The sequence below is a fragment of the Pongo pygmaeus genome, chromosome 20 (assembly GCF_028885625.2).
Source record: "Pongo pygmaeus isolate AG05252 chromosome 20, NHGRI_mPonPyg2-v2.0_pri, whole genome shotgun sequence".
Lineage (NCBI taxonomy): Eukaryota > Metazoa > Chordata > Mammalia > Primates > Hominidae > Pongo > Pongo pygmaeus.
Window position 1 is genome coordinate 6,861,299 of NC_072393.2, and position 144,179 is coordinate 7,005,477.

Genomic DNA, 144,179 nt, shown 5'->3' on the forward strand with positions numbered 1-144,179 from the left:
TCTGCCTCCTGGGTTCAAGCAATTCTCTGCCTCAGCCTCTGGAGTAGCTGGGATTACAGGTGCCTAACACCACACCACACTGGCTAATTTTTTGTATTTTTAGTAGAGACGGGGTTTCACCATCTTGGCCAGGCTGGTCTTGAACTCCTGACCTCGTAATCCACCCTCCTCAGTCTCCCAAAGTGCTGAGATTACAGGTGTGAGCCACGGTGCCCGACCATGTCTGTATTTTTTATTTCCTTGGCGTGAGGCAACGAACCTCGGGTATTACCCCAGATGGATGACACTGCTTCAATATCTTCCAGTCACTACACTTTGTTATCAGTGGGATTACATCAACTGGAGCCCATTCTATCTGCTTGGAGACCAGGCCTGAAGTTTCAAGGGGTTGACACCCTCTAGGAGCAAGCCTCAAGTCAACCCATGACTGACAGTAGGTGGGATATAAATACCTCAGCTCCCTCACCCCTCGGTTGGAATAACTGAAGAGTATGTTCCATGCCGCTCCCCAGACATCCCTGGGGAGGTTAAGTTCCACTTTCTCACCGTGTAACTTGTTTGAAGACACACCCAGTATTGGCTCTTTGACTTTCCTGATTCACTTTCTCCTCCCCCAGCTAGTGTTTTCTGGGGCCACCTTCTTGATAAACTACTTTTGCTAGAATCCTTGTCTGAGGGTCTGCCCTTGGTCTGCCCTTGGTCTGCCCTTGGTCTGCCCTTGTGAGACCCTAAGATGTTACCAGAGAGAGTTAGGAAGCTGGGAATGGGGTGGAAGTGCTGCTGTATAGTCGTCAGACAGAGTTGAGATCTGAAGGAAAATAAGATGGTTAAAGCTCTTGACTCTGGAGTCAGAGAGTCCTGGGTTCAAATCTCAAGTCTGAGAGATCTTGGACAAGTTATAACTCCTCTGCAAGTCTCAGTTTCCATTTTGTTGGTGAATAGAGATGGGGAGGGGAATTCCCACTTTACGAGGTTAACATGATGATGAAATTACACTTTGTTGTCAATGTGCCTAGCACAGTACCTAGTACATGATGGTTGTGATGGCTGTTTTTATACAGGAGACTGGGAAGAGACCCTAAAGGCTGAGATTTGCTCCACTGGAGGCAGGAAGTGGAAGCTCCTTTATTGGGTGCAATGAAAGAAGATGTTGAGAGATGGGAGATAGATGTTGATGGGAAAGAAAAAGGGAGAGACGGTAGGAAGGAGAGAGAGAGAGAATGATACACATTAGGCAGATTAACTTCTCTTTATTGCGGAGAAAGGGGGAAATTAGGATTTTGTAGGCTGTTTTTTAGTGGCAGGAACTCAGCAAAAAGGGCTATGATGACCGGGCAGCATTGAGCAACTCTGGCTCCGCCTTCCCCTCTTCCCACACCTTCTGGTTACTGAAAACCCAGGGTTAGTAGAAAAGTTTCTTCTCTTTGAATGACAGAACCACAGCATAATGCGTGGCTTCAACCTGCTCCTCTTCTGGGGTGAGTGTGTGGCTGAATGGGGGGCTAGGGGAGGCCTGGGTTGGAAATAGGCTTCAGGAGAAATGGGAGGGCCATGGATGGTCCAGCCAAGAGATCATAAGTCCAGAATGGATGCTGCAAACACCTTCATTCAGGGAACCTTTGACAAAATTCCATAGCTCAGGGAAGTCCATCTGTCAGGATAGATTTTTCTCTATATTCATTCATTTGACCTGAGCACGCCCTGTGTATCAGGTGCTGTTCTAGGCACTAGAGGATATAGTAGTGAGAAAAAAAGACTAAGTTCCTGCACTCTTGAGGCTGATATTCTAGTGGGTGGGAGCAGACAGGAAAGAAGGCACAGACAATCGTAGCCCACTTAGCACTGCTGTAACTTCTTTAAACATAGAATGTATCCAATTGTCACAACATTTCTATGACATTGGGTCATTATTAGTCCTATTTTGCAAATGAGAAAACTTAGGCAAAAGAGATAAAATAATTTTCCCAAGGCCACTTAGTCAATAAGGGGTAGAGGCAGGATTTCAAGCCAGGCAGTCTGACTTCAGGGTCTGTAAGCTTTTCCACTATACTATGTTGCCCCAAATAATAAGTAAACATAGGAATTTCAGGTAGTGATAAGTGCTATGAAAGAAGTTGTTATAGAATGTGGTCGGGAGTTATGTTGAAGGGAGAAGTCTGGGGTTGATGAGGGGCAATTCGAGCTGAGTCCTGAACGATGAGATAGACCCCTCCTGTGCTCTTATTTTTCTTTCTTCAGGTGTCAGTTTGTCTCAGCCTTGTTTATCTTCTATGTTTCTGGTTTTTCTTCTATGTTTTGTGTGTTTTGGTCATTGGATCAAATTTAGGAATGGAGGATATCAGGGACATATTCTAAGTAGCATGTATGGGTTTCCTCTGCTGTTGTATGGTGGATCTGAATCCCCTATTTTACCAAGGAGGAAACTGAGGCACAAAGAGATTAAATAACTTCCTCAAAGCCATGCAGTCATTAATTGGTGAAGCCAGATTTTTAAACCTAAGCATTTTGGCTCCAGACTTTGTATGCCTAAACAGTGTGCTGAATTGCCTCTAAAATAATTAATGAATGAGCAAAAGAATTTTTGTTAGTAATAATAGATAGAATTTGGGAGTTTAGATCTGTGGGACTTGTTGACTGGCAGGCTACATTAGAAGAAATAGGTGGCCTGTGGACATCAAATGTAGGAATGCAGAGTTGTTATTTTGGGGTGTTGGCAGTGGTATTAACCATTAGCCCTCCCTATTCTGCCCTGAACATAATCAGCAAAGAGTTGTGATAATGATAGTGATGATAATGATGGTGATGATTGTGGGGAAAAGCAAGAGAGATCAGATTATTATTATGTCTGTATAGAAAGAAGTAGACATAAGAGACTCCATTTTGTTCTGTATTAAGAAAAATTCTTCTGCCTTGAGATGCTGTTAATCTGTGAACTTACCCCCAACCCCGTGCTCTCTGAAACATGTGCTGTGTCAAACTCAGGGTTAAATGGATTAAGGTTTTGTGCAAGATGTGCTTTGTTAAACAAATGCTTGAAGGCAGCATGCTCCTTAAGAGTCATCACCACTCCCTAATCTCAAGTACCCAGGGATACAAAAACTGCGGAAGGCCGCAGGGACCTCTGCCTAGGAAAGCCAGGTATTGTCCAAGGTTTCTCCCCATGTGATAGTCTGAAATATGGCCTCGTGGGAAGGGAAAGACCTGACCGTCCCCCAGCCCGACACCCGTAAAGGGTCTGTGCTGAGGAGGATTAGTATAAGAGGAAGGCATGCCTCTTGCAGTTGAGACAAGATGAAGGCATCTGTCTCCTGCCCGTCCCTGGGCAATGGAATGTCTCGGTATAAAACCCGATTGTATGTTCCATCTACTGAGATAGGGAAAAACCGCCTTAGGGCTGGAGGTGAGACATGCGGGCGGCAATACTGCTTAACAAAGCATTGAGATGTTTATATCTATGCATATCTAAAGCACAGCACTTGATTCTTTACCTTGTCTATGATGCAAAGACCTTTGTTCACGTGTTTGTCTGCTGACCCTCTCCCCACTATTGTCTTGTGACCATGACACATCCCCCTCTCTGAAAAACACCGATAAGTAATCAATAAATACTAAGGGAACTCAGAAGCCAGTGGGATCCTCCATATGCTGAACGCTGGTCCCCTGGGTCCCCTTATTTCTTTCTCTATACTTTGTCTCTGTGTCTTTTTCTTTTCCAAGTCTCTTGTTCCACCCAACGAGAAACACCCACAGGTGTGAAGGGGCGACCCACCCCCTTCAGATAATCATGATGGTGGTGGTGATAATAGTGATGATGAAGATGGTGATGATGATGGTGATGGTGATGATGATGATGATAATGGTGATGATAGTGATAATGAAGATGATGGTGGTGATGATGGTGTGATAATGACCATGAAGATGGTGATGATGGTGATTATGGTGGTGATGATCATAGTGGTGATGATGATGATAATGGGGATGGTGATGATGGTGATAATAATGATGTTGATGATGGTGATGATGAAGGTGATGATGGTGATGATGACAGTGATAATGATGGCAATAATGATGATGGTACAGGAGACCTAAATGCTGCAGGGCTGCATTGCCTTTAAACATTAAAAAATGGGCAGGGTGCAGTGGCTCACACTTGTAATCCCAGCACTTTAGGAGACTGAGGCAGGCGGATCACGAGGTCAGGAGATCAAGTCCATCCTAGCCAACATGGTGAAACCCCGTCTCTACTAAAAATACAAAAATTAGCTGGGCGTGGTGGCGCATGCCTGTAATCCCAGCTACTCGGGAGGCTGAGGCAGGAGAATAGCTTGAACCAGGGAGTTGAAGTTTGCAGTGAGCCGAGATTGCGCTACTGCACTCCAGCCTGGTGAAAGAGGGGGACTTCATCTCAAAAAAAAAAAAAGAAAAGAAAAGAAAAACGAATTGCCCTACCCTCTCATGAAATGTTAATACTACAGATATACTGTATATCTATATATGTATTTTCTGTATATACATATGTATCTTATACATAAAAGAGTAAGTTTAAAAAGATCTCTTCCTGAGAACCAAGTTTGGGTCCTTTGAGGAGATATAACCCCTTTTGAGAATGCATGCTTTAATGTATGTTTTTGAAAATCAACTAGAACTTTTTTTTTTAGACAGGGTCACCTTGGCTGGTGTGCAGTGGCATGATCTTGGCTCACTGCAGTCTCGATCTCCTGGGCTCAAGCAATCCTTCCACCTCAGCCTCCTTAGTAGCTAGGGCTACAAGGTGTCACCGCCACCCAGCTAATTAAAAAAAATTTTTTTTTGTAGAGACGAAGTCTCACTGTGTTGTCCAGGCTGGTGTCAAACTGCTGGTCTCAAGTGATCCTCCCAACTTGGCCGTCTGAGTAGCTGAGGCTATAGGCATGTGCCACTATGCCCAGATAGTTTTTCTATTTTTTGTAGAGATGGGGTTTTGCCATATTGCCCAAGCTGGTCTTGAACTCCTGGGCTCAAGCAATCTACCCACCTTGGCCTCCCGAAGGGCTGGGATTACAGGTGTGCACCACAGTGCTTAGCCTGGAACTATTTAATCAAAAAGAAAAAGAAGATAAAGACAGACAAAATGAGAAGCAAAAGCAAAGTGCAGAAAACCAGGAATGGTCATTGTTAAGCTTATGCAAAATAGCATATGTTTGTTCCCTAACTAGGTTTGTCATCTAGCCTCTTCAAACCTGTTTCTGTGGGGCCAAGCCAGGAGTAATTTTGCAGGTTGAGCCCAAAAGGTTTTTTTTTTTTTTTGGTGGTTCATGGTGTTTTTCTTTTCTGTCTTCACAGGATGTTGTGTTATGCACAGCTGGGAAAGGCACACAAGACCCACACTGAAACCAAACACAAAGGGTAAGTTGGCCAGAGAGAATGCAGATGTCTGAAGGGGTAGAGAAAGTTTTCTCCCCGGGAAACATCCCAGGAAGCTGAGCCTCATCCAGATGCTTGCTGGGAGCTAGTTAGCGGCAGAGCAAGGGTTAACATGCAAGTCTCCTGATTCTCACTTCAGGCTCTTTCCTTTGTGCTTACAATTGCTGTGTGATCTCAGATAAGTCACATAACCTCTCTGAACTTCAGTTTCCCAAGCTGTGAAATACAGATAACAATAGGGATGTTGTGAAACTTTAATTCAAAGAGGTAGCTTTGGAAACCACCTGGTATGTAGTATGAGCTTTATAAATGGTAGTGTAGCGAGCGTAGGGATGGAATTTACTCAAACTACAACTCAATGTGCAAAAAAAAAGTGACTTCTTTATGTTTTGTTAAATACTCTCATCTTCTACATAAACTCTTGCTGGATAAAGGAAGAAAGACATTGTCAGTTCTTAGTTGTTGATATGGTTTGGCTATGTCCTCACCCAAATCTCACCTTAAATTGTAAGAATCCCCACGTGTCAAGGGTGGGGCCAGTTGGAGATAATTGAATCATGGGAGATGGTTTCCCCATACTGTTCTGGTGGTAGTGAGTAAGTCTCACGAGATCTGATGGTTTTATAAATGGGAGATCCCCTGCACAAGCTCTCTTGCCTCCTGCCATGTAAGTAAGACATAATTTTGCTCCTCATGATTGTGAAGCCTCCCCAGCCATGAGGAACAGTGAGTCAAATTAAACCTCCTTCCCTTATAAATTACCTAGTCTTGGATATGTCTTTATTAGCAGCATGAAAACATACTAATACAACTGTTCCCAGTGTCTCTGTTTTCTGGTTCTTCTTTGGGCAACTTAGCAACTTAGTCTATATTGTGTTAAGAGCTCATCTTTCACTGTTTTTTTTTTTTTTTTTTTTTGAGATAGAGTCTCACTCTGTTGCTCAGGCTGGAGTGCAGTGGTGCGATCTCGGTTCACTGCAAGCTCCGCCTCCCGGGTTCACGCCATTCTCCTGCCTCAGCCTCCCGAGTAGCTGGGACTACAGGCGCCCGCCACCACGCCCGGCTAATTTTTTTGTATTTTTAGTAGAGACGGGGTTTCACCGTGTTCGCCAGGATGGTCTCGATCTCCTGACCTCGTGATCCACCCGCCTCGGCCTCCCAAAGTGCTGGGATTACAGGCGTGAGCCTCTGCGCTCTGCCATCTTTCACATTTTCTTACCCTTCCCTTGCTCTCTTCAAGACAGCATCTGGGTGTGTGATGCCAAGATAGCAGCTAATGGGATCTTCTAGCCATGAGATGCGGGAGCAGCTGAGCTCTGGGTGGGGTGGTGCATGGTCCCACCTTGGTTGTCTAGCAACCCTCCTGGAAGCTCTGCATCTCCCAGGGATCCATGCAGGAGCTCCTAGTTTCCATGTCCAGGTGATGGGAGATGCAGAAGACTGTCTTTGGGACACCTCCTAGCCATCTCCCTCTGTTGATTCCAATGGTCTGCTCCCACACGCGTTGGGTGTGGTAGCTGCAGAAGGCAGGAGGCTTCTCCTGTAGAATTGGAAGCTGCATCTGGCCTCTGTTGAGAGAATTCAACCTCTAGCCTTGAAGCCCTGAATTCACCCATTCCTATCTGAAGGTTTCTGAGGTCACCCCATCTCCACCCAGATTTAGCCCTGATGTGAGTGCACCAGGGAGCCAGAACCTTCGTGAGTCCTTCTCTCCCCGCTCGCTAGCTCTCTCTGTTAGCTTTCCCCAGTGTTTTCTCTTCCCATATGATAGGTACTTTCCTTACATCATATCCCAAGTCCTCTCTACACCACAGCTTAACGAAAATTCTATCTTCCAGTCCTGCAAGCTTGTCTCTTGATATATATATATATAAAGTGTGTGTGTGTGTATGTGTGTGTGTATATAATATAGTATATATATTTTTAACATTAAACATATATATTTAAATATATATTAAATATAGCCACTATATATTATTAATATATATAATATATGATATATTATTAATATATAATATATTAATAATACATAAAATATATTATATATCATATAATATATGATATATTATATCATATGATATATAATATATCATATATTATATATCATATGATATAATATATCATATATTATATATCATATGATATAATATATCATATGATATAATATATCATATATTATATCATATCATATAATATATCATATCATATAATATATCATATATTATATACCATATCATATAATATATCATATATTATATACCATATCATATAATATATCATATCATATATCATATATTATATATCATATCATATCATATATCATATATTATATATCATATCATATCATATATTATATATCATATCATATATATTATATATCATATCATATAATATATAATGTATAATATAATATACATTATATAATAAATATATTATATTATATATTATATTATTATAATAAATATTATATTTATATGTTATATTATATATAAATATAATATATAATATATCATATAAAATATATAATATATAATATATAAAATGTATAATATATAATATATTATATAAAATATATAATATATAACATAATATATAATATATAATATAAAATATATAATATATACTATATTATATATAATATATTATAAATTATATATAATAATATTTATTATGTATGTATTATATATAATATATTATATATTATATATTATATAATATATTATATATTATATAATATATAATATATAATATATTATTATATATTTATATATTATATAATATATAATATATTATTATATATTATATAATATATAATATATTATATATTTATATATTATACAATATATAATATATTATATATTTTTATATTATATTATACATAAGATATTATTATATATTTTTATATTATATTATATATACTATATTATTACATATTTTTATATTATATTATATATAATATATTATTATATATTTTTATATTATATATAACATATACCAGCGGGAGGAAATTGAATCATGGGGGCAGGTTTTCGCATGCTGTTTTGGGGATGGTGCCTTGTGAATAAGTCTCATGAGATCTGATGGTTTTATAAAGAGTAGTTCCGCTGCGCACACTCTTGCCTGCTGCCATGTAAGACATGCCTTTGCTCTTCCTTCACCTTCCACCATGATTGTGAGGCCTCCCCAGCCAAGCTGAACTGTCAATCAATTAAACCCCTTTCCTTTATAAATTACTCATTCTTGGGTAGGTCTTTATTAGCAGCATAAGAACAGACAAATATAATCCCAACTTATTTTCTTCTGAAAATTATTTATGTTGTATTTTTTTTAAGACATGAACTGTCCTTTGTAGAATTTTTTTTTTCTTTTTTTGAGTTGGAGTCTTGCTCTTGTTGCCCAGGCTGGAGTGCAGTGGGGCAATCTTGGCTCACTGCAACCTCTACTTCCTGGGTTCAAGTGATTCTCTTGCCTCAGCCTCCTGAGTAGCTGGGATTACAGGCACCCACCACCATGCCTGGCTAATTTTTGTATTTTTAGTAACGATGGGGTTTCACCATGTTGGCCAGGCTGGTCTTGAACTCCTTAGGTGATCTGCCCACCCCAGCCTTCCAAAGTGCTGGGATTACAGGCATGAGCCACTGCGCCTGGCCCCTTTGGAGGACTTTTTAAAAAGGACTTTATTGAGATGGTTGGGAAAATTTTCTCAAGGAAGTGATGTTCCAGTGGACTTAAAGGATGGATAAATTGATGTTACCCAGGCAAAGGGGCGTGCTTGGTGGCCAGAACAGTGGGTGCAAAGGTCCTGAGGTTGGAAAGAATTTGGAGAACCGAGCGAAGGTGAGTGTGACTGATGACACAGGGCAGGAGATGAGATGGGGAGGTGGACAGGTACCTAGTCCCACAAGACTGGGTTGTTACTCTGGCCTTGGTGGGTTTCAGTTGTGAGGGAGAGGGCTAGTGGAAGAGGGTGATCGGAAACTTACAGCATTAAGAGACCACAAGTGATAAAATGCCGGAAGTCTGCATAGAGAAATGTTGCCTCTGCAGATGAAAGAGGAAGCTGGAAATGAGAAGAGAGATACCATCTGAGGCCTCATGCAGGGAAGGGAAATAAACAAGGCACATTACAGGAGCAAAGAACTTAGATCTCAAAACCAAGTGTGTAACAAAAACAGGGTGAATAATGTCACAATCACGATAATCCATTCCTTCTGTTTTTATGATACTTTTTAGTTTTTCCATACTCCCAATTGATGTTGGCATTATCGTTGGTTCCTCTCTTTTCACTCCTCACATCCAATCCATCGGCAAATTTTGTTAGTGTTGCTTTAAAAAAATCCTGACTTGCATTCCCTCCATTGCTCCCCTCTGGGTTGTATCCACTGACATCTTTCACCTGGACAAGTGCAGTCACCCTCCTCCTTGGTCAGTTTATTTCTGATCTTCTATAGTTCGTCTTCCAACCAGTGGCCAGAAGGCTCATGTTAAAACCTTATGTTGTGTCCCTACTCTGCTCGAAATGGTCCCATGACTCCCATCTTTCTTTGATACAAAACCCAACTCCACTATTCACAATAGTCAAGATATGGAATCCACCTCAGTGTCCATCAACAGATGAATGGATGAACACAATGTGGTCTGCATACACAACAGATTGCTATTCGGCCATAAAAAGAATGACATTCCACAATTTGCAGCAACATGGATGAAACTGGAGGTCATTAAGTGAAACAAACCAGGCACAGAAAGACAAATGTCACATGTCCTGACTCATAGGTAGTTGCCCTATTGTGCTACTGAGCACTAGATCTTACTCCTTCTATCTAACTGTGGTTTTTGTACCAGTTAGTCAATCCCTCTTTATCCCTCTTCCCCACTATCCTTTCCAGCCTCTGGTAATTATCATTCTACTCTCTACCTCCATTAGATAATGATGATGATGATTTTTAGCTCCCACATAGGAACGAGAACATGCAATATTTGTCTTTCTGTGCCTGGTTTATTTCACTTAACATAGTGTCCTCCAGTCCTCCAGTTCCATCCATGTTTCTGCAAATGATGGGATTTCATTCTTTCTTTCTTTTCTTTCTCTCTTTTTTAAATTTTTTTTTTTTTTGAGACAGAGTTTTGCTCTTGTTGCCCAGGCTGGAGTGCAATGGCACAATCTTGGGTCACCTCAACCTCCGCCTCCCCAGTTCAAGTGATTCTCCTGCCTCAGCCTCCCAAGTAGTTGGGATTACAGGCATGAACCACCATGCCCAGCTAGTTTTTTGTATTTTTAGTAGAGACGGGGGCTTCTTCATGTTGGTCAGGCTGGTCTCAAACTCCCGATCTCAGGTGATCTGCCCGCCTCGGCCTCCCAATGTGCTGAGATTACAGGCGTGAGCCATCATGCCCGCCCGATTTCATTATTTCTTATGGTTGAATGATATTCCATTGAGTACGTATACGACATCTTCCTCACCCATTCATCCACTGACAGACACTTAGGTTGATTCCATCTCTTGCATGTACTTTGGATTTTGAAAGGTCTGGCTCTGCTGCTCTCCAGCTGTGTGTCTTTGGGTAAGTTACTCAACCTCTCTGAGTCATGTTTTATTTTCACATATGGGTATTGGGAATGGTGTTCATTTCCTGTGGCTGCTGTAACAAATTGCCACAAAGTTGGTGGCTTAAAACAAAAAAAAACTTACCTATCATTCTGGAGGTCAGAAGTCTGAAATGGGTCCCACTGGGCTAAAATAGGGGCAATGGCAGGGCTGCGTTCCTTCTGGATGCTGTACGGGAGAACTATTTTCTTACCTTTTCCTGTATCTAGAGTCAACCATGTTTCTTGGCTCATGTCCCCTTCCCCCATCTTCAAAGCCAGCGATGGCTGGTCAGCTCTTTCTTACATCACATCACTCTGTCAATGCCTTTCTTGGCTTCAGCTTTCACTTATAAAGACTCTTGTGGTTACATTTGTTGCCCCTGGATGATCCAAGATAATCTCCCCATCTTGAGATCAGCTTGATTAGCAACCTTAATTCCATCTGCAACCTTAATTCCTCCTTTGCCATGGAGCCTAACATATTCACAGGTTTCAGGGATTAGGACGTGGTCCTCTTGGAAGGGTCTGTTACTCTGCCTGCCACAAGAATGACAGCATCAAGTGGGCCTCTTTCCTAGCACCTGGGAGCCTGCTCCCACCTGTGGTCTTGTCCTTTTGAAGCTCACAGTGTGGTGGTGAAGGTGGCCATGAAGGAGCAAATCACTGAAACAATCAAGCAGTCACGGTTTTGATGAATTCCATAAAAGAAGAGCTCAGGGAGCTACGGAAGAGTCAGGGAAGGCTTCCTGGAGGAAGTGATGTTAAAGCAAGATCTGAAAAATGAGTGGAAGCTGGCCAGACAAAGCAGAGGCAGAGGGAACAGCATGTGCAAAGGCCCTGCGGTAGGAAGGCTAGAAATGGAGTGCAAAGAGAAACTGACATGATGAGGCTGAACAATGTGGTTGGGTCTGGTCACTGGGGGCTTTGCAATTCATGTTGAGTAATTTGAGTTTTATTTCTAAGGAGAACAAAGAGCATTATAGGCAAGGGGTGGAGGTGGGAGATGAAATGTGCATTCAGAGATGACCATGGTGTGGAGTAGAAGATTGTGGAGGACAATGGGGTATATAGAAATGTTAAATTCAGAGGAAGATCTGGATCAGGCATAGCCAAGGTGGTGGGGTTAAATGAGTAATTGTCAAATTATATTTGGGAGGGGGGATCAACAGGGCTTGGAGGCTTATTAAATGTGATAGCTAAACAGGCGGTACAGTGACGTGAAATCACTTGTCCCAAGACTGGATTGGCTAGGATAGAGTGTTGATTGTTTCCATAGAAACAAAATAACGATGAATGAAACAATACAGATGTTTATTTTTATCTGTCTCATAAATCTCCAACTTGAAGATGGAACGGGGTCATGGAACAACCTTGCCTAGGAGGTCATTCCATCTCCCAGGTGCCTTTTGCCTTGTTGCCTCTCCAACCTTAGGCGTGAGCCTCATCCCCATGGTTGGGAATGGATCACCCCAGTCTGTCCATCTTCCAGCCTGGGTGAAAAGGGAGAAAAAGTGTAGAGTATGCTCTTTCTTTTCAAGGGCATGACCAGACAGTACACACATCACTTCTATTCATTCTCCTTGGCCAGATTTTCACCAGGTGGCCACAGCTAGCTGCAAGAGAAGCTGGGAATGCAGTCCTAAACTGGACGGTTCTATTATTATAAGGAAGAGGGTGGAATGGGTTTGGGGGAACAGCTACCATTCTTGACTCTGAGGTTTGCTGCTGGAACTTGAACTCAGGTCTGCCTTGTCCCAAAATTTGCACTTTTCACTCTCACACTTTTCTGTCTAGTGCTTGGATGTTCATGGTGTGATCCATGGAGCAACAGAATTGGCATCCTCCGGGCACTTCTTAGAATTGCAAAATCCCCGGCCCCCTTCCCCAGACCTGCTGAATCAGTACCTGATTTTCCAAGATGTTCTTGGAATCCAAGGGGAGGCAGGTGATACTGGTCTGTGGACACTTTGGGTAGCAAGGATCCAGATGAGTGCTCTCAAACTTCCCTGTGCACACATATCACCTGGAATCTTGTTCAAATGCAGATTCTGATTCAGTGGATTTTGCATTTCCATCTAACTCCCAGGTGATGCTTATGTGGCTGACCCACAGACCCTACTCTGAGTAGCAAAGGTCTAGGATCTTCAAGGTACATGATTAAATATGATTGGTTGCTGTATCAGTTTCCTAGGGCTGCTTAAAATGACAGAAATTTATTCTCTTGAAGTTCTGGAATCCAGAAGTGTGAATTCAAGGTATTTGCAGGGCCAGTCTTTCTCCAAAGGCTATAGGGCAGAATCTGTTCCATGCCTTTTTTTAAGGCTTTTGTTATTGCTAGCAATCCTTGGTGTTCCTTGGCTTCTAGACATATCACTCTGATCCCGGTTTCCACTGTTGCATGGCACTGTCCCTGTGCATGTCTGTGTGTCTCTTCTCTTCTTATAAGGACACCTGTGGCCCACCCTACTCCAGCACTGCTTCATCTTAACTTATATCTTAATTACATCTACAAAGACCCAGTTTCCAAATAAGATGAAATTCACAGGTACCAGGGTTTAGGACTTTAACGTATCTTTTGTAAGGAACACAATCCAACCCATAACAGTCACCTCCACCCTTGTATGCTGGGTTCCCTTGCAGCCTCACTCTAATGCTCTAATCTTGTCAAAACTTTTCTTTATACACTGCCTAGGTAATAACTGTAGAGACAGTACCTTGTGCCCAGCTTATGCCACCTGCACCAACACAGTGGACAGTTACTATTGTGCTTGCAAACAAGGTTTCCTGTCCAGCAATGGACAAAATCACTTCAAGGGTCCAGGAGTGCAATGCAAAGGTGAGTTCATATCCCCTCAAACCCTCCAGCATTTGGTAGGAAAATCAAATCAAAGCTGGCTGGGTATTGAATGTAGGTACTCCCCCACCCCCCACTTTTTTTTTTTAATCTGGTTTAACAATCTATATATTTTAAGTGGAGCACTAGGCCATTTCTGTTCAAGGTTAATATTGATATGTGGGGGTTTTGTTCCTGTCACAGTATTGCTAGGTAGTGTTGCTAGCAAACATGATTTTCTTCCTTCCTTCCTTCCTTTCTTCTTCCCCACCCTTCCTCTCTCTGATCATGTAAATAATTCCTGGTCACCATAAAATTTCATGGATGGTTGAGCTTCCTCACAATATGGTGGCTGGATTCCAAGGATAAGCATCCCAAGAGAACAAGGTGGAAGTACATGATATTTTTATGACCTAGTGTCACTTCCACTGTAGTCACAAGCATGCTCAGATTCAAGATGGGGACATACCTTCCATTGCTTGACAGAAGAAGTACCAAAGTGAGGCGCATATGGGATGGGAGATACTGTTTTAACTTTTTTTTTTTTTTTTGCAAAATACAGTCTTCTATCTAGTATAAGTAAATTTGTAATTCCAATTCTCTGTCTAGATATTGACGAATGTTCTCAAAGCCCCCAGCCCTGTGGTCCTAACTCATCCTGCAAAAACCTGTCGGGGAGGTACAAGTGCAGCTGTTTAGATGGTTTCTCTTCTCCCACTGGAAATAACTGGGTCCCAGGAAAGCCGGGCAATTTCTCCTGTACTGGTAATGCTCTCAGGTTCCCAGGGATGGGTCTTGGGTGGATATCTATCAGTGGGGTGAGTTCATGTATTTCTGAACTTAGGCACCCAATTTCTTATCTGCTCACCCTCTTCCACTGCTTCTCAGATATCAATGAGTGCCTCACCAGCACGGTCTGCCCTGAGCATTCTGACTGTGTCAACTCCATGGGAAGCTACAATTGCAGCTGTCAAGTTGGATTCATCTCTAGAAACTCCACCTGTGAAGGTATACATGACCATCTCTTTATTATTTACCTACTTTATTAATTAAGGGTCATCTCACTGGAAGACCATATGAGAAAGGGATTTTCTGTAGGGATGAGAAAATTGGGGCTCAGAGAGGTAAAAATACATAGTTGCTTATATCACATCTTTTTCTATCCCTTTACTTTGGGCCTGTGGGTGTCTTTACATGTTAGGTAGGTCTCTTGTAGGCAGCACATGGTTGGGTCTTTTTAAGAAATTTTTTATCTGGTTTAAAAATCTATATCTTTCAAGTGGAGCATTAGGCCATTTCTGTTCAAGGTTAATATTGATATTTGAGGGTTTTGTTCCTGTCACAGCATTGCTAGCTAGTATTGCTAGCAAACGTGATTTCCTTCCTTCCTTCCTTCCTACTTCCCCACCCTTCCTCTCTCTGATCATGTAAATAATTCCTGGTCACTGTAAAATTTCATGGATGGTTGAGCTTCCTCACAATATGGTGGCTGGATTCCAAGGATAAGCATCCCAAGAGAACAAGGTGGAAGTACATGATATTTTTATGACCTAGTGTCACTTCCACCATAGTCACAAGCATGCTCAGATTCAAGATGGGGACATACCTTCCATTGCTTGATGGAAGAAGTACCAAAGTCACATTGAATGAAGTGCATATGGGATGGGAGATATTGTTTTACCTTTTTTTTTTTTTTTTTTTTTGCAAAATACAATCTTCTATCTAGTATAAGTAAATTTGTAACTCCAACTCTCTGTGTAGATATTGATGAATGTTCTCAAAGCCCCCAGCCCTGTGGTCCTAACTCATCCTGTGAAAACCTGTCGGGGAGGTACAAGTGCAGCTGTTTAGATGGTTTCTCTTCTCCTACTGGAAATGACTGGATCCCAGGAAAGCCGGGCAATTTCTCCTGTACTGGTAATGCTCTCAGGTTCCCAGGGATGGGTCTTGGGTGGATATCTATCAGTGGGGTGAGTTCATGTATTTCTGAACTTAGGCACCCAATTTCTTATCTGCTCACCCTCTTCCACTGCTTCTCAGATATCAATGAGTGCCTCACCAGCACGGTCTGCCCTGAGCATTCTGACTGTGTCAACTCCATGGGAAGCTACAATTGCAGCTGTCAAGTTGGATTCATCTCTAGAAACTCCACCTGTGAAGGTATACATGACCATCTCTTTATTATTTACCTACTTTATTAATTAAGGGTCATCTCACTGGAAGACCATATGAGAAAGGGATTTTCTCCTGTAGGGATGAGAAAATTGGGGCTCAGAGAGGTAAAAATACACAGTTGCTTATATCATATCTTTTTCTATCCCTTTACTTTGGGCCTGTGGGTGTCTTTACATGTTAGGTAGGTCTCTTGTAGGTAGCACATGGTTGGGTCTTTTTAAAAAATTTTTTATCTGGTTTAACAATCTATATCTTTCAAGTGGAGCATTAGGCCATTTCTGTTCAAGGTTAATATTGATATTTGAGGGTTTTGTTCCTGTCACAGCATTGCTAGCTAGTATTGCTAGCAAACGTGATTTCCTTCCTTCCTTCCTTCCTACTTCCCCACCCTTCCTCTCTCTGATCATGTAAATAATTCCTGGTCACTGTAAAATTTCATGGATGGTTGAGTTTCCTCACAAGATGGTGGCTGGATTCCAAGGATAAGCATCCCAAGAGAACAAGGTGGAAGTACATGATATTTTTATGACCTAGTGTCACTTCCACCATAGTCACAAGCATGCTCAGATTCAAGATGGGGACATACCTTCCATTGCTTGACAGAAGAAGTACCAAAGTCACATTGAATGAAGTGCATATGGGATTGGAGATATTGTTTTAACTTTTTTTTTTTTTTTTTTTTTTTTTTGCAAAATACAATCTTCTATCTAGTATAAGTAAATTTGTAACTCCAACTCTCTGTGTAGATATTGATGAATGTTCTCAAAGCCCCCAGCCCTGTGGTCCTAACTCATCCTGTGAAAACCTGTCGGGGAGGTACAAGTGCAGCTGTTTAGATGGTTTCTCTTCTCCCACTGGAAATGACTGGATCCCAGGAAAGCCGGGCAATTTCTCCTGTACTGGTAATGCTCTCAGGTTCCCAGGGATGGGTCTTGGGTGGATATCTATCAGTGGGGTGAGTTCATGTATTTCTGAACTTAGGCACCCAATTTCTTATCTGCTCACCCTCTTCCACTGCTTCTCAGATATCAATGAGTGCCTCACCAGCACGGTCTGCCCTGAGCATTCTGACTGTGTCAACTCCATGGGAAGCTACAATTGCAGCTGTCAAGTTGGATTCATCTCTAGAAACTCCACCTGTGAAGGTATACATGACCATCTCTTTATTATTTACCTACTTTATTAATTAAGGGTCATCTCACTGGAAGACCATATGAGAAAGGGATTTTCTCCTGTAGGGATGAGAAAATTGGGGCTCAGAGAGGTAAAAATACACAGTTGCTTATATCATATCTTTTTCTATCCCTTTACTTTGGGCCTGTGGGTGTCTTTACATGTTAGGTAGGTCTCTTGTAGGTAGCACATGGTTGGGTCTTTTTAAAAAATTTTTTATCTGGTTTAACAATCTATATCTTTCAAGTGGAGCATTAGGCCATTTCTGTTCAAGGTTAATATTGATATTTGAGGGTTTTGTTCCTGTCACAGCATTGCTAGCTAGTATTGCTAGCAAACGTGATTTCCTTCCTTCCTTCCTTCCTACTTCCCCACCCTTCCTCTCTCTGATCATGTAAATAATTCCTGGTCACTGTAAAATTTCATGGATGGTTGAGTTTCCTCACAAGATGGTGGCTGGATTCCAAGGATAAGCATCCCAAGAGAACAAGGTGGAAGTACATGATATTTTTATGACCTAGTGTCACTTCCACCATAGTCACAAGCATGCTCAGATTCAAGATGGGGACATACCTTCCATTGCTTGACAGAAGAAGTACCAAAGTCACATTGAATGAAGTGCATATGGGATTGGAGATATTGTTTTAACTTTTTTTTTTTTTTTTTTTTTTTTTTGCAAAATACAATCTTCTATCTAGTATAAGTAAATTTGTAACTCCAACTCTCTGTGTAGATATTGATGAATGTTCTCAAAGCCCCCAGCCCTGTGGTCCTAACTCATCCTGTGAAAACCTGTCGGGGAGGTACAAGTGCAGCTGTTTAGATGGTTTCTCTTCTCCCACTGGAAATGACTGGATCCCAGGAAAGCCGGGCAATTTCTCCTGTACTGGTAATGCTCTCAGGTTCCCAGGGATGGGTCTTGGGTGGATATCTATCAGTGGGGTGAGTTCATGTATTTCTGAACTTAGGCACCCAATTTCTTATCTGCTCACCCTCTTCCACTGCTTCTCAGATATCAATGAGTGCCTCACCAGCACGGTCTGCCCTGAGCATTCTGACTGTGTCAACTCCATGGGAAGCTACAATTGCAGCTGTCAAGTTGGATTCATCTCTAGAAACTCCACCTGTGAAGGTATACATGACCATCTCTTTATTATTTACCTACTTTATTAATTAAGGGTCATCTCACTGGAAGACCATATGAGAAAGGGATTTTCTGTAGGGATGAGGAAATTGGGGCTCAGAGAGGTAAAAATACATAGTTGCTTATATCACATCTTTTTCTATCCCTTTACTTTGGGCCTGTGGGTGTCTTTACATGTTAGGTAGGTCTCTTGTAGGCAGCACATGGTTGGGTCTTTTTAAGAAATTTTTTATCTGGTTTAACAATCTATATATTTCAAGTGGAGCATTAGGCCATTTCTGTTCAAGGTTAATATTGATATTTGAGGGTTTTGTTCCTGTCACAGCATTGCTAGCTAGTATTGCTAGCAAACGTGATTTCCTTCCTTCCTTCCTTCCTACTTCCCCACCCTTCCTCTCTCTGATCATGTAAATAATTCCTGGTCACTGTAAAATTTCATGGATGGTTGAGCTTCCTCACAATATGGTGGCTGGATTCCAAGGATAAGCATCCCAAGAGAACAAGGTGGAAGTACATGATATTTTTATGACCTAGTGTCACTTCCACCATAGTCACAAGCATGCTCAGATTCAAGATGGGGACATACCTTCCATTGCTTGACAGAAGAAGTATCAAAGTCACATTGAATGAAGTGCATATGGGATAGGAGATATTGTTTTAACTTTTTTTTTTTTTTTTTTTTTTGCAAAATACAGTCTTCTATCTAGTATAAGTAAATTTGTAACTCCAACTCTCTGTGTAGATATTGATGAATGTTCTCAAAGCCCCCAGCCCTGTGGTCCTAACTCATCCTGTGAAAACCTGTCGGGGAGGTACAAGTGCAGCTGTTTAGATGGTTTCTCTTCTCCCACTGGAAATGACTGGATCCCAGGAAAGCCGGGCAATTTCTCCTGTACTGGTAATGCTCTCAGGTTCCCAGGGATGGGTCTTGGGTGGATATCTATCAGTGGGGTGAGTTCATGTATTTCTGAACTTAGGCACCCAATTTCTTATCTGCTCACCCTCTTCCACTGCTTCTCAGATATCAATGAGTGCCTCACCAGCACGGTCTGTCCTGAGCATTCTGACTGTGTCAACTCCATGGGAAGCTACAATTGCAGCTGTCAAGTTGGATTCATCTCTAGAAACTCCACCTGTGAAGGTATACATGACCATCTCTTTATTATTTACCTACTTTATTAATTAAGGGTCATCTCACTGGAAGACCATATGAGAAAGGGATTTTCTCCTGTAGGGATGAGAAAATTGGGGCTCAGAGAGGTAAAAATACATAGTTGCTTATATCACATCTTTTTCTATTCCTTTACTTTGGGCCTATGGGTGTCTTTACATGTTAGGTAGGTCTCTTGTAGGCAGCACATGGTTGGGTCTTTTTAAGAAATTTTTTATCTGGTTTAACAATCTGTATCTTTCAAATGGAGTATTAGGCCATTTCTGTTCAAGGTTAATATTGATATTTGAAGGTTTTGTTCCTGTCACAGTATTGCTAATTACTTGCTTTGTGATCTCAATTGTGTAATTGCTTTATAGGATCTGTGAACTATATGCAAATATTAAGTGGAAGAGCTGGGATTTGAACTCCTGTTGAGGACCTACTATAAGTCAAACAATGGTATCAGAATATAATGGGGTGCACTTGTCTCCAGACCGATGTTTTCCCCAGGGGTCATTGGCAACATCTGGAGATATTTTTGATTGTCCCAGCTGGTGATGGTGGGGAGAGGTGCTGTGTATGGCATCTAACGGGAAGAGATCAGAGATGCTGCTAAACATTCTATAATGTACAGAAAGGCCCCCACAACCAAGAATAATCTGACCCTAAATGCCAATAGTGCTGAGGTGGAAAAACCTTATTCTGGGCTGGGCGCGGTTGCTCACGCCTGTAATACCAGCACTTTGGGAGGCCAAGGCAGATGGATCACTTGAGGTCAGGAGTTCAAGACTAGCCTGGCAAACATGGTGAAACCTTGTCTCTACTAAAAATACAAAAAATTAGCCAGGCATGGTGGCAGGCACCTGTAATCCCAGCGACTCAGGAGGCTGAGGCAGGAGAATTGCTTGAACCTGGGAGGCGGAGGTTGCAGTGAGCTGAGATTGAGATTGTGCCATTGCACTCCAGCCTGGGCAACAGAGCAAGACTCTGTTTCAAAAAAAAAACCAACAACAACAACAAGAACAAAACACACAAAACCTATTCTGGGGAGTTTCTAAAGTCTAAACTTCAGAACGTTCCCCTAAAAGGTATTTGAATTAACACTTCAAAGTCATCTTTAATCAGCCGGGTGCAGTGGCTCCCACCTGTAATCTCAGCACTTTGGGAGGCTGAGGCGGGCAGATCACGAGGTCAGGAGATGGAGACCATCCTGGCTAACACGGTGAAATCCCATCTCTACTAAAAATACAAAAAAAATTAGCTGGGCATGGTGGCGCATGCCTGTAATCCCAGCTACTCGGGAGGCTGAGGCAGGAGAATGGTGTGAACCCAGGAGGCAGAACTTGCAGTGAGCCGAGATCACACCACTGCACTCCAGCCTGAGCGACAGAGCGAGACTCTGTCTGAAAAAAGAAAAAGAAAGTTATCTTTAATCTTTTCTCTCCCTCCACATTAAAGCAGTCATCACACCTTGGGGATTCTACCTGCTAAATATGTTTTAAGACTGGGTGTGGTGGCTCACACCTGTAACACCAGCACTTAGGGAGGCTGAGATGGGAGAATCACTTAAGACCAAGAGTTTGAGACCAGCCTGGGCAACATAGTGAGACACTGTCTCTACAAAAAAAAAAAAAATTAGAAAATTAGCCAAGTGTGGTGGCATGTGCCTGTGGTCCCAGCTACTCAGGAGGCTGAGGTGGGAGGATCATTTGAAACCAGGAGGTTGAGGCTGCAGTGCACTATGCTTGCATCACTGCATTCCAGCCTGGATAACAGAGCAAGACCTTGTCTCAAAAATAAATATATAAATAAATATGTGTTGAATTCCTCCACTCTTTTCCATCCTTGGTTCAGGCTTGATCATCACTGCAGCAGCCTCCTCTCTAGTCTCGCCTTTTTCAGTCTTATTCTTTCCAATCCATCCTCTACGCTGCAGCCAGAATGTCCTCACCAAGAAACAAGGGCTCCATCTTCCTGTGTCTAGTGCATTGTTATTCTCCACATTCATTTACGGGATGGTGACTTCATTGAGAAAGGCAAGGAGTGATCAAGCCCTCATTATATCCCCCTGGCTTAGTTTAAGAGTTGTTTGAAATCATCTCTGCTTGCTACTCCATTTGTAGTGGTGAGCTATCACTGAGTAACAAATTGTCTTAAAAATTAGTGTCTAAAAACAACCACCATATATTTAGCGCTTAATTCCATGAGTTGACATTTTAAGTGGTCTATTCTAGCCAGATCTTTTGGTCTCAACTGGTCTTGTTCTTGTGTCTGCGGTCAGCTGATCTTGGCTGGGCCTTTGTCTTGTTGCCTCTCCAACCTTAGGTGTGAGCCTCATCCCCATAGTTGGGAATGGATCATCCCACTCTGTCCATCTTCCAGCCCAGGTGAAAAGGGAGAAGAAGTGTAGAGTATGCTCTTTCTTTCCAAGGGCATGACCAGATGGTGCACACATCACTTCTATTTATTCTCCTTAGCCAGATTTTCACCATGTAGCCACATGTAGCTGCAAGAGAAGCTGGGAATGCAGTCCTCAACTGGATTGTTACATTATTACAAGGAGGAGGGAATGGGTCTCTCATGTCTGGGGCTCATCGAGGATGATTCATTTCTCTCCCATTTGGTCTTTTGTTCTTCATTAGGCCAGTTAGGGTCTTGTTCATATGGCAGAGGTCAGAGGCCCAAGAAAATGAACAGAAGCCAACAGGTCTCTTGAGGCCCAGGTTTGGAATTAGTACCTCATTACTTCACTGTCTTCTATTGGTCAGTGCAAGTCATAGGGCCAGCTGTATTTAAGGGGTAGAGAAACAGATTCCACCTCTTAGTGCAAGGTATGATAAAGTCACATCTCTTGCAATCTACATCTTGGGGTGTAAATACAGAGAGAAGTAAAGGACTATGGCTACTTTTGCAATCTCTGATAATTATGTTTTGAAACTATTTGCCACCCTTCCGCTTACATGCTATTGGCTAGAATTTGCTCTCATGGCCATGCCTACTGAAAGAAGGGGCTGGGAAATATATCCCACTGTGTGCCTGGGAAGAAGGGGGGAAAATGGATATTGGGGAGCATCGGCCCTGTCTGCTGAAAATCAACACTCAAGAGTGCATCTCCTATTTGTAGTCTCTACTCCTTGCTTTCTCATTTACCTTGACCTGGGTTTTCTCTTCCACTCTTCAGATGTGGATGAATGTGCAGATCCAAGAGCTTGCCCAGAGCATGCAACTTGTAATAACACTGTTGGAAATTACTCTTGTTTCTGCAACCCAGGATTTGAATCCAGCAGTGGCCACTTGAGTTTCCAGGGTCTCAAAGCATCATGTGAAGGTAGGTGGGGGTGTCTTCTGAGAAGTCAGGTCCAAGTCTGTTTGAAAAGACAGCAGTGAGGGGATTAAGGTGGGTCTTGGTTGAGTTTGAGACTTTCATCTGCAAATCTGAAGCCAATAATCATTCATTCACTCATTCATTCACTCATTAAAGAAATACCTCTTGAGCACTTACAGTATACGTGGCACTATTCTAGGCACCGGGGATAGAGCAGTAAATAACATCTCCAAATAACATCCCATTGGGGCTTAGGGCTTCCATATAGGAATTTGGAGGAGGGGCACCATTCAGTCCACAGCACCCATGAACAAACAGCCTGTAAGTGACAGAGCCAGGCTATGAACCCAGAATGTCCATGTTCTCAAACCCTCTACTGTGTGCCTCTTTCTTCTTCGTTTGTTTGTTTTTTGTTTTTTTTTTTTTGCAATGGAGTCTTGCTCTGTTGCCCAGGCTGGAGTGCAGTGGTACAATCTCAGCTCACTGCAACCTCCCCCTCCTGGGTTCAAGCAATTCTCCTGCCTCAGCTTCCCAGGTAGATGGGATTAGAGGCATGTGGCACCACATCCAGCTAATTTTTGTATTTTTAGTAGAGACAAGGTTTCACCATGTTGGCCAGGCTGGTCTCAAACTCCCGACGCCAGGTAATCTGACTGCCTTGGCCTCTCAAAGTGTTTGGATTACAGGCGTGAGCTACTGCGCCCAGCCTGTTTTTCGTTTTTGAGACGGAGTCTCGCTTTGTCGCCCAGGCTGGAGTGCAGTGGTGTGATCTCAGCTTACTGCCACCTCTGCCTCCCAGGTTCAAGCAATTCTTCTGCCTCAGCCTCTTGAGTAGCTGGGATTACAGGCGTGTGCCACCATGCTCGGCTAATTTTTGATTCGGCACAGGCGAGCCTCAAAGTGAGGTTTAGCTCACAAGGGTTCTTGGCTTTGCCCAGGAGAGAATTCAAGGGCAAGCCAGAGGTAGAAGAAAACAGCTTTATTGAAGAGGCAGTGTTACAGTTCTGTAAGTGTTACAGTTCCTGCAGAGCAGGGCTACCTCATAGGCAGAGAGCAGCGGCTCAGGGCAGTTTTGCAGTCATGCTTATACCTACTTTTAATAATATGCAGATTAACAGGTGGTTTATGCAAAAATTTCTAGGGAAGGGGTAGTAACTTTTGGGTCATTGAGTCATTGCCATAGATAGGGGCAGTAACTCCCCAATGTTGCATGGCAATGGTAAACTGACCTGGCACACTGGTGGGCATATCTTACGGAAAGCTGCTTCCACTCTGTCCTTGTTTTAGCTAGTCCTCAATTTTGTCCAGTGTCCGAGTCCCTCCTCTGGAGTTGAGTCCTGTTTCCTGCCTCATTATTAGCTTAACGTAATATAAATGTATCACTCTCATAATAATTCAATATGGATATACCTGGCTGATGGGCAGCTTTTCTCCACATGGTGATAAAGGAATTCAATCTCTCTCCATCTTTTGGTTCTTGCATTCCTTAGAGCCTTGGTGTTCCTGGTTTAGCCAGTTGAGGTGAAAGAGGGAGGAGAGAAGTTACACCCACTTCTTGACCACCTTGGCCCTGAAGTGACATACATCATGGCTCTCATATTCCATGAGTGAAAAGTAGTCACATGACCTCACCTACATGCAGAGGGTTCTGGGAAATGTAGTCCCTGGCTGGGACGCCATTTTCTAGTGAAACATGAGTCCATATTTTGCAAAGGGAAGCGTGATTTTGTTGGCTCATTGGCCAACTTGGCTCCACACCCATTCTGTACCCCACAGATATTGATGAATGCACTGAAATGTGCCCCATCAATTCAACATGCACCAACACTCCTGGGAGCTACTTTTGCACCTGCCACCCTGGCTTTGCACCAAGCAATGGACAGTTGAATTTCACAGACCAAGAAGTGGAATGTAGAGGTGAGCAGAGAGTTTGATGGACAATCCAGAAAAGACATTTCTCTTTGCTCTTCTGGGTTTCTTGATATTCTCCAGTTCTTCGCAGATATTGATGAGTGCCGCCAAGATCCATCAACATGTGGTCCTAATTCTATCTGCACCAATGCCGTGGGCTCCTACAGCTGTGGCTGCATTGCAGGCTTTCGTCCTAATCCAGAAGGCTCCCAGAAAGATGGCAACTTCAGCTGCCAAAGTAATAATCTCTTTGTATGTCTTGGCAATGGAATCTGTTTCTGGCTTTGGTTGGAAAATTCTCATTCTACCCAACCTCAGGATCTTCCTCTTAGTGTTGCCTCATCCGCATATTCTGTTTCTTTTTCTTCTTCATCCATTTACTCTTTCAACAAATGATTTTTGGAGTACCTATTAATTAATTAATTAGTTAGTTAAACAGGCCCCTGCAGTAGGCACTGAAGATTTGGTCCTGAATATGATAGGCATGATTCTTGTCCTCTTGTAGCTTATAGTCTAGGGAAGGAGCCAGAACACACACACACACAATTATTTAATTATAACTATGAATGAAACAACAAAAAAAATAGTGTGCTTTTTTTTTTTTTTTTCACCCAGGCTGGAGTACAGTAGCACGATCTCGGCTCACTGCAAGCTCCACCTCCTGGGTTCATGCCATTCTCCTGCCTCAGCCTCCTGAGTAGCTGGGACTACAGGTGCCTGACACCATGCCTGGCTAATTTTTTTGTATTTTTAGTAGAGACGGGGTTTCACCATGTTAGCCAGGATAGTCTCGATCTACTGACCTCGTGATCAGCCTGCCTCGGCCTCCCAAAGTGCTGGGATTACAGGCGTGAGCCACCGCGCCCATCCAAAACACATTGTGCTTTGAAGTGGCTAATAGGATATTGATTATGCTCCAAGCAAACAACATTTAAGCAGAAACCTGAAGGAGGAGAAGGACTTCTCTAGAGGAAGAATGGAGATCATGCTGTTCTGGGTTATAGCAGATGCAAAGGTCCTGAGGCTCACACTAAATGAGGACAAGGGGAAGTGGCAGTAGACATATCTGATGAAGTGGACAGAGGTCAGATTCTGCAGGGTCTTGGTGGCTTGTGAAGAATTTTGAAAGGGCTGGATGCAGTGACATACCTATAAACAGCACTTTGGGAGGCCAAGGTGAGAGGATCACTTGAGGCCAGGAATTCAAGACCAGCTTGGGCAACATTGCAAGACTCTGTCTCTACAAAAAATAATGACAAAAAATTAGCCAGGTGTAGTAGCATGGGCTTGTAGTCCTAGCTACTCAGGAGGCTGAGGTGGGAGAATCGCTTGAGCCTAGGAGGTCGAGGCTGCAGTGAGCTATGCTCACACCACTGCATTCAAGCCTGGGTGACAGAGTGAGACCCTGTCTTTTCTTTTTTTTCTTTTTTTTTTATGGAGTCTCACTGTGTTGCCCAGGCTGGAGTGCAGTGGTGCGATCTCAGCTCACCGCAACCTCCATCTCCCAGGTTCAAACGATTCTTCTGCCTCAGCCTGCTGAGTAGCTAGGATTACAGGTGCCCACCACCAAGCCCAGGTAATTTTTGTATTTTTAGTAGAGACGGGGTTTCACCATGTTGGCCAAGCTGTTCTTGAACTCCTGATCTTGTGATCACCTCAGCCTCTCAAAATGCTGGGATTACAGGTGTGAGCCACTGTGCCTGGCCAACCCTTTCTTTTAAAAAAGAATTTCAGAGTCCTTTCCCCCACTAAGAATAATGGGGAACCATGAAAGGTTTAAAACTGTTAAATTATGTATTATTTATTACATTAAAAATACGTGTAACTTATTGGAGGCAATGAAGTATAACAAGCAAATGAATATATCTGATGTATTTCCAAATATAATAAAGATAATATCATCAATGCTGCTGGTTTTCCTGTATGTTTCTTCTCCACTCTATCTTCTTGTATCCTCCTTAGAGAGCCACTTGGAATTTTGTGTTTATTATTTCCCTACTTAAAAAAATATTTTCCTGTGGTATGTACCCCTAAACAATGTCTGCCTAGTATTGCTTGTGTTTGGAGCTTTGTAAAAATGATATCATACTACATATGACTATAGATGTATGTCTTTTATATGTATGACTTCTCTAATTTGCTCTGTTTCACTCAATATTGTGCCTCTTAGAGTGTAAGCTGTGCAGGGACATAATATTGAGTGAGAAGTCACACATATAAAAGGCATACATCCACAGTCATATGCATGATTGCCTCTAAGAGGCAGGATATTGAGTGAAACAGAGCAAATTAGAAAATTGTGTGTTGTAGTAAACACTCCTTCATGTTGTAGTGTGTAGTTGTGGTTTGTTCATTTTCCCCCTTGTGTATTAGGGTAATAGATGGATTTTAAGTTGGGGAGGGGAGGACATGAAATCAGACTTGAATTTTCATCATATTTTGCTGAGGTTGAAGTTTGGTTTGGTTGCTGTTGTTTTCTTCCTAGGGGTGCTCTTCAAATGTAAGGAAGATGTGATACCTGATAATAAGCAGATCCAGCAATGCCAAGAGGGAGCCACAGTGAAACCTGTATATGCAAGTATTTTTTAAGGTTCCTAGTTTTTGAGGTTTTCTTAGAAGCCATTTAGGTAGAATGTTGTTTTTGCAGTTCTAACAAAGGCAAAAGTAATAGTGGCCAAAACCAGACAGCAGTTTATTTTTCTTCTCTGTAACCTGCTGAGTGTAAGCTGTGCAGAGCTCATACCATGGCTCCATCATGCTCTGCCAGCATCAACACTAGACTCCCACTTTGTGGTCCAAGATGGCTGCTCTAGCTCCTGCCCTCACATCTGCATTCCAGCTTGTGGGAAGGGGAGAAGAGGAAGTGAAAAGTAGGGTCCTTTTCTTTAAGCGTATGACCCAGCACCACTTCTGCTTGCACCTGATTGGGTAGAAATTAGTTACATGGTCACACCTAGCTGCAAGGGAAGCTGGGGAGAGAGAATGTTTGCCTATCTAAAACTTGAGGATTCTCTTAATTAAAGAACGGGAGAATACATTGGAGTCTTCCTGCCAGTGAAGGTGTTGATGCTGCAACTGAGTAATGTTGGTGTGGGGGTGTTACACAGCCAGCCAGGCCAAAAGGAATTTGGACATCCTGACTGTCTAATGAAGTCATTACAATGAGTAAAGACTCCATGACCTCTTTAGAAATCGATGTCACTATTCTAAATATGAGCTTGTGAATTAGCTTTGGGATTCCCACGTGCCTTGGACCACTGTTTTTCTTTTTTAATTGTGGTGAGGTACACATAACATAAAATTCACCACTTTAACTATTTTAAAGTGTGCAATTCAGTGGCACTTAGACCATTCACAATGTTATGCAATCATCACCTCAATCTAGCTCTAGAAATTTTTTTTTTGAGATGGAGTCTTGCTCTGTTGCCCAGGCTGGAGTGCAGTGGGGTGATCTTGGCTCACTGCAACCTCTGCCTCCTGGGTTCAAGCAATTCTTCCTGCCTCAGCCTCCCAAATAGCTGGGACTACAGGCACCCACCACCATGCCTGGCTCATTTTTGTGTTTTTAGTAGAGACAAGGTTTTGCCATGTTGGCCAGACTAGTCTCAAACTCCTGACCTTGGGTGATCCACCTGCCTCAGCCTCCCAACGTTCTGGGATTACAGGTGTGAGTACCGTGCTCAGCCAAGTTCTGGAATATTTTTATCATTAAGCAGTCACTCCCCATTCTCCCCTCGCACTAGCCCATGGCAAACACTAATCAGCTTTCTGTCTCCGTGGATTTGTCTATTCTTGACATTTCACAGAAATGGAATCATGCAATATTTGCTCCTTTGTGTCTGGCTTCTTTCACTTATGATATTTTCAAGGTTCTTTCATGCTGTAGTACATATCAGAGAACTCCATTCCTTTTTATGGCTAAATAATATTCCACATGGACCACTGTTAGTTCATACATTTCCTCTTCTTTTAATATCACTGGTTGGGAACAGGCCCCCCAAAATCTGGCCATAAACTGGCCCCAGAACTGGCCATAAACAAAATCTCTGCAGCACTGTGACAGTTCATGATGGCCATGACACCCACGCTGGAAGGTTATGGGTTTACTGGAATGAGGGCAAGGAGCACCTGGCCAGCCCAGGGCGGAAAACCGCTTAAAGGCGTTCTTAAACCACAAACAATAGCATGAGCCACCTGTGCCTTAAGAACATGCTCCTGCTGCAGATAACTAGCCAGACCCATCCCTTTATTTCGGGCCATCCCTTCGTTTCCCGTAAGGGATACTTTTAGTTAATCTAATATCTATAGAAACAATGCTAATGACTGGCTTGCTGTTAATAAATATGTGGGTAAATCTCTGTTCAAGGCTCTCAGCTCTGAAGGCTGTGAGACCCCTGATTTCCCACTCCACACCTCTATACTTCTGTGTGTGTGTCTATAATTTCTCTGGCACCGCTGGCTCAGGGTCTCCCTGACCAAGCTGGTTTTGGCAATCACTAAGTAGTTTTGCTATTTTTTTATGTTTGCTTTTTTATTTACGGAAGGAAAAGGTGATATGATTCTAATTCTGATCGAATAATGAGTTTTTATTTCCCTGAGAATTCTAGAGACTCAGGAATTCAGAGCCACCTCATATGATGGGCTTTATGGGCTAATTTGTAGATTACATGCTTTGGGGAATACATCGATTCATGCTCACAAATGCTCTTTTTTTTTTTTTCTGGGACACAGGTCTCCTTTTGTGCACAAACAAATAACATCTTCAGCATTCTGGACAAAGTGTGTGAAAATAAAACGACTGTAGTTTCTCTGAAGGTAACGATTGGGTCTTTTAAATTGTGTTTTGAGTTTCAAACATCCTGGGCACACTTTGGGTGCAAAAAGATGTCTTTATGGCCAGGCGTGGTGGCTCACACCCATAATCCCAGCACTTTGGGAGGCTGAGGCGAGTGAATCACTTGAGGTCAGGAGTTCGAGACCAGCCTAGCCAACATGATGAAACCCTGTCTCTACTACAAATACAAAAATTAGCTGGGTGTGGTGGCGGGTGCCCATAGTACCAGCTACTCAGGAGGCTGAAGCAGGAGGATTGCTCAAACCCGGGAGGCGGAGGTTGTGGTGAGCCAAGATAGCACCACTGCACTCCAGCCTTGGCAACAGACTGAGACTCTGTCTAAAAAAGAAAGAAAGAAAGAAAGAAAGATCTCTTTATAATGAATGGATTGTGAATTAATATTTAATTTTTTATAGCTGTAAGATTTGAAAAATTAGAATACAGTAAAATTACCTTTTTACTTGTATAGTTTGATGAGTTTTCTCACCTGAAGAGATTTGTGGAACTACCACTATAATTAGGATGCAGAACAGTTTAATTATCTCCAAACATTCCCTTGGGCTTCTCCTTTATGGTCAGATACTCCCTCCACCACTAACCTCTACAAATCCCTGATCTAGTCTCTGTCACTGGAGTTTTGTCTTTTGAAGAGTGTTATATTAATGAAACCACATAGTATGTGGTCTTTTGAGACTGGCTTCTTTGACTCAGCATAATGCATTTGAGATGCCTGGATAGTGTGTATATAAACAGTGCCATTTCCTCCTCCTCCTCCTTCTTCCTTCTTTCTTTTCCTTCCTTTTTACTGTTAATGAGATTCAGCACATTCTCATTGCTGTGTATAACCATCACCATTATCCATCTCGAGAACTTTCTCATCTTTCTCATCTTTTCAGGGGGACAGAGTTGGTTGGTGGTTTTGTTTGTTTTGTTTTGTTTGTTTGTTTGTTTGTTTTGAGATGAAGTCTTGCTCTGTTGCCCAGGCTAGGGTGCAATGGTGCGATCTCAGCTCACTGCAACCTCCATCTCCTGGGTTCAAGCGATTCTCCTGCCTCAGCCTCCCGAGTAGTTGGGATTACAGGCATGCGCCACCATGCCCGGCTAATTTTGTATTTTTAGTAGAGATGGGGTTTCTCCATGTTGGTCAGGCTGGTCTCGAACTCCCGACCTTAGGCGATGCACCTGCCTCGGCCTCCCAAAGTGCTGAGATTAGAGGTGTGAGTCACCAAGTCCAGCCAAAAGCTAGTTTTTCTTAAGCTTTAAGTTGAACTGATTGATACTGTCATTTTCTTTATAAATCTGATTATTTTTGTATGAAAATACACTTTTACTTGTAATTTTATTAATTTTAAATTAATACATTTATTTTTATTCATAAAGTATACATTCATCCCTAGGGTTTTCAGATTAAATTTTGATAAATGGTTAATCCTATTTACAAACTTAGTTCAATTTCCTCAAATGTTTTATACTGTGTTTATAAATATTCCAATTCCCCCCTCCCGCTCCACCCAAATTTCAAGTACCTCGTGAAGAGGATTTACAAATCTAATAGGCAAAGTCACTTGGGTCCTGAGCGACTCATAAATCCAATCGATTGAATCTATAAATATAATAATTCAGATTCTTTTAGACATTAAATATGGTTTATAAATAGCCACGTTCTCTTAAATTGTTCATATTAAAATAACAAGTCTAATTGCTTTTTGCAATAAAATTATGTGGTTTATTGGTTAGCTTCTCTAATGTGTCAAACTGTTCCAACTCTTTTTTTTTTTTTTGAGATGGAGTCTTGCTCTGTTGCCCAGGCTGCAGTGCAATGGCGTGATATTAACTCACTGCAAGCTCCGCCTCCCGGGTTCATGCCATTCTCCTGCCTCAGGCTCCCAAGTAGCTGGGACTACAGGCACCCACCACCAAGCCTGGCTAATATTTTGTATTTTTAGTAGAGACCGGGTTTCACCATGTTGGCCAGGCTGGTCTCGAACTCCTGACCTCAGGTGATCCACCCACCTCAGCCTTCCAAAGTGCTGGGATTACAGGCATAAGCCACCACACCCAGCCCCAACTCTTTAAATAGCAGATGTTTCTAGATTATGCTAAAGATGTGAAAAACTTCTACATTTAACACAAATCCTACTAAGGATGTTTAGTTTGCCTAAAATTTTCTAACTTTCCTGAGGATATAAAATAACTTTCCTAGCTAAGAAGAATAAATTTAACATATCAGAGGGGCGGGATTTGAAGAGATTTCGTCAGCTGTAGAACTGAGTCCTATGTTTCCTGGAGATGGTTCTAGTTGAGATGTTTCTGCTATGTCAGTGGGGAGGGGAGTCCCACAGTCATGCTTTTTGGGGATTACAGAGCTCAGGGCATCCTGTTTCTCTTGGACAAATATCTCTCAAATGTCCTGCTTACCCCGTGTTTATTGAAATCCTTTTTTTCCTTTTATCATCTAATTTGGATAGATAGAAATTTGTATTGCTGCTCAAATTTCAGTTTAATTTCCTCTACCATCTGACTGGGTTTAATTCATTTAATGCATTTTCCTGCATTTATTAGGTTCTGGATTCCTTTTAGTTTTTTTTTTTTTTTCTCGCTTGGGTCAGAGTCGCATGTGATAGTCCATTTATCGATAATAATCAATAATAAGGGGAATCATATGAATATTACTATTACTATTGTTGTTATTGTTTTCTTACCTTAATCCTATTCCTCAAACACATGCAGTGTTAAGAGGTAGATAAGTATCTTCCCCTATCTTTTTACCTTGTGAGCATGTACACACATACACACATATACATATATACACATACAAATAAACACACACATATACACACATGCACACACATATACATACATACAAATACACACACACACATATACACACATGTACACACACATACACCTCCCCCACATGCACACACATGCACACACATACGCACATATGCATATGCACATACACATATAACACATACATACATGCACACATACACATACAAACGCATACACACACCCCACACACATTTACACACATACACACATGTATACACACATATATGCATATACCCATACACACATACAGACATACACAGACATCTACACACAGATACACACATACACATCCACACACATATACACACTCCTCACACACACACACACATATATACATACAGGCATATACAAACACACATACACAAACACACATATATACACACACATACACATACATATACACAAACACACATACATACATAGGCATACATAGACATACACAAAGATACACACAAATGCACACACATGTACACAACCCAACACATACACACATATACACACACCCACATATATAAGCACACACACACATGCACACACAGTGGAGTCATTTTATTGAGCACTTACTATGAGAGGTTTAGGACAGTGATTAATGATTCAGCCTCTGCTGCCAGACTGCCAAGGTTCAAATCATGGTTCTTCCACCTGCTAGATACGAGTCCTTGTTTCTCCTTTCAAAAGTCAAAATAATAATAAGCAGCCTCTACTTCATAGATATCTTCTACAAATTAAACAAGTTAATATATAAAAGACATTTAGAGCAATACCTGGCTCATAATAAGTGTGTGCTATTTTTATTTCTATATGCCAGAACATAAATACCATAATATAAAATTTTAAATTAAACCAATTGTTCCTAAACCAAATGCAATACTATATACATGATACTCTGTAATTTGCTTTAGTTAACAATGGCTCAGAGACCCTTTTGCTTATTAATGCCTATAGCTATACAACAATATTCATTTTAACAGCTGTATGGCTGTCTCATTATTTGATTTCATCTTCATTTATTGACCCAGTCTGTTGGGCGTTTAGGCTTTCCACAAACTATCCTGAGATGAACATCACTGGACAAGATCCTTGCACAACTTTTAAGTATTTCTGGAAAGATTAATTCCGGGAAGGGGAATTGCTGAGTCAAAGGGTATATGCAATTTACATGGCTATAGGTACAAACTTATTGCATTGCATAAAGGTTACATCAATTTGTCTTTCTTGCTTGCTTTCTTGCTTTCTTTCTACAAGATCTCACTCTGTCACCCAAGCTGGAGTGCAGTGGAGTGATCATAGCTCACTGCAGCCTTGAACTCCAGGGCTCAAGAGATCCTCCCACCTCAGCCTCCTGAGTCGCTGGGACTAGTGTCATGCACCACCATGCCTGCTCTTTTTTAATTTGTTTGTACAGATGGGGTCTCGTTATGTTGTCCAGGCTTGTCTTGAATTCCTTAACTTCAATTTGTATTTCTTTTTTTTTCTTTTTTGAGACAGTCTCTCGCACTGTTGCCCAGGCTGGAGTGCAGTGGTGCGATCTCAGCTCACTGCAACCTCTGCCTCCTGGGTTCAAGTGATTCTCCTGCCTCAGCCTCCCAAGTAGCTGGGGTTACAGGCATGTGCCACCATGCCCAGCTAAATTTTTTTGTATTTTTAGTAGAGACAGAGTTTCACTGTGTTCGCCAGGCTGGTCTCAAACTGCTGACCTCATGATCCACCCGCCTCAGCCTCCCAAAGTGCTGGGCTTACAGGTGTGAGCCACTGCACCCGGCCTGAATTTGTATTTCTAATGGGGCTTCTTGAATCAGAAAAAGGAGCTCGAGTGGATGCTCCTTTTAATTCTCCTTTGGATGGACTCCCAGCCTATTCTTAATCAGAAAAAGGACAGCTGTTATTTCATTAATGAGAGAGAGAGAGAGAGAGAGAGAGAGAGAATGAACAAACACATCTTTCCTTGCAGAATACAACTGAGAGCTTTGTCCCTGTGCTTAAACAAATATCCACGTGGACTAAATTCACCAAGGAAGAGACGTCCTCCCTGGCCACAGTCTTCCTGGAGAGTGTGGAAAGCATGACACTGGCATCTTTTTGGAAACCCTCAGCAAATGTCACTCCAGCTGTTCAGACGAAATACTTAGGTAGGAGACACCCTTCGTGGCAAGGTTACACCTAGGTGACGATTTTGAAAGTTGACTTTGGCAATGGGATATTCCCTGGGTTTCCCACCCATTCTTTCCCCAACTGTTTAAAAACTTTCAATTCACAGCAAAGCAAGTCTAATCATATTAACAACATTTTCCATTCACTGAGCGCTTGGCAAAGGCCAGGCACTGTGCTAAGACCATATCATTAATTTATTCTACAAATATTTGCTGATTAGCTGTTATGTGCTGGGCTAAGGTATGACAGTCATAGGCTGTGCTCAAGTACTTCCTGTTTGCCCTGCTGGGCCCATGGTGGAATTGTACTTCCTGGCTACTGTGTGGTTAGGTGGGATTTGGGGACTAGCTCAGGCCAATAAATATGGGAATAGAGTCGTTGCCAGTATGAGACTTTCCAGAACTTTCTTTCCCTCTGCCCATATGAATAGCAGTGCTTCAGGTCACAGCTGCTCCATCTGCCTGGGTCCCAGAATAAAGATAATATAGAACATGGCCTCAAGTCAATTTACAATAGACCCAAAGCATTAATGAGATATAAACACTTGTTATTTTTTAATCCACTAAGACTTAGGGTTGTTTGTTACTGCTGCAAGACTGATCCTTTCCTGACTGATACATACTTGATAGATAACTACTTGGGAATAGTGGGTGCTGTAGATCTTTTACATTAGCACCCCACTCCTGGTAGTAGTTCCAGTATCATTCACATAGACCTACGAAGTTCCAACCTAATGGATGCCCAGACGGCCAAGAGGTGGAAATAAAGTATTTGGTGGACTCCAACCAGTAGTGAAGAAAATTGGCCTCATGAATCTCATATTTTAGTGAGTTGAGTCAGAAAATAAACAAACAGACATCTGGTATACCAAATAGAGGTAGCGCTATTGAGAAAAAGTACAGCAGCCTAGGGAGGTTAGAGAGGGTTGGGATTAGAGGGAGAGTTGCTATTTTATATAGCAAGATCAGGGTAAGTCTCATTGGGGCAGGGATGTCAGGGAAGACAGCCACTTAAATATCTGAAGAAAGAGCAAGTGCAGGAATACCTGGAGAATTCAAGGAACAATGAGGTGTGCAGTGTGGCTGAAGTGGCATTGAAGATGGCGAGAGCAGTAGGAGAAAGGAAGAGAGATGGAAATTTAGATGAATGTAGGGACTTAAGGTTTTTTTTTGTTTGTTTGTTTGTTTGTTTGTTTTTTGTTGTTTTTTTTTTGAGACAGGGTCTCACTCTGTCACCTAGGCTGGAGTGCAGTGGTATGATCACAGCTCACTACAGCTTTGCACTCCCAGGCTCAAGTGATCTTCCTGCCTCAGCCTCCTGAGTAGCTGGGAACTATAGGTGTGCACCACCATGCTTGTCCAGTTTTAAAAATTTTTGGTAGAAATGAGGTCTTGCTATGTTACCCACGCTGGTCTTGAACTCCTGAGCTCAAGCAATGCTCCTGCTCGGCCTCCCAAAGTACTAGGATTACAGACCTGAACCACTGTACCCAGCCAAGATTTGAAGATGAAAGGACATTGGAAAATTTGGGAACAAGTATGGTATTATCTGGCTTATATTTTACAAGGATACTTCTGGTTCCATTATCTAGTTTATTTTCATGGAGGGCCAATGGGTTAGGTCCTGCAATGCTTGTCATGGTAGAGATGAGAAATTGGAGGCACAGAGAGGTTAAGTCAATGCCCAAATTTAGGCAGCTAGTGCGTGGCAGAGCTGGACCTCCCAGTTACCACCATCTGACTGCAGAACCTGAGCTCTTGTGTACCATGCTAGGCTTGCCCCAATCCCTTACTATTTCTTTTGGTTTTAGAAAACTTATATAAGGCCGGGGGCGGTGGCTCCCACCTGTAATCCTAGCACTTTGGGAGGTCGAGGCGGGTGGATCACGAGGTCAGGAAACCGAGACCATCCTGGCTAACACAGCGAAACCGCATCTCTACTAAAAATACAAAAAATTAGCTGGGTGTGGTGGTGGGCAACTGCAATCCCAGCTACTTGGGAGGCTGAGGCAGGAGAATGGTGTGAACCCGGGAGGCAGAGCTTGCAGTGAGCCAAGATCGTGCCACTGCACTCCAGCCTGAGTGACAGAGCAAGACTCTGTCTCAAAAAAAAACAAAAAAAAACTTAGAGAGAAGATCATGACCGTTGCCTTCCATCACTGTTGACTTTGACCCCATCTTTCCCTGATGCACCCCCTAGGATATGAGAGTTCGCTTCTAAGGCTCCAGCTGGGTTACTCATTTATTTGGTGGTATGATCCCCATATCATTCTTCATGAGACTCAAGATCTTTCCTATGATGAATTGAACTTTCTATTCTTTTCCTTTGCTCGCCACGATGGAGGTGTACCTTTTCTTGGACAGAAACCAAATTCAGGACTGACTTTCTGGGTGACCTCATACGAACTCTCCCTTTCTCTTTTTAGACATTGAGAGCAAAGTTATCAACAAAGAATGCAGTGAAGAGAATGTGACCTTGAACTTGGTAGCCAAGGGGGATAAGATGAAGATCGGGTGCTCCACTATTGAGGAATCTGAATCCACAGGTACAGTTCCTCTCCTGAGAATGCAGGTGATGGTGTATTCCACCCATAAGTATTTATCGATCCCTTTCTAGGTGCCAAGACCAGTGCCAGATAGTTGAGAACCAATGAGGGCAGAAATGGTCCATGCTCTCAGAGAGTTTTCCATGTGCTAGGGAAGTCAAACATTAAATAACCTTATAATGCTGGAGTATTGAGACCTTCACTGGCCTATGTGATATGTACTGGTGACATTCTGCTGTTGAGCAGTTGAAATTTGTATAAGCCAGGTTGAGAGGTACTGTAAACCTAAAATAAACACTGTATTTCGAAGGTTTGTTGCACAAAAAGAAGGATTAAAACATCTCACTCATCTTTTTTTATATTTAAAATAATTTAAAAATAAAAAATACTTAAATTTTAAAAATATGTAGTATTTAAATTTTTTAATGATGTGGAAACATTATAGACATTAGATTTTATCATTGCAATACATTTAAAGTCATAGGGTTTCTTCTTAAAAGGTTTAAGGATTTGATCTATATTGACACATTTCCTCCAGGAAGTTGATAGACATGGAAGTATATATATTCTTCTTCTAGTAGTATATTAGAGTGCTTATATTTTTTACATATTTTAATCTTTGCAATCTGATAGGATAAAAATATGGTTGTTTCCCTTTTCATTTTTAGTGTCAGTGATATGAAATATTTAAATGCTTTCTTTTCCACTGTATTTTCATGTGTGCTTATTAGATGCTTATGTTGCTTAGCAATTTTTCTGTCAGTGTCTTTGATTTTCTCTTAAAGATTTGTACATTCTTCACAAATTAAAGCTATGTACTCTGCCTCTCAGATATGTTATAGACTTTTTTTTTTTTGCCATCTAGATTTATTTGCTGTGTTTCGCTGTGCTCTATAAATATAGTAAAAAATAATAATAGTTACTACTTTGAGCAAAAAATAAATAAATAAATAAATAAATAAATGTGCAATATTTAAAATATATCTTTAAATTTTAAAATATCACATTCATATGTTGAAATGATAATATTTGGCTTATACTGAGTTAATATATTATTAAAATTAATTTAATCTTTTTTTACTTTTAAAAAATGTGTACTAGAAAATTTAAAATTACATATGTGGTTCATACCATATTTCTGTTGGACAGTGCTAATCTGTGTCAGGGATGGCAAACTTTTTCTGTAGAGGGCTCATTAGTAACTATTTTAAGCATTGCAATTAATACAGCCTCTATCACAACGACTTAACTATCATTATAGTGCAAAAGCATCCACAGACAGTATGTATATGAATGTGCCTGGGCCTGTTTCAATAAAACTTTATTTTAAAAAGCAGGTGACAGCCAGATTGGCCCATAGGCCATGATTTTCCAGCCCCTGATCTGATCTATGCATATGATTAATGCTGATTAATACTTTAATGTAAAAGCACACTGTGCAATATGGAAGAGCTATTTAAGCGAAGTCCTGAGGAATAGGTAGAGAAAGCAGGAGAGAGTGTGTTACAGGAAGTATAAGCTATGGCTCCGTGTTGAAAAAAAGCTCGGTATGGTCATGGACCTAAAAGTAGAGTGGGCTGAAGCATCAGGAATGTGGGGGAGAGAGGGAAAAGAATTGAGGGTCGCTGGGCATGGTGGCTCACACCTGTAATCCCAACACTTTGGGAGGTCGAGGTGGGTGGATCACCTGAGGTTGAGAGTTCGAGACCAGCCTGACCAATATGGTGAAATCCCATCTCTACTAAAAATATAAAAAATGAGCCGGGCATGGTGGCGGGTGCCTGTCATCCCAGCTACTCAGGAGGCCGAGGCAGGAGAATTGCTTGAACCCGGGAGGCGGAGGCTTCAGTGAGCTGAGATTGCGCCACTGCACTCCAGCCTGGGTGACAGAAGAAGACTCCATCTCAAAAAAAAAAAAAAAAAAGAATTGAAGGTGTTGCATCCCAGTTTATTACATTTGGACTTTCTCTGTTGGGCACAGAAAGCCTTGGAAAGTTCTGTATACAGCAGGATGATCTGATTATGTCTTCCAGATAGATGTCTTTTTAGAAATAAATCCTCTGGCTGTAATATGGGCAATCCATTGGAGAGGTGAGGCTAGGGGAAGGCAAGGACATTTGTGAGGAAGCCAGTGGTCTGGGAAAGACACGTGAGGCTTGGTCTAAGGCTATTTAGAAGGGAGAAGTGGGGAGAAGACAGGTTCAAGGCACATTAAGGAGGAGGAATCTGTTTTGGGGGGAGAAGAATTCAAGGATGACTCTCCAGGTTCCAGGTCAGGTAATATCAGTTATTGAAGTAGGAGATGCAGATAAAAGAAGATGAGAGAGCCAGGCATGGTGGCTCACGCCTGTAATCCCAGCACTTTGGGAGGCCGAGGCGGGCAGATCACCTGAGGTCCAGAGTTCAAGACCAGCCTGGCCAACATGGTGAAACCCCGTCTCTACTAAAAATACAAAAAATTAGCTGGGTGTGGTCTCGGGCACCTGTAATCCCAGCTACTCGGGAGGCTGAGGCAGGAGAATCGCTTGAACCCGGAAGGCAGACGTTGCAGTGAGCCGAGAACCTGCCATTGCACTCCAGCCTGGGCAACAGAGCAAGACTCTGTCTCAAAAAAAAAAAGAAGAAGAAGAAGATGGGAGAGGAATTGCTCAATTTATGATGTCTGGGGGGACATCCAAGGGGCAGATGAAGCCTGGGGGATGGTACTGTCTGGTTGGGACAGGAAGTGGCATAGGACATATCCCTGGAGACCGTCCATATTTAAAGGGGACACGCCCCAAAGAGACTGAACCAGAATAACCATAGATGTGGGAGAACTTATTTCCCACTGAGTTGCATTGTCCCTTAAAAATACAAGTTCAAATTTATTTTTAAATGTAGCCAAGACTTCTCCAGGTAAGAGCACTGGGAGGTCTGTTTCATTTTGTTTTCATTTTTTGTCACCCAGGCTGGAGTGCAGTGGCGGGATCTTGGCTCATTGCAACCTCCGTCTCCCGGTTTCAAGCGATTCTCGTACCTCGGCCTCCTGAGTAGCTGGGACTACAGGCACCTGCCACCACGCTCAGCTAGTTTTTTTATTTTTAGTGTAGACAGGATTTCACCATGTTGGCCAGGCTGGCCTCGAACTCCTGACCTCAAGTGACCCGCTTGCCTTGGCCTCCCAAAGTGCTGGGATTACAGGTGTGAGCCACTCTGCCCAGCTGTGGAAGTTTTTGTTTTGTTTTGTTTTGAAACGGAGTCTTGCTCTGTCACTAGGCTGGAGTGCAGTGGTGCGATCTCGGCTCACTGCAATCTCCACCTCCCGGGTTCAAGCGATTCTCCTGCCTCAGCCTCCCAAGTAGCTGGAGCTACAGGCGCGCATCACCATGCCTGGCTAATTTTTTGTATTTTAGTAGAGATAGGGTTTCACCATGTTGGCCAGGATGGTCTCGATCTCCTGACCTCATGATCCACCCGCCTCGGTCTCCCAAAGTGCTGGGATTACAGGCGTGAGCCACCATGCCCGGCCAGAGGTTTTTTTTTTAATGGTTCTAGAAGCCCGCTGGTTATTTTAATCTCAGAGCAGCCCAGTGAGGTGCATGACTCTCTCTCTCTCTCTCTCCCTCCCTCTGTGTGTGTGTGTGTGTGTGTGTGTGTGTGTGTGTTGGGTCTTCTATAATAACAATTGAGCAAACAATTCCCTCCTTTTTTCATTTGGGGAAACCTGCAGGGACCACTGGTGTGGCTTTTGTCTCCTTTGTGGGCATGGAGTCGGTTTTAAATGAGCGCTTCTTCCAAGACCACCAGGCTCCCTTGACTACCTCTGAGATCAAGCTGAAGATGAATTCTCGAGTCGTTGGGGGCATAATGACTGGGGAGAAGAAAGACGGCTTCTCAGATCCAGTCATCTACACTCTGGAGAACATTCAGGTTTGTGAAGAGGTCTCTACTGAGATTCCTGTCTGCCTGTTGGGAACTCCTCGTCTCTCGATTGCCTTAACTCTCATTTTTTATGGGAAGCTATTGAGGCCGGTAATCTTCCACAATTTCTAGCAATTCAAGCCAATTAACAGAAGCCACTGCTAGCGGAATGAGGTCTCCCACTGTTACCAAACAGAACTAGGTCCATTTGCCCATGTGCAACAGAAAGCCAAACACTGAAGCACCAGGTTTTTGTAGAGAGAGAAGTTTATTGCAAGGCTGCCAAGCAAGGAGACAAGAGTCTGGCTCAAATCTGTCTTCCCAAGCTGGGAGGCTGGGGCAGGTTTTATAGTCGGTGGGTAATGAACTGCGATCTGATTGCATCTTACAATGAAGTGATGCAGGGAGGTGTGATCTGATTGGATCCGGCCATGGGGTGTTGCCAGGGCTTGATCTGATTGGATCCTGGATCCTGCTATGTGGTGGTTGCTTCTTTTTTTTTTTTGAGACAGAGCCTCGTCTACGGCCATACCACCCTGAACGCGCCTGATCTCGTCTGATCTCGGAAGCTAAGCAGGGTCGGGCCTGGTTAGTACTTGGATGGGAGACGGAGTCTCACTGCGTCGCCCAGGCTGGAGTGCAGTGGCACAGTCTCAACTCATTGCAAGCTCCACCTCCCAGGTTCACACCAGTCTCCTGCCTCAGCCTCCCTAGTAGCTGGGATTACAGGCGCCCGCCATCACAACCGGCTAATTTTTGTATTTTTAGTGCAGACGGGGTTTCACTGTGTTAGCCAGGATGGTCTCGATCTCCTGACCTCATGATCCACCCGCTTTAGCCTCCCAAAGTGCTGGGATTACAGGCATGAGCCACCGTGCCCACCCTTTTTTTTTTTTTTTTTTTTTGAGATGGAGTTTCACTCTTGTTGCCCAGGCTAGAGTGCAATGGTGCAACCTTGGCTCATTTCAACCCCCGCCTCCTTGGTTCAAGCCATTCTCCCAAGTAGCAGGGATTACAGGTGCCCACCACCATGCCCAGCTAACTTTTTTGTATTTAGTAGAGACGGGGTTTCACCGTGTTGCTCAGGCTGGTCTGGAACTCCTGAACTTAGGTGATCCACCTGCCTCAGTCTCCTAAAGTGCTGGGATTACAGGCATGAGCCACCATGCCCACGCTTCTAGTATACATTCTTAAAGCATGTTGTTCTTAAACTGTTACTAAAAATATTTCTCTGCTTACTTGGTTTTTATATGTTTTTTTCTCCTACTGCACTATGATCTCCTTGGGGGAAGAACTGTTTACTAATGTCTCCCGTAAACAGCACAGATCAAGGCATGTAATAGGTATTCAATAAAAACACATTGAATGAGGCTGGGTGTGGTTGCTCATGCCTGTAATCCCAACACTTTGGGAGGTCTATGCAGGCGGATCACTTGAGGTCAGGAGTTCGAGACCAGCCTGGCCAATATGGAGAAACCCCATCTTTACTAAAAATACAAAAATTAGCTGGATATGGTGACACACACCTGTAATCCCAGAACTCTGGGAGGCCCGAGGCAGGTGAATCACTTGACATCAGGAGTTCAATACTGGTCTGGCCAACATGGTAAAACCCCATCTCTACTAAAAGTACAAAAATTAGCTAGGCATGATGGCGGGCACCTGTAATCCCAGCTACTTGGGAGGCTGAGGCAGAAGAATCGCTTGAACCCCAGAGGCGGAGGTTGCAGTGAGCCGAGACTGCACCACTGCACTCCAGCATGGGCAACAGAGTGAGACTCTGTCACACACACACCCACAAACCACACATTCAATGAATAAGTGAATAATGAGTGACTATGCAGAAGGCCTTATTATGGATTTGACGAAAGGAGGAGTTTTCTTCTAGCAACAGCAATGTGAGCTGCCCCATCAGATTGGCCCTCATTGCATAATGAAATATCAGCATTTTTCCCCATTCCCTGAGGACATACCCTGTGTATTCTCTTTCCAGTGACCCTAGAGGATGGTCACATTTAATCCATTTGATGGGGATTTCCAGGAGACCTTTTTTTGTTTTGTTTTTAGCCAAAGCAGAAGTTTGAGAGGCCCATCTGTGTTTCCTGGAGCTCTGATATGAAGGGTGGAAGATGGACATCCTTTGGCTGTGTGATCCTGGAAGCTTCTGAGACATATACCACCTGCAGCTGTAATCAGATGGCAAATCTTGCCGTTATCATGGCGTCTGGGGAGCTCACGGTCAGCACTGATGATTTGTTCCCTGAGGCAGAGTATCTGCCTCTAAATCCAATGGGAAAATATTGATTAAACATCTGTTGTGTGTCTCCCATGGGGTTGGGTGTTGTGGGATGGCGTCATGGGGACAGAAGGGGTAGGTGATATGCCTTTGCCCCTGCAGAATTTACAGTCTGGTTGGGAGGCCATGAAACTCAAATATACAATGAGAAATAATGACCCTAAATAGGGCCAGGCACTGGAGCAATCACAGATCTTACTTAATGAGCACATACAGTGTGCTGGGCTCTTTAAGTTAAGTGGTTTTAGACCCATTTCACAGAATGGGTAAAGTGGCCCGTCTAGTCCTGAAGCTAGAAATTGAAGCAGGTGGAATTCAAATCTGGGGAAGTCTTTTTCCACTAAAACATGCAAATGGGTCAAGAAAAAATGCTGTAAGAATTCAGAGGTGTTGGCCGGGTGCGGTGGCTCATGCCTGTCATCCGAGTACTTTGGGAGGCCGAGGCAGGCGGATCATGAGGTCAAGAGATCGAGATCATCCTGGCCAACATGGTGAAACCCTGTCTCTACTAAGAATATAAAAATTAGCTGGGCATGGTGGTGCATGCCTGTTGTCCCAGCTACTTGGGAGGCTGAGGCAGGAGAATCACTTGAACCTGGGAGGCAGAGGTTGCAGTGAGCCTAGATGGTACCACTGCATTCCAGCCTGGCAACAGAGCGAGACTCTGTCACACACACACACACAAACACACACACACACACAAAAAGAATTCTGAGGTGTTTCCAAGAGAGCCGATGATAGATCAGGAGGAAACAGAATATGAAATAAGCCTTGGTGAATTAGTAGATTCGGAAGAGAGGAAGGACATCCTCATTAGTGTTGTAGAAAGTATCCTTTTGCCTGGCACAGTGGCTCACGCCTGTAATCCCAGCACTTTGGGAGGCCGAGGCGGGCGGATCGTGAGGTCAGGAGATCGAGACCATCCTGGCTAACATGGTGAAACCCCGTCTCTACTAAAAATACAAAAAATTAGCCGGGCGTGGTGGCGGGCGCCTGTAGTCCCAGCTACTCGGGAGGCTGAGGCAGGAGAATGGCGTGAACCCGGGAGGCGGAGCTTGCAGTGAGCCGAGATCGTGCCACTGCACTCCAGCCTGGGTGACAGAGCCAGACTCCGTCTCAAAAAAGAAAGAAAGAAGGAAAATATCATTTCCTACCATGGTAGATCCAAGGTTTAATTCCCTACCAGGGAGGCCATAAGTAAGTGCCATTTCGAGGACCCTGTGGCTTAGGATTTAAGAGAACTGGATCCAGAACAAAACTTAGTTTCAAGCCCGTCTCTACCACTTTCTAGCTGTGTTTTCTTGGAAAAGTCACTTAACTTCTCTGCACTGAGCCCAGCTCTCTCATCTCAAAAATGAGAACAACAACAACAACAAAAAACTGATAACTAGCATTTATGTAGTATGCTTCTGGCACAGTTATACTTGAAATGTTTTCATTTAATCCTAAAACAACTCTATAAGGCAATTACCATTAATATTCTCTTTAACAGAGAGGAAACTGAGGGCACAGAGCAGTTAAGTGTCTTGTCCAAAATCACACAACTAGAAATTGGCCAGTTTTCTTTCTTTTTCTTTTTTCTAGACTGAGTTTCACTCTCGTTGCCCAGGCTGGAGTGCAGAGGTGTGATCTCAGCTCACTGCAACCTCTGCCTCCCAGATTCAACCAATTCTCCTGCCTCAGCCTCCCTTGTAGCTGGGATTACAGGTGCCCACCACCATGCCTGGCTAATATTTTTTGTTTGTTTGTTTAGTAGAGATGGGGTTTCGCCATGTTGGCCAGGCTGGTTTCAAGCTCCTGAGCTCAGGTGATCCACCTGCCCCAGCCTCCCAAAGTGCTGGGATTACAGGCATGAGCCACTGCGCCCAGCCAATGGTCAGTTTTCTTAACCACTTTTTGACAATATCGTAGAGAGGTGCTCATAAGATTGTGCCTGGCATATCTTCAACCCACAGAAAGCACTCAGAGACATTTAAAATCAATTTTAAAATTAATTATGAATAAATGGCATGGAAGAAGGACTTAGCTTGTCATGTTCCACTCCTGAAGTTGAAGCATTCTTGAATGTCTGCATTACCAGTTGGGATTCAGTACAGGAAGCAAAAACCACCCCAGGTATTTCAAGCAGAAAGGGATTTAACACAGGGAATTGGGGGCTCACAAAAATCTCTGGGAGGGGATGGAGGAGTTGAAGTCAGGGGGCTGTCACTTCAATTTTGGCTTCAAGGTCATCCCCCAATGCATCTGTAACTCAGAGGTCAGAAATTGCTGCTGTCATTTTGCCACCCCACTCCACCATGAAATTGGGGGCTGGACAGTTGAAATGTGGAATTAAGCTCACTCCTGTCTGCCGAAAGCTGATATTTGCCTCCCTTCTGCATTCCAAAACGTTCACAGGTGTATCTCACTGGAGAACTTAAATTACATCCAGGACCTTAGTTCCAAAGGATTCTGGGAGATGTAGTTTGTGGACATCCAGCCCCAGTAATACATGGAGTAATGCATAGGACAGGACTGGGAATAGGTGCTGGTGGATGCCAGTGGATTGCAAAGGATAATGAAGGACAGTATCTAGTTCACACTGAGTGTTAGAGGGAGAAAAGGCCCCCAAGCAAATTTTGCCCGAGCCAGGGTTTTAGATAACTGTTCTTCCCGCCTGGGGGGATTTTGATCCCATTGTTAGGCCAACTATGGAATTCCTTCCTGACAGATGGACTTCTCCTTGTACGTCATTAGCCATGTGGGCATTATCATCTCCGTGGTGTGCCTCGTCTTGGCCATCGCCACCTTTCTGCTGTGTCGCTCCATCCGAAATCACAACACCTACCTCCACCTGCACCTCTGCGTGTGTCTCCTCTTGGCGAAGACTCTCTTCCTCGCCGGTATACACAAGACTGACTACAAGGTCTACATTGCTCGGGCTGTGTCCCCACCAAGCCCCATCTTCTCCCCACCTGCCTCAGCTCATTCCTACCCAACTCCCTCTATCCCTGTTCCTACCTCAGGGCCTTCGCATATGCTGTGCCCTCTGCCTATAACACTTCCCAGCTTCTTACCTGCTTGACTCCTTGTGACAGCTCTCAGTTTAAAATTATGTCCCTGATCATGTTATGAATTGTAGTAGTTCCTCCTATTACTTGTTTTTGTTTGTTTGTTTGTTTTTGATGCTGAGTTTCGCTCTTGTTGCCCAGGCTGGAGTGCAATGGCACGATCTTGGGTCACTGCAACCCCTGCCTCTTGGTTCAAGCAATTCTCCTGCCTCAGCCTCCTGAGTAGCTGGGAATACAGGCATGAGACACTATGCTCTGCTAATTTTTTTGTATTTTTAGTAGAGATGGGGTTTCACCATTTTGGCCAGGCTAGTCCTGAACTCCTGACCTCAGGTGATCCACCTGCCTTGGTCTCCCAAAGTGCTGGGATTATAGGCTTCAACCACCACGCACGGCCCCCCTCCTGTTACTTTCTAAACCAGAGGTTCTCTCCCTGGGTGCTTTTTCTCCCCAGGGGAGACTTGGCAATGTCTGGAGACATTTTTGGTTGTCACAACTGGAGGAGCGTGCTACTGCTATCTGGTGGGTAAAGGTTAGGGTTGCTGCTAAGTATCTTGTAGTGCCCAAGACAGCCCTCCATGGCAGGGAATGATCCTGCAATAATGTTAATGCTACAGTTTAGAATCTCTACTTCCCTTTATTTTTCTTTTCTTTTTTCTTTCTTTTTTTTATTTTTTATTTTTTTATTTTTTTTGAGACACGGTCTTGCTATGTCACCCAGGCTAGAGTGCAGTGGCCGAATCACAGCTCCTTATAGCCTCCCAGGCTCAAGCGATCCTCCCACCTTTGCTTCCCAAGTACCTGGGACCACAGGCCTGTGCCAGCATGTCTGGCTAATTTTTGTATTTTTGTATAGAGAGGGGGGTTTCATCATGTTGCCCAGGCTGGTCTCAAACTGCTGGGCTCGAGCGATCTGCCTGCCTCAGCCTTCCAAAGTGCTGGGATTACAAGCATGAGCCACCACACCCAGCCAATAAAACTTTATTTACAAGGCAGGCAGCCAGCCTATGGGGTCTAGTTTGCTGAACCCGCCTATTTTCAACCATTCCCTAAAGTAGGGTGATCGACAATCAGTTTTCCTAAAACTCTTCCTGTTTTAGAACTGAAAGTCATGCGTCTTGGGAAATCTCAGTTCCAGACAAACCAGGACCATGGGTCCCCTTACCAAGAAGTGCTGCTGCCTGTGGTCAAGAACCACTGCGCCTCTCTATAAATGTTTGTGAGATGAATGAGTGAGCTAGGTTTGGGGAATTTCCAGCCGAGGAGTCTCTCTCTTCCTTTCTTCCTCTCGATTTCTTTCTGGGTGGAGGATCCTGACGCGCATGCTTCTCCCCTCCAGATGGGCTGCGCCATCATCGCGGGCTTCCTGCACTACCTCTTCCTTGCCTGCTTCTTCTGGATGCTGGTGGAGGCTGTGATACTCTTCTTGATGGTCAGAAACCTGAAGGTGGTGAATTACTTCAGCTCTCGCAACATCAAGATGCTGCACATCTGTGCCTTTGGTTACGGGCTGCCGATGCTGGTGGTGGTGATCTCTGCCAGTGTGCGGCCACAGGGCTATGGAATGCACAATCGGTGAGTGACATCCTCTCTCTTCCTGAAGACCCTGCTGCCAGGGCTTATGGTGATAATGACGTGAGCAACAAGAAGAGTAACAACAGTAGCAGTAGTTGTGGCTACCATGTATCGAGCTCTTACATTATGTACTGTTGGTTTCAGGACCACCATGTACAGCAGCACGGGTTGTGCACTGCACAAATCCAGGGTCACTACTATTTGAGATTTATGTTCCAGGAAAAGAACATCTGGTTTACCTAACTTGATTATTTTCCTTTTCTTGCGTGTATGACGTGGGGGGTGGTGGGGGTGAAAGCGGGAAAGGAATACTTCTGCATGGTGGTGTGTGCCTGTAATCCCGGCTACTCGGGAGGCTGAAGCAGGAGAATCACTTGAACCCGGGAGGCGGAGGTTGCAGTGAGATGAGATCGCACCATTGCACTCCAGCCTGGGGGACAAGAGCGAGACTTCATCTCAAAAAAAAGTGGGGGAATATTGGGGTGCTGTTATTGAACATGACGGAATGGTTGTTATGTCGTAAAAGCAGCTAATGTACGCTAGAGACATAATAAAAAGAGGCAATCCTTTCTTCCTCCTTCCCACTCTCCCTCCCTCCCTCCTCCCTTCTTCCTCCCTCCCCTCTTCCCTCCCTCCTTCCTTCCTCCCTCCCTCCCTTCCTTCCTTCCTTGCCTTCCTTCCCTTCCCTCCCTCCCTCCCTCTCTTCCTCCCTTCTTTCCCTTCCTCCTTCCCTTTTTCCCTTCCTTCCCTTCCTCCCTCCCTTCTTTCCTTCCTTCCTTCCTTTAAATAAACAATTTTATGAAATATCTTGTCTATGCTAGGCTTTGCTCTGAGTGCTGAGTATTCAGAGATGAACAAACACCTAAGGCCCAAATCCTCATGAAACTCATAGTCTAGTAGTGGAAGACAATTTGCAGTTACACAAGCAATTAAACAAGGTAACTTATGATAGTGATAGCTGCTATTTTAAAAATGCAGTGAGCTCTGCTAGATGGATACCAGGAGTAGAGATAGGTTGCCCTATCTAAGGATAGTCAGGAGTGGCTTCTCAGAGGAGGTGACATTTGAGCTGAGATTTATTTATTTATTTATTTGGAGACAGAGTTTTGCTCTTGTCGCCCAGGCTGGAGTGCAGAGGCGTGATCTCGGCTCACTGCAACCTCCACCTCCCGGGTTCAAGCGATTCTCCTATCTCAGCCTCCCAAGTAGCTGGGATTACAGGCGTGAGCCCCCACGCCCGGCCTGAGCTGAGATTTAAATGATAAGGTGTACCAATGGAGAGTTCTGCATAGAGGGAAACAGGATTACGAAGTTGTGAATTGGGAAATGAGCTCAACCTTGGGCACTAGGTAAACATTTCAGGTACATGTGCCCAGGAAGAAGGTCTAAAAGAGGAAGCACGGTGGTCTAAAGGAAACTGAACTGCAACCGGGACCATCATGAGCGTCATCTGAGTCTCACCTCCCAGTGTTCTCCTCCACTAGGGCATTTGTTGGGACAGGGTTAACTGTAAGGTCAGGACTCTGAGACAAGCGCTGACTCCTCCTATTTCTCTCCATAGCTGCTGGCTGAATACAGAGACAGGGTTCATCTGGAGTTTCTTGGGGCCAGTTTGCACAGTCATAGTGGTAAGCAAACACTACAACAGCCTGGTGAAGTGTGTTCTGAAGGAGGAGCAAGGAGACCTGCGAGATCTGGAATTTCCAGGGATGTGTGCAGCTAAGAGGGTCACTCATTCCCGTCAAAAGTTCTCCTTTCCAGGCCGGGCGCGGTGGCTCACGCCTGTAATCCCAGCACTTTGGGAGGCTGAGGTGGGTGGATCACCTGAGGTCAGGAGTTCGAGAACAGTCTGGCCAACTTGGCGAAACCCCATCTCTGCTAAAAATACAAAAAATTAGCTGGGTGAGGTGGCGAGCACTTGTAATCCCAGCTACTGAGGAGGCTGAGGCAGGAGAATCGCTTGAACCCAGGAGACACGGAGGTTGCAGTGAGCCAAATTCATGCCACTGTACTCCAGCCTGGGCGACAGAGTGAAACTCCGTCTCAAAAAAAAAAAAAAAAAAGAGTTATCAGCCAGGTTGCGGCGGCTCATGCCTGTTATCCCAGCACTTTGAGAGGCCCAGGATCACTTGAGGTCAGGAGTTCAAGACCAGCCTGACCAACATGGAGAAGAAACCCCATCTCTACTAAAAATACAAAATTAGCTGGGTATGTTGGCACATGCCTGTAATCCCAGCTACTCGGGAGGCTAAGGCAGGAGAGGAGAATTGCTTGAACCAGGGAGGCAGAGGTTGCGGTGAGCCGAGATTGCGCCATTGCACTCCAGCCTAGGCAACAAGAGCAAAACTCCATCTCAAAAAAAAAAAAAAAAAAAAAAAAAAAAGCTCTCCTTTCCAATCCTTCATTCTTGAGATTTCGAAGTTAGAGAGTAATTTCTTTGACTTGGGAATTTTGTTTTTCCTTCTGAAAGGCAAATACCCCTGGGAGGGACCATAATTGTATCCATCTTTGCACAGGTCCATGAGTCTCTCTGAAGCAGTGTCATTGTCTGGGGGTAATAATACCTGAGGTTCGTTGCCTCATGCTAAGGAAATCAAGGACACAGACACACACAAGGAGTGAGTTTAAGAGCAGAGGTTTAATAGGCAAAAGAAAGAGAAAGGAGACGAGCTCTCTGTCTCTTGCAAGAGAGAGGGCCTCCTGAGTGGGACTTCTGGCCCACAGCAAAGTGCAACAGATTTTAGACTGGCTTGAGGGGGCGGTGTCTGATTTACATAGGGCCCAAAGATTGGTTGGACCCAGTGTGACATTTACGTAGAGCGCGAGGAAGCTGGCCACCCACCCTGATCTTTTATTACGCAAATGGGGTCTTTGCTTGGCTGGCACCATGTTGTCTTCTCCTTACTGTCCACACGGTTAACAAAGAAAAGGGAAGACGGAGCTGCCATTTTTTTTTCTTTTTTTTTAGACGGAGTCTCACTCTGTCACCCACGCTGGAGTGCAGTGGTGCAATCTCGGCTCACTGCAACCTCTGCCTCCTGGGTTCAAGCAATTATTCTGCCTCAGCCTCCCGAATAGCTGGGATTACAGGCACGCACCACCACACCCGGCAATTTTGTATTTTTAATAGAGATGGATTTTCACCGTGTTGGCTAAGCTGGTCTCAAACTCCTGACGTCAGGTAGTTTGCCTGCCTCGGCCTCCCCAAGTGCCGGGATTACAGGCATATGACACTATGACCAGCTAATTTTTGTATTTTTAGTAGAGATGGGGTTTCACCACGTTGACCAGGCTCCTGACCTCAGTTAATCGACCCGCCTCAGCCTCCCAAAGTGCTGGGATTTCAAGCGTGAGTCTCTGCACCCAGCCAGAGCTGCCATTGGAACATGCCTATTCCCCAGGTAACCCCTTTCCTATTGGCACAACTGCCAGCATTCCACCCATGCAAGCTTCTAGCTTGCCTTTCTATGTCTATAGCTCGATTCTACCGGCTGCTGTCCGTTAGAAAAGAAAATGATTTGGGAGCTGCTTTTCATTAAAAGGAAAACCTTACCGAGGACTTCCTTACCCTCACTATCTGCCTAAATAAATCTTTTTTAACTCCTATGTCATCTCCTAGGCACAGATGTTGAATGAAAGAAAAAGTAAAAAGAAATTAGGAGGAATCGTGGGGGAAGGAGTGAGATGACAGAGGGAAATGGTGGATCGAGGCAAAGGGAAGCCAGGGGATGTTAAACACCCATCTCTTTGCCTCCCAACCTCCATCCAGACTTGACAGCCCTGCCAGATGATGATTCTTCGGACTCTCACTCACGCTGGCTCATTCCCTTATGTCTTTTGTCATATTTTTCGAGGATTAAAATGTTTTTTATTTTTAATTTTTGTGGGCACAAAGTAAGTTTATATATTTATGGGGTATATGAAATATTTTGATACAGGTACAGAATGCATAATAATCACATCAGAGTCAATGAGGTATCCGTCCCCTCAAGCATTTGTCCTTTGTGTTACACACAATCCAATTATGTTCTTCTGGTTTTTGTTTTGTTTTGTTGTTTGGTTTATTTTTATTTTTATTTTGAGACAGAGTCTTGCTCTGTCACCCAGGCTGCAGTGCAATGGCATGAACTCAGCTCACTGCAGTCTCTGCCTCCGGGTTCAAGCGATTCTTCTGCCTCAGCCTCCCGAGTAGCTGGGATTACAGGTGCACGCCACCACGCCTGGCTAATTTTATGTATTTTTAGTAGAGACAGGGTGTCGCCGTGTTGGCCAGGCTGGTCTCGAACTCCTCACCTTGTGATCCATCCTCCTCAGCCTCCCAAAGTGCTGGGATTACAGGCGTGAGCCACTGTGTCCGGCCTCTCCTAGTTATTTTTAAATCTACAATTCAATTATTACTAACTATAGTCACCCTGTTTTGCTAGCAAATACTAGATCTTATTCATTCTTTCTATTTTTTTGTACCCACTAACCATCCCCTCTTCCCTGTTCCCCACCCACCCCTCCACCATCCTTCCCAGCTTCTGGTAACTGCTGTTCTACTCTCTAGCTCCATGAGTTCACCTGTTTTAAATGTTTAGCTCCCACAAAGAAGTGAGAACATGTGAAATGTGTCTTTCTGTGCCTGGCTTCATTTGTAATGTTTAATTGACTGATCTAAGTCTTGGGAATGCTTGAAATTATATTCCTCCATAGAGGTTTTGTGCTGATGTCTATCAGATTTTTTTTAATTGGGGGCATGTATTAATTTTCAGGGGTCACCGTAATAAGCTATTGCATGCTGGGTGGCTTAGAACAACAGAGACTTGTTATTTCACAGTTCTGGAGGCTTGAAGCCTGAAATCAAGGTATTGGCAGGGCCACGCTCCCCATGACAACACGAGGGAGGGTCTGTTCCAGACCCTTCTCCAACAAATTTTCCCATTTGATTAGATCACCAGCCAGGTGCAGTGGCTCATGCCTGTAATCCCAGCATTTTGGGAGGCTGAGGCGGGTGGATCACCTGAGGTCAGGAGTTCGAGACCAGTCTGGCCAACACGGCAAAACCCTGTCTCTACTAAAAAATACAAAAAATGGGCCAGGCGTGGTGGCAGGCACCGATAGTTCCAGCCTTGGGAGGCTGAGGCACAAGAATAACTTGACCCCGGGAGGGGGAGGTTGCAGTGAGCCGAGATAACATCACTGCACTCCAGCCTGGGTGACAGAGTGAGACTGTCTCAAAAAAAAAAAAAAAAAAGAAACACTAGTCATATTTCAGTCAGATTAGGGTCTGCCCTAATGAGTTCATCTTAACTTGATTATTTCTGTAAAGATTCTATTTCCAAATAAGGTCATATTCTGAGATCTTGGGAGTTAGGGATTCAACATACCTTTTTCTGGAGACACAATTCAACTCAAACTGGGTACAACCAACCAGAAACCATTTTAAATAAATGCCTCAACTCATGGCTTCCTAGACTATAAAGGTAGTGTAAAATTGAACTCCCAATCCATGGAAGGCCAGAGCTGGAGTTCTTATCTCTCCACTCCTCCTTCTCCTCCTCTTTGTCCTCCTCTTCCTCATCTTCCTCCTCCTTGTCTTCGTCCTTTTTTTTGAGGGAGGGTCTTACTCTGTTGCCCAGGCTGGAGTGCAGTGTTGGAATCATGGCTCACTGCAGGCTCAACCTTTCGTACTCAATTGATCCTCCCGCCTCAGCCTCCCAAGTAGCTGGAACTACAGGTGCGTGCCACCATGTGGCCCAGGCTGGTCTTGAACTCCTGGGCTCCAGCCATCCTCCCACCTCAGCCTCCCAAAGTGCTGGGATTACAGGTGTGAGCCTTGGCAGCTGGCCCTCATCCTCTTTCTTACCTCTCTCCTCCCCTGCTTCCCCCACTCTGTCTCTCTCCTCTCTTCTTTTCTCTTTGTTCTTCACTAAGATCCAAAGCCTAGACAGAACAGTTACCTTGTTTCCTCTGTTGGCCAGAATTTTCTTTTCTTTCTTTCTTTCTTTTCTTTTAGACAGAGTCTCACTCTGTTGCCCAGGCTGGAGTGCAGTGGCACCATCTCGGCTCACTGCAAGCTCCACCGCCCAGGTTCACGCCATTCTCCTGCCTCAGCCTCCTGAGTAGCTGGGACTACAGGTGTGCACCACCACGCCTGGCTAATTTTTTGTATTTTTAGTGGAGACGGGGTTTCACCATGTTAGCCAGGACAGTCTCGATCTCCTGACCTCGTGATCCGCCCGCCTCAGCCTCCCAAAGTGCTGGGATTACAGGCATGAGCCACCACTCCCGGCCCAGAATTTTATTTTCTAGTCCACCCTTTCAATGAGAATGGGGTCTTTATTTTATTTGGTGGACTCTACACCTTCTTCAGACCCTAGGGCTTGCCCCTCCGACTCCACAGATGACCATTCAATCTCCAAGGTTTTAGATTCTTGATTTTAGGAAATACCCTTAGGGCAGCTACAGCATTCTGGTTCATTACTGCTGTCTAATTTATGGCCTCTGAAGATTTGTTTTTATTTTCTTACAAGCTTAAGAGGCTGTCTGTTGGGGGCAGGCGAGGTGGCTCATGTCTGTAATCCCAACACTTTGGGAGGCCGAGGTGGGCAGATCACTCGAGGCCAGGAGTTCGAGACCAGCCTGGCCAACATGGTGAAACCCCGTCTCTACTAAAAAAATACAGAAATCAGCCAGACACTCCTCAGTAGTCCCAGCTACTGGGGAGGCTGAGGCAGAAGAATCGCTTGAACCCAGGAGGCGGAGGTTGCAGTGAGACTAGATGGGGCCACTGCACTCCAGCCTGGGTGACAGAGCAAGACTTGGTCTCAAAAAATAAAATAAAAATAAATAAATAAATAAATAAATAAATAAATTTAAAGGGCTATCTGTTGGGGTTCCTCCAGCATTTTTGGTGTTTTGTAGTGAGAGGGATTTTCACAGTGAGATTCCTAAAACTCAAAGTTGATCCTGATGCTCTTCTACGTGAAACTGTTCTATAGCTTCTCCATTGCACTCAGGGTGATCTCCACTCCCTGAGCCTGACACCTCAGATCCTTCACTGCCTGGCCCTACCCAATTTCCCTAGGGTCCCTTTCTGGCTTTTTCCTGCCTGCTCGGCCCTCTGGCTGTACCAGCCAACTTTCTACTTCCTTGAAATGCCAAGTTCTCCCCTCTAGACCTCTCTCGTGCAGGTGGTGGTGATGATGAACAAACCATGTGTGTGAGATGCTTAGTACAATGCCAGGCATTGACCAGAGTGCGGTAAATATTAGGTATGAACAATCACGGAAATAATAATAATGATGATGTTGGCCAGACATGGTGGCTCATGCCTGTATTCCCAGCACTTTGGGAGGCCAAGGCAGGCAAATCACTTCAGGTCAGGAGTTCGAGACCAGCCTGGCCAACATGGTGAAACTTTGTCTCTACTAAAAATATAAAAATTAGCCAGGTGTGGTGGCCCGCGCCTGTAATCCCAGCTACTCAGGAGGCTGAGGCAGGAGAATTGCTTGAACCTGGGAGACAGAGGTTACTGTGAGCCGAGGTTGCGCCATTGCACTCCAGCCTGGGAGACAAGTGCGAGACTCCGTCTCAATAATAATAGTAATGCAATGTTTATCTTACCCATTCCCAAATCTTCAAGGACATTGGGCTTTCTTGGAAGTTCTACTCATCTGGAAAAAACAGTTCCCCTGGGGCCATGGTTCTCCACTGGTGCAGTTTTCCCTCTAAGGGGAAGTTGGCAAAGTGTGAAGACTTTTTTTTTTTTTTTTTTTTTTTGATACAGAGTTTCGCTCTTGTTGCCTAGGCTGGAGTACAATGCTGGAGTACAATGGCATGATCTCAGCTCATTGAAAGCTCCACCTCCCGGGTTCAAGTGATTCTCCTGCCTCAGCCTCCCCAGTAGCTGGGATTACAGGCATGCACCACCACAGCCAACTAATTTTGTATTTTTAGTGGAGATGGGGTTTCTCCATGTTGGTCAGGCTGGTCTCGAACTCCCGACCTCAGGTAATCCACCCACCTCGGCCTCCCAATATGCTGGGATTACAGGCTTGAGCCACCGCTCCCGGCCAGAAGACATTTTTGGTTGTTACAACTAGAGAGGCGGGTTCTACTGCCATTTAGTGTGTAGAAGCCAAGGATGCTGGTTAACATCCTACCGTGCACAAGGCAGCCCCCTTCTGCCCGCTACCCCCACACACCAAGAATGGTCTGACCCAAATGTCAGTATTGCCCTGGGTTAACAGACCCTGCCCCAGGTGTATGTATATCTTACATATACTCAGGGATGCTTTTGAGGGAGGGCTTTAGAAGATAATAAACTCAAGATAATAAACTCCACTCAAGTTCGCAGTCTATGTCCTAACGTACTGGATGCACCTTGGGAAAATAAACAGAGACCGCCCCATTGAGAACAAGGAAAGGCTGTTTATTCCGAGATTTCTGTGGTCCAGCAGTACGAGAGTCAGCTACCACCCTCACTCGCGTTGGCTGAGACTCAAAGGTAGGCAGAGAAGTGGGGAAGGTTTATAGAGGAAAAAAAAGAGAAGGCTACAGGTAAGTCCTGATTGGAGGCTGTTGCACAGATGGGCAAGCTGTAGGTGGCTAACTAGGAGCGGGGTATCCTGTGTGATTGGTTAGGGGTACCTATTGGCTTCTACCTGTTGGTCCTAAGTTGGAAGTAGGGACAAAAATTAAGGAAGCTGTCAATTACTAACCAAGTCCTGCTGTCTTGCTTCAATTGCTACAGGGGTCATTCTTTGGCTTTCTGGATTGGTTGCTATAAATCGTGGGTCAGAATTCTCCTTTTTTTTTTTTTTTTTTGAGACAGAGTCTTTGTCTGTTGCCAGGCTGGAGTGCAGTGGTACAATCTCAGCTCACTGCAATCTCTGCCTCCCAGGTTCAAGTGATTCTCATGCCTCAGCCTCCCAAGTAGCTGGGATTACAGGTGTGTGCCACCACATCTGCTTAATTTAATTTTTGTATTTTTTTTTTTTTGAGATGGAGTCTCACTCCGTTGCCAGGCTGGAGTGCAGTAGCGCAATCTCAGCTCACTGCAACCTCTGCCTCCCGGATTCAAGTGATTCCCCTGCCTCAGCCTCCTGAGTAGCTGGGATTACAGGCATCCACCACCATGCGTGGCTAATTTTTTTTTTTTTTGTATTTTAGTATAGACAGGGTTTCACCATTTTGGCCAGGCTGGTCTCGAACTCCTGACCTCAAGAGATCCGCCCGCCTCAGCCTCCCAAAGTGCTGGGATTACAGATGTGAGCCACCACGCCCAGCCCAGAGTTCTCTTTTTATAAGTGTCCTGGCCCTTGTCTATTTGTATATCCAGTCTCTCCATCCTTCTGCTTGACTTTGCAGGTCAACTCCATTCTCCTGACCTGGACCTTGTGGATCCTGAGGCAGAGGCTTTCCAGTGTTAATGCCGAAGTCTCAACGCTAAAAGACACCAGGTAGAGCCCTCTTTCACCTCCCCTCCTCTTTTAATTTCCTCTTCCTTCTTCCCAGAAAAGTTCTTTGAGCACTTATTGTGTGCTGGGTCCTATGCCCGAGACAGAGTTGATGAGGTCTGTTTAGCATATCACACCATCTAGATCTGGAGGCTTAAAGTCCAGCTCAACTATTTACGAGCTGTGACCTTAGGCAAGTTACATAACCTCTCAGAAGCCCATTTGCCTCACCTACAGAATGGGGATATTAACATTGCTTATTTTAGGTGCCTTACAAAGCATTTAGCACAGTTACTAGGAACAGTGAGTGTTTCATATATTACAACTATGAATAAACTTTCTAATTTTTCCCTGTGCATACTTATATGTGTATATTTACAAGAAACTGAATCATACTATTTGGTTCTTTATGTTTTTTTTTTTTTCTCTCGAGAATGTCCTGATGATTTCTGACTTAATTAGATATTATTCTACAATATGATTTTCTTGCACAGCATTTCGGTGTAAATTTGTAGCACATTGTATTTAAGTCATATCATATTCATGGACACTTAATTTGCTTCTATGTGTTTTTGATTTTGGTTTGTTCTCTGTATAAACACTACTGCTTTGAGCACCCTTGTAGGTAAATCCGTCCACACTGTGGTTATTTAATTACAACACTAAACATGAAACTACCCAAATCCAACTGCCTGAAGGGTAGGTTGGACTGTAATGCTTTTAGTATGTGCATCATAAATTGACTTTCAGAAAATGTGTTTCCGATGATGAGAATACCTATTTACTTGCAACATTGTCAACACTGGAGTTTATTGTTTTTGATGTATTTTTTGCTGATTTAATGTGTGAAATATTCTATCTCATTATTTTTGCTATACACATTTTATATTAGGGATTTGGGACTTCTTAAATATTTTTATGGATCAGTTGTGTTTCCTAACTTCCTCACTCAACTACTGTTCATTTTAAGAAACTTCAGCAACCATCGTCTAGGTTTTATTGTCGGTAACCTAATAACATTCTTTGCTTCTTTTTTCTTCAGTATCCAATCCCTTATCCATTTTAAATATGTTCGAAAAGTTAGTACAAAAGTCAAAAAGGAGGCCGGGTGTGGTGGCTCATGCCTGTATTCCCAGCACTTTGGGAGGTTGAGGCGGGTGGATCACGAGGTCAGGAGATCGAGACCATCCTGGCTAATGTGGTGAAACCCCGTCTCTACTAAAAATACAAAAAATTAGCCAGGCGTGGTGGCAGGCGCCTGTAGTCCCAGCTACTTGGGAGGCTGAGGCAGGAGAATAGCTTGAACCCAGGAGGCGGAGCTTGCAGTGAGCCAAGATCACACCACTGCACTCCAGCCTGGGTGACAGTGCGACACTCTGTCTCAAAAAAAAAAAAAAAAGACAAAAAGGTAAAACAAAGTTGATATATACACATACACATGGCAGAAAATGTAAGCAATAAATTTCACATCAGACGAAATTCACCATTTTAACCATTTTAAAGCGTGTAACTCAGTGGCTTTTTATTCACAGTGTTGAGCAGTGACCGCCACTATCTAGTGGCAAATCCTTTTTTTTTTTTTTTTTTTGAGACAGAGTCTCACTCTCACCCAGGCTAGAGGGCAGTGGCACGATCTTGGCTCACTGCAACCTCCGCCTCCCGGGTTCAAGCGATTCTCCTGCCTCAGCCTCCTGAGTAGCTGAGATTACAGGCATCCGCCACCATGCCCAGCTAATTTTTGTATTTTTAGTAGAGATGGGTTTTCACCATGTTAGCCAGGCTGGGCTCAAACACCTGTCCTCAGGTGATCCACCAGCCTTGGCCTCCCAAAGTGCTGGGATTACAAGCACCCACCACCACACCCAGCTAATTTTTGTATTTTTAGTAGAGATGGGTTTTCACCATGTTGGCCAGGCTGGTCTCGAACTTCTGTCCTCAGGTGACCCGCCCACCTCGGCCTCCCAAAGTGCTGGGATTACAGGCTTGAGCCACCACACCCAGCCTGATTGTGTTTTAAATGTCTATAGGATTTGATTTTCCCACACCTAGGCTTGGAGACCCCACCCTATATTTGTCCACACCCAGGTGGCAAATTGCAGAATGGCCACCTCAGACCGTTCCTGGAAGCGTGGCCTGCAAGGACAATAGCCACCTCCCAGAGCCTTACATGCTGTACATCTTCTCCCCAGGTTACTGACCTTCAAGGCCTTTGCCCAGCTCTTCATCCTGGGCTGCTCCTGGGTGCTGGGCATTTTTCAGATTGGACCTGTGGCAGGTGTCATGGCTTACCTGTTCACCATCATCAACAGCCTGCAGGGGGCCTTCATCTTCCTCATCCACTGTCTGCTCAACCGCCAGGTGTGTAGCTGCTGCCCTCCCCATCCCCCTCCTCCCCTCCCCCGCTCCCCCCCGTCCCCACCGCATCCCTCCACCCAACATCCCTGTCGCTGTACCATTTCCCTGCATCTGGATGATGTGTCTCCTTCTCCAGGTACGAGAAGAATACAAGAGGTGGATCACTGGGAAGACAAAGCCCAGCTCCCAGTCCCAGACCTCAAGGATCTTGCTGTCCTCCATGCCATCCGCTTCCAAGACGGTGAGAGACTGCATGCTCCCTGCGGGTGCTGGTCAAGGGAGGTGCCGGTCACTTGGTGACACTCAGCTCTGCTACATGTTGGATACTGAATGGGAGCTGAGGGTGCCCACCCTAGTTAGCTCATGGGTGAAGTGTGGAGTTGAAGACTGGGGATTTATATGTGTATATTAGCAGACACACACATTATCTATCTATCTATCTATCTATCTATCTATCTATCTATCTATCATCTCTCTATCATCTATTTAAATAAAATTTCAAGAATAAATAAGACATACATAATTTATAACAGAAGATTTACATAGATACATTTGTATATGAATTATGTAACATATTAAAAATAATACATATTTTATATATTATGTTTATAAAGTACATTTATATACATTTATTATATACATATAATGTATAATATTATATACATATAAATGTAAGATGTAAGTTTAAATATAGATACCGGCTGGGCGCGGTGGCTCACACCTGTAATCCCAACACTTTGGGAGGCCGAGGTGGGCAGATTACCTGAGGCCAGGAGTTCGAGACCAACCTGGCCAACATGGCAAAACCCCCATCTCTATTAAAAATACAAAATTAGCCAGGCATGGTGGCAGGTGTCTGTAATCCCAGCTACTCGTGAGGCTGAGGCAGGAGAATTGCTTGAACTCGAGAGGCAGAGTTTGCAGTGAGCAGAGATTGTGCCATCGCACTTCAGCCTGGGCAAAAAGAGCGAAACTCCGTCTCAAAAAAAAATTAATTAAATAAATATAGTTATCTTCACATGTATATTTATATAGAGAAAATTTTTATGTAGTATGGGTAACATTTATATATGTAGATTTTCAGGAATATTGAAATATTGGAATGAATATGCAAATGGAGGCAAAGCTGGTTTTCCCACTAGAATGTCTTATTTTTTTCAACAATGTATTCCACGCCCCTAAAATGCTGTCTAGCACACAGTAAGTTCTTAGTGAATATTTCCTGAGTAAATAATAATTCAATAGCTTAGTTTCCTCACTGATAAAATGGGGATAATGGTAATCCTTACCCTGGAAGATTATACTAGATATTAGATGAACTAGCATGCAATGGGGTTGGAAGAGTGCCTCGGACATAGCAGGATCTCAGTGTTAAGCCTTGCAAAAGTCCAGTGAGGTAGGTATCATTGGTCTATTTTCTTTTTTTTTCTTTTTTTTTTTTTTTTTTTTTTTTTTGAGATGGAGTCTCACTCTGTAACCCAGGCTGGAGTGCAGTGGTGTGATCTTGGCTCATTGCAACCTCTGCCTCCCGGGTTCAAGCAATTTTCCTGCCTCAGCCTCCCAAGTAGCTGGGATTACAGGTGCCCTCCAGCACACCCGGATAAATTTTGTATTTTTAGTAGAGACAGCATTTTATGATGTTGGCCAGGTTGGTCTCGAACTCCTGACCTCAGGTGATCCACCTGCCTCAGCCTCCCAAAGTGCTGGGATTACAGGTGTGAGCCACCATGCCCGGCCAGTCTATTTTCATTATGAGGAAACCGAATGTCACAGAGGTTAAGTCCAGTGATTTCAGAATGAGCCACAGGAATCACCCCACTGGAAAAATTGTCCAGATCATGGATGACATATTCTCTTGGCAATACATTTTTAAACATAATGCAGTTTACTATAGTTTTAATGAAAAAGACAGTATAGGTATAGAACATTTTAGAAAACAGTTGTAAGCATTGAAAACAAATAAAATTAAAATTTCCCATTATCCCACCACATAAAGATCCCAATGAGTCATATTTTTGGATGCAAGCACCTTAGATCCAGTGGCTTAATTAAATAGGGAAACGATTTTCCTTGCAAGAAGTCCAGAATTAGGTGTTGCTAATATTGCTGGTGTTGCTGGTTCTATGCTTAGTGCTGTTGTAAAGGCTCTAAACTAAGAATCTGGGTTTTCCCCAGTTTTCCATTCCACCGTCAACATGTTGACATTTTATTGTATTTTCATGGTTGCAATACGGCTGCCACAGCTCCAGACATCATGACTATGTTCAAGTCAAGAAGAAGAGGGACGGACAGGACCAGAAAGCCCTTCTTTCATAACTCTGTCTTCAACAGTAAACGAAAGCCCAGAAAACTCTCAGATTTCCCTTTACCTAATTGGTCAGAAGTGTATCATGTGACCGCTCATATGGGCAAAAAATTTTGAACCAACAGCTGTTTGGCTTCCTGAAGTCCAGAGTGGACGCTATCAATGCTGAGGAGGTTGAGAATGGCTTTTGGGTTTTCCAACTCCGCCTGTCATGCTAGGGACAATCGCATTTAACATTTTAATATTTATCCTTCTAGTCTTTGTTACTGTATTTTTAATAGTTCTGTCCCTGTAGACATGACCCTTGGAATCACGTTTGTATTAATTCTGCTGCAGACTCTGAGGAAATTCTTTTCTCTCTCACAGGGTTAAAGTCCTTTCTTGCTTTCAAATATGCTATGGAGCCACAGTTGAGGACAGTAGTTTCCTGCAGGAGCCTACCCTGAAATCTTCTCTTCGCAGCTTAACATGGAAATGAGGATCCCACCAGCCCCAGAACTCTCTGGGGAAGAATGTTGGGGGCCGTCTTCCCGTGGTTGTATGCACTGATGAGAAATCAGGCGTTTCTGCTCCAAACGACCATTTTATCTTCGTGCTCTGCAACGCCTTCAATTCCAGAGTTTCTGAGAACAGACCCCAATTCAATGGCATGACCAAGAACACCTGGCTACCATTTTGTTTTCTCCTGCCCTTGTTGGCACATGGTTCTAAGTGTGCCCCTCCAGCGCCTATCATACGCCTGACACAGAGAACTTCTCAATAAATGATTTGTCGCCTGTCTGACTGATTTACCCTAGGATAAAGACTCTTTGTGATTTTAAAGAAATGGTCAGTAAAACTGTAATGAGAGTCCCAGGGAACCAAGATGGCACATAGACAGATAAGCTACTTTGGCACAAACACTTAAAAAGAATTATGTTGGTAAGTAGGGGGATGTTTGATGTAGCAGAATTCTAGCACTTCCTGGAGGGTTGAAGCACTTGGTGACAACAACCTTTGGAAAATGCTTTGGTTTCCTGGGGTCCTTCAGGTAACCAAGACCTCCCTGTTTTCTAGAAACTTTCTAATGACTTGGCTAGGATTTAGGATTTGCTCTGTCACAGTTATTGCTACCCATCCTTAATTTTTTTTTTTTTTTGACACAGTCTCACTCTGTTGCCCAGGCCAGAGTGCAGTGGCATGATCTCGGCTTACTGCAACCTCTGCCTCCCGGGTGCAAGTGATTCTCCTGCCTCAGCCTTCCAAGTAGCTGGACTGCAGGCATGCACCACCACACCTGGGTAATTTTTGTATTTTTAGTAGAGATGGAATTTCAGCATGTTGGCCAGGCTGATCTTGAATTCCTGACCTCAGATGATCCATCCGCCTCACCCTCCCAAAGTGCTGGGATTACAGGCATGAGCCACTGTGCCCGGCCACCATCCTTAAATGTTGAGCTTGGGAGAGAAGAAGATGAAGGTTTAAATGCAGATATCTTCACTTCTATGGACACTCTAAAACCTCCCAATCCAAAGCATGGTCCCTGGACCATCAGCATCACCTGAGAGCTTATTAGAAAAGCAAAGAATAATCTCAGACCCCACTCCAGACCTCCTAGATCAGAACTTGCATGTTAACAAAATCCGCAGGGGATGAGTATAACCATGGGTGTCTGAAAAGCACTATTGTAGAACATTCTTCTGTTTGTCATGCTGACAGCAGAGCTTGTCTTTAAAACCAGAGAAAAATGTCTTCCTCTTGACTTGGACCCTTTGCATCTTCTCTTAGAATAACTTCCCTGAAAACTCAATTGATGTCTTCTGGCTCTTTGAGTTGCAGTGTAGTCATCCCCTCTGCTAGGAAGCATTCTTTGAATCTCCTACAGTAGAATTTGGCGTTATTTTTGTGTGTGCCAAAAAGCTTCATGCTTTCTCACCCTGTATTATGATTTCTCTTTTTGTTGGGTGTCTCCAACATAGACTGTGAGCTTCGTAAGTACAGGGATTTGCATTAAGTAGATTCTCAATAAATATGTTGAATGAATGAATTAATGAATGGTTAGAATGATTACTCTTCATTTTGCAGACAGGTGAACTGAAGCTCAGGCCGAGGTGGGTGGATCACAAGGTCAGGAGATCGAGACCATCCTGGCTAACACAGTGAAACCCCGTCTCTACTAAAAATACAAAAAATTAGCCAGGCGTCGTGGTGGGTGCCTGTAGTCCCAGCTACTCAGGAGGCTGAGGCAGGAGAATGGTGTGAACCTGGGAGGCGGAGCTTGCAGTGAGCCGAGACCGCGCCACTGCACTCCAGCCTGGGTGACAGAGCAAGACGCCATCTCTAAATAAATAAATAAATAAAGCAATATAGTAATTTGAAGTTTACTTAATTTTTGCTCTCAGAAAGTCTTTCCATCATCAGTTCTAAGCCATCTGGTTGCCTCCTGATGTGACCTTTCTGTTCCATTTTGCCTAAAGTTATTAACTTTTTATTTGTAATACTTGGTATGTTGGATCAATATCAGATGAGTTCATTGTCTCATTTATCTCTGTAAGTTTACTATCCAGCAGAAGATTGGGGTCACTGATTGGGTTAATAATATTTGTTAAATGAACATATCCAGGAAAGAGAGTGTGTCTATCTACTGCACAGCAACAGAACACTATTCTGATATTCTGTGTCCTGAAGTGATCACTCTTGGTTTTATAAATAACAGATTCTGATTTTCAGAATCTTCAAAACAGATCTCTTTTGTTTAATTTTCCAGTAACAATAACCCCGTGCTCATTCTATTACTAATATTACTATTTATAAACTGACAATAAGTGATTGAGGTCAGGTGTCCTAAAAGCAGAGCCTGAGACCAGGATTGTGGTGCCCATGATTTACTGAGGGAGTGCTTGGAGGAGAAGTGAGGGAGTCAGGATGGGGTTGGGAAGTTGGAGGGTAAGGCTATGGTCTCAGCTGGAAGTGATGGCAGCCTGATCTCCGGGGAGCGCTGGAGCACGAGTCATACCTCAGAGTTGGTCTCACTTTGAGTCAAGGGCCCCGGCCTTGTTTATGCCTGTGTCAGTCAATTATTGGCTACGTTGCCCCGACAATGGTAGGGCAGTGTGTCACCTCCCAGATGGAGCACTTCCTGTTCAGCTGAAACCAGTTTCCTGGAGAAGGGCATGGGGGCTGAAAAGGAAACTAGGAACGGGCAGCAACAGTACCAGCTACTCTGCTCGTGACCATCAAATATAAAAAAGAAAGCTATGAATCCCTTGGATACTTGACTGAAGTTCATTGTCATGAGATTTTGAACTGCATTAAAAAAAGAGTATTGTTTCTAATGATATTGCAAACTTCTTAGACATTCCAGTAAGCATTTCACTTACCAAAAAAAAAATTTTTTTTTTTTTTTTTTTTTTGCCATTCACTTAGACTTCTTTTTTTAACGTTTATTTTAGGTTCAGGGTTACATGTGCAGCTAACTTATATAGGTAAGTTGCATGTCACGGGGCTTTCGTGTACAGACTTTTTTTAATCATCCAGGTAATAAGCATACTACCTGATAGGTAGTTTTTTGATCATCTTCCTCCTCCCACCTTCAACCCTCAAGAAGGGCCTGGTATCTGTTGTTTGTTCCTTTTTTTGAGATGGAGTCTTGCTCTGTTGCCCAGGCTGGAGTGCAGTGGCGTGATCTCGGCTCATCGCAACCTCCGCCTTCCGGGTTCAAACAATTCTCCTGTCTCAGCAGGATACCCGATCCCAGGGAAGTTCAAAGCTAACATAAGATAGAATTCAGTTATTCCCCTAGTTCCTTGTAATTGAATAGAAACATTTTACCAACTTATGTTAATATTATACAATTTTAATCCCTGGATATTGAACTGGGTCTGACTCACTAACTGAAAACTTTCACATTTTGTGCTATTCACAATAGCACGTTTCAGAGCTATTGTTTTTCTCATTTTTCTTGTCCTAAATCACCTCAGACATCTGTATTTATTACTGCAACTTTGTCCTTACCTATAAACTAATCCCTAGACCAGTGGTTTTCAACTGGGAGCATTTTTGTTCCCAGGTGGCAATGTCTGGAAGCATATATATATATATTTCAAATAAAAAATGCATATATATTTCAAATAAAAAATGCATATATATTTCAAATAAAAAATGCATATATATTTCAAATAAAAAATGCATATATATTTCAAATAAAAAATATATATATTTCAAATAAAATATATATATTTCAAATAAAAAATATATATATTTCAAATAAAAAATATATATTTCAAATAAAAAATACATATATTTCAAATAAAAAATATATACATATTTCAAATAAAAATATATATATATTTTTTTTGAGACAGGATCTCACTCTGTAGCCCAGACTGGAGTGCAGTGGCCCAATCTCGGCTCACGGCAGCCTCCGCCTCCTGGGTTCAAGCAATCCTCCCACCTCAGCCTCCTGAATAGCTGGGATTATAGGCGTGAGCCACTGCACCCAGCTAATTTGTTTTGTATTTTTAGTAGATACAGGGTTTCACCATGTTGGCCAGGCTGGCCTCGAACTCCTGGTCTCAAGTGATCCGCCCACCTCAGCCTCCCAAAGTGCCAGCATTACAGGTGTGAGGCACCACACCCCCGCCGGAGGCATTTTTGATTGTCATGACTGGTGGGGAAGTGTCACTGCCACCTACTGAATAAGGCCAAGCTGCTTCTAAACACCTTACAATACAAAGAACAACCCCTTACAAATAAGAAATTATCAGCCGACGCAGTGGCTCAAACCTGTAATCCTAGCACTTTGGGAAGCCGAGGCAGGTGGATCACGAGGTCAAGAGATCGAGACCATCCTGGTCAACATGGTGAAATCCCGTCTCTACTAAAAACACAAAAATTAAGCTGGGCGTGATGGCATGTGCCTGTAGTCCCAGCTATTCAGTAGGCTGAGGCAGGAGAATTCGCTTGAACCCTCGAGGTGGAGGTTGCAGTGAGCCAAGATTGCGCCACTGTACTCCAGCCTGGGCAACAAAGTGAGACTCCGTCGCAAGAAAATAAATAAATAAATAAATTATCCAGCCCAAAATATCAATAGTGCAGAGTTTGAGACATAATAATTAGGTGGAGGCCAAGAATATTTAATGTATCATCTCTGCCATTCTTGCCTTCACAAATTTTCTAATTCAGGGAGGCAGGATTTACAAACACACATGACATCATTTTTGAAACAGCACACCATGTAGAGGGGTAAGTCATGTTGTACAGACCTGAATAAATTGAGTTTAAAAGATGGTTTATTTGAAAGCCTGAATAAGAAATTGGTTTTGAAGGAAGCAGAAGCCAGATTGGCTCTTAAAAAGAATAGAAAAGAATAAGAGAGGCAGGAAGGAAAGAAAGCAGCGACCAGGAGTGGTGGCTCACGCCTGTAATCACAGCACTTTGGCAGGCTGAGGCAGGCGGATCACCTGAGCTCAGGAGTTCGAGACCAGCCTGGCCAACATGGAGAAACCTCGTCTTTACTAAAAATACAAAATTAGCTGGGTGTAGTGGCGCATGCCTGTAATCCCAGCTACTCGGGAGGCTGAGGCAGGAGAATCACTTGGACCCGAGAAGCAGAGGTTGCGGTGAGCCGAGATCATGCCATTGCACTCCAGCCTGGGCAACAAGAGCAAAACTCCATCAAAAAAAAAAAAAAAAAAAAAGAGAAAGAAAGAAAAAACGTAAAAGAAAAAAGAAAAGAAAAGAAAGCAGCCTCAAGTTGGAAGGAAGGAAAAATGGCCAATAGAGGAGTCTGAATTCAAATCTGCAACACCTAGAATACATGGCTTATTTATTCTGTCTTTCTTCAACCGCCATGGACCAGAGAGCAATCGCAACATGACTAGGAATTCGGCACAAGGGTTTCTCAGCTGCCCAGGAATATTGCATTTTACGAAGCCTTTATTCGTGTACATTTGAAATTATGCAAAACAAAAAGTTGCGCTGCATGCACACATTTTGCAACCATGTGAATATCCCTTCATTTTCCCTTTTCCAAAGGAATCACATAACTTCAAAGCCAGCAGGTGGAGTGGATGTACACTACTCTGTTTATATCTATGGAGGAGACATTTGCGTTAATTAAGCAGAAAAGTCCTCAACCCTTTGTCTGCAACCCCAAAAGAAGACCTCACATGATTTTCTTTTCTTTTTTTTATTTTTTTGAGACAGAGTACCACGGCCTCCCAGGCTGGAGTGCAGTGGTGCAATCATAGCTCACTACAGCCTCGAATTCCTGGGGCTCAAGCAATCCTACTGCCTCAGCCTCCTGTGTAGTGGGGAGTACAGCAATGCACCACTATGCTTAGCTAATTTTGTAAATTTTTTGTAGATATGAGGTCTCACTATGTTTTCCAGGGTGTCTCAAACTCCTGGCCTCAAACAGTCCTCTTACTTCAGCCCCCCAAAGTGCTGAGATTATAGGCATGAGCCACCGCGCCTGGTTTGAAATTTCTTCAAATAAATGATGATGACTCTTGACTATTTTAACATTGACAGTCATTAGCATTTAAAATTTTTTTGGAGCTATTCTGTCATAACAATCATCCACACATTTATTAATGTGCTGAAAAACATACCTAAAACCCAGTAACTTTGTAAAAGTAATTAGACATGGTAAAACGAAAAAATGAGTCCGAATAACCCACGTTTTTTGTTTCCAGACATTTGTACTGGGACATGTTCAAGAGGACACTAAGAAAACAAAATGATCTTTAACCCACGTGTACATGCAGGTTCGAAAAGTCTCAGGCAGGCCGGGCTAGGTCGCTCACACCTGTCATTGTAGCACTTTGGGAGGCCAAGGAGGGTGGATTACCTGAGACGAGGAGTTCAAGACCAACGTGGCCAACATGGTGAAACCCTGTCTCTACTAAAAATACAAAAAATGAGCTGGGCGTGGTGGCAGGCGCCTGTAATCCCAGCTACTCCGGAGGCTAAGGCAGGAGAATCTCTTGAACTCGGGAAGCAGAGGTTGCGGTGAGCGGAGATCCCGTCACTGCATTCCAGCCTGGGCAATGAGAGCAAAACCCTGTCTCAAAAAAAATAAATTAATTAATTAAAAAGTCTCAGGCAAAGAAAATGGGGAAAATGTCAGTGTCTTGGACAAAAGAGCCTGTGGAGTGACAATACACCCCTAAGCTGGGATGATAATGCATTTTTGTATTGCAAAATGCAACAGCCTCTTTAATACTGATCCATATGAAAATTGTTGAATTATGTGAATGTGGAGTGTTAATGTAAGATCTTTGGGAGCATAAAATACAGCAGAGAGGCCAGAAAGGGAACTGTGAGCTGAATCCAGATGCCAGTTAGTGAGTTTCTGGCAAGGTGGCAGTAGCTGCAAGAAGAAAATCCCCTTCTCCCGCCCGCCATCTTTAAAATGCATCCTTCGGACACTTCATTGCACGTGCCACACTACTGGACTCTGGATCTAAGAATTCTCCCAAATGTCTTGTTCTTTCTATGAACACAAAAAGCCAAAATAGGTGAATAAGCCTGGACTTTTCACAGGAAAGCTAGAAATAGTGGCATTTGTCCAATCTATGTGTGACCACAGGGGCGCCGTAGACAAACGGAAAGGAGCAGTAACTTCCGGGTCATTGCCATGGCATTTGCCAGGTCAGTTCATCTTTAGCCAAGTAGCAGAGACGAGATGAACCTGTGGCTGCGGTTGCTTGGTTGAATCTGTAGATGATGATGCAGTGCCTCCTTTATGCAAGAATTCTGAGGACTTCCCCACTTCTTCCTAATTGCGGGGAAGATAATAAGGAGAAAAGGTGAAAGAGAAATTAACTAAAACTTCTAACTTGCCCAGAGATGACAAACTAGGATTTCTGTTAGGTCCAAAGCTCAACATCTGACATTACAATTTCCCATCCTCCTCCAAAAAAACTCCACCATCTAATAATGGTTATTTTATTTTATCTTTTCACAAACATTTACAGGGGCTTCCTGTGGTGCCAGGCAGCCTTCTAAGCGCTTAACTTATTTGACATCATTTAATCTTCACAATGAGAAGTGCTACCCTAGCTAAGAAGCTCTCTGTCCCAAATAAAGCTCATATCTTTGTAACAGCTCCATGGTCTTAGCATTCAGGCTGCCGCAAGGGGCAAACCCAGTTTGACGAGTCACAGCACTTAGGAATCCGTGGTTTCTGACCAAAAAGAGTCTCTTCCTAGTCCTCCAAATCTAGATAATTTCACAAACCAGAGGTCGTTTTTATCATACACCGCCTTCAAATTTTTGGTCAAGTGCCAGCTTCTTGTAGTCACCTTATTTAAAACTGAAATCCACCCTGTCATTCCTGGCTGCTCTCCATTGCTCTATTTTTTCTAAAGCATTTATCACTTTCTAACATACCATAAAATTCACTTTTTGGGGTCTGTTGTCAGTCCCCTCACCCAACTAGAATGTTAGCTCTGTGAGGTCAAGGACTACTGTCAATGGGTCCACTGATGGTTCTCCAGCACCTAAACAGTGCCTGGCACATAGCAGACAATAAATATGTGCTAAATGAATGTTGTTAATAAATTCAACTTTTTTTGTTAAATATCCCTTGGATGTTTGTTGAAGGAAGAAATGAAAAGAGAGAGGAAGAGAAGGAGGGAGTGATAGAAAGAATGAAATAGAGAGAAACAAGAGAGAAGGAGGAAGGGAGAAAAAAGATAGATGGTGTAAAAGAGAGTGAGAAAGAAAGAAAACGTAAGGAAGGAGAGGGAAACCAGGAATGAGAGAGAGGAAGAGACTGAGAGAGAGCAAGAAAAAAGGGAGAAAACGAAGGAAGGAAGGAGGGAAGGAGGGAAGGAAGGAAGAAGGGAGGGAGGGAGGAAGGGGAGGAAGGAAGGGAGGGAGGAAGGAAGGAAGGAAGAAAGGAAGGGTGGGTGGGTTCTGGTTTTGGTCTCAAAACCCAGAAACTTCAGCTGCATAATACAGGAACCTAATGCAATTTCTCTTTTCTTTCAGATCAAGGAACCAGAAAGCTTCTAGAGGCATGAGATGTCGGATTCCAATAAGGCACTCAGAAGGAGCTGATCTTACCGTTTTGTTTTGGGTAGTAGAGTGAGACATCTCAGTGCTTTCAGTTTCTACCCCTTTCCGCATCCCACTAAACCACTTTTTGTATTCCATTCGAACCTGGAAATTTGAGTAGAGAGGTCCGTGTTACATCCAGAGCTTGGTTTGGGAGAAAGGATCCTAAAATGGGAGGCTAAAGATAAAGACACCAAGCCCTACTCTCTAGTTTTCCATATAATCTTGGCCATGCCCATGTTGATTCATTTTATTTAAACTCAAACTTCTCAGTTGTAAAAAAGGTGTGTATTAAATATCAGACACTATAGGACTCAATAGATGATGATGATGATGATGATGATGGTGATGAATGTGACTTGATGATGGTGGTGGTGGTAATGAAAGTAATTAAGATGATGATGGTGATGATGAAGGTGATGGTAATGGTGATGATGGTGATGATGAAGGTGATAATGATGAAGATGATGATAAACGTAATGAAATTGATGATGGTGAAGGTGATGGTAATGGTGATGATGGTGAGGGTGATGATGAAGATGATGACAATGAAGGTGATGATAGTGATGATGATAGTGAAGGTGATGATGATGAAGTTGATGATAATGGAACAGACGATGGTAAAAGTAGCGGTGATGATGAAAATGATCATGATGAGGGTGATGATGGTGATGTTGATGAAGGTGATGGTAGTGAAGGTGATGATGAAGGTCATGGTGATGGTGGTGATAGTGATGATGAAAGTAATGTGAAGGTGATGATGAAGGTGATGGTAATGGTGATGATGGTGATGGTGATGATGAAGGTGATGGTGATGATGGTGATGGTGATGATGAAGATGATGAAGGTGATGATGGTGATGGTGATGATTATAAAGGTGGTGGTGATGATAGTGATGATGATATAGGTGATAATGAAGGTTATGGTAATGGTGATGATGGTGATGGTGATGATAGTAAAGATGATGAAGGTGTGATAAAGGTAATGAAGGTGGTGATGGTGAAGGTGATTATTATAAAGATGATAATGGTGATAATGATAAAAGTGACTATGGTGATGATGGTTAGATGATAATGGTGGGGGTGTTGGTGATTATACGATGGTGAAGGTCACCATTTATTGAACACTAGCTATATTCAAGACACTGTATATGCAATATATCATTTAATTCTTACATAAATGGAGTGAGAAAGACATTTCTCCTACCCACAATTAAAGATCCAAAGTTGAGATTCTTGCAGATAAATTGATATGTCCAAGGTCACACAGCCAGGACTCGAAACCTTGTCATCTTACTCAGAGCCCTGACACTAACCATTACAATCACCCATCCTCTGTGATTCCAAGAATTGCCTTCCTCTAACCTCCTTAACATGCTAAAAATGACATTTAAATATTTAATGCTTGACATCATTTCACAAGGACAATTAAATTATATTTTACTTCTTCTGTGAGTGAGAAGTACCAAGCATTAAGGCACTAAAAGATTGAAGAGAAATTAATGACATGTTAAGATAGCCTTTTGCCACTAGCGTCTTAACTGCTGGTAGTTTTATTCAACAGCAAAGGGAAAATGCCAGGAAAATTTGTCCTAATTTTCTATGGAGAGTAAAATTGAAATAACACTCACTGAGACCTTAATAACAACACTAACTGAGATCTTAATGTGTGCTAAGGACTATGCTAGGAGTTTGCACTGATTCATTTAAATCTTCAACCCTGTAATGAAGGCATCACCACATTTGCAGATGAGAAAACTACAGATGATGCTCAAAAAAGATAGGCAGTTTACCCAGAGTCACACAGCCACCTACTCAGTGGAAGAACTGGGATTAGACTTGAAGTCTCTTTGAGTTTGTGGTAGATTGTACCACATATTTCAGCATCACTTCTTGTAGTGCCCCGCACTACAGGAGGATTATTCATCCCCTTCTTGGTGAACTGAGGTATGGTCATGTGACTTGCTTTGACCAATTAAATGAGAGCAGAACAGAAGTGCGTCACTACTAGGTAGAAGCTTTAAGAGAGCTAAGCTGTGCTTTCCCGTAATCTCCTTTTCCTGTGTCATGAAACCATCAATGTTCTAAAAAGAGTGCCACACCTTCAGCCTGCACCCCAGAGGAAAGACGATGTGGGTTAAGTCACAGTTATGTAGCACAAGCAAGAAATAAACATTTATTGTTTTAAGTTGCTAAGATTGAGTGTGGGAGGCAAGGGGCTATTTGTTATTGCAGCATAATCCACTTTATCCTGACTGATCCATGCTCTTCAGGATATGTTATGATGCTAACCAGATGAAACCCACAGTATATAGCATACCCCAGCAGCACCTAAACCCTCATTCCCAAATCAAGACAGCCCCAAAATACAATTATAAAAGGTCAGGGAAGAGTGAGAACGTGAACAACCATTCAATTAGACTTTGGGACTAGGCTGATGACAGACAAAATAATTAGCCTTACCTGGCGATTAAGGAGACAGTGTACCACAAACAGCAACACTCCCTGAAGGGTGTTGATGATGGTGAATGAGTATGCAATGATTGATCCAATCGTCTTCCCTACTTCTTCAACCATAAAAAAACCAAGGCCCCAAGAACAGCCCAGGATAAATAGCTGAGAAATGGCTTTAAATGTCATGACTCTGCAGGGAATAAAAGTAATAATAACTACGGTTTACCAGGTATTCACTACAAGTGCTAATTAAATGCTCTGTGTACATTCCCTTATTTAAATCTCACAACAGCTTCATGCAGTTAAGTGACGTATACAACAAGGTCACACAGCTTGAGGATGAAGTGGAACCCATGACTTCAGTCACGGCAAATCACTGAGAATAGTGCTTTTTCCCCACCGTTGAAAATAATTTGATTTTTCTGCATGCCTTCTGCCTAGATTTTTTGGAAGATTTATGGGAAAATGCCTTCTAGAAATTTGTATTTAAAAATTTGAATAATGGTGAATTCCTGACTTTTGAACATAACATAGTGTTGGGTTTCTTCACACAAAATATATTGTGTTTCATATAATGGAGTGGGATTGTTGATGGCAGCTGGCTGGGAGAGCAGATGAGTGTGTGTGTGTGTGTGTGTGACTTCACTTTTTACTTTTTGTGTTACCCCCTGGGAATATAAACTCTCTGAGGGCAGGGATTTTGGTCTGTTTTACTCACTGCTTTATCTCCAGTCCTTAGAATAATGCCTAGCACATAGTAGATACTCAATAAATATTATGGTTTGTGATAAACTTGCTAATTAGTCCTTCCTCTTCCTAATTTGGTTCCTAGGTTTTCCACAACTGCTATCTAGCTTGGTGATTTTTCTTACATCTAGCCCTCCTTCCATTTGCACTTACAGAAGGATATATACTTATAGAAAAGACAGAAAACCTACCTATGTCTACATTTAGGAGACAGCATAATCACTGGTATATGAGGATTCTCCCATGACAACTTTCTTTTTGGCCTAAATGGTGCCATATGGCTTCATCCCCACTGACCATAGCCAGTTGCCCCAGAGTAGACACCTGACCTATAAGGAGTCAGTCAATCCATTTTCCCCCCAGCCAACCAGATTTTCTCTCTTAAGCATTTGAAGTAAGAGGCTTGGAGAATGGACCTGTGAGGCCCCTTTGAGGTGGCTCTGCCCTGTTCATCAGCTGTGGGAAGTCAGTCTGCAGGGAGAAGAGGACAGAGCCAAGGTGCAGGAAAGGGAGACATAAATATGCAATTTTTTTTTTTGAGATGGAGTCTTGCTCTGTTGCTCAGGCTGGAGAGCAGTGGCACAATCTCGGCTCACTGCAACCTCTGCCTCCCGGGTTCGAGCGATTCCCTTGCCTCAGCCTCCCAAGTAGCCAGGACTACAGGCGTGTGCCACCACCACGTCTGGCTAATTTTTGTATTTTTAGTAGAGACGGGGTTTCACCATGTTGGCCAGGATGGTCTCGATCTCTTGACCTTGTGATCCACCCGCCTTGGCCTCCCAAAGTGCTGGGATTACAGGCGTGAGCCACCACGCCCAGCCAGATATGCGATTCGATAGCACAATGGTTAATTCTGGAGCTTAGGAGGCAAAGGGACTCAAGTGGATGGGGGCTTCTAACAGATCTGGAACAAGTCTCTCAACAACTCTTTCCCAGCCTCCCCTTCCTGCCATGATGTCTGAAATTTCTAGAATCCAAGTCCTTCCTATTGAAAGAGCACAATGTTTCCACCATGTCAGTGTTAACCTCGGATTTATTACTTAGGAAATAGACGAGATAGTTAATCTCTACCCCAAAGTGTGACATTAACCTAGTGTAGCACAACAGGGTAACTGTCTATTCACCAGCAAGAGGAAGAGGTTGGCAGCAGGGCATGACTGCTGGGATGAGGTCAGACATGGAGCTTGCTGTTTGCAGTTCTAAGGAAGAAGTGAGCTCTTAGAGGGTAAGGAATTGAGAAATAGGGGGATGGGGAAACACCAAGAAGGGTGGCACTTTGACCCTCAAGAATTGAAGAAACCAAGTTTAAGAAATGTCAGACTGGTCTGATAAGTAGAGGAGACTTGAGACAGGGTCTGAAATTAGACAGATAGTCCTTTAATTTTCATGCACATGACTCACCAATGCAAGATCCTTACCCACTCTTGGGTAAGGTGAGCTGTGGGCTCATATTATCAATGAAGGTATTAGTAGCAATCACCCCATGGGTTGAAAGTATCAGCACGCCATGAAATAATATTGATAAATGTCCAGCATCTATCAAGATTCTATTGAATATTAGCTTTTGTCATCATTATTTTTAATAGTGTAGATTGGTACCCATGAGAACTGAGTTTGTACAACCAAAGAACATGGAATCCAGGTCGGGCACGGTGTGGTTCATGCCTGTAATCCCAGCACTTTGGGAGGCTGAGGTGGGTGGATCATCTGAGGTCAGGAGTTCGAGACCAGCCTGACCAATATGGCAAAAGCCCGTCTGTACTAAAAATACAAAAATTAGCCAGGCATGGTGGCGTGTGCCTGTAGTCCCAGCTACGCAGAAAGCTGAGACAGGAGAATTGCTTGAACCCAGGAGAATTGCTTGAACCTGGGAATGGGAGGTTGCAGTGAGACGAGATGGTGCCACTGGACTCTAGCCTAGGTGAAAGAGTGAGACTCAGTCTCAAAAAAAAAAAAAGGAAAAGAAAAGGAAACAAAACGGAGTCCAGGGGTATATGGGCTCTTGGTGGAGTGAGAGGAGGATGTTGATACTCTTGGAATTAATTTCATAATAAGAGTATGTTATACAAAAGAGGCACTTGATGAATGTTTATTTTTCTTTTCTTTTTTTTTTTGAGACCGAGTCTCGCTCTGTTGCCCAGGAGGGAGCACAGTGACATGACCCATAGCTCACTGCAGCCTCAACCTCCCCAGCTCAAGTGATTCTCCCTTTGCAGCCTCCGAAATAGCCGGGACTGCAGGCGCACGCCACTATGCCCAGCCAATTTTGTAAATTTGTTGTAGAGACAGGGGTCTCAATATGTTGCCAGGCTGGTCTTGAGCAGCTAGACTCAAACAATCCTGTCACCTCAGCCTCCTCAAGTGCTGGGATTACAAGTGTGAGTCACTGCACCCAGCATGAATATTTATTGAATAAGGAAATGAAGTTACCTGAAAATCAGAGTTTCTATTTCTTCTATAAATTGTCCTTCACATGCTCTTTATCACGTACCAGGATAATTTATATCATATTTCTGCATAGGTTCTTTCTTTCCCAAAAGAGCAGCCATGTAGGAACAATGTGTGGGTACCACTGATTCTGATGCCTTCTTACCTGGTGTCCTGAATGGTGGAAACTTCTTTATTGAGGGAGGAAAGTTTGCTTCTCAAAATCCACAGAACTTGGAAGTAGAACACCAGGTTTATCTGTGGGAACCGCATGAAAAAAGTGACTTGGAATTTTCTTCTGGAGCCATTTTATACAATCTAATTTGAGGAGGGCCTAAGAATCTTTTCCCAAAAGACACAGGTTTTATAAAGATGGTATGCACATATGTTCTGGTCTATTACGTACAACACACAGCATATACCCTGTAGCATTTGGTGCTTAATTAGGTAACTATCCAATTTATCATTCAAACCAGGACACTTTGAAAGTGGAAAGGTGCTATTGATGTCCCTACCAGGGAACAGGTATCATCAGAAAGTTTCTGGCAAACAGGAAACCATGTCACCCTGTGTAGAGAGGCCAACCATTAAATATTTGTTGAATGGAATGAGTAACAGTATTTTGAAAAGAAGTCCCAGGAGAAGTGATATTATTACATCAAAGCAACAAGTGAGCCAGGAGGAATCCAAGGAAAGAAAAGTGGAGACAGTACTTTCAGGAAGAGGGGCTGATCACATTAAGCTGTATTTCTTATCTTCATCTCATTTCCCCTTAGATAAGAAAAACATTTTGTATGCTTGGTCAACCTAAGGCGGGCACACCCATAAATAATTATCACCTACCAAGATAATGACTGCTACTGGCCCCATGAAGCTCCAGATGAATCCTTTATCAAGCTTGAGCCAACAGCTGTTGAGAGAGAGAGAAGCATTAGCTGCCTCTTCCTTGGGAGAAGGCAGAGAGCTTGAATACAGGCTCCTGGGGCAAGATGTGAACAGGGCCAGGAGTTACTTCGCTCAGAATCCTGAATTTTAGATGGAGCCAGATGTGAGCTCTCATTTGATGCAGATGCATGCTCTGAGGCTGAGTTTTTTCAAGTGTATAATAGAACTAATCAAAGTACTGGAAAGATTAAATGATGACTGTAGCTCTCTACTGAGGCTTGAAGTCAGGGAATGTCTGTTCTCTGGCTTCGTTGTTCTCCTTCTAAATAGTGTTGATCATTCTAGGTCTTTTCCCTCCTTTATCTAAACTTCAGAATCAGTTTGTCAATATCCACAAAATAATTTTCTGGGAATTTGATTTGGAGTGTGTTGGATCTATAGATCAAGTTGGGAAGAACTGCCATCTTGACAACGTTGAGTCTTCTTATCCATGAACATAGAATATCTATTTGGATATCCTTTGATTTTTTTTATCAGAATTTTGTCACTGCCTTCATATAGAACTTGTAGGAAAGATTAAATAAGATAATGTGCTTAAAGTTTTTGAGTACAGTTCCTAGCAATGAGTTAACAGTAATAAATATAGATAGCAAGTCGATAATTATTGCTATAATGAGAAAGAGAGTAAAAACAATAACTACAGCTACAAAAACTAACTCTAATTAAGCATATTCCATGCACCAGATACTCTGTTGTCCAAATAATTTGTATTCTTTCTTGGCTTATGATGGCAAAGGTAGCATACGTTATTTTTAAAGGGAAGCTGAGAGCCTGAATCTCTTAACATTCAGTAGGCAGAAAAGCTTCCAAACTTAAGTTCTATCCAAAGGGTTGCCAACTATGGCCCATGGGTCTGATCCAGCCCGCCACTTGCTTTCATAAGTTTTATTGAAAGACAATCAACTCATTCGGTTACATATTGTCAATGCTGCTTTCACACTACATGGGCAACGTTGAGTAGTCACCTCAGAGACCTTGTGGCCAGAAAAGCCAAACATATTTACCATCTGGCCTTTTATTGAAAATGTCAGTTCCAAATCTTTGCTATTGTGAATAGTGCCACAATAAACATACGTGTGCATGTGTCTTTATAGCAGCATGATTTATAATCCTTTGGGTATATACCCAGTAATGGGATGGCTGGGTCAAATGGTATTTCTAGTTCTAGATCCTTAAGGAATCGCCACACTGTCTTCCACAATGGCAACCCAAATGTCCATCAATGATAGACTGGATTAAGAAAAGGTGGCACATAGACACCATGGAATACTGTGCAGCCATAAAAAAGGATGAGTTCATGTCCTTCATAGGGACATGGATGAAGCTGGAAACCATCATTCTGAGCAAACTATCGCAAGGACAGAAAACCAAAGACCGCATGTTCTCACTCATAGGTGGGAATTGAACAATGAGAACACTTGGACACAGGGTGGGGAACATCATACACTGGGGCCTGTCATAGGGTAGAGGGAGGGGGGAGGGATAGCATTAGGAGATATACCTAATGTAAATGATGAGTTAATGGGTGCAGCACACCAACGTGGCACATATATACATACGTAACAAACCTGCATGTCGTGCACATGTACCCTAGAACTTAAAGTATAATAAAAAAACAAACACCAAATTTCCATCTTCCATAATAGAAAAAAATCAGAAGGGAGTACCTAAAATTGTAATTAAAAAAAATAAAAATAAAATGTTGGTCAACTCCTTTACCATTCTATCTCCAGCATTCTGGTAGGACATAGAGTTCAAGCTGGAAACAAAGCATTTCTTTGACTTTAAGAGGGACAACATTGGGAGGCCGAGGCAGGCAGATCATCTGAGGTCTGGAGTTCAAGACCAGCCTGGCCAACATGTTGAAACCCCGGTGAGCAAGACTCCGTCGCAAAAAAAAAAAAAGGGACAACAGTAACATACATGATGTTTTAGTGTATGCACAACCTACTTCCTAACCCAAGCACCATTAACAAAATATTAACTTCTTCAACTAACTGTTGTGTGTTGAGTTTTGCAAGCTTCATTGGTGAAGCAATAAAACATGGCTATTCAGACTATTTCCTTGAAAATTCTGACTTACTTGCCTTGCAGCTCTGACTTTGGGGAAGTTTATGAAATGCACTCGGGCCCAGGTGTCCTGTGCATAAGAAAATAAACTGCTGACGTCATAGGGTAATGGTGAGAATGGCATGAGCTACTGCATAGAGGAAGCACCATTTCTGATGCACCATAGGGCTTTGATAGTTTTAATATTGGTGTTATTCTTTACATCTTGGAGATTCATCTCAGCCCATTCCACCTACTCTTTCAGAATCCAAGAGGACATGGTAGCTCATGGGTTCTTAATATAGGGCTCTGAATTTGCTTTTTTTTTTTTTTTTTTTTTTTTGAGACAGAGTTTTGCTCTTGTTGCCCAGGCTGGAGTGCCATGGTGCAATCTCGGCTCACTGCAACCTCCGCCTCCCGGGTTCAAGCGATTCTCCTGCCTTAGCCTCCTGAGTAGCTGGATTACAGGCACCCACCACCACGTCCAGCTGATTTTTTGTATTTTTAGTAGAGACAGGTTTCACCATGTTGGCCAGGCTGGTCTTGAACTCCTGACCTCAGGTGATCCGCCCATCTCGGCCTCCCAAAGTGCTGGGATTACAGGTGTGAGCCACTGCGACTGGCCAGAATTTGCTATTCCTGTCCCTGAATTAACTGAAATTTTATTCAAAATTTTGTTTATATGCACATTTCTCTGAGGAAAGGGGCTTTGGTTTTCAACAAAATTCTCAAAAGGAACCAACCTTAAAGATGCTGAGAACCACTGCTCCAGGGATTTTCAAGAGAAAATAGAATTCAGGCTTAAGGAAGGACTGGTTTGAAGTATAATTGGCAATTAAAAGATGGACTAAGGGCTGAGCGCGAAGGCTCACGCCTGTAATCCCAGCACCTTGGGAGGCCGAGGCATGTGGATCACCTGAGGTCAGGAGTTTTGAGACCAACCTAGCCAACATGGTGAAACCCCGTCTCCACTAAAAATACAAAACTTAGCCAGGCATGGTGGCAGGTGCCTGTAGTCTCAGCTACTTGGGAGGATGAGGCAGGAGAATCACTTGAACCTGGGAGACGGAGGTTGCAGTGAGCCAAGACCTCACCATTGCACTCCAGCCTGGGCAAGAAGAGCAAAACTCCGTCTCAAAACAAACAAACAAACAAAACAAAAAAACAAAAAAAAAAAAGATGGACTAAGAAAACATCTTGATTTTAAGTCATCCAGGAGCCATTGCCATTGCTACTACCATCATAAAGACACATTATGCTTACTGAGTAAATGTTCCATAATTTTGGGGTCCGACTATTGCTGACACAGCAATAATCACAGCTGGGATCCCGTAGCCTAAAGGGTACATGAACCTCTTCTTGAATCTGCCCGTGCTGGTGTAGTTGGCCACCCTGAGGTTCCTGACGGTGAGGAAGAGGTGCAGCCCTTCCAGGAGCATCCAGGTGAAGCAAGCCAGGTAGAGGAAGTGCAGCAGCCCTGCAATGATGGAGCACAGCACCTGGAGGGAACAGAAGAGTTAGGGGTGTGCAGCAGATGTGGTCTGTACCTGATTATATATGCTCAGCACTTAGCATTTCCTGGATGTGGCCTGGAATTTCAATTTGGGCACCTGTAACATTTTGCCTGGGGGCTACACATTTTCTGAGGACTTCTGCTAGCCATTAAAGTCTGTTTACATCATGCATAGAGCAGGGTAGAAACCCAAGGAATACATGTCGCGGGAACAGCCCCCAAATGTATAATAAACAAAAATTGGTAGAATCTACCAATCTAAGACATGTGCTCTACACTGCCCCCTGGAGATCCTCAGTGGAATTGAGCTCCAAATGTCCATAGTGGAAATATCTATTGGCTAGGTGCGGTGGCTCACGCCTGTAATCCCCAGCATTTTGGGAGGCCGAGGTGGGTGGATCACCTGAGGTCAGGAGTTTGAGGCCAGCCTGGCCAACATGGTGAAATCTCATCTCTACTAAAAATACAAAAAATAGCCAGGTGTGATGGTACACGCCTGTAATCCCAGCTACTTGGGAGGCTGAGGCAGGAGAATCGCTTGAGTCCGGGAGGCAGAGGTTGCGGTGAGCTGAGATTGCGCCATTGCACTCCAGCCTGGGTGAAAAGAGTGAGACTTCATCTCAAAAACGAACAAAAAAAAATTTCATGTGCTCATGTTCTAATCCCCAGTATCACTGAATGTGAGTGTACTTGGAGACAGGGCTCTTCAAGAGGTCATTAAGTTAAAATAAGTTCAGATATGTGGGCCCTAATCCAATACAAGTTATGTACATCTAAAAATAGATTAGGCCGAGGAGAGTGGATCACCTGAGGTTGGGAGTTCAAGACCAGCCTGACCAACATGGAGAAACCCCATCTCTACTAAAAATACAAAAATTAGCCAGACGTGGTGGCTCACGCCTGTAATCCCAGCTACTCTGGAGGCTGAGGCAGGAGAATCGCTTGAACCCAGGAGGCGTAAGTTGCAATGAGCTGAGATTGTGCCATTGCACTCCAGCCTGGGCAACAACAGCGAAACTCCATCTTAAAAAATAATAATAAATAAATAAAAATTTAAAAATAGGAGATTAGAATGCAGACACACACAAAGGGATGACCAAGTGAGAACACAGGGAGAAGACAGTCATCAACAAGCCAAGGAGAGGGACCTCAAAAAAAGCCAACCCTGCTGACATCTTGATCTCAGACCATGGGCCTCCAGAATTGTGAGAAAATTAATTTCCATTGTTTAAATCACCCCGTTTGTGGTACCTTGTTATGGCAGCCAGAGCAAATGAATATACTATTATAGAAGTCATGCTTCATGATTTCTCATAATTCTCCAGATGTGTTCACAGACACAAAATTTTCCATTCCATGTGCAGAATAAGGCTTCCATTTCTAATCGTGATAACATAATGAGGACGAGATTTACCCTCCCACATTAAACAACTAAATGCTAAATGACATGTATGACATTATGAGTTACAGATATTGCAGAATAGGCATTGAATATTTATGTTTACAGTGATCTCTAAAAGGAGGGAAAGGCCGGACAAGGTGGCTCACACTTGTAATCCCAGCACTTTGGGAGGCCAAGGCATGTATCACCTGAGGTCAGGAGTTCGAGACCAGCCTGGCCAACATGGTGAAAACCCGTCTCTACTAAAAATACAAAAATCAGCCAAGTGTGGTGGCATGTGCCTATAATCCCAGCTACTTGGTAGGGTGAGGCAGGAAAATCACTTGAACCCGGGAAGTGGAGGTTGCTGTTAGCTGAGATCAAGCCACTGCATTCCAGCCTGGGTGACAGAACGAGACTCTGTCTAAAAAAATAAAAATAATAAAAAAAGAAAAACAGAAAAACAAACCTACCCTGTCAACACATAGACTGTAGACTTCTGGCCTCCAGACCTGTGAGACAATAAATTTATATTGCTTAAGCCGCCCAAATGGTGGCTCTTCATTATGACAGCTCTAGAAAACGGAGACAGAGACCAAGTTATCTAGAATTTATGAGGCAGGCCGGGTGCAGTGGCTCACGTCTGTAATCCCAGCACTTTCGGAAGCTGAGGCGGGTAGGTCACCTGATGTCAGGAGTTCGAGACCAGCCTGGCCAACATGGTGAAACCCCGTCTCTACTAAAAATACAAAAAGAAAAAAAAAAATTAGCTGGGCATAGAGGCAGGCACAAGTAATCCCAGCTACTTGGGAGACTGAGGCAGGAGAATCACTTGAACCTGGGAGGTGGAGGTTGCAGTGAGCAGAGGCTGTGTCATTGCACTCCAGCCTGGGCAACAAGAACAAAACTTTATCTCAAAAAGAAAAAAAAAAGAATTTATGAGGCAAAATACCACAGGGTAGGGAGCTACAGTGGGGTTGGGAAGGGGGGAAGGGGAGAGATTGGCAGAGGGTTTGATTACTTATCAGCAAATGCTTGCAAAGAGACTAACCAAAACTAGGAGAAGGCTCCTAAAAAGGAGTAGGCAGAACAATCTTCTGAGTTCACACAGAACTGGAAATAGCTTTTTCCTATTGTCCAAATGGTTTGTTCCTATTACCCAATTTTACCTGAAGTTCTTTGTGTTAGGGGAGTCTGATATACAGATTCCCTGTATGTTAGAGCAGATTTTCTGTAAACAGGCTCTCTGTATGTTAGAGCAGACTCTCCTAACATCCAGAATTTCAGGTAAAATTATCAGGAGAGTATTATATCATTAATGGGACCAAATGAGCCCTAGACGAAAGAGAATTCCGTGACCACTCTATCCAATCTTAGAATCAAGACTTGAATGTATCAAACTGTTTCCGAGTCACTTAATTATGTCCCCTCAAAAGCCTAAAACTGTTTAAAGAATTTTTTTGAAAAGATACAGCACTCATAATTTAAAATTCACCAAGAATGGCATTCAAACAAAAAATAGCAGCATGCAACAAAGCAGGTAAATCCAATCAGGTAATATACACACATCCTACTAGGTTTCTGTCTGTTCAGAAACCCTGACTAACACAACCTCTCAACTACCAAATCCAGCAGTCTCTCCACTTGGCGTTTCTGTTTGTTTTTGTGTGTTTGGTTGGTTTTGTTTTGTTTTGTTTTTTTTTGAGACAGAGTCTTGCTCTGTTGCCCAGGCTAGAGTGTAGTGGCGTGATCTCAGCTCACTGGAACCTCCATCTCCCGGGTTCAAGCGATTCTCCTGCCTCAGCCTCCAGAGTAGCTGGGATTACAGGCGCGTGCCACCACGCCCGGCTAATTTTTGTATTTTTAGTAGAGACGGAGTTTCACCATGTTGGCCAGGCTGGTCTGGAACTCCTGACTTCGTGATCCACCCACCTTGGCCTCTCAAAGTGCTGGGATTACAGGTGTGAGCCACCGTGCCCGTCCTTCTACTTGGCCTTTCAGCAGAGGCTGATCAACCTAGTTAGCATTTTCTGTCCTTCGATGTCCTGGACACTCATCTATCCAGGAATTCTCACCTGCTTATTTTTGAGTCTTCTCGTATATCTCGTGTATCTTCCTCCTCCCAATCTTAAGATTACAGGCGTGAGCCACCGCGCCTGGCCTGAATTTGCTTTTCCTGTCCCTGAATTAACTGAAATTTTATTCAAAATTTTGTGTATATGTACATTTGTCTGGGAAAAAGGGCTTTAGCTTTCAACAAAATTCTCAGAGGGATCTGACCTCAAAGATGCTGAGAACCATTGCTCTAGGATTTTCAAGAGAAAATAGAATTCAGGCTTAAGGAAGGACTGGTTTGAAGTATAATTGGCAATTAAAAGGTGGACTAGGCTGGTGTGACTTCTAAGCCTCTGTGTCCCCATCCGGAATGTGGAGACTGTGGCTCCTACATCCTGGTGGTCCCTACCTCATAGACGTTTGCAGAGGGCCTGGCACCTGTGAAGACCCTCCTTACCGAGTGGCCTGCATTCTGAGAGCGTGGTCTCAAGGACTCTGGAGAGAATTATGGACAGACCATGTGTGGAACTCTCCTCCTCCTGTTCCAACGCCCCCTCTTCCTCTTCCTCCTCCCTCTACCGCCTTCTTCCTCCTCCACAGAGCTTTATTCTTAATCCATTTTACATATAACTGATCATTATTTCTGTAGCTTGAAGTGTCTCCTTCATGTAGAAAACTCCAATATCCCTTTCACCTGCCTCAATCTCTCCTGAGCTCAAAATTCCTATTTCCAATTTTCTATTGTATGTCTCAATTCCAGTGTCTGGCCAGCACCTCTAACTAACAGATTTAAACCCGAATTCATTCTATTTCTCGCTCCAAGTCTGTTCCTCTTTCTCGCCATCCATCTGCCCAACCTCCCAAATGGGAAACCTCTAATTCATCCTTATTTCTGCTTTCTCGCACACACACCACTTCCACATCTATTTGGGCCTCAAGTCTTACCAACTCCCCTTACAAACATTTCTAAAATCTAGCCCACTTCCTCTAGCAGTGTTCATGTTTTTATTTTTTTATTTCATTTTATTTTTTGAGATGGAGTCTCCCTCTGTCACCCAGGCTGGAGTGCAGTGGCACGATCTCTGCTCACTGCAACCTCCATCTCCCGGGTTCAAGCAACTCTCCTGCCTCAGCTTCCCAAGTAGCTGGGATTACAGGTGCCCACCACCACGCCCAGCTAATTTTTTGTATTTTTAGTAGAGACGGGGTTTCACTATGTTGGCCAGGCTGGTTTTGAACTCCTGACCTAGTGATTCACCCACCTCGGCCTCTCAAAGTGCTGGGATTACAGGCATGAGCCACCGCGCCCGGCCCATATTTTTATTAACTCCCACTTAGACTATTCATAACCCTATTGCTATTTTTTCTGCTGCTAGTTTCATCTCACTCCAGTTATCTTTACCTTCAACTTTTGCTGTCCTGAGAAGTATTTTCTGTCATTCCCAGCTTGAAGTCCTTTCCACTGCTGCTTTGAGCAGGGTTAGGAAATCAGTGGCTTTGGGCCAATTCTGGCCCAGTATCTGTTTTTATAAATAAAGTTTTATTAGCTCATGGCCACACACATTCATTTACTTTTATCTGTGGCTGCTTTTTTTTTTTTTTTTTTTTTGAGACAAAGTCTCGCTCTGTTGCCCAGGCTGGAGTGCAGTGGTGCAATCTTGGCTCACTGCAAGCTCCGCCTCCCAGGTTCAAGCGATTCTCCTGCCTCAGCCTCCCGAGTAGCTAGGATTACAGGTGCCCACCACCACGTCCAGCTAATTTTTTGTATTTTTAGTAGAGGCGGGGTTTTACCATGTTAGCCAGGCTGGTCTCAAACTCCTGACCTCAGGTGATCCACCCACCTCAGCCTCCCAAAGTGCTCGGATTAGGCGTGAGCCACCGCACCTGGCCTCAGCACATGTTTCTAAGCTGTGAACTCTATGGGGAAAGTAAGTGAGGTAGTTCCCCTAATCCCCTAATTATTAAAGTATTCACAACACAATGCCTGACACACAGTAGGTATTTTAAGGCTATCCATCAAATGAATAAATAAATAAAATAAGAGGTAGGATTTTAGAGCATTATATAAAAGCATATATTTTCAAGATGACTAAGTCAACTCCATCTTAACCACAATATTATTTTTACAGTTTTTAAAAACATTATTTGAAAATTTTATCAGAGAAGCAATTAGTACCTTCTGAGCACTTAACTATGGGTGAGCACTGACCAAATTGCTTTGTAAGTATTAACTCTTATTATTATCTCAATACTCAGAGACAAACAAATTTTAAGGGCCAGATTTTAAGCTTTGCAGTCAAATCTCTATTGCAACTACACCATTCTGCCATTGTAACATAAAAACAGCCACAGACAATATGTAAATGAATAGATGAGGCTGTGTTTTAATAAAACTTTATTTACAAAAACAGAAGGTGGGCGAGATTTGGCCTGAGGAGTGTGTCTTCCCAACCTCTGCCTATTTTCAAATTAAACACCAAGAGGTTAAAATCTGGCCCCCAAATCTCACAGCAAGTAAAAAATAAAATTGGATTTGAACCTAAACTATCTCCAGAAAATGTACTTACTCTTAACCATAAAACTATACTATTTCTTAGGAAAAAAAATTTAAATATAAACAGAGTGCTTTTGTAACTTTCTAGCTGTGTGATCATAGTGTTTTAGGGTTAACAGGAGACTTAGAGAACCATCTAGCTTTAAATCTTCTTGGATAATATGATGGCCAGGATCATGATAAAGATAAAAGTGAACATTGTTCTCTGAGTGATTAATTCATAATCTTTTATGTTTTATCTTGCTAAGTTCTTACTAAATCCTATGACTAGGCCCCTGTTTTGCAGAGGAAGTTTAAAAGGGGGAAGCCACAAGAGATCTATTGTAAAACATGGTGATCATAGTTACATGGTAACAATGTACGTATTCTTAAAAACTGCTAAAAGAATACGTTGTTAGTGTTCTCATCACAAAAACACACACACACACACAATAAAGCTGAGTATGTGAGGTAATGCAAATGTTAATTAGATCAACTGAGCCATTCTACAACATGTAATATTTCAAAACATGCTGTACAGAAAAAAAAATATGTCATACATATAGTTTGTATTTTTCAGTTTAAAAATTAAATTTAAATTAATTAAAAGGGGAAGTCACTTCAACAGGTCTTACAGCAAGTAAGGTGAAGAGCTGCGATTCAAGCGCAGATCAGTGCAGCAAACCCACTGCCCACCAAAAATGTAAGCCTCTTCCCCACCCTCAAATCCAGAGTATAGATTTGTCACTAGGAAGTGGCTTCCCAGACAGAGACCACATTTCGCAGCTGCCCTTGCTGTTATGTGTTATCATGTGACTGAGTCCTAGCCAATAGAGTGTGAGGGGAAGTGATATGCACCACTTCGTGATGTGGCACATATTAATCTCCCCCAGGGGAACTCAGCCATGTTCTTTTCCCCGTCCCGGTTGGCTGAAATGTGAACACTAGGATGACCTTGGGAGCTGTGTATGGAAAATGACAGCGCCTCCCTCAACCTGAGGGTGCAGGATAGACACTCTTCAGACCTGTTTGCTCACCCTCTACTGATACATAAGGAAAAAATAACTCCTACTGTGGCAAGGCTGTGACATTCTGGAGTTGATCCTAACAACCGCTAATGTTACCCTATTTAATACCGTCATCCTGACACTCCATCACTTTGCTAAATGGCCCCTCAGAATGTAAAGGTCTTATTCCAACTTATATAGGAGGACAACTGAAATGGAGCTCATACGTTTCCTCTCTACATCATCACTGCTGACTAATGCCTTGCTCTCCATCTTCTTGTGGGACAAGATGGCTGGATTCATTATGACAATGAGGTAATTTGGGTAAATTACCTACCTCAGGCTCAGTTCTGTTGATGCCCGTCAGGAACAGGAGGTGAGCCAGGAAGAGGCAGAGGGAGAGCTGTAGATGGAGGGAGGTGCTGGTGTTCTGGATGGGCTGGCACAGAAGGAAGGTGAGGATGGCCAGGAAGAGGCACAGCAGAGAGATGGTCAGCCCCACCTGGGTGATCACGGTCAGCACAGGGTCCTCCTGCAAAACACCAAAGGGGGAATCCATTATAGTGTCCAATGGTGTTGTTATGTTCCTGAGGTAGTGTCAGATGGGCTTCCTAGTTCAGTCCCTGAAACAATTGACTTACCTCTCTGAGACTTAGTGTTCTCATCTTCAAAATGAGGGCAGTAATAACACTCATCACACAGGAATGTTAAAAACCAAAACAACTAGACCAGTGCTGGATACAGCTCTTAACAAATGACTAATGGGAGTTAGTGTATAAATACCCCAGCTCCATTGCTGCTCAGATAGAATGACCCAGAGATGTGAGTTCTACACTGACTCCCAGAGTCCCCCAGAGGGAATAAATTCCAGTTACCTATGGTGGTAACTGGCTTGATAATGCTGTCTGCACTGACATCTGTCTTACTTCCATCTCATTGTCTCAGTCCCCCACTAGTGTTTCCTGTAATCCCCTTTCAAGTAAGCTACTACCATTTGACTCCTTGTCTTAGAATCTTCTTTTTCTTTTTCTTTTTTTTTTTTTTTTTCACATGGAGTCTTCCTCTGTCACCAAGGCTGGAGTACAGTGGCATGATCTCGACTCACTGCAATCTCCACTTCCTGGGTTCACCCAATTCTCCTCCCTCAGCCTCCTGGGTAGCTGGGATTACAGGTGTGCACCACCATGCCCAGCTAATTTTGTATTTTTAGTAGAGACGGGGTTTCATCATTTTAGCCAGGCTGGTCTCAAACTCCTGACCTCAAATGATCCACCTGCCTTGGCCCCCCAAAGTGCTGAGATTACAGGCATGAGACACCATGCCCGATCTTTAGAATCTTTTAGTAAGAAATGCAGAGGGTGACTAACAAATTCTGGGACATACACAGGTTCACAGGAATTAATCTTGGTACCTTGGGGGCAAGAGCCACGAGGACAGCAAAGCTGGACAGATGGAAGCACTTGCATTTGGTGTAAGAACCGTTGCTGTACACATGAGAGCAGCCCTCCGTGGACCAGCCACCTTCCTCCAATCCCTCCCAGTAGACACAGATATGTTTTGTTCTCTTGTCACCAGGCTGGAAAGAGAATAGTATGAAAGTGGGTCTCTTCCTCGTTTTATTTTTATTTTATTTTATTTTATTTTATTTTATTTTATTTTATTTTGGGACAGAGTCTTGCTCTGTCGCCCAGGCTGGAGTGCAGTGGTGCGATCTCAGCTCACTGCAACCTCTGCCTCCCAAATTCAAGCAATTCTCCTGCCTCAGCCTCCCAAGTAGCTGGGACTACAGGTGCACACTACCATGCCTGGCTAATTTTTGTATTTTTAGTAGAGGTGGGGTTTTGCCGTGTTGGCCAGGCTGGTCTTGAACTCCTGGCCTCAAGTGATCCACCTGCCTCGGCCTCCCAAAGTGCTGGGATTACAGGCATGAGCCAACATGCCAGGCATATTATTTCAACTTTACAGGTTAATCACAATGCACAGTGTTGGAAACTGGATCGGAAATACCCTTGTAGGGGATGAGTTTCACATCACCACGCCTGCAGTGGGTTTATTTTCCATCTATTCTGCCCCTCTCTGCTCAGCTCAGCACCCTGGGGTTGACCCTCTGAATGGCTTCGCCAGCTTCCTTGCTATTTATAGAACCAAAGAGAGGCATCGGTGAGACTCACTGGGTGAGAGAAGAGAGAGAAATAAAGTATTTCTTCCCTGTGCCCTTTCTGCTTTGAGCCATCTCCATTTTCTGCAGAGCGATCCCTCATTCCTGCCTCCAGCTTCCACTGAGCTCAATAAAGCTTCTCCTCCATTGCCTTTTGGCTTCAACGTGAGAATGGCATCTCACTGTGGCAAGCTCTGGATGCCTCAACACTTCATTTCTTCCCAAGCTTTATTGAAGTGTGATTGACAAAGGAAAATTTATATTTATACGTTTTGATAGATGTATACATTTTTAAATGATTACCACAATGAAGCTAACACATCCAACACCTCACATATTTGTGTGTGTGTGTGTTTGTGTGTGTGTGTGTGTGTGGTGAATACACTTGTGATGCACTCTCTCAGCAGATCTCAAGTGTACAATACATTACTAAGTGTAATTACATTGAGTGTTGTACATTAGGCTGGGCGCGGTGGCTCACGCCTGTAATCCCAACACTTTGGGAGGCTGAGGCAGACAGATCGCCTGAGGTCAGGAGTTTGAGACCAGCCTGGCCAACATGGTGAAACCTCGTCTCTACTAAAAATACAAAAATTAGCCAGGCATGATGGCAGGTGTCTGTAATCCCAGCTACTCAGGAGACTGAGGTGGGAGAATCATTTGAACTCAGGAAGCAGAGATTGCAGTGAGCCAAGATCTCGCCATTGCACTTCAGCCTGGGTGACAAAGTGAGACTCTGTCTCTTAAAAAAAAAAAAAAAAAAAAAAAAAAACTACTATTGGCCAGGCATGGTGTCTTACACCTGTAATCCCAGCACTTTGGGAGGCTGGGGTGGACGGATTACCTGAGGTCAAGAGTTCGTGACCAGCCTGGCCAACATGGTGAAACCCCGTCTCTACTAAAAATACAAAAATTAGCTGGGTGTAGTGGCACACTCCTGTAATCCCAGCTACTCCGGAGGCTGAGGCAGGCGAATTGCTTCAGCCCGGGAGATGGAGGTTGCAATGAGCCGAGATGGCGCCACTGCACTCCAGCCTGGCCGACAGAGCGAGACTCTGTCTCAAAAAAAAAAAAAAAAAAAAAACTTCATTCATCTATTGACAGATACTTAGGCTGTTTCCATATCTCGGCTAGTGTGAATAATACTGCAATAAACATGAGAGTGCAGTTATCTCTTTGAGATCCTGATTTCAATTCTTTTGGCCACATACCCAGACGTGGAATCGCTGGAACAGACGATAATTCTGTTTATAACTTTTTGAGAAGTCTCTGTACTGTTTTCCATAGTGGCTGTACCACATTACATTTTCATCAGCAGATCTATAAGGGTTCCTCTTTTTTTTTTTTTGTTTGCCACATACTGGTATTTTAAGTTTTTGGTAGTAGCCATCCTCACTGTGGTGAAGCAAAATCTCACTGAAGATGCCTCAGCGTGTCTTGTGTGTTCTCTTCCTTCTGAATTCCGTTTCCTACTTGGGAAGCTGACCGCACCTGCTCACGCTTTAAGATACTGCGTGGAGACCCAGCCCTGGGTGTTTCTCACCTGATCATGGTGAAAAGTCAGGAACACAGGTTCAGACAGGGAAATTTTTTCCTTCAAACCGATGGTGCCACTCACAACATGGGAGTTCAGTTTTACTTCCTGCATCCCTTTTCTTTTACTAAAAAAGGATGCATTCAGAATATCCCCAAGAGATTGATACGTGATAAGAGCAACTGCAGTGCTCTCTGAGAAAAAAATGGAAAAGAAATACTGTTAGTGGCCATCCATAATTTGGAGAGAAAGTACAGTACTCTGTAATGTGAGGGTCGTAGGGCAGGCAATGAATGGCTAAAACTGCCCTTGGAAATCCCTTAAATGCCGTTCAATACACTGTGTGTCGCTTGGGGTGCAGCATTTTTGTCTATGTAATATGTATTATAATGCCCCATACATTATAAGCGGTATATGTGCAAAATATGCTCTTCAGAGTCCTAAAAACATACGAGCCCTTGAGCATTACAACCAGAGTTGTGAGGCAAGATGCTTGTCCTCAGAAGAGCACATGGAACTCATGCAGGCTAAGAAAACCACACTCTCTCAGCCTTCACCTCGAGCTCACTCTGGGGTACCTAATTTAGTGGAAAGGTATGCAGAATGACCCACTGTATTTAATTAACTCACTCATTTTTTCTCTTTCTCATCTTGTCACCCTTCCTCTCCCTGTCTTCCTTTTCCCCCTCCCCTTTTCATGAAGCCACAGTTTAATGTATAGAGGTTCAGGCCAGGCACGGTGGCTCACACCTATAATCCCAGCACTTTGGGAGGCTGAGGCAGCTGGGTCATCTGAGGTCAGGATTTTGAGACCAGCCTGCCCAACATGGCAAAATCCCATCTCTACTAAAAATACAAAAATTAGCCAGGTGTGGTGGCGAGCGCCTGTAATCCCAGTTACTTAGGAGGCTGAGGCAGGAGAATCACTGGAACCCAGGGGGCGGAGGTTGCAGTGAGCTGAGATGGTGCTACTGCACTCCAGCCTGGGTGACAGAGTGAGAATCCGACTCCAAAAAAGAAAAAAAAACTATCATGGAGGTTCAGTGCACACAGGACGCCCGTATGATGGGAGTGTTTCCCAAATTGCAGTTATCTACGTGCTACCATCCCATTTTTGACCAAAGCTACTTATCATCTGTATTTCTATTTGCTCCATTTAAAAAATCCAACTCGGTCGGGCGTGGTGGCTCACGCCCGTAATCCCAGCACTTTGGGAGGCCGACGCGGGCAGATCATCTGAGGTCAGGAGTTCGAGACCACTTTGGTCAACATGGTGAAACCCCGTCTCTACTATAAATAGAAAAATTAGCCGGGCGTGGTGGCATGTGCTTATAATCCCAGCTACTTGGGAGGCTGAGGCAGGAGAATTGCTTGAACTCGGGAGGCAGAGGCTGCAGTGAGCTGAGATTGTGCCACTGCACTCCAGCCTGGGCAACAGAGTGAGAGTCAGTCTCAACAACAACAAAATCAACTCATTTTTAGATCCCTTTCCTCCCTTTCCCTACTCTACAGCTCACAGTAAGGAGTGAAGATTAATGAATAACCAGGAATTTTTTGGAGGAAATGCAGCAGATATTTCATTTTTAAGGTAACCGGGTTTTTCTCTTTGAAATAGTTTATATGCATTCATTCATTTATGTTTCATGGAAATATTTATTTATCCTCTACTGTGTGCCAGACATTCTAGGAATTATTATACAGCGGTGAACAAAACAGACAAAACCCCTGCCATCAGAGAGCTAATGATGTCGTACTGAGAGAGATTGGCACCAACAAATAAATAAATTGGAAAAAATACATAGTGCAGGAGATTTACAGAGACTTCAGGTGATGAGATAAAGTGTGGGTGAAACACTATGCTGTGAAGGTAAAACCCAGCCTGTCACCTGCTTTTGTAAATAAAGTTTTATTGACATACAGCCACACTCCTTCACTGACACATCATCAATGGCTGCTTTCACACTCTGATGGCAGAGTTGAGTAGTTATGACAAAGGTCATCTGGAACAAAAAGCCTAACATATTTACTCTCTGGACCTTGTAGAGAACATTTGTTTTCCAATCTGTGGTAAAGAACAAGACTGGGTGGCTCTTTTAAAAAGGGTGTTCATAAACGCTTCTCAAGGAAGTGTTCAAGGCAATCTGACGCCATTGAGTGTTACCTTTTCAGACCATCACATGGAAACAGAGCATGCATCAGCCAGTCCCTTTTTTTTTTTTTTTGAGACAGAATCTCACTCTGTCACCCAAGCTGGAGTGCAATGGCACGATCTCGGCTCATTGCAACCTCCGCCTTCTGGGTTCAAGCAATTCTCCTGCTTCATCCTCCCGAGTAGCTGGGATTACAGTCACGCTCCACCATGCCTGGCTAATTTTTGTGTTTTTAGTAGAGACGGGGTTTCTCCATGTTGGCCAGGCTGGTCTCAAACTCCTGACCTTGTGATCCGCCCACCTCACCCTCCCAAAGTGCTGGGATTACAGGCGTGAGCCACCATGCCCGGCCCAGCCAGTCCCTTTTAAGGAGGCATTTCAAGGAATCCTTATGCAAACCTTTGTGTATGTCACAAAGTACACACCCCATGTGACAGCCCGACTTCTCTCTCCAAAATGCCTAGTTAGTGGTCAAGGAAGATCTTTTTATTCCACCATGTAGAATCTCCCTACCTTAAAAGCTTTGTGAATTCTCACCCCAGGGTTTAATTACCTAGAAATAAAACAATGATGTGTAGAATTTGGAGTCAAGATAATTCATCAGAGATACGGTACCTCTTAGGGTTCCTTTTAAAGCATCAGCACAGTTGATATCCATGGTGTTATTTCCAGCTTCCAGAAAAGCATTCTCCCTTGTCTCATTGCACCTCTTGGTTTCATAGACTGAAAACATTAAGAAAGTCAGTCCTGTTCTCAAGTCTCATGCCTAAATAATTTGCTAAAGAACTCCCTTTTCTGGAAGACCTCCTACTGGTGATTCCATCTCTCCTATGCAAGGTTGGCCACATGGCACTTTCTTCCCATCTTTGGCTGGTAGAAATGGAGTGGCCAAAATTGCCTTAGCAACACACTGGCCACAACCCAAGAGAAGAGAGGAGAAGGGCATGCTTCCCAGAACTGGTACTCTGATAGGCAAGCTAAGCAGTTTCCACAGGACACTTAATGGTACTGGAGTCCCTGGTTAGGGGAGAATGCAATCTTTATAAGCAAGAGTAGCTAAGCATTTAAATGTTTTCCAAAAAAAAAAATAGTCACTTCTGCATTTGGGAAGAATCCCTGTAAACCTATAAACACAAGAGCTGATCATTTTGTGAGGTCAACCTCAACATTTTGGGGTATACAAAGTTTGTCTCTGAACAAATGAGAAAGCTGTCCTAGGGGCTATGGCAGACTGCTTATTACCTGTGATCACCATTTACCTATTCTTTCTTTGGGTCTAGAACTACCAAATTTAAGCTGAAGACAAGCCATTTTCCAGCTTCCCTTGCAGCTAGGCAGAGCCATGCAACTATTTTCAGGCCAATGGATCAAAGAACAGAATGGCATGTGCTAAGGGAAACAGGCATCCTCTCAACTTCTCTTTTCCCCTTTTCATTGGCTGGTAAAAGGGTGTGATAGTAGAACAACTCTCTTGTATCACAAAGTGAAGGTGAATGTTGAAGACAGCAGAGCACAGAGCTGGCATGGTATTGCTACATCAGCCCTGACTCACTTATGCTCAAACTATTCAAGAAATAATGGTTAAGCTGCTGTTTACCACGGTTATACCACCAGATTTGGTATGTTAATTCAGACACTAAGTTCACATGGAACATTCGCCAAAACAGACCATCAATCAAGTCTCAACAAATTCAAAAGGATTGAAATCCTACATAGTGTGTGCTCAGACAACTCATCAAAAAGAGTATATATCACAACTATTTTTTCCTGGTAAGCAAGCCTGGTTTAACATATGTAAATCAATCAATAGGGTTCATCTCATTAACAGAATGAAAGATAAAAACCATCTCAATTGATGATAAAATGATCATCTCAATTGAGGTAGGAAAAAGCATTTGACAAAGTTCAACATCCTTTCTTGATTAAAACCCACAATAAATTAAATGAGGCCATTAACACAAGGAAACCTTAAAAAGCCACAAATATTTGGTAATTCAGCAACACACTTCTAAATAAACCATGAGTTAAATGATAAATTACATAGGAAATGTTTTAATATTTTGATCTAAATGATAATGAAAGCCCAGTATATGAAAACTTGCAGGATGCAGCTAAAGCAGTGCTTAGAGGGAAATATATAGCTCTAATTTATAGCTAAGTTTTAAGTTTTAAATGCATATATTAGGAAAGGAGAATGGTTTAAAATTAGTAATCTAAATTACCAATTCAACAAGTTAGAAAATGAAAAGCAAGGCCGGGCGCGGTGGCTCATGCCTGTAATCCCAGCACTTTGGGAGGCCGAGGCGGGTGGATCATGAGGTCAGGAGATTGAGACCATACTGGCTAACATGGTGAAACCCCGTCTCTACTAAAAATACAAAAAATTAGCCGAATGTGGTGGCGGGTGCCTGTAGTCCCAGCTACTCGGGAGGCTGAGGCAGCAGAATGGCGTAAACCCGGGAGGCGGAGCTTGCAGTGAGCCGAGATCACGCCACTGCACTCTAGCCTGGGTGACAGAGCGAGACTCCGTCTCAAACAAAAAAAAAGAAAAGAAAATGAAAAGCAAGTTCCACCCAAAGAAAGTAAAAGGAAAGAAATAATAAAGAACAAAAATCAAAGAGAAAGGAAACGGAATAATAATATAAATAATCAACAAAGCCAAAAATTGGTCCTTTGAAATGATTAACAGATACAGAGGTCAGAAAGAAACCAGAGTTCCTGACATAGAGTTCCTAAAACCCTTAGAGTTTCCTGAGCAATAGAAACACTAGGAAAATCGTTTGTTCTGATATTTGGTCTTGGACTCAAGTTGCTGACATATAGCCCCTAAGACCATTGTAATTTCCTGAGTGACGACAGGAGCATGTGACTCAACTCTGAAATCGTTTGTACTTTCTTGGTTATAGAAACATCTTTTATTCTAATGTAGTGACTTTTAGCCAGCTCCTGGATAGCCTCAGGTTGGGGATAGTTGCCAAGGAAACAAATTGTGAGATTAAAGGGTTGGAACTTTCAGTTTCACCCCCATCCCAGATACAGGAAGAGGAGGGGGGCTAAATGTTGAGTTGATATCAATGGCCAGTAATGTACCCAATTGTGCCTAGTGAACCCTCCATACAAATCCAAAAGATTTGTTAAGCTGTCTAGGAGATTCTAGATAGCTGAACACGTGTGGGTCCCCAGGATGGCACCTCTAAAGAGGGCTTGGAAGCTCTGGACCTCTTCTCCCATACCTTGCCCTGTGCATGTCTTCCATCTGGCTGTTCATCTGTATCATTTGTTTTATATATATATGAGTGCAGTGGCGCGATCTCAGCTCATTGCAACCTCCGCCTCCTGGGTTCAAGCGATTCTCCTGCCTCAGCCCCCTGGGGAGCTGGGATTACAGGCGTGTGCCACCATGTCCAGCTAATTTTTTTTTTTTTTTTTTTTTAGTAGAGATGGGATTTTGCCATGTTGGCCAGGCTAGTCTTGAACTCCTGACTTCAGATGATCCACTTGCTTCAGCCTCCCAAAGTGGCGTGACCCACCACACCCAGCCCATTTGTAATATATTTTTAATAAGTGGATAAATGTAAGTAAAGTGCTTTCCTGAGTTAAGCGAGTCACTCTAGCAAATTACTCAAACCCAAGGAAGGGGTCATGGGACTCTAATTTATAGCCTGTCAGTTGGACGTACGGGTTACAACCTAGAACTTGAGATTGGCATTTGAGGTGAAGAATACTTTTGTGGGACTAAGCTTGCAGCCTGTGGGATCTGACACTCTCTTTGGGAGATAATGTCAGATAATGTCATAATTGAATTATAGAACACCCAGCTGGGGTCCACTGGAGAACTGTGTGGTCAGTGTGGAAAAGGAGCCCACACGTATTTTGATGACCAGAGATGAAGTATTCTGTGTTCTTGTTACTATGTGAGAGTAGAGTAGGAAAATAACCGAGGTTTTTTCTATCCCCTAGCCATGATGGCATAGCGAATATGCTCTTAAATACTTTCCATCATACCAAGGGAAGTTGAAAAGAAGAAGAGAGCTGGTTTATTCTCTTGTCCCTTGAATTTGCATTTTTGAAAACGGAGTCCTTCTCATGTAGAATGTTGGTGTAGAGGGTCTGTGATCCTGAGAGCCCACAGATTTCATCATTCAGAAACCCTGACAAAGCCAGGACCCAGACCTCTTTATGGTCTTTATGGAGGGTCATAAAGACTCTACTCAGCCTCTCTTACCTACATCAAATTCAGAAATTTGACCCTTTCCTGGAGAAGCAAAACTCGCATTCCAGATGCTCAACTCCACGCTTTGAATTAGTTGAGTAGCCCTTCTTGCAAAGTCCTCTCTGCTTCCATTTCTTCTCAGATTTTCCTTCCAAAAAAATTAAGCTAATTAGATTGACTCTTACTGAAATGTAAGAAATAGGGAATATGCACAAGTGTTGGAGTGGGGAGCCCAGAAGGCAACAATATTTATTAAGGTGCTACAAGGTGTGTGTGGCATTGAGAATCTAGGTGCTTAATGTAGGTCTTTGAATGACAGCTGAGGCACTTTCCCCCTACCCTTGTATTTCTCTATCTCTATGGACATGTGGCACTAGGCACTTCTTGATTGTGGGAGGCTGTCCTGGGCACTGTAGGATGTTGAGCTGTATCCCTGGTCTCCATCCACCAGATGCCAGTCACGCACATCACCCCCAAGGTATGACAACCAAAAGTGTCCCCAGACATTGACAGATGACCTTGGGACAGAGGACAAAATTACCCCTGGATAGAACTACCCTACTCTAAAAATCACAGGAAGACATGTTAATGTTTGGGTAGGAGAATGGCATAGTTATACATACCAGCTGTTTCCCAAATCCAGGCTTCACCCCACTCACCCAAATATCCACGTTTGACTGTGTCGTCCCTCGACTATTGTTCTCTGTGAAAGAAAAGATGTCATTGAAAGAGATATGGGAGAAAATACACCCTGCTTACATCCCTTCTTCCAATCACCCTCAAGTTAAGTCTTTCCCTAATACTTCTGCAGCCCATCCTAATTCCCCTCTAAGAAGCCTAAAAGGTATTGCACAGTAGAATCATAAAAGAGAATCAGAGCTCTCCCTCTCCCTCTCCCTCTCCCTCTCCCTCTCCCTCTCCCTCTCCCTCTCCCTCTCCCTCTCCCTCTCCCTCTCCCTCTCCCTCTCCCTCTCCCTCTCCCTCTCCCTCTCCCTCTCCCTCTCCCTCTCCCTCTCCCTCTCTCTCCCTTTTTCGGTCTCCCTCTGTTATCGAAGCTGGACTGTACTGCCGTGATCTCGGCTCGCTGCAACCTCCCTGCCTCGGGCTCCTGTGACTCTCCTGCCTCGGCCTGCCGAGTGCCTGGGATTGCAGGCGCGCGCCGCCACGCCTGAATGGTTTTTGTATTTTTGGTGGAGACGGGGTTTCGCCGTGTTGACCGGGCTGGTCTCCAGCTCCTGGCCTCTAGTGATCTGCCCGCCTCAGCCTCCCGAGGTGCTGGGATTGCAGACGGAGTCTCGCTAACTCAACGCTCAATGGTGCTCAGGCTGGAGTGCAGTGGTGTGATCTCGGCTCGCTGCAACCTCCACCTACCAGCCTCCTGCCTTGGCCTCTTAAAGTGCTAAGATTACAGCCTCTGCCCCGCCGCCACCCCGTCTAGGAAGTGAGGAGCGTCTCTGCCTGGCCGCCCATCGTCTGGGATATGAGGAGCCCCTCTGCCCGGCCGCCCTATCTGGGAAGTGAGGAGCGCCTCTGCCCGGCCGCCCATCGTCTGGGAGGTGAGGAGCGCCTCTGCCCGGCTGCCACCCCGTCTGGGAGGAAGTGAGGAGCGCCTCTGCCCGGCTGCCCCGTCTGGGAGATGAGGAGCACCTCTGCCCGGCCGCCCCGTCTGGGAGGTGAGGAGCGCCTCTGCCCGGCCGCCACCCCGTCTGGGAGGAAGTGAGGAGCGCCTCTGCCCGGCTGCCCCGTCTGGGAGATGAGGAGCACCTCTGCCCGGCCGCCCCGTCTGGGAGGTGAGGAGCGCCTCTGCCCGGCCGCCACCCCGTCTGGGAGGAAGTGAGGAGCGCCTCTGCCCGGCTGCCCCGTCTGGGAGATGAGGAGCACCTCTGCCCGGCCGCCCCGTCTGGGAGGTGAGGAGCGCCTCTGCCCGGCCGCCACCCCGTCTGGGAGGAAGTGAGGAGCGCCTCTGCCCGGCCGCCCCGTCTGGGAAGTGAGGAGCGCCTCTGCCTGGCCTCCACCCCGTCTGGGAGGAAGTGAGGAGCGCCTCTGCCCGGTTGCCCCATCTGGGAAGTGAGGAGCGCCTCTGCCTGGCCGCCACCCCGTCTGGGAAGTGAGGAGCGCCTCTGCCCGGCTGCCACCCCATGTGGGAAGTGAGGAGCGCCTCTGCCCAGCCACCCCTTCTGGGAGGTGAGGAGCGCCTCTGCCCGGCCGCCCCGCCTGGGAGGTGAGGAGCGCCTCTGCCCGGCCGCCCCGCCTGGGAGGTGAGGAGCGCCTCTGCCTGGCCACCACCCCGTCTGGGAGGAAGTGAGGAGCACCTCTGCCCAGCTGCCCCATCTGGGAAGTGAGGAGCGCCTCTGCCCGGCTGCCACCCCCTATGGGAAGTGATGAGCGCCTCTGCCCGGCCGCCCACTCTGGGAAGTGAGGAGCGCCTCTGCCCGGCCGCCCACTCTGGGAGGTGAGGAGTGCCTCTGCCCGGCCGCCCCGTCAGGGAGGTGAGGAGCGCCTCTGCCTGGCCGCCACCCCATCTGGGAGGAAGTGAGGAGCATCTCTGCCCAGCTGCCCCATCTGGGAAGTGAGGAGCGCCTCTGCCCGGCTGCCACCCCCTATGGGAAGTGAGGAGCGCCTCTGCCCGGCCGCCCACTCTGGGAGGTGAGGAGTGCCTCTGCCCGGCCGCCCCGTCTGGGAGGTGAGGAGCGCCTCTGCCTGGCCGCCACCCCGTCTGGGAGGAAGTGAGGAGCGCCTCTGCCCGGCCGCCCACTCTGGGAAGTGAGGAGCGCCTCTGCCCGGCCGCCCACTCTGGGAAGTGAGGAGCGCCTCTGCCCGGCCGCCCACTCTGGGAGGTGAGGAGCGCCTCTGCCTGGCCACTCCGTCTGGGAAGGGAGGAGCGCCTCTGCCTGGCCGCCCCGTCTGGGAGGTGAGGAGCACCTCTGCCCGGCCGCCACCCCGTCTGGGAGGAAGTGAGGAGCACCTCTGCCCGGCCGCCCCGTCTGGGAAGTGAGGAGCGCCTCTGCCTGGCCGCCACCCCGTCTGGGAGGAAGTGAGGAGCGCCTCTGCCCGGCTGCCCCATCTGGGAAGTGAGGAGCGCCTCTGCCCGGCCGCCACCCCATATGGGAAGTGAGGAGCGCCTCTGCCTGACCACTCCGTCTGGGAGGTGAGGAGCGCCTCTGCCCGGCCGCCCCGTCTGGGAGGTGAGGAGTGCCTCTGCCCGGCCGTCACCCCGTCTGGGAGGAAGTGTGGAGCACCTCTGCCCGGCTGTCCCGTCTGGGAGATGAGGAGCACCTCTGCCCGGCCGCCCCGTCTGGGAGATGAGGAGCACCTCTGCCCGGCCGCCCCGTCTGGGAGATGAGGAACACCTCTGCCCGGCTGCCCCGTCTGGGAGGTGAGGAGTGCCTCTGCCCGGCTGCCACCCCGTCTGGGAGGAAGTGAGGAGCACCTCTGCCCGGCCGCCCCCTCTGGGAAGTGAGGAGCGCCTCTGCCTGGCCGCCACCCCGTCTGGGAGGAAGTGGGGAGCGCCTCTGCCTGGCTGCCCCATCTGGGAAGGGAGGAGCGCCTCTGCCCAGCCGCCACACCGTCTGGGAAGTGAGGAGCGCCTCTGCCCGGCCGCCCCCTCTGGGAGGTGAGGAGCGCCTCTGCCCGGCCGCCCCGTCTGGGAGGTGAGGAGCACCTCTGCCCGGCTGCCACCCGGTCTGGGAGGAAGTGAGGAGCGCCTCTGCCCGGGCGGCCCCGTCTGGGAAGTGAGGAGCACCTCTGCCCGGGCAGCCCCGTCTGGGAAGCGAGGAGCGCCTCTGACCGGGCGGCCCCTTCTGGGAAGCGAGGAGCGCCTCTGCCCGGGCGGCCCCGTCGGGGAAGTGAGGAGCGCCTCTGCCCGGCCGCCCCGTCTGGGATGTGAGGAGCGCCTCTACCCGGCTGCCCATCGTCTGGGATGTGAGGAGAGCCTCTGCCCGGCCGCCCCGTCTGGGAGGAGAGGAGCGCCTCTGCCCGGGCGGCCCCGTCTGGGAAGCGAGGAGCGCCTCTGCCCGGCCGCCCTGTCTGGGACGTGAGGAGCGCCTCTGCCTGGCTGCCCTGTCTGGGAGGTGTACCCAACAGCTCCAAAGAGACAGCGACCATCGGGAGCGGGCCATGAGGACGATGGCGGTTTTGTTGAAGAGAAGGGGAGGAAGTGTGGGGAAAGGAAGGAGAGATCAGATTGTTGCTGTGTCTGTGTAGAATGGGGTGGGCATAGGAGACTCCATTTTGTTCTGACTAGGAGAAATTCTTCTGCCTTGGGGTGCTGTTGATCTATGGCCTTTCCCCCAGCCCCATGCTCTCTGAAACATGTGCTGTGTCAACTTAGGGTTAAATGGATTAAGGGCGGTGCAAGATGTGCTTTGTTAAACAGATGCTTGAAGGCAGCATGCCCTTTAAGAGTCATCACCACTCCCTAATCTCAAGTACCCAGGGGCACAAACACTGCAGAAGGCCGCAGGGACCTCTGCCTAGGAAAACCAGAGACCTTTGTTCATGTGTTTATCTCCTGACCTTCTCTCCACTATTATCCTATGACCCTCCCATATCCCCCTCTCCGAGAAACACCCAAGAACGATCAATAAATACTTCATAAATTTAAAAAAAAAAAAAAAAAAAAAAAAAAGAGAATCAGAATGGGGCTTCCAGTTTCATATTGAGTTGGTGCAAAAGTAATGGCCATCTTTGCCATTGAAAGAAATAGCAAAAACCGCCATTACTTTTGCACCAACCTATTACTTTAGTCAACACTGTTTATTGAGCACCTACTCAAAACCAGGCACAACACTGAAATATATGGATATAGGCTAGGAAAAGAAACCAAGGTATCCCCTTGTGGAATCTAAAGTCTGGCAGGAAAGTCATTAAGCAAGTTATTACCAATAAATAATTAAGCAATTGCAAGGGACACTCTTAATAAATAGAACATGACATGTGGACAAAAAGATGGGAACCATAGACACTGGGGACTACTAGAGGGAGAGGATGGGAGGCTGATGAGGGCTGAAAAGCTACCTATCATGTACTATGTCCACTACCCGGGTGATGGGAACATTCATACACCAAACCCCAGAGGCACGCAATTTACCCACGCAACAAACCTGCACATGTACCACCCCCAAGCCTAAAATAAAATAAAACAGGACTTCCCAAAATCAATCAATCAATAATAAATAGGACACAATGGTGTGGGAGTATATAGCAGAGGGTCCCAACACATCAGGGTGACATGGAAGAAATCAGTGTTAATTGAGTTAATATTATAGAAGCAGTTGCCTACACATCACAGTATATAAAGTGCCTTCATATATATTATCTCATTTCAAGGAACACTGAAGATTGTAGAAAAGGCATATACAGCATAATAGCCAGTATTAACTGACCCTTCCTAGGTGCCTAGGACTGTTAAATATTTCACATACATTAATAATGAGTAGGGGCCGGGTGCAGTGGCTCATGCCTGTAATCCTAGCACTTTGGGAGGCCGAGGCGGGCGGATCATTTGAGGTCAGCAGTTCAAGGCCAGTGCGGGCAACATGGTGAAACCCTTTCTCTACCAAAAATGCAAAAATTAGCCAGGTGTGGTGGCACATGCCTGTGGTCCCAGCTACTCAGGAGGCTGAGGTGGGAGGATGGCTTGAGCCTGGGAGGCAGAGGTTGCAGTCAGCCAAGATCACACTACTGCACTCCAGCCTGGGTAACAGAGTGAGACCCCATCTCAAAAATAATAATAATGAATAGGTAAAGTGTATTAATTTGCTAGGGTTGCCATAATATAGTGACACAAATTGGGTGGCTTAAAGCAATAGAAATGTATTGTCTCATAGTTCTGGAGGCCAGAAGTCCAAATCAAGATGCCAGCAAGACCATGCTCCCTCTGAAGGCTCCAGGGAAACACCTTGCCCTGCCTCTTCCAGCCTCTGGTGGTTGCCATCAGTCTCTGACATTCCTTTCCCTTTGGCAGCATAATTCCAATCTTCACCTCTGTCTTCACATGGCCATCTTCCCTGTGTATGTGTCTCTGTGTCCAAATATCCTTCATCTTATAAGGACACCAGTCATGTAGGATTCAGGGTCCACTCTGATCTAATATGACCGCATCTTGACTTATTACATCTACAAATACCCTATTTACAGATAAGATCACAGTCACAGATTCCAGGTGGAATCAATTTGGGGAGAACACTATTCAGCCCAGTAAGAAGGATTCAGAAATGGCTCCAAATAATCCCTGCCTCTTGGCATTCCCATCCTTGGGTAATTTTCCCTTGACTGTGGACTGGACTAAGTGACTCATTTCTAAGGAACAGAATACGGCAAACGTGATAGGATGTCACTTCTGAGAGTGGGTTATAAAAGACTATGACTCCTGTCTTATTCATGCTCTCTTTCTGGCTATTTTAATGTGTTTGCTATAACAAAGCAAACTGTAGAGACCCACATATCTAGGAACTAAAGGCTGCCTCCCACCAGCCACCAGAAATGAACTGAGGGTTTCAGTCCAATAGCTCTGAAGGAACTAAATTCTCCCAGCAACCTTGTGAGTAGCTTGGAAGCAGAACCTGCCCCAGTCGAGTCTCCAGATGAAACCACAGCCTGGACAAAACCTCAATTGCAACTGTGATAGACCCAGAAGCAAAAGACTCAGCTAAGCCATGCTTAGTTCTTTAACCCAAAGAAACTATGAAACAATACATATGTGTTGTTTTAGGCCACTAAATTTGGGGATAACTTGTTATGCAGCAACACAGAACTGACACAGTAGATACTATTAATATTACTACTCCCATTTAAAGATGAGGTATATAGAAATTAAGTCATTAACTGAAAGCCAGATGGTAAGTGGAAGATTTAGCACTTAAATCCAATCTCTCTTACCCAAAAAGTGAAATAATACTGGAATTAAACAAATAAATAAATTGTGGATAGTGAGAGACAGGTTTCTCATTGTTGGAGAAGGAAGCTACAAATAAGGAAAGAGGGAAGTTTCTGACAAGCCTTGATGTTGAACTGGAACCAGAGGTATCAGTGTGAATTCGTCAGATTTAGTAGATAGGTAGATAGACATAAAAATTGAATTTAAGGTGAGTGAGAGATGAATAAATAGAGAAATTCAGAAGAAATTTAGAGGTGCCCTTTTGGAAGCTCAGGAAACAGACCTGTATCGGACACATACATTTGGAAGCATCTAATAGAGATAGTTGTTGATGCCGAGGCTTGAATGACACCATCCTGGAAAATATCATCAAAGACAACAAAGGAATGAGGGACGAGGGTTAGGATGGAGCTTTGCACTCTTACCCTGGCCTGAAATTAGAGAACCTCTCAGAGTCGCCCCCAAGTCCCCATCATTTTTCATAGTGGAAATAGGATTTGGAGGTTCTTACCGTAACAATCTGGATGATCATAATCTATAATAGCAGCCACAAAGTTGAAGAAAGTATGTTTTACCAAACAGCTACAGATGTAACTTCCAACTTTATTTCTACAATATGCTTTATACTTGCACTTTGCCATCCCGGTTTCACATTCATTAATATCTGTGAATCAAGAGAAAGTGTTGCTTTCATTTTCACAGAATTATACCATTTCCCTTGCCCATGAAATCTTCATTGCCCAACCATTGTCCATCAATGTTCTCCCTAAGTTAATTTATAAATCCAATGCAATTCCAATTTTAAAAACATCTACATGTATTTTACGGGGTGAGAGACAAGTTGTTACTATCATGCTGGTGCAGCCAGAAAAAACTACAAGGTAGGAACCAGACGTTAAAACAAAGTATAAAGCTGCAACTAAACAAAGAGGTACTGATGCACGCATAAAGAAAAATAGACTAATGGAACAGACTAGAAGTCCAGACATAGACCCAAGTACCTATGGCGCTTTAGAACATGGTAAAGGTGACATGTCAAATCACTAGAATAAGGATGGAATGTTGTTGTTTTTAATGTTGTTTTTAAGTCACGCCATTTGCTAAATCAATTTAACACACATAGTGCATAGCAGGGGAATAAATATAGGGTAACTTAACACACTATTAGAAAAGCTTGAGAGAGATGAGGAAGGACCACACTACTAAAATCCTGGCTCAGCCGGGTGTGGTGGCTCACGCCTGTAATCCCAGCATTTTGGGAGGCTGAGGCAGGTGGATCATCTGAGGTCAGGAGTTCAAGACCAGCCTGGCCAACATGGTGAAACCCTGTCTCTACTAAAAATACAAAACTTTGCTGGGCGTGGTGGCACGTGCCTGTAATCCCAGCTACTCAGGAGGCTGAAGCAGGAGAATTGGCTTGAACCCAGGAGGTGGAGATTGCAGTGAGCTGAGATCACGCCATTGCACTCCAGCCTGGGCAACAGAGTGAGACTCTGACTCAAAAAAAAAAAAGGCAGGGCACAGTGGCTCAAGCCTGTAATCCCAGCACTTTGGGAGGTCAAGGCGGGTGGATCACCAGTCCAGAAGATTGAGACCATCCTGGCGAACATGGTGAAACCCCGTCTCTACTAAAAACACAAAAAATTGGCAAGGCATGGTGGCAGGTGCCTGTAGTCCCAGCTACTCAGGAGGCTGAGATAGGAGAATGGTGTGAACTCAGGAGGTGGAGCTTGCAGTGAGCAGAGATCGCGCCACTGCACTCCAGCCTGGGCGAGAGAGACTTATGCAATGTTTATGTGTCTTGCCTCTCCCAACCACATCAGCCTTCCATGCTGAATGGACCAGAGCTGAGGTTCAAGCAAGGGACCCACAGACAGAAGGTGCTCTGGACCACAGACTTATACTTGTGCTCTCCATCTGAAGGACTCAGGGACAAGCACACCTGGCCAAGGGCTGTACTTTGTCAAATAGTCCGCTGAAGAGGTACGAGTTTTGTTTGGGCTATGGGTTTATGTGTTTTGGGCAGAGGACACATGGAACAGAATGGTTATCACTAATGAGAGGTTAAATTAAAACCCCGTTAATATTTTTACCTTCACACTTCTCAGAGGAATCATGAAAGTATGTCCTGCCAGACCTGGCCCGAAAGCCATCTTCACAAGTACAGTGGGTGCTGTTGTGGCAGCTGGCATATTTAGGGCATGGAGGACAGGAAGCTGCAGAGAAACAGAATCCATTCATTCATTTGAGAAATATTCAGTACGCATCTACCATGTACCGATGCTGCGGTCAGAAGAATGTCATCTTAGGATAGCTCTGTTGGCATTCTTTTGGCACCCAGCCCATTGCTGAACACAGCGGCACACAGTGCCCAACCATGTCCCACTTCTGCCACCAACACCACTTTTGCCAGATAAGTGAACCTCCAAATGCCAGCACCTGTGTTTCTTTCCTTGCAGGCTCACCCTGGCTACCAGAATTCTCTTTGTTCACCACATGGCAGGTTAACAATGCCTTTCCTAAGTAGCTCCCTTTATCAATGATTGATAGAAGATAGTGCATTTTTTAAAAAGCCAATTTCATTATTATTTTAAAAAAACAGAAATAACAAATGTTGGTGAGAATGTAGACAAAATGGAACCCTGGTGGACTGCTGGTAGAAATGTAAAATGATGCAGTGTCTATGAGAAACAGTATGGCAATTCCTCAAAAAATTCTAAATCGGAATTACCATATGATCTTACCATATAATCCAGCCAATCCCACTTCTGGGAATATACTCAAAGGAATCAAAAGCAGTGTATAAAAAAGATATTTGTCCACTCATGTTCATATCAGCATTATTCATAATAGCCAAATGTTGTATGTAACCCAGGTGCCCATGAATGAATAAATGAATGGACAAAATGTGGTCCATCCACACAGTAGTATGTTATTCAGCCTTTAGAAGGAAGGAAATTCTGGCCGGGCATGTTGGCTCACATGCCTGTAATCCCAGCACTTTGGGAAGCCGAGGGGGGTGGATCACCTGAGGTCAGGAGTTCGAGACCAGCCTGACCAACATGGTGAAACCTCGTCTCTACTAAATGCAAAATAAATAAACAAATAAATTAGCCGGGCATGGTGGTGCATGCCTATAATCCCAGCTACTTGGAAGGCTGAGGCAGGAGAATCGCTTGAACTCGGGAGGCGGAGGTTGCAGTGAGCCGAGATGACACCATTGCACTCCAGTCTGGGCAACAAGAGTGAAACTTGGTCTCAAAAAAAGAAAAAAAAAAAAGGAATGAAATTCTGATACATGCTACACCATAAATGAACCTTGAGGACATTATGCTCCATGATATAAGCCAGGACAAAGCGTCAAATAATGTATGATTCCACTCCTATGAGATGCCCAGAGTCACTGGATTCATAGAGACAGAAAGTAGAATGGTGGGCGCCAGGGCCTTGGGGAGGAGGAATGGGGAGTTCGTGTTTCATAGAGACAGAGTTTCAGTTCTGCAACTAGAAAGAACACTGTGGGTGGATGGTGGTGATGGTTGCGTAACAGTGCAAATGTTGAATGGCATTGACCTGTACCCTTGACAATGGTTAAAAAGCTACACTTTACACTGTGTACACTTTACCACAATTTAGAACATAGTCATAATCAATAGCTTCCTTACCCATTGAGGGGTATAACTCTGAGGTGCCTGCTCCATGCCATACCCAACAGCTGCCTCCAGGAATTAAACTCCAGCTGCCCGCATGTAACTTGCTTGATAAAGATCCTATATGAGCTCCTCCCCTTCCTACGCCACTGCCCACTCCCAGCTGGTGCCTCCTAGGATTCCCTCCCAGAACAACGAGTTGCTCTCAGGGTCTGCTTCTGGGGGAACCCAAGCAATGACTTGTGGTGAAGGCAAAGTATTTCCTGGAATGACTTAAGACACAGGTTTGGGGAAAGAAAGAGGAGAGTCCATGTGACCTTGAGCCAGCCACTTCTCTGGAGGACCCTTGATCAAGTGGGGATAATGCCCATGCTGTGTTTGTAGGAGTGTCGTGGGGATTAACTGAGATGGCACGTGTGATATGCTTTGCTATGTAAATGCAGATGATGGTGATGATGGAGATGGGAAAACAGCTCTTGGGACCTCCAAAGAGTCAGAAGAAAGTGCCAGAGACTCCATGCTCTGTCTCTTGAAAAAAGCTCCTTCCCTCCTCCGAAGGAAGCTTCCAGATCCCAATTTCCTTTCCCCTGGCCTTTGGCTATGAATAGACTCACCTCCAGAATTCTTGGCTTCTGATCCTGGCAGAGCCAGTAAGACAGTGAGACCTGGAACAGAGAGAGGAGGGGATCATTCAGACGGGGATTCCCTGGACTCTGCTTGGCTGAAGGCTAGGTGAGTTAGGGGCAACTAACCCTAACTCTTTCCCCAGTCACACGTGCAAGCTTCACCATAGCATCTTCCAGGCAGGTTATAAACACAAGAGTCACAGATTTGGACATCATATCCTTCTGAAGTATGAGAAGTGCATCTGATTGCAGCTGTGTTTCCCAATTTCAGAAAACCCAGCAACAAATTTAGCTTCTTCTCTATGTCCTAGCACCAAAAGACCAAGTTGGCAATCTCCTTTCTATATTCAACAATTTATTTTAATATCAGTCCAGACCTCGAACCACACACTGTCCAAGAAAAATATAATGGAAACCCCATAGGTCCTTTTAAATTTTCCATTACCAACAATTTTTTGTCTTTTGAGACAGAGTTTTGCTCTGTCGCCCAGGCTGGAGTGCAGTGGCACGATCTCAGCCCACTGTAACCTCCGCCTCCTGGGCTCAAGCACTTCTCCCACCTCAGCCTCCCAAGTAGCTGGGATTACAGGCACCCACCACCATGACCGGCTAATTTTTTGTATTTTTAGTAGAGATGGAGTTTCACCATGTTAGCCAGGCTGGTCTCAAACTCCTGACATTGTGATCTGCCCACCTCAGCCTCCCAAAGTGCTGGGATTACAGCTGTGAGCCACCACGCCTGGCTGACATGGCCATTTTTATGAGCCAAAACACTCAACACCAATTTTCCTGTGAATAATTTTTTTTTTCAGAGAGAAATATCACTTGATTCCCATAGGGTAGGGTTCAGCAAACAGGACCTATGGGTTGAGATGACTTTATATTTTTTACATAAAACACTTTAAATGGTTGGAAAAAATCAAAAGAAGAATAATACTTAATGACCATGAAAACGATGTGAATTTTAGGTGCCTATGTCTGTAAATAAAGTTTTATTGACACACAGTCATATCCATTCATTTACATGAGGTCTATGGATGCTTTAGGGCTGGAATAGCTGAGTTGAGTAGTTAAGGCAGAGACCGTATGGCCCACAAAGCTGAAATTCAAATTACCTGTCCCTTTACAGAAAAAAATATGCTTGCCCCTTACATAGAGTATGGAACATCACTTACCTGAAAGGTCTCTTAACAAACCTTCCATCCTTGAACTGTATCTGATGCCTCCTATGGAGATTTCTTTTTCTTATCTGTAAGACCCTAAAGCCCAGAGGACAGGGTGGGAAGGTCTAGGTTGTAACTTACTGAGCTATGATGCTCCAAGTGCGGACCCACTTGGTGTCAATCCATGTAGCAGATACTCGAAGTGACCCTTTAGCCTACCCCAGAGAGGGTTCCTAAGAATGCAGATGATTTTCTTTTTCTTTCTTTCTTTTTTTTTTTTGAGACAGAGTCTCACTCTGTCACCCAGGGCTGGAGTGCAGTGGTGGAATCTCGGCTCACTGCAACCTCTGCCTTCCGGGTTCAAGTGATTCTCCTGCCTCAGCCTCCAGAGTAGCTAGGATTATGGGCGTCCGCCACCACGCCCGGCTAATTTTTTTTGTATTTTTAGTAGAGACGGGGTTTCACCATGTTGGCCAGGCTGGTTTCAAACTCCTGACCTTAAGTGATTCACCCGTCTTGGCCTCCTAAAGTGCTAGGATTACAGGTGTGAGCCACCGTGCCCGGCCACAGATGACTTTCTGTCTCTCTCTGCAACAGTGCATTTTGCTGCACCCAACTGGGGAGTAGGCCAGAAATGTGGGAATTACACTGTCTCTTGGAGGTCCCTAGCAGGACAGCACTCCGCCTACCTGCAGTGGTAACCCCCTCACTAACACGCCCTTCAGCAGCTCTTCACCCTTCCTTGTGTGGCCTCCCCACACCCTCCTTTCCTGGGATCCCCTCCCAAATAAACTACACACATGAGTCTCTGTTTCCATTCTGCTTTGGGGCAGCCCAGCCGAACTGACTCAAGAGGAGAGTTTCTACTAGGACAGGCACACAGTTATTGCTGGAGAAAATGCCAAATTTGAGGGAGCAAATCAAGCGAGGACAGCAGGGCCATGAGAAGGAAAGGGAGTTCTTTGTTCCACTTACCTGAGAGCAGGACCAGGAGGCACCTGCTCCCCATAGCACTGAGACGCCGGGAACAATCTCTCTCAAGCAGGACGTGGTCAGAGTGCCTGCAATGAATAAACCTCATGAAATCCAATTTCTGATGCTCCCAAGTTCAGAAGCCCCATGGCCAATGCTTATCAAAATGTAAGGCTGAGGCAGGAGAATTGCTTGAAACCAGGAGGCAGAGGTAGCAGTGAGCTGAGATCTCATCGCTGCACTCCAGCCTGGGCGACAGAGCAAGACTCCGTCTCGAAACCAACAAACCAACAAACAAACAAAAAAACCCTTTCATCTCTCCCTCTCGTTTGACCCAATAATTCTGCCTCTGGGTAACTCTCTCAAGGAAAAGACCCTGCGAGGATGATCATAGCGTATTTGGTTATAGGGAACAAGTTTATCACCCAACAAATGCTAAAAAACGGGTGCATCTGATAAATATCCGGCTGGAATTTAAAATCCTGTTCTATCGCAATCTGCAAGATCGAGACTGGAAAACTCCACAGGACAAACTACTCACTTTTTATTTCTTTCTTTTTTTTTTACATTGCTGTCATTGATTTGTTTATATTTAATTTTTTAATTCATAAATAATTATATATGCTTATGGGCTATAATATGTTTTGACATTGTGGAATGATTTTTTTTTTTTTTTTTTTTGAGATGGAGTCTTGCTCTGTCGCCCAGGCTGGAGTGCAGTGGCGCGATCTTGGCTCACGGCAAGCTCTGCCTCCCGTGTTCACGCCATTCTCCTGCCTCAGCCTCCTGAGTAGTTGGGACTACAGGCGCCCACCACCACGCCGGGCTAATTTTTTGTATTTTTAGTAGAGACGGGGTTTCCCTGTGTTAGCCAGGATGGTCTTGATCTCCTGACCCCGTGATCCTCCTGCCTCGGCCTCCCAAAGTGCTGGGATTACAGGCGTGAGCCACCACACCCGGCTGACATTGTGGAATGATTAAATCAAGACAATTAACATATGTATCACCTCACATACCTATCGTTTTTCGGTATGAGAACTTTTAAAATCCACTCTTTTAGCCATTTTGAAATATACAATATAGGCCGGGAACAGCGGCTCACGCCTTTAATCCCAGCACTTTGGGAGAACGAGGTGGGCGGATCACCTGAGGTCAGGAGTTAAAGACCAGCCTGGTCAACATGGTGAAACCCCATCTCTACTAACAATACAAAAATTAGCCGGGTGTGGTGGCAGGTGCCTGTAATCTCAGCTACTGGGGAGGCTGAGGCAGGAGAATCACTTGAACCTGGGAGGTAGAGGTTGCAGTGAGCTGAGACCGTGCCACTGCACTCCAGCCTGGGCGACAGAGCAAGACTCTATCTCAAAAAATAAAAAATAAAAGAAAGAAGTATGTACACATATATTTATATAAATTTAAATATATATAAATATAAATATATATATTTATATAAATTTAAATATATATAAATATAAATATATATATTTATATAAATTTAAATATATATAAATATAAATATATATATTTATATAAAAGGTTACTATCTCCTCTGTTTTAGGAAAATGTTAGCATTCTATATACAATTATCTATATATGCGTGTATGTGTATTTATATGTATATATACAAAATCATACATACAAATGTACAAACATATAAATGCATCAAATGCATGTATATATGTATGATAATTTTGTATTTGCATAAAATATTCCTGGAAGGTACCTAAGAAACTCATAACATCGGTTGCTTTTGAAAACAAATGTATGTGAGGCTTAATACCTAGGTGATGGATTGATAGGTGCAGCAAACCACCATGGCACGTGTTTACCTATGTAACAAACTCACACGTCCTGCACATATGTCCTGGAACTTAAAATAAAGTAAAATTAATTAATTAATTAATTTATTTATTTATTTATTTTGAGATGGAGTCTCACTCTGTCGCCCAGGCTGGAGTGCAATGGCCCTATCTCCGCTCACTGCAACCTCCGCCTCCCAGGTTCAAGCGGTTCTCCTACCTCAGCCTCCCCAGTAGCTGGGATAACAGGCATCTGCCACCACGCCTAGCTGATTTTTTGTGTTTTTAGTAGAGACAGGGTTTCACCATGTTGGCCAGGCTGGCCATCCTTGGCCTCCCAAAGTGCTGGGATTACAGGCATGAGCCACTGCACTCAGCCTAAAATAAAATAGATATTTTAAAAAGAGAGAAAGAAAGCAAGTGACTGGGAAGCCGAGGCAAGGAGACTTTTCAGTTTACCCTCTTCTATCTTTTGAATTTTGAGCCAAGTGAAGATCTTTTCTGTTCAAAACATAAATCATTTCTGACAGAGAAAATAGTGGAAGTACTAGACATCACTATAAATGAGCCTTTCTTACCGTGTCGCCCAGGCTGGAGTGCAATGGCGTGATCTCTTCTCACCGCAACCTCCACCTCCTGGGTTCAAGCAATTCTCCTGTCTCAGCCTCCCGAGTAGCTGGGATTACAGGCTCCCGCCACTACACCTGGCTAATTTTTGTATTTTTTTAAGTAGAGACAGGGTTTCACTGTGTTGATCAGGCTGGTCTTGAGCTCCTGACCTCAGGTGATCCACCCACCTGGGCCTCCCAAAGTGCTGGGATTATAGGTGTGAGCCACCAAGCCAGGCCTAAATGAGTCTTTCAAGGAAGACTTTAAGGAGTATTTTAGTAAGCGTTTGCCTATGGATATCAATTTAAAATGCAGAAAGCACTCTCCTAAGGTAATGTCGGTGGCCAACTGGGGTTTAAGATAAAACCTCCAGTGCACATTAGCAAAGATGATGTGCTCTGCAGATCTGTTAAGCCTTTCAAAGGTGCTACCAATGATGAGGGAGGCACTGATGGAGAAGATGCTTTAAGTAGTTTGCAGAAAAGTTTCACAAAATGTAAGCAGGAAGGAAAACAACAATTATGTGCAATGCAAACAATCTGATATCACATGCAAAAATAATGTTGTAGGAGGCTATTAGAACATAGGGCCGGGCGCGGTGGGTCACACCTATAATCCCAGCACTTTGGAGGGCAGAGGCGGGCAGATCACTTGAGGTCAGGAGTTTGAGACCAGCCTGACCAACATGGTGAAACACCGTCTCTATTAAAAACACAAAATTATCCAGACAATGTGGTGAGTGCCTGTAATCCCAGCTACTTGGAGGCTGAGACATGAGAATCACTTGAACCTAGGAGGTGGAGGCTGCAGTGAGCTAAGATCAAACCACTGCATTCCAGCCTGGGTGACAGAGCAAGACTCTGTCTCAAAATAAATAAATAAATAAATAAATGAACAACCATAGAAAGTGATTATGACGTAGCATTAGGATCAAAAGGAGGTTATATGATTCTGTCATTACACATTGTATGCATGTGTCAAAATATATCATATGTAACTCATAAATATGTGCCACTATTATGTATCAATACAAAATGTAGGTTATAAAGAAAGTATATCACATGTAAGAGAATTTTAAATGTTAATAGAATAATGTCAGTATGAGTGATTTTAAATTTCTCTTTATTCAGCTGTAATTCTAAATTATGTACATTGCCTTAGCGATAAAAATAATATAATGAAGTGTTTTAATAAAAGAGGAAACAAAATTATTATTATTATCATTATTATTATTATTATTATTATTATTATTACTATTATTTGAGCCAGGGTCTCACTCTGTCGCCCAGGCTGGAGTACAGTGGTGCAATCTTGGCTCACCGCAACCTCCACCTCCCAGGTTCAAGTGATTCTCCTGCCTCAGCCTCCCAAGCAGCTGGGATTACAGGCACACACCATCACACCCAGCTAATTTTTGTATTTTTAGTGGAGACGGGGTTTCACCATGTTGGCCAGGCGGGTCTCGAACTCCTGACCTCAAGTGATCCACTCACATCGTTATCCCAAAGTGTTGGGATTACAGGCGTGAGCCACTGCGCCCGGCCACAAAATTACTTTAAAAACTATTCCTGGGAGGTCTATACTCCTGCTTTGATATATCCATGCTGCTTTGATCTCTGAGTTTGGAATCTGTTGGGGCTGCCTGTGCGTTTATGTGATAGTTCTCCCTCCATGCTTCACGCACAGTTACTTGTTGGCCATACACAGTTAGATGGCTTTAGAATTTGCGGCACAGGCAAACCTGGGTTTGAATCCCAAATCTACGACTACTAGTTAAGTGGCCCTGAGGTTGTGACTTTACCTCCAAGCCTCTCGTCTGCAAAACGTAGCTAAGAAAGAGCACATATTTTACAGTTTCATGCTGATTCAGTGAGATGACCCTTCATACCTGCCGGCACATGGTAAGTCCTGAATAAAGCTACCTGTGAAGAGAAGAGAGAAGGATGATGATGGTGGTGGTGGTAATAATGGTGATGGTGGTGATGGGGATGGTGGCAATGGTGATGGTGGTGATGATAATGGAGGTGATGGTGATGGTGGTGATAGTGATGGTGGCAAGGGTGATGGTGGTAATCAGGGTGATGGTGGTGATGGGGATGGTGGCAATGGTGATGGTGGTGATGGTAATGGTGGTGATGATGATGATGGTAATGATAGTGGTAATGGTAATGGTGGTGGTGGTGATGGTGGTAATGATAGTGGTAATGGTAATGGTGGTGGTGGTGATGGTGGTGATGGTGATGGTGGTGGTGTGATGGTGGTGATGGTAATGGTGGTGGTGTGATGGTGGTGATGGTGATGGTGGTGGTGGTGATGGTGGTGATGGTAATGGTGGTGGTGTGATGGTGGTGATGGTGATGGTGGTGGTGGTAACAGTGGCAATGGTGATGGTGGTAATGATGGTGGTGATGGCGATGGTGGTGGTGGTAACAGTGGTGATGGTGATGGTGGTAATGATGGTGGTGATGGTGATGGTGGTGGTGTGATGGTGGTGATGGCGATGGTGGTGGTGGTAACAGTGGTGATGGTGATGGTGGTAATGATGGTGGTGATGGTGATGGTGGTGGTGGTGATGGTGGTGATGGTGATGGTGGTGGTGGTAACAGTGGTGATGGTGGTGGTGGTGATGGTGGTGGTGGTGATGGTGGTGGTGGTAACAGTGGTGATGGTGGTGGTGGTGATGGTGGTGATGGTGATGGTGGTGGTGGTAACAGTGGTGATGGTGATGGTGGTAATGATGGTGGTGATGGCGATGGTGGTGGTGGTAACAGTGGTGATGGTGATGGTGGTAATGATGGTGGTGATGGCGATGGTGGTGGTGGTAACAGTGGTGATGGTAATGGTGGTGATGGTGATGGTGGTGGTGGTGATGGTGGTGATGGTGATGGTGGTGGTGGTAACAGTGGTGATGGTGATGGTGGTAATGATGGTGGTGATGGTGATGGTGGTGGTGGTAACAGTGGTGATGGTGGTGGTGGTGATGGTGGTGATGGTGATGGTGGTGGTGGTAACAGTGGTGATGGTGATGGTGGTAATGATGGTGGTGATGGCGATGGTGGTAGTGGTAACAGTGGTGATGGTGATGGTGGTAATGATGGTGGTGATGGTGATGGTGGTGGTGGTGATGGTGGTGATGGTGGTGGTGGTGATGGTGGTGATGGTGATGGTGGTGGTGGTAACAGTGGTGATGGTGATGGTGGTAATGATGGTGGTGATGGTGATGGTGGTAATGATGGTGGTGATGGTGATGGTGGTGGTGGTGATGGTGGTGATGGCGATGGTGGTGGTGGTAACAGTGGTGTTGGTAATGGTGGTGATGGTAATGGTGGTGGTGGTAACAGTGGTGATGGTGATGGTGGTAATGATGGCGGTGATGGTAATGGTGGTGGTGATGCCGGTGGTAGTAATGGTGATGGTGCTGATGATGATGATAGTGATGGTGGTGCTGATAGTGATGGTGATGGCAGTGATGGTAATAATGAAGGGGGACAGCATGGTTGTGGTGATGGTGGCAAGGATGGTGGAAGTGACAGTAATGCTGATGGTGATGATGGTGATGACAGAGGTCATGGAGATCTCTCATGTCCCTTCCATGACCCCAATTGTAATCACAACTTTGCATGCTAAGGACCGACCTTTTACCCAGTGGTAATGAGAATTAACAAGCGTCCTGTGAAGTCCCCACAGGAACACAGTAGTGGCCTAAGAAGACCCATCTCATGGAACCCCTTTTTCCTAAGCAGGCCAGCTGCACATTATGCATTGGAATCCTGCTTGCAAATCAAATTTTGCTGCAGATGCTTCTCTCATCCCTTCCATTCCTGCCTCCTAAAATCACTTATGGTACTTCTACTATGGGCCAAGTGCCTTAAGAACTTTGTGGCTATTATCTTATTGAAAGCTACAACCATCTTGTGATGTAGGTCTTTTTTTTTTTTTTTTTTTTGAGACGGAGTCTCTCTCTGTCACCCAGTGGTGCAAGCTCAGCTCACTGCAACCTCTGCCTCCCGGGTTCACGCAATTCTCCTGCCTCAGCCTCCCGAGTAGCTGGGACTACAGGTGTGCACCACCATGTCCAGCTAATTTTTGTATTTTTAGTAGAGACGGGGCTTCACCATGTTGGCCAGGCTGGTCTGGAACTCCTAACCTCAGGTGATCCACCCACCTTGGTCTCCCAAAGTGCTGGGATTACATGTGTGAGCCATCACTCCTGGCCATGATGTAGGTCTTATAATTATCTCCTCAGTCTTCAGATGAGGAAATTGAGGTTCAAAACAATGATATCATTTGCTTAAGATTGTGCTGCTAGGAAAATACAAAGCTAAGATTTGGACAATGTCAGCTTGAGTCCAAAGCCCATACACAACCACCTCACCAAGGTCATAAACTCCAATGTCTCCCAAGATCTAGACATGCGACATAAATACATAAGGCCATTGGTGGGAAATAATAAGGACTGTGGGGAACTGGAGACCAAAGGCTATCTAGAAACACCCACACCCACTTTTTCCTTAAATACAGAACCAGGAGACCAACCACTTTCAATCTCTGCAGTAGACAATACTACTTCACTGAAATCAATTTCTGTCGTGGGAATCTTGTGTCCCATTGGTGGAGTTATACTTGATTACTTTCTGGCTACCTTTCCTCTTTCAATATTTGTCTTCTTTTTAGAGTCATGTTGCTCCACCCTTCAAAAAGTCTACTCTAAAATATAACTGGAAAATTCTCAGTGAAAAGAACCCCTGTCCAGGTAAGGGCATTTCTTTGCTGAGGCCTGATTTGAAACAAGTTTAACTAAAGTGAGTATTTTGAAAGGAAAAAGGTGGTAAGATTTTTCACAACAGCCGAGGCCTCTAAGGATGCTGATTTGGAGGGGACTTTTGGCTATAACCAATTGTAAGAAAAGAATTTCACATCAGAGAGAAAGAGAGGCAGACGCAGAGAACTGAGCCAAGGATCACACACAAAGAAACTCACTATTTGCAGCGACCGATATTTTATAATTATAGTTGTTTTCATTTCTGCTTGTTGCCTTGGTGGTTGTTACCCACTCAGGTGGTGCCATGGTGGTCATTACCCACTAAAGAGGACCAGCCTCCTCCTGTGGATGATAACCAGCTGGTTGAAAAAGTTGACATGTAAATCTCTCTGCTTTGGTCATGAATAAAGGACAAAACCCTTCCACCATGATAATGATGATGACTGTGAGGCTGGCATTTAAACACATGTGCTGATGTGTACATTATGGGTGTCAGGTGTATGAAAAAGCTGTTAATTCACCCTGCAGACTTAGGAAACTCGCTCATCTTTTTAGATCTTGTTTTCCTTGTTTGTCATAACACGTTCGTTATAAGCTATGTTCATCTTAGACTCTTCTTGAATCTTGATCATTTTAGTTCACCTTAAGCCCCTTTACACACCATCGACCCCTTCTTTGTCCATGATAAGGCATCCCAGCAGGTTTCAGACTATCACATAACAACACACACACTCGTTGCCCAAGCAGAAGTGGAAAAATGAATGTGAGATAGAAGCCAACATAGCAGCTTTCAAGAAATAAAGTAACCGGACATGTAATGAAGCCTCCTTGAAAATGTTTCTAGAACCAGAATATTTTTCTTAGATTCATGATCACAAGTAAAACATTTCCTATTTTCTACAGGAAGACACTACTTACCCTAAAGATGAAAAGTCCTTGCCTCTCACTGAGTCTGGTAGCTTTTCAGAACTGACAGAAGAGGAAGTACGTCGCTCTTTATCTTGAGCTCCGGTTTCTCAAGGAGTCTTGTGGGTGGACAAGGAGACTGCGTTGTTGTTTGGGGAGTTTGCATAATGCAGGGTCTATTAGTTCTCTTTCCATTGCCATAATTTAAGTGGTACATTATCATGGTGGACCATATCAAAGTGCCTCAGAAAATGAATGGGGAAATGCTGATGGTGATCAGCGGGAAATGGAGAGGTATAATGGAGAGTGAAGCCAACTTCCAAGGATATGGGTTTAACTTCAAAGAGGTCCTTTTAACTTAATTTTCACTACCAGAGTTGAAGGCCAGAGTGCAGAAAGGAGTCAGCATATCTTTGTACTGCTTAATTTCCTATTCCAGTTGACCAACTTGGGAAAATGACTCATCCATATTCTTGGTCTTCGGGATGGTACCATTTAAGAGAATTACACTGATAGACTTGGCTGATAAGATTTTCCACTGGTTTCATTAGAGTGGTATTCTGAAATTGTTGTCTCATTTGTATTAGAAGAATCTTCATGGCCGGGAGCGGTGACTCACGTCTGTAATCCCAGCACTTTGGGAGGCCAAGGCGGGCGGATCACGAGGTCAGGAGATCAAGACCATCCTGGCTAACACGGTGAAACCCCATCTCTACTAAAAATACAAAAAATTAGCCGGGCGTGGTGGCGGGCGCCTGTAGTCCCAGCTACTCAGGAGGCTGAGGCAGGAGAATGGCGTGAACCCGGGAGGCGGCGGAGCTTGCAGTGAGCAGAGATTGCGCCACTGCACTCTAGCCTGGGCGACAGAGTGAGATTCTATCTCAAAAAAGAAAAAAAGAAGAAGAATCTTCATAAGATCCAGCATGAATATGGCAAATATGCCCTAATTTGGCAAGTTCAAATACACATCAAGCAATTTACTCCTTGTCTTGATTTTATTACATATATGAAACGTGGTCTTATTATCCCTAATGTTAACACCTTCATCTTTCTGTTTTCCATTTATTTTTATAAATTCATAAGAGTAAATGCAATAAATTATGAAAATAATAACATAGATGTGGCTGTATAGCTGGGCTGGTAATCACCTCCTCCATGTACCACTCAAAATGTTTGCTGCATCATCTTTGTTTTTTTTTTTTTTGAGATGGAGTTTCTTTTGCTCTTGTCACCCAGGCTGGAGTGCAATGGCACAATCTTGGCTCACTGCAACCTCTGCCTCCCGGGTTCAAGCGATTCTCCTGCCTCAGCCTCCCCAGTAGCTGGGATTACAGGCACACACCGCCACGCCCAGCTAATTTTTGTGTTTTTAGTAGAGATGGGATTTCCTCCATGTTGGCCAGGCTGGTCTCGAACTCCTAACCTTAGGTGATCCGCCCGCATCAGCCTCCCAAACTGTTGGGATTACAGACGTGAGCCACCTCGCCCAGCCTGCTGCATCATCTTTTAAATGACAAATGAAAGACGGATTAAGCCTGCCATTGTCAGCTGTACTGAAGACAAAATTGTCTGAATGTAAAACTGAAATGCCTAAACCCAAAGGAAGTCCCTGAAATTCTGAGCATTCTGTGTGCTCATAGCCCAATTCTGCACGTGACAGATTGCACCATGGGATGGAAGAATTCTCTATCTTTAAGTGTAGTCTCTGGCTCTAATCTTGGCCATGTGACTGGCTTTGGCCAATGAAACAACAGCTAACAGGACGCAAAAAAAATGCTAGCCTGCTGGAGTGTAAGAGGCCATGTTGAAGAAACCAAGGCTTGATAGCCAATAATTCATCACTTTGGTTGCCAATCTGCCAATCACCACATGTGTGGGTAAGGCCGTGTCAGATCGTCTATTCAACCAGCATACCCACCAACAGATAAACACATATGAATGGAACCAACAAGCCAGCCCAGATCTGAAGAAATGACCACAGAATCATAAATTAAATGAAATAGTTGTTATTTTAAGAAAAAAAAAATTTTTCAATGTGGAGAGGATGGTTTGTTATACACCCAAGGCCAACTGAGACACTTCCCAAGGTGTCCTGGAATAAGTTATTTGCACTCATGTTGTCAGACATGGTATTATTTAACTCTACCTCCCAACCACAGCTGATTGGAACATGGATTGGTCCATATGGCAAACAACAACTTATGAGATGTCTAAGAAGATACGTGTACCTTCAAACAGTTCTGTATATTGAATATTGACTGACCAATCCATTCAGCCTGTGTCTCTCTTGAGGGATCCGAATAAGTCCCAGAAAGGGATATGGACAGCAGCATGACTCATGAGCTGCAATGAACAAATTAAGAAACAACAAAAGCAGAAGCCGTCGGATAGGAGAATCTGTTGATGACCTTCCTCTCCAATCTCTACATTGGGTATCTCACCTTGCCTCAGTAGAGCAGTACAGTACACTGTCACCATCACAGAAACCAGCCCATCTCAAAACCCAAGGAGCAAATGTTCGGTCTAGGAACACTTGATATGGCCTGGTCATTTCCCAAATGTTAAGAAGCATTTAACAATTCACTTTGGGCAATTGTGAAAAACACCTGTTCTCCATCCTTCTGCAACCGGCCCTGTGCATTGAGAGGTTTCCCTGTATGTTCTGGATCATGAGGCACTTGTGTGCTCTGCTGTGAAGCTGGATTTGATCAGTGTTAGCCCTGGAAGAAGAAAAGACAGCTGGTGCAGCTAGAGATGAGGTGTTTACTTCTCCAGCTTCCTCTTCCTCGCCAGCATTGCACATTTGGGCAGAGGTTGGGTTTTTCTGCTGCAGGCTAAAGCCCTTTCCAGGTTCTTATAAATGCTCCCTCCCTTCACGCCTTCAAGCCAATGAGTGGTAAGAGATCACCCACATTGCTAATCCCAGGGTGCCCCACCATCCTCTGTTGATTTCCCTTAGCCCTACCCTCACCTAAATAAACAGTCCTTTCATTAAACCCTCCTCATTTAACTCATTTGAGTGAGCAGCTGTTTCTCCCCATGTCACCAATTAATACACACTTTGGTCCTGATTCTGCTTATTCTAGCTTTCTTATCAACTGTCATAGAAGAGGAAACCCTTATTTCAAGAAAAGAAGAAAACACCATTCTTTGACCAACATGTGGAACTGAATCACAAAACACAAATATCACTTCCTCCTTTGCCAATCATTTAAAAGGAATTGTTTCTCAGCAAACTTCCCATGCCTTGAAATAGTGGTGTTCAGTATGTGAATTGGCTGGAAATATGGTGTAAGTGGTCCACTTGGAAAGAATGGGATATAGGAATCAGAGCTTAGAACCTGGACTCTATCAGAATGGCAGCCCAGACTTGATGCCTAAAAGGTCGTGTTCAGTGGCTCATATGTATAATCTTTCTTGCCAGTTCACTGGACACCAATGGAATTATGCCCTTAGATAATATTGTCACCTTTGTTTCTAACAAACCTCTTATGCTAAGTGTGCTTGGTGCCTGAGATGGTATTAAAACATGGCCCCACACTTTGACATTCTTTTCTGGAGAGCTGAAGTCTATGTCTCATCTTCTTGTATCTGGGCTTTGTAACTTCTTAACTAACAGAACTGACAATAGAAAATAACTCTATGCATCTTACAGGACCAGATCTTATCTTAAGACAGTAGTAGCTTCCTTTCTTTTTTTTTTCCGAGATGGAGTCTCGCTCTGTCGCCCAGGCTGGAATGCAGTGGCGTGATCTTGGCTCACTGCAACCTCCCCCTCTCGGGTTCAAGTGATTCTCCGCTTCAGCCTTCCAAGCAGCTGGGACTACAGGCGCTTGCCACCACCCCCGGCTAATTTTTGTGTTTTTAGTAGAGACGGGGTTTCACCTTGTTGGCCAGGCTCGTCTCAAACTCCTGACCTCATGATCCACCCGCCTCAGCCTCCCAAAGTGCTGGGATTACAGGCGTGAGCCACCGCACCCAGCCCATGACGTTATTTATAAAACCAAGAGTGCACATGTACCCTAGAACTTAAAGTATAAAAGAAAAACCAAGAGTGATCACTTCAGGAGACAGAATGTCAGAATACCGTTCTGTTGCTGTGTAGTAGATTGACACACGGTCTTTCCCAGATGTATTCATTCAACAAACATTATAAACCCAATCAGTGACCCCAATCTCCTGCTAGGTAATACACTTTCAGAGATAAATCAGACAAGGAACTCTTCTGACTATGATCTAACATGATGAGTATTGCAAATAAAAGATCAATAATAACTTTGGACACAATGAAACAGAAATGTTAAGTCAGGAGGTAACCAGATGACTTTGAACTGATGATGGAAAGCTTTTCTATGAGCAAAAATTAAATAAACTTCAAATTAGCCAGGCACGGGGGCTCACGCTTGTAGTCCCAGCACTTTGGGATGCTGAGGCAGGTAGATCACTTGAGGTCAGGAGTTTGAGACCAGCCTGGCCAACATGGTGAAACCCCATCTACTAAAAATACAAAAATTAGCCATGTGTGGTGGTGGGCACCTGTAATCCCAGCTACTCAGGAGGCTGAGGCAGGAGAATGGCTTGAACCCACAAGACACAGGCTGCAGTGAGCTGAGATCATGCCACTGCTCTCCAGCCTGGGCGACAGAACGCGACTTGGTCTCAAAAAGGAAAAAAGAAACCCTGTCCCTGTTAATAACTCAAAAAATAGCTGGGCATGATGGCAGGTGCCTGTAATTCCAGCTACTTTGGAAGTTGAGGCAGGAGAATTGCTTGAACCCGGGAGGCGAGGTTGCAGTGAGCTGAGATTGTGCCACTGCACTCCAGCCTGGGCGATAGAGTGAAACTGTGTCTCAAAACAATAAAATAAAATAAACTTGAAATTACTAATTACTACATTTATTTTAGAGATAGAGACGGGGTCTTGCTCTGTTGCCCAGGCTAGAGTGAAGTGGCATGATCAAGATTCACTGCAGCCTTGACATCCTGGGCTCAAGCAATCCTCCCACCTCAGCCTCCTAAGTAGCTGAGATCACAGGTGTCCACCACCATACCTGGCTACTTTTTTGGGGAGGGGAGTAGAGACAGAGTCTTGCTATGTTCCCTGGGCTGGTTGTGAATTCCTCGGCTCAAGCAATCCTCCCTGTTTGGACTCCCAAAGTGCTGGGATTATAGGTATCAGCCACTGTGCCTGGCCAAATTACTATATTTCTAATGATGTATTTTTTACAATTTGGGAAAGTTTGGGCAACTTCTGTGTAGTCATAAATGTTTTTCTTTTTCTTTTCTTTCTTTTTTTTTTTTTTTAATTGAGACAGGGTCTCGCTCTGTTCCCAGGCTAGAGTGCAGTGGCATGATCTCAGCTCACTGCAACCTCTGCCTCCCAGGTTCAAGTGATTCTCCTGCCTCAGCCTCCTGAGTAGCTGGGACTACAGGCGCGCACCACCATTCCCAGCTAATTTTTGTATTTTTGGTAGAGACAGGGTTTCACCACGTTGGCCAGGATGGTCTCTATTTCTTGACCTTGTGATCCTCCTGCCTCGGCCTCCCAAAGTGCTGGGATTACAGGCGTGAGCCACCGCACCTGGTCCATAAATGTTTTTCTTCAATCAGACAACAAAAGAGACACATAAATTTCCTCCCACTGATAATACCCTACTGATTTTAAAAGCACTCTAATAGTAGAGTGTTAAAATTATAGCTTGAAAATGTTTTTAAGGCTGAATAATATCGTTAATGGACCAGGCATGGTGGCTCACGCCTGTAATCCCAGCACTTTGGGAGACCAAGGTGGGCGGATCACCTGAGGTCAGGAGTTCAAGACCAGCCTGATCAACATGGTGAAACCCTGTCTTTACTAAAAATACAAAAATTAGTTGGGCGTGGTGGTGCAAGCCTGTAATCCCAGCTACTCGGGAGGCTGAGGCAGGAGAATCACGTGTACCTGGGAGGCGGAGATTGCAGTGAGCCGAGATCTTGCCACTGCACTCCAGCCTGGGTGTCAGAGTGAGACTCCATCTCAAAAAAATATATATATATACATATATATAGAGAGAGAAATACAGAAATATATTTAAATATAAATATGTATTATATTTAGTTAATGGTTCATTTTCTTCCCAGAAGTTGATTTTTAAAATATTATTGATGAATTTGCTTCCATTAAAACCAGGAAAGAGCTGGGCATGGTGGTGTGCACCTGTATTCTCAGCTACTCAGGAGGCTGAGGTGGGAGAATGGTTTGAACCCAGGAGGTCAAGGCTGCAGTGAGCCAAGATCGCACCACTGCACTCTAGCCTGGGAGACGGAGCAAAAACGTGACTCCAAAAATAATAAAAAATAAAAAATCTTACAAAAATTTAAAAACAAACAGGAAATTAAAATTTTAATAATTTTGGTTTGGGGATACATAAAACATTTATACAATGTTTTAAATTCTAATACACTTTCCAATTTTTCAGTATTTTTTCAACTAATGTTCTGGGAGGATAAGCGTGTTGTACGTGGTCAATAAATATTTGAGTAAATGGATGTGTATTTTCTTGCACACCACAAATTATTCGGATTATAAGAGGGTAAACTTATTTCATGTTATATGTATGGGATTAGAGAACCACGCAGTTTTTACTGCGTCTCCTTTCTCCCCGTAGTGGAGACAAATGATACCACAGGGATAACAGAACGGCAAGTGCAGTTTGATGGTAGGAAGAAAAATCCCTGTTGTGGAGGTCACAGCTTTAACTACTTACCTTAAACACAGAGTTTTCTGGCCAGGCACGGTGGCTCACGCCTGTAATCCCAACACTTTAGGAGACCGAGGCGGGCGGATCACCTGAGGTCAAGAGTTCGAGGCCAGCCTAACCAAAATGGAGAATCCCCGTCTCTACTAAAAATACAGAATTAGCCGGGCATGGTGGCGCATGCCTGTAATCCCAGCTACCTGGGTGGCTGAAGCAGGAGAATCGCTTGAACCCGGGAGGCAAAGGCTGCAGTGAGCCAAGATTGTGCCACTGCACTCTAGCCTGTATGACAGAACCAGACTCTGTCAAAAAAAAAAAAAAAAAAAAAAGGAAACAGAGAGTTGGCTAAGGCGACTATATTTTATTTATTTATTCACCTTTTTCCAGTACAAGTTTAATATTCATTAGAGGAGTTTTTTTCAGGTGATGGGGGAGAATGGCGGCAAATAGTAGGATCTGCTGAAGGCAGGAGCTTCACTGTGATGATGGAGCCCCACACCTCGGGTTTCCTGCAGCCCAGGATCTGATAGCAGGCCATGGTATCATCATATATTTTTCCAACAAGGATAGGACATGGTCTGCCTCATCTCCCGGGGACACCACGAGCGCTTTCCAGACTCCGGGTGATCGGGGAGCAGCTCCCAGTATGGCCTTAGCTAGTGTCTCCTCCTGTCCCATGTTAACGCATGGGCGCCCCATGATGAGGGCTAGTGACGGCCTCTACCTGGAGGCAACCGCCAGAATTGTGTTTATGAGGCGTTCTAGTTCTACGGAAATGAGAAACGGAATCTCCTGTCATCGTTCACAGAGTATTAGTGTCGTCCTCAGCCCCACAAAAGTCTGCCCAACAGATGGCAGTCCTCGGCCACCACAGATGGCCTCCTCGGCCACCACAGATGGCCACCTCGGCCACCACCAGGATGGCAGTCCTGGGAGTCACTAGACAGTGACTCCCAGGCTCCACACGCCCACCGGAGTCCATCGTACTTTTGTCCCGGGGAACAGTTCCGAGGCTGCGTAAGAGGAGCTCCCACTGAAGGGGCTCAGCTTTCAGCCTGCGGTGAATCTGGTATCAAAGCCAGAGTCTGTTGTTTCCATGTCGTGCTGAGCCTCCTCAGGGAAGTTCTCTGGCTTCAGATCCCTGTGGATAATTTCCTTCTGGAAGCCTCACTGCATGGAATATCCTATTTGCTGGAACTTGCCTCAGGCCTCTTCCCCCTTCAAGTAGGAGAATTCGAGGGTGAAGTCGGATAGCTCTCCCGAGCTGGCTTAATCCATGACTAGGAACAGCCTGTTCTCGGTGCCAGCCACGTGAGTCTGATGATCTTCGGGTGATTAAGGGCCTTCATCATATGGACCCTGCAGTACAGATCCTGGGGGCTGCAGGAGCCCTGCTGCCCTGTTGGGGTGACCTCCACAGCCATCTTGGTCCCAGTGAGAATGTGCTGGGCCAGCTGCCTTGACCTCTGCAAAGCTGCCCTGGCTGATGACCTTGAGGAGCCTATGATCATCAGTAAGAGTCTCCTAGGAGGCAGAAGTGGTCCCAAAGCACTGCAGGGTGGTGACCTCCCAGCTACACATCTCAGCTAGGAATGCCAACTGAGAATACTACCCCTACAAACTTTGCTAATGAGGAACACGAATAACATGGCTGGAGGTGTCTGCTGACATGTGATGGTGGCCTCTGGTCACCTCCATGCCAGGGACAACGTTCGAGGCCAACTCTACTGTGGCTGCACCCAGGAACTGGATGATGTCATCAGGAATCACCTCTCCCGGCCTCTTGGCTCTGCTGACTTCCCTCTGAGTTGATGTCATTCTCAGGTGAGCTCTTCCTCCAAGGTGTCAAGATGGCACCCACAGCCCCAGCAGCCTAATGGAAATAGATCTTCTCCTCCCAGATGTTTCCAAGACAACGACCTGACCTTTGGCACTGAGTGTGTCACATGAGCAGGCCTTAGCCAATCACTGTGGACAAAGAAGATGGGATCAGCCCATTGGCCAGGTTGAGGTCATGTGGCCACTGTCTCCATGGAAACTTGGGGGCTGCTCAGCCGTTTTCAGTTGGGAGACACTGTGGTGGCTGAGAGAGCAGGTTCAGGATGGAAAGGTCACTATAACTGGATATGCAACTGCAAAAGAATGACTTTGGACACCTACCTCACAGGATATATAAAAAATGAATGAAACAACAGCTAACAAGGGGCCAGAAAGTGCTAGTCTCCTGGAGTGTATGATACACAAAAATCAGCTCAAAATCGATCAGGGTCATAAATGGAAAAGTTGAAACTAGAAAGCTATTAGAAGCAAACAAAGGGTAATTTTTTATGACCCCATCTAAGGTCATGAAAATCCATAGTGATTTTAGAGATGACACCAAATTACAAGCAAAAAAACAAAAGGTAGATACATTTCAGTTCACTATTTTGTACACTCTGTGAGTTTTAACAAATGTGTAATAACCTGTACCCATCATTACTGTGTCATACAGAATGGTTTCACTGCCCTGAAAATCCCCTGTACTCCACGGCTTTAGATAGAGGTCTGGCGGTGTGAGCCTCGTCATTGATGTTTTGGGTGGTGGGGAATGTGTGATTTTGAGTTATTATCCTCTGCTTTAGGTCAGAAAAGAGAGGAATTCCCCACCTAGCCCCATGTTTTCATAAAACCGTAAATAATGAAGGAACCCAAGTTTGCAGGTGAAGAAATGAATCCTCAGGATATATTGATCCACGCGATTACCATAGTAAAAATAACTAAGAAGTAAGGAAGGAGATCACATTTTAGAACCCAACAATGCAGCTTGAATTCTGCACGGATCTTGAGCTACTCATTTGGACTTTCTGAATTCAGTGTGAATGTTACTTCGCAGGCAATGGGGGACGCATGCACTTGCCGGTGCTGGTGCACGCGGGATTGGCGTGCAGATGTGTGCGGGCCGCACAGGGGATGTTCTGCAGCTGCCCTGGGCCCTGGATGTGTGAGGCTGCCCCTCTGCCATGTTGAACTTTAAAGGGTGTGATGCCGGAACGTTGTTGGCTGAGTCCTGAGTGGCATGAGCCCTTCTGATCCTGTTACCTCACACCTTGCCTGGCATCATCCCAAATGGCGTTTGTGCAAGTGGCTTATTGACACGGGCTTGGGACCAAATCTACCCAAGAGGAGGGGGTCCCTGGGACCTTGCTATCTGCGGACTTGGATTAAATCATAGTGCCTGGGGGTGGAGAGGATGACCCTCAAATATGTTTTCCATCTCGTGTTTTTCTTCTAGATGCAGGACCCTAGATGAAGAGCCCCAGGGCATAGAGGATTCCAGATTCTTACAGGGGACTGGAGGAGGCTTGGCTGAAAGGAGTCAGGGCTGCCAGGGTGGGGGAGAGATTCGAGTAGTTTCTCCACTTCACAGCAATAAATCCCCCCCACCCCCACCCCACCACACACACACACACACACACACACACGCACACACATGATATATGCATACACCTGTCTGGTGCTGCAAGTTCCCCTTTTGCTCAGACTTAGGGTTTTGCAGACACTTCTAAGGAAACAAAGATGTTTCCTTTTATTTTTGTCTACTTGCTCCTGAAGCTTCCCCTCCATGTGTGCAATATGACTGATGCCAACTGCTTTCTTTCTTTCGGTTTTCTTTTCTTCTCTCTCTCTTTTTTTTTTTTTTTTTTTGAGACAGAATTTCACTCTTGTTGCCCAGGCTGGAGTGCAGTGGTGTGGTCTCGGCTCAGTGCCGCCTCTGCCTCCCGGGTTCAAGCGATTCTTCTGCCTCAGCCTCCTGAGTAGCTGGGATTACAGGTGCCCACCACCACACCAGGCTAATTTTTGTATTTTTAGTAGAGACGGGGTTTCACCATGTTGGCCAAGCTGGTCCCGAACTCCTGACCTCAGGTGATTGACCTGCCTCGGCCTCCCAAAGTGCTGGGAATACAGGCAGGAGCCACTGCGTCCAGCCTATTTTTTACATTTTAAATCAGGCAATTATAATATATCAAACATCTATATTCCAATCACCCAGAATGGAGAATTACTGAATTTGGTTATATTCACTTTGAGTCTTTTAAAAATAACATTTTACAAACAAGTAGTCTCCCGTCGGCTCCCCAGACAATCCAATTTCTCTCCTCCCTGTTTCCCAGAGCAGGCAAATATCATTATTTATTTGGCGTATATACTTCTATTCTGAATTTCATACACATACATTATATACATCCAAATACATATTAATAACATTTAAGCATGTATTAATATACAAAGCACATATATCCATTAACATTACCTAGCATTGTTTAGTGCATTTTCATTTTTACATATGTACAAAATACGTATGCTTATTATGTTTGATCCTATTTTTTGGTTAACTTGTTCTTTAAGGATGAATCCAGCTGGGCCCAAGACAGGCAGATCACTGAAGTCAGGAGTTCGAGACCAGTCTGGCCAACATGGTGAAACCCTGTCTCTACTAAAAATACAAAATTAGCTGGGCGTGGTGGTGGGCGCCTGTAATCTCAGCTACTCGGGAGGCTGAGGCAGGAGAATTGCTTGAACCCAGGAGGCAGAGGTTGCAGACAGCCAAGATGTGCCACTGTGCTCCACAGAGCAAGACCATGTAAAAAAAAACAAACAAACAAAAAAACAAACAAAAAAAACTTTTGATGCTGGGAATCTAATGCCCTGTATTATAATTCATAGCCAAACACAGAGTAATTACTTGTTTGCACCCAGGGTTCTAACCACAGGAAGGGAATGGGGGAAGTGGGTTTTTGCAAGAACCTGCTTTGAGGTGCACGCCTCCACAGAGCTAAGCAATCTAGTCTGGGAGATAATACTCATACGTGTCCAGGAAATGAGGAACAACCAGATAGCACATAATTAAAACTCCACATTTTATGATGCAGATCATTTAAGAAATGTAAGAGGCTGGATGCAGTGGCTCATGCCTGTAATCCCAGCACTTTGGGAGGCTGAGGCGGGTGGATCAAGAGGTCAGGAGTTCAAGACCAGCCTGGCCAACATGGTGAAACCCCGCCTCTACTAAAAATATAAAAATTAGCCAGGCGTGGTGGCGGGCACCTGCAATCCCAGCTACTCTGGAGGCTGAGGCAGGGGAATCACTTGAACCCGGGACGCAGAGGTTGCTGTGAGCTGAGATCACGCCACTGCACTCCAGCCTGGGCAACAAGAGCGAAACCCCATCACACATAAAGAAAGAAAAGGAAGAAAGAAAAGAAAAGAAAAGAAAGATGGGATGAGTCACATTGCACACTTGGAGGAGAAGCTTCAGGAGCAAGAAGACAAAAATAAAAGGGAACATCTTTGTTTCCTTAGAAGTGTCTGCAAAACCCTAAGTCTGAGCAAAGGGGGAACTTGCAGCACCAGACAGGTGTATGCATATATCATGTGTGAGTATGTGTATGTGTGTGTGGCGGGGGGCCGTAATTATTACTGTGAAATGGAGAAACTACTCAAATCTCTCCCCCACCCTCGCAGCCCTGACTCCTTTCAGCCGAGCCTCCCCTAGTCCCCTGTAAGAATCTGGAATCCTCTATGCCCTGGGGCTCTGCATCTAGGGTCCTGCATCTAGAAGAAAAACACGAGATGGAAAACATATTTGAGGGTCATCCTCTCCACCCCCAGGCACTATGATTTAATCCAAGTCCACAGATAGCAAGGCGCCAGGGACCCCCTCCTCTTGGGTGGATTTGGTCCCAAGCCCGTGTCAATAAGCCACTTGCACAAACGCCATTTGGGATGATGCCAGGCAAGGTGTGAGGTAACAGGATCAGAAGGGCTCATGCCACTCAGGACTCAGCCAACAACATTCCGGCATCACACCCTTTAAAGCTGAACATGGCAGGGGGGCAGCCTCACACACCCAGGGCCCAGGGCAGCTGCAGAACATCCCCTGTGCGGCCCGCACACATCTGCATGCCAATCCCGTGTGCACGAGCACCGGTAAGTGCATGCGTCCTCCATTGCCTGGGAAACAACATTCACACTGAATTCACAAAATCCAAATGAGTAGCTCAAGATCCACGCAGAATTCAAGCTGAATTGTTGGGTTCTAAAATGTGATCTCCTTCCTTATTTCTTAGTTATTTTTACTATGGTAATCCCACGGATCAATATATCCTGACGATTCATTTCTTCACCTGCAGTATTGGGTTTCTTCATTACTTATGGTTTTATGAAAACATGGGGCTAGGTGGGGAATTCCTCTCTTTTCTGACCTAAAGCAGAGGATAGTAACTGAAAAACACCTACATTCCCCACCACCTAAAACATCAATGACGAGGCTCACACCGCCAGGCCTCTATCTAAAGCCGTGGAGTACAGGGGATTTTCAGGGCAGTGAAACCATTCTGTATGATACAGTAATGATGGGTACAGGTTATTATACATTTGTTAAAACTCATAGAGTGTACAAAATAAAGAGTGAACTGAAATGTATCTGCTTTTTTTCTTGTACTTTTGGTGTCATCTCTAAAATCACTATGGGTTTTTATGACCTTAGATATGGATCACAAAAAATTACCCTTTGCTTCTAAAAGCTTTCTAGTTTCAAGGTTTATCTTTACGACACTGATCAATTTTGAGTTGATTTTTGTGTATCATACACTGCATTAGACTAGAACTTTCTGGCTCCTTGTTAACTGTTGTTTCATTCATTTTTCTATATCCTGTGAGGTAGGAGTCCAAAGTCATTCTGCAGTTGGATATCCAGTTGTAGTGACCTTTCGAGCCTGAACCTGCTCTCTCAGCCATCATAGCGTCTCCCAACTGAGAACAGCTGAGCAGCTCCCAAGTTTCCATGGAGACAGTGGCCACATGACCTCAACCTGGCCAATCAGCAGAGCCCATCCTCTTTGTCCACAGTGATTGGCTAAGGCCTGCTCATGTGACACACTCAGTGCCAAAGGTCAGGTCGTTGTCTTGGAAACATCTGGGAGGAGAAGATCTATTTCCATTAGGCTTCTGGGGCTGCGGGTGCCATCTTGTCACCTTGAAGGAAGAGCCCACCTGAGAATGACATCAACTCAGAGGGAAGTCAGCAGAGCCAAGAGGCCGGGAGAGGTGATTCCTGGTGACATCATCTGGCTCCTGGGTGCAGCCATGGTGGAGTTGGCCTCGAACATTGTCCCTGGCATGGAGGTGACCAGAGGCCGCCCTCACATGTCAGCAGACACCTCCAGCCATGTTATTCGTGTTCCTCATTAGCAAAGTTTGTAGGGATAGTATTCTCAGTTGGCATTCCTAGCTGAGATGTGTAGCTGGGAGGTCACCACCCTGCAGGGCTTTGGGACCACTTCTGCCTCCGAGGAGACCCTTACTGATGATCATAGGCTCCTCAAGGTCATCAGCCAGGGCAGCTTTGCAGAGGTCAAGGCAGCTGGCCCAGCACATTCTCACTGGGACCAAGATGGCTGTGGAGGTCACCCCAACAGGGCAGCAGGGCCTCTGCAGCCTCCAGCATCTGTACTGCAGGGTCCATATGATGAAAGCCCTTAATCACCCGAAGATCATCAGACTCACGTGGCTGGCACCGAGAACAGGCTGTTCCTAGTCATGGATTAAGCCAGCTCGAGAGAGCTATCCGACTTCACCCTCGAATTCTCCTACTTGAAGGGGGAAAAGGCCTGAGGCAAGTTCCAGCAAATAGGATATTCCATGCAGTGAGGCTTCCAGAAGGAAATTATCCACAGGGATCTGAAGCCAGAGAACTTCCCTGAGGAGGCTCAGCACGACATGGAAACAACAGACTCTGGCTTTGATACCAGATTCACCGCAGGCTGAAAGCTGAGCCCCTTCAGTGGGAGCTCCTCTTACGCAGCCTCGGAACTGTTCCCCGGGACAAAAGTACGATGGACTCCGGTGGGCGTGTGGAGCCTGGGAGTCACCTGTCTACACCATGGTGGCCGAGGACTGCCATCTGTTGGGCAGACTTTTGTGGGGCTGAGGACGACACTAATACTCTGTGAACGATGACAGGAGATTCCGTTTCTCATTTCCATAGAACTAGAACGCCTCATAAACACAATTCTGGCGGTTGCCTCCAGGTAGAGGCCGTCACTAGCCCTCATCATGGGGCGCCCATGCGTTAACATGGGACAGGAGGAGACACTAGCTAAGGCCATACTGGGAGCTGCTCCCCGATCACCCGGAGTCTGGAAAGCGCTCGTGGTGTCCCCGGGAGATGAGGCCAACCACGTCCCATCCTTGTAGGAACAAAAATGTAGGAACAAAAATTTTTAGTAGAGACGGGGTTTCTCCATGTTGGTCAGGCTGGTCTCGAACTCCTGTCGTCATGTGATCCACCTGCCTCGGCCTCCCAAAGTACTGGGATTACAGCCGTTAGCCACTGCGCCCGGCCCACAACATGGATTTTTCTTACTATAAACATCAAGCTACACTTGCCACAGTCTTTTACCGCTGTGGTCTGATTTGTCTTCACCAGAGGGAGAAAGGAGATTCAATAAAAACTGCATGGTTCTCGGCCGGGCATGGTGCCTCACGCCTGTAAACCCAGCACTTTGGGAGGCCGAGGCGGGTGGATCACATGACGACAGGAGTTCGAGTCCAGACCAGCCTGGCCAACATGGTGAAACCCTGTCTCTACAACTACTGCTACTACTACTAATAATAATACAAAAATTAGCCAGATGTGGTGGTGTGCACCTGTGATCCCAGCTACTCGGGAGACTGAGGCAGGAGAATCACTTGAACCCGGGAGGCAGAGGTTACAGTGATCTGAAATCACACCATTACACTCCAGCCTTGGGCAACACTCCATCTCAAAAAGAAAGAAGAAAAAAAAAAACCTGCATGGTTCTCTATTCCCATAAATATACTGCAAAATAACTTTGCCCTCTTATAATCTGAATGATTTATGACATCCAAAAAATACAGATTCATTCACTCAAGAAATATTTATTGACCACCTACAACATGCCGTTTCCCCAGAACATTAAGGCAGTTCAAAAAATATTGAAAAATGGAAAAGTAAGCATATTAGAACATAAAACATTATTTAAATATTTATCCCCAAACTATTAAAAATTTTAATTTCCTGTTCTCAAATGTTTGTAAAAACTTTTTTATTTTTTAGTATTTTTGGAGTCAAGATCTTGCTCTGTCACCCAGACTGGAGTGTAGTGGTACGATTATAGCTCACTGCAGCCTCGACCTCCTGGGCTCAAGCGATCCTCCCACCTCAGCCTCCGGAGTAGCTGGGATGCCAGCCAATCCACATACTGAATACCACTCTTTCAGGGCATGGGAAGTTTTCTGAGAAACAATTCCTTTTACACGACTGACAAAGGAGGAAATGATGTTTGTGTTTTGTGCTTCAGTTCCACATGTTGGTCAAAGAATGGATGATCTAAGATAGTGTTACTCACTCATCTTGTGGTTGGAAGTTGGCAACCAGAGTGATGAATTGTAGACTGCCAAGCCTTGTTTCTCTCCCACGTGGCTTCTCACACTCCAGCAGGCCAGCACTTTTTGACATCCAGTTAATTGTTGTTTCATTCAGTTTCGTATACCACATGAGGTAGGGGTCTAACTTCATTCTTTTTCATTTGGATATCCAGTTGTAAGAGCACCATTTGTTAAAAATATTGTTTTTTCACTTTGGGAGGCTGAGGCTGGTGGATCACTTGAGATCAGGAGTTCAAGACCAGCCTGGTCAACATGGTGAAACCCCTTCTGTACTAAAAATACAAAAATTAGCCAGCATGGTGAAATGCCCCTGTAATCCCAGCTACTCGGGAGGCTAAGGCACATGAATCACTTGAACCCAAGAGGCGGAGGTTGCAGTGAGCTGAGATTGTGCCACTGCTCTCCAGCCTGGGTGACAGAGTGAGACTCTGTCTTTTCCCCATTGAATGGTCTTCGTGCCCTTGTCAAAAACCAGTTAGCTATAGATATGGGTTTATTTCTGGACTCTCAATTCTACCCCTTATCCTTATTTCTATGTTCTATGACCTTATCTTATTTTATGTTTTATGACCTTATCCTTATTTCAATATCACACCTATGATTACAGAATTTCTGTATTAAGTTTGGTAATTGGAAAATATGGGCTTTCCAACTTTGTTTTTCTTTGACAAGATTGTTTCAAACCTTGAAATTCTACATATTAATAAATTATAGGATAGTTTCTCCATTTCTGCAAAAAGGGCCACTGGGATTTTGATAAGGATTTCATTGAATCTATACATTGCTTTGGGTTGTGTTGTAATCTTAATTATTCTAAGTCCTCTGATCTATGGATATGGGATGTCTTTTCATATATTTAAGCTTTCTTCATTACTTTCAGCAATGTTTTCTAGTTTTTAGTACAAATCTCTCACCTTTTAAGTTAAGTTCATACCTAGGTGTTCTACTCTTTTGGATGTTACTATAAATAAAATTATTTCCTTAATTTTCTCTTTGGAGAATTCGTTTGAAGTATATAGAAACACAACTGAGTTTTGCATATTGATCTTGTACCCTGGAGCCTTAAAAATTTGCTCTAATCATTTTTTGTGGATTCTCTGAGATTGCCTGTGTATTGGATCTTGTCATCTGGGAATCAGGATAATTTTACTTCTTCCTTTCCAATTTGAATGCCTTTTATTTGCTTTTCTTGCCTAATTTTTCGAGCTAAAACTTTCAGAACAATGTTTAATAACGAAGTGAAAATGGGCTCCTTGTCTTTGTACTGGACTTAGAGGTGAAGCAGCCAGTCTTTTGCTATCAATTATGATGTTAGCTGTGGTTTCTCATTTATGTCCTCTATCATGTTAAGGAAGTTCCCTCTTATTATATCTGAATGTGTTTTTATGAAAAAGTATTGGATTTGATCAAATGAACTGCTGCATTTTTTTAAATCATGATTTTTTTCTTCCTTTTATTTTTATTTTATTTATTTATTTATTTATCTTTGAGATGGAGTCTCGCTCTGTCACCAGGCTGGAGTGCAATGCAGTGGCACGATCTCGGCTCACTGCAACCTCCGCCTCCCAGATTGAAGCAATTCTCCTGCCTCAGCCTCCCGAGTAGCTGGGACTACAGGCGAGCGCCACCACGCCCAGCTAATTTTTGTACTTTTAGTAGAGACGGGGTTTCACCATGTTGGCCAGAATGGTCTCGATCTCTTGACCTCATGATCTGCCCGCCTCGGCCTCCCAAAGTGCTGGGATTACAGGCATGGGCCACCGCCTTCTTCCTTTTATTAATGTGGTAGATTACATTGATTGATTTAACTAAGTTGAATGTCCTTTGCTTTCCTGGGGTATTTTCTATTTGGACATGGTATATAATTTTTCAAATATGCTATTAGATTTGATTCGCTAGTATTTTATTGGAGATTTTTAATCTGTTATCTTAAAGGTATTGGTCTATAGTTTTCTTGTTATGTCTTTGTCTGGTGTATTACCAGTGAAATGCTGGCCTCATAGAATAAGTTACAGTGTGTTCCCTCCTTTTCTATTTTTGGGGGGATTTTAAAGGTTTGATCAGATTCACTAGTGAAGCCATCTAATTGTGAGCTTTTCTTTGTAGGACTTTTTTATTTGCTAATTCAACCTTTTTTCATATTATAGATCTATTAAAACTTTGTATTTTTTCTTGAATTTGCTTTGTTTTTTATTTTTGTTTTTGTTTTGAGACAAGATCTCACTCTGTGGCCCAGGCTGGAGTGCAATCGTGCGATCTTGGCTCACTGCAACCTCTGCCTCCTCCGTTCAAGCGATTCTCGTGCCTCAGCCACCGAGTAGCTGGGGTTACAGGTGTGCACCACCACGCCTGTCTATTTTTTGTATTTTTAGTAGAGATGGGGTTTCACCATGTTGCCAGGCTGCTCTCGAACTACTGGCCTCATGTGATCTGCCCACCTCAGCCTACCAAAGTGCTGGGATTACAGTCATGAGCCATCACACCCGGCCTTCTTGGATCTGTTTTAATAATTTGTGTATTTTAAGGAATTTGCTCATCTACATTACAGAATTTATTCATGTATACTTCATTATATTCTCCTTTTTTATTTCTGCAAGGTCAGTAAGAGTGTCTCCATGTTCATCTCTAATTTATTTATTTGCATTTGCCCTCTGTCATCGAGGACAGCCTACTTTAAGGTTTGTCAGTTTGCCAATCTTGAAGAACCAACTTGTGGTTTCGCTGATTTTCTCTGTGGTTTTTATATTCTGTATTTCATGTGTATTCATTCTAATCTTTATTTCTTTCTCTCTGCCTGCTTTTAATTTACTTTGCTATTCTTTTTGTAGTTCCTTGAGATTAAAAGTTAGATTATTAATTTGATAACTTCTTTCTTTTTTGAAGAAACCTGTTAAAGGTTTAAATTTGCGAGCAATGTTTCTACAGAATCTCACAGACGTTGATATGTTGTGTTTCCAATTTCATTTCTCTCAAGGTATTTTCTAATTTCACTTGTGCCTTCTTTTTTGTTTTGTTTTGTTTTTTTCAGATGGAGTCTCACTCTGTTGCCCAGGCTGTGGAGTGCAGTGGCGCGATCTCGGCTCACTGCAACCTCTACCTCCTGGGTTCACGCCATTCTCCTGCCTCAGCCCACCCCCGCCCCAAGTAGCTGGGATTATAGGCACAGGCCACCACGCCCGGCCAATTTTCGTACTTTTAGTAGAGATCGGGTTTCACCATGTTGGCCAGGCTGGTCTTGAACTCCTGACCTCAGGTGATCCACCCGCCTCGGACTCCCAAGGTGCTGGGATTACAGGCGTGAGCCACCGCGCCCAGCCGTGCATTCTTCTTTAAACCATTGGTTGTTTATGAGCCTGCTATTTAATTTCCACATATCTGAATTTTCCAGCATTCTTTGTATTGTGAATTTCTAGCTTCTTTCTAGAGCAATCTTAGAAGATACTTTGTATAGTTTCCGTTTTTTTTTTAATTTGCTGTGACCTGTCCCGTGGCCTAACATATGGTCTATCCTGGATAATGTTCCATTGCACTTGAGAGGTGTGACCACTCCGCTGTTGTCAAATGAAGTGCTCTACGTAGGCTTTGCATCCAAGTTGGTCTATAGTTTATTCAAATCCCCCATTTCATGATTAATCCGCTGTCTATTGGGTCTATGCATTATTGCAAGAGCAATATTGATGTCTCCAGCTCTTGTAAAACCATCTATTTTCTGCCTTAAATTTTGTTCATCTTCTTATATTTCTGGGCTCCGTGGTTTCATGAGTACATTGTCATAGTTTTGTTTCTTCTTACTGAATTGACACTTTTATCAGCATATACAGTTGAAACTTGAATACCTTCGGGGTCCGGGCACTGACCCCACACCACCAGCAGTTGAAAATCCACATATAGGACAGGCGCGGTGGCTCACGCCTGTAATCTCAGCACTTTGGGAGGCCGAGGTGGGCAGGTCACCTGAGGTCAGGAGTTCGAGACCAGACTGGTCAACATGGCAAAACACTGTCTCTATTAAAAATACAAACATTGGCTAGGCATGGTGGTGGGTGCTTGTAGTCCCAGCTACTTGGGAGGCTGAGGCAGGAGAATCGCTTGAACCCAGGAGGCGGAGGTTGAAGTGAGCTGAGATCGTGCCATTGCACTCCAGCCTGGTGACAGAGCAAGACTCTCTCTCTCAATAAATAAATAAATAAATAAATAAATAAATAAATCATAAAAGAAAGTAAAAAAAATGGAAAAATGTTACTACAAACACTAAATGATCCTTCAGCATAGAATAATTTAATTACTTCTTGGTTGAAACATTATCTTTTGTAAAAACAAAAAAAAATTACCTTTTGTATACAATGTTCACCGTTTGAGTAATGAGTACCCTAGAAACCCAATCCATGCCATTAAGCAAAATATATTAATAAAATCAACAAATACATGCACCCCTGAATCTAAAAAATAAAAATGAAAATGTAATTTCAAAATAAAACTCTAATGTTAAAATCAGTGTACTTTATTAAATTATGTAATGTAATCATATCACTTAAAAAGTATATAATTTAATTTAATTTTTTAGAATTTCATTTAAAATTAAATTAGAATTTAGTAGAAAAACTAATTAAAATCAGGCCAGGCACAGTGGCTCACACCTGTAATCCCAGCACTTTGGGAGGCCAAAGCAGGCGGATCACCTGAGGTCAGGAGTTTGAGACCAGCCTGACCAACATGGTGAAACCCCCATCTCTACCAAAAATACAAAATTAGCCAGGCGTGGTGGTGCATGCCTGTAATCCCAGCTACTCTGGAGGCTGAGGCAGGAGAATCGCTTGAACCCGGGAGGCAGGGGTTGTGGTGAGCTGAGATCACGCCATTGCACTCCAGCCTGGGCAACAAGAGGGAAACTCCGTCTCAAAAAAAAAAGAAAAGAAAAACTAATAAAAATAATGGTAAACAGACATTGAGGTGTACAATGACATATAAAGGTCTCCTTCTTTGCCTTACGAAACCTAATTTCTCACCACAAAACCATTCACTCCTTACACTTGTTGCCTTTCAAATGCGTTTAATAAAGAACAGGTGGGGAAGTACAAAGTGTCACAATTCATAGCAGAAAAGAGGACGGGCATTAAAAGATAGGGATTCAAAACCCAGGACTGTCCCCGCTGATTCACCCCCCAACTCCGGGGCCACAACCCACAGCTTCTCAGCACCCCCTGCTCCTGCACTTCATCCACCTGTCAGCATTTTTGCCTGCCTGGCCAGCCTGTCTGCCTGCAAGGCCTTGGCCAGTCTCTCCCTGGCTTTCTTCACCCTCCTGGCCTGTCTCCGGATATCTGTAGGAGTCACCAATTGGCCGGAGAGGGGCGGTGAGAGCTGACAACCCAATCCTGGGGTTGGCCCCCCTGCCACAGCTGGAAACTGCCCAGGGGTGGGCTCGGGCCGGCTGTGCACACGCTCAGCACCAGCTCTGTCCAGAGATGCACCGGCCATCCCCAGTGCGAGGATATTTAAGACGCTCTCCAAATGCAGTGGACTTGAACCTTCTCCTTGGCTGCTGCAGGGCTGCAGGGCCTGCAGTCTCCGGTAGGCACAGAGTTGCTGCGGCTTCTCCAGGTGCTCCTCCCCTTTTCTGTGTCTGACCTGGTTGTCAGCATGAGAGCTGATCTTTGTCACCGGCCTCTGGAAGATGCAGCTGGTGAGTCTCATGGGGAGAGCAGACCTCGCAGCTCGTCTCCGATGGGCCTTGGCCATGTGGATTTCTCGTTTCTTCTGTAAAGCCCAGGGCATCATGTTTCTTTTGAGCTTCCCCTTTCAAAAGAAAAGAAAATGTGAGATTTCACCCAAATGGAGAAAGGAGAAGATCAGCTCTGGGGGGCTTCTCTCAGCTCAGTGGAATCTTCCCACCAGCCTCTCTTTCTGGGGAAATGTGTCTCAAATGGCAGTGTACATCATTAGGGTTTGTTAAACTCAGATCTCTGGAACTGAACCGAAGTCAGTTTGGGGTGGACTCTGGAGTCTGCATTTCTCCGTGTGATGCTGATGCTGCTGGCAGAGACTCCAGGCATTGACACTGGGTCCTGGGACCTCATCGGGCTGATGCCAGTCAAGGACTAAATGCTCAAGGTCATGACCCAGGGCCGGTTCCAGACCTTGTCCCTCCTCATCCTCCTCAGAGGACACCCCTCTCTTCTCTTCCCTGCCACTGTCAGCTACACACATGCTGGTGCCTCCTAACCCATCCCCAACAAGACAACGGGATCCCAGACTTCCCTGTTAACCAAGACCTCACATTTCTCTGTATTTCTTTCTGCTGTGCTTCAGGACACAACATCATTTTCATAGCTCCTTGACTCTGGTCTCCAAAGAAATGGTGCACTCGCCAACCCTCACATACTCACTGCCACACCCAGATCCCACCTTCACCTGAACGCCTCCTGCTCATGGAGAAAAACCTCAGAAACGCCATGTCGCTTTCTGTTTCTAATAAGCTCAATTAACTAGAGTTATACCATGAGAGAATCTTTGGATGACATACTGAGAAAGGTGATTAAGTGCCTCCTAAGATTTGACATCCTTTCTTGCTCTAACTCAATTGGAAGACTCTAGTCTCATAAAGCGGTTTCAAATACAGACTTTATCAGTGCACTTTCTATTTTAAAGCCTTCATTTCTGTCCTTCTCATTTCATTTCTGTTGTCCTGCATTAAGATTAAAACTACCCCTTACAGGACCCAAGGTGTTCCCCTTTGGAGGGAAAAGTATTTAGTCTCCTTAGTTACAGGGCACTTATGATGTGCCAAGCTGTGCACTAGAACCCCTGATCCAGAAGTAAACTTCAGAAATCACCACTCTGTTGATTTTCATCTTGGTGAGAAGGAAGACATAATAAACACACTAAAAACAAATTTCTGATAGGGTATCAGATAGAATTAAGTTCCATGATGAAAAAGAAGGGAGAGACAGAGAGGGATGGAGGGAGAGAAACAGAGAAACAGAAAAGAAAGAAATTCACTACAATGAATCGTGACAGTGAGTTTAGGGAGGGACTAACCGATCATTATATTGAACCAGAGAACTAAATTTTTTTCAAAGGGACCAAGCAATTTCTGGTTCAAGAACTTTCCAGAGAGGGAGACAATTTGAAGACTGCAGGGCCAAATAATACCTCTTTTCCTTCTTAGTGATGTTGTTGGACTTTTAAAAAATCGGGGCTATTATCGCCAGATAGTTCCATGGCCAAAAAATTAGAATACCTGGAATATTACTCAACAAATATTAACACCTAGGGTATAAGTTTCCACGAGATAGCATCTAGTTTTGAGAACGACTTGCTAATAACTGTAAAGATGTTTTACAGAAAGAAAAAGGAATACAAATGGACGTTATTTCGGTCAATAGTCAATAAGGATCCCATACTCACCAGAATAAGCGGGCTTGGAAAAGAGGTGAACGCAGGCTCTCCCATAGCTGTAGAGTTCCTCCTGCTGACCCCACTCCTGAGATGCAGACAGCCCTTGGCTTGCCGGAAAATGCAGTGGCTTCTGCATCTGGCTCCTCTTTTATAGAGGAAGGGAGTGATAATGCAATCAGTGGATAATCCACAGGGACACCCTGTCTCCGCCCATTGGATTTGAAGCATTTCTAAATCTTTATACAGAAACCAACATGGTGTTACCAACACTGAGTGTTAGTAGAAAAAGAATTTAATCCATGTGTGTGGCGGGGTGGTATTTACAGTTAATATCAGCATTTTAGATATGTTTCCTTTTCCTCCCATTCTTTCAAACATCTTTGAAAGCATTCTACGGAAAGAAGAATGGAATTGTCGGCCGGGTGCGGTGGCTCACTCCTGTAATCCCAGCCCTTTGAGAGGCCGAGGCGGGCGGATCACCTGAGGTCAGGAGTTCGAGAGCAGCCTCAACATGGAGAAACCCCGTCTCTACTAAAAATACAAAATCATCTGGGCATGATGGTGCACGCCTGTAATCCCAGCTACTCGGGAGGCTGAGGCAGGAGAATGGTGTGAACCCGGGAGGCAAAAGTTGCAGTGAGCTGAGATTGAACCACTACACTCCAGCCTGGGCGACAGAGTGAGACTCCGTCTCAAAAAAAAAGAGAGAACAAAGAAAAAGAAAAATACCTAATAAATAAACATACCTAATAAAAAAGAAATACAATCTCAGTAGCCTTGGTCTATGGAGTGACTACTGAGTTTTTTCTTATTATTTTTCACGATCTTTTCATTGTATAAATCTTCCTGGTTTGATCTTTGAAGAGGCAGACAGATGCTGGCTATTTTGCCAATTTGGACCTGGGGCTAGGAAGTTTGAGACACAATTAGCTTACGTATTTAATCATATTGTGGCAATTTCAATGTACCGATGCCTCCCCTGCAAACTCCAATATACAGATACACTATACTGCACTCTAGCCTA

General features: G+C 44.2%; 4 protein-coding genes across 4 annotated transcripts; 1 reads left to right on the top strand and 3 right to left on the bottom strand.

Moving 5' to 3' along the window:
* Nucleotides 1–1,438: 1,438 nt before the first annotated feature.
* Nucleotides 1,439–63,812, top strand: ADGRE1 (adhesion G protein-coupled receptor E1). Its single transcript, XM_063658646.1, has 29 exons — nt 1,439–1,478; nt 5,323–5,385; nt 13,686–13,829; nt 14,436–14,591; nt 14,715–14,834; nt 15,588–15,743; nt 15,867–15,986; nt 16,748–16,903; nt 17,027–17,146; nt 17,908–18,063; nt 18,187–18,306; nt 19,061–19,216; nt 19,340–19,459; nt 22,653–22,799; nt 24,573–24,713; nt 24,799–24,945; nt 27,193–27,281; nt 29,439–29,522; nt 34,328–34,505; nt 36,953–37,072; nt 40,782–40,981; nt 43,040–43,210; nt 45,979–46,173; nt 47,658–47,893; nt 49,455–49,521; nt 57,248–57,339; nt 59,526–59,694; nt 59,828–59,932; nt 62,363–63,812. Exons 1-29 carry the CDS (start codon nt 1,448–1,450, stop codon nt 62,366–62,368), a joined length of 3,765 nt encoding a protein of 1,254 aa, XP_063514716.1. The 5' UTR covers nt 1,439–1,447; the 3' UTR covers nt 62,369–63,812.
* Nucleotides 63,813–67,896: 4,084 nt separating this feature from the next.
* Nucleotides 67,897–111,531, bottom strand: LOC129020447 (putative adhesion G protein-coupled receptor E4P). Its single transcript, XM_054464762.1, has 17 exons — nt 111,498–111,531; nt 109,348–109,398; nt 107,177–107,299; nt 105,595–105,747; nt 98,866–98,909; nt 98,219–98,354; nt 94,609–94,716; nt 91,853–92,037; nt 89,563–89,727; nt 88,489–88,683; nt 80,926–81,161; nt 77,512–77,578; nt 76,835–76,926; nt 73,504–73,684; nt 71,051–71,146; nt 69,672–69,758; nt 67,897–68,068 (listed from the first exon to the last, which is right to left on the bottom strand). Exons 1-17 carry the CDS (start codon nt 111,529–111,531, stop codon nt 68,063–68,065), a joined length of 1,959 nt encoding a protein of 652 aa, XP_054320737.1. The 3' UTR covers nt 67,897–68,062.
* On the bottom strand, nt 99,262–102,810 carry LOC134738810 (collagen, type I, alpha 1a-like). Its single transcript, XM_063657502.1, has 3 exons — nt 101,483–102,810; nt 99,854–101,445; nt 99,262–99,734 (listed from the first exon to the last, which is right to left on the bottom strand). The coding sequence occupies exons 1-3, from the start codon at nt 102,322–102,324 to the stop codon at nt 99,598–99,600; spliced, it is 2,571 nt and encodes an 856-aa protein (XP_063513572.1). The 5' UTR covers nt 102,325–102,810; the 3' UTR covers nt 99,262–99,597.
* Nucleotides 111,532–140,971: 29,440 nt separating the features above from the next.
* LOC129020815 (putative methyl-CpG-binding domain protein 3-like 5) lies at nt 140,972–143,258 on the bottom strand. The gene is made up of 2 exons (XM_054465650.2): nt 143,165–143,258; nt 140,972–141,553 (listed from the first exon to the last, which is right to left on the bottom strand). The coding sequence occupies exons 1-2, from the start codon at nt 143,207–143,209 to the stop codon at nt 140,972–140,974; spliced, it is 627 nt and encodes a 208-aa protein (XP_054321625.2). The 5' UTR covers nt 143,210–143,258.
* Nucleotides 143,259–144,179: the final 921 nt, after the last annotated feature.

Bases quoted from the DNA above. Each gene is read 5' to 3' on its own strand.
- LOC134738810 (XM_063657502.1), bottom strand. From the start codon at position 102,324: ATGGCCCGCTCCCGATGGTCGCTGTCTCTTTGGAGCTGTTGGGTACAC. The intron at 101,446-101,482 runs GTGCTCCTCATC...AGCCGGGCAGAG, and splicing joins GACGGGGCGGCCGGGCAGAG to GTGCTCCACACTTCCTCCCA. The intron at 99,735-99,853 runs GTGCTCCTCATC...GGCCGGGCAGAG, and splicing joins GACGGGGCGGCCGGGCAGAG to GCGCTCCTCACTTCCCAGAT.
- LOC129020447 (XM_054464762.1), bottom strand. From the start codon at position 111,531: ATGGGGAGCAGGTGCCTCCTGGTCCTGCTCTCAG. The intron at 105,748-107,176 runs GTAAAAATATTA...CTTGATTCACAG, and splicing joins TTCCTCTGAGAAGTGTGAAG to ATATTAATGAATGTGAAACC. The intron at 77,579-80,925 runs GTAAGCATAATG...CTCTCTCAACAG, and splicing joins AATTATGGAACATTTACTCA to CTGTTGGCTCAAGCTTGATA.
- ADGRE1 (XM_063658646.1), top strand. From the start codon at position 1,448: ATGCGTGGCTTCAACCTGCTCCTCTTCTGGG. The intron at 29,523-34,327 runs GTAACGATTGGG...CTTTCCTTGCAG, and splicing joins CGACTGTAGTTTCTCTGAAG to AATACAACTGAGAGCTTTGT. The intron at 34,506-36,952 runs GTAGGAGACACC...TTCTCTTTTTAG, and splicing joins TGTTCAGACGAAATACTTAG to ACATTGAGAGCAAAGTTATC.
- LOC129020815 (XM_054465650.2), bottom strand. From the start codon at position 143,209: ATGGGAGAGCCTGCGTTCACCTCTTTTCCAAGCCCGCTTATTCTG. The intron at 141,554-143,164 runs GTGAGTATGGGA...TTCTTTTGAAAG, and splicing joins TTCCAAGCCCGCTTATTCTG to GGGAAGCTCAAAAGAAACAT.